We start from the raw sequence: 108159 nt of genomic DNA on the forward strand, positions 1-108159 counted from the left end.
CCCTGGAGTACGTCATACAGAGGTATCCAAAATTGTTATTATGCATTGTATTTATATTATTGTCTTGCGGTGAAACTGTATGTTTATTTATATAACATATTTCAAAAACAAGGAATAACAGCATGAATAAAATTAGTAAAAATTACACAAAAGGACAAATCACAAAAATTACACAAAAACAGGTGGGTCTTCACTTATTTTTTAAACGTGTTGAATTTACACACTGAGCTACATTTCATTGCTGCTGTAATGCCTCTCACTGTGAAGATTTCTGACCGCACACTGCACTGCTCACTTACGTCTAATTTAGGCTGTTCTTTATTTTATCTCATATTTGTGTATATGCATGTACAGTACCAGTCAAAAGTTTGGACACACTTTCTCATTGCAGTGAATGGAAAGGTGTGTCCAAATTTTTGACTGGTATTGTATATAGATATGTAGTATACAGTATGTTTATATGTATATTAATATATGTTTATGTATACATAACTGATATATTAATATGTCAATATATATTATATTAATATACAATATATATTAGTATATTATTGTTTATATATTGATGTATATTTAATCACGGGACCTGAGTACTGTATTTTGCTCTTTCATCTACTTACATGGCTGAATGATAAGTAAAATCCTTGAATATATAATGTATAATTTTGCAACATTATGAATCTTCAGTGAGATGTATAATTGAATATCATCTGCATAGCAGCAATAGGAGGACATCTTAAAAATGCTCATTGAGAAATGTATACAAGGCCAACAGAGTAGGACCCAGGACAGAACCTTGTGGCACACCACAAAGCTCAATGGCTTCTCACTTACTTTCACTAATTCATATCACTTTGCATATTACACAGTTTAAGATTGTACAATTACAGTTACAGTTGTTGCTTCTCTTAATTTTTGAGAGATCATTCGTGTCAAGGATCATGGCATAACTACACAGCAGCAAGGGTAGATTACCAACTGGACAAATTGGGGACTGTCCCCAGGGCCCCGGACCCTCAGGGTGGCTGAAGGCTCCAGGATCACAGTTTGACCTACTAAGCCATCTTCGGACTCTAAAAACACTATCTCTCAAGCACTGGTTTGTGTATGTGTGGTTTGTCCATTTAACATTCTGCCCCTTTTTGAGGCTGGAAATAATCAGATTTTGTCTAAAGAAAAGATTCCCAGAGGACTTTTCCATCCTCCAAAAGGGACAGAATGTGAAATGGACAAGCCACATATAACAACATAGAGATGGTATTTTGAGAGTCGGTGGATGGCTTTTTAGGGCAGCTATGCCTCAAGAGTCAAAGCATCCAGTCATACTGACCAAAGATCTGCATGTCTCTGACATCATCCCAAGACAAGTGTAGAAGGAAGTCAGCCACAGGGGTAAAACCCATATGATGGCAAGGCTACGCCAGAAGTATTGGATTACTGGTGCTGGTGTGGCTATGAGAAAGATCTTAGCAAAATGTGTTGTATGTCGTAGCTACAAGGTTTTCTGGGCAGCCAACAGATGGCAAATTTTCCACACATTAGAATATCTCCAGATGAACCACCATTTACCTCAAGGGGAGTATATTGTTTTGGTCCATTGGATGTGAAACATGGAAGAAGTCAAGTGAAAAGGTGCAGAATTAGTTAGTCAAAGTAGCAGCATCAGTTGATAGTTATTTCTTAATCAATGCCTTATGTGGATTCATAGCAAGACAAGGAGAAGTCAAAGAACTCTACTCAGACAATGGCATTCATTTTGTCCAATCCAGAGTTGAGAAGGCCTATTGAACAATGGGATCAATCTCAGATCTATGAGGAACTCCTACAGAGAGGTATTAAGTGGACATTTAACCCTTCAACTGGTACCCATCATGGAGGAGCATGGAAAAGACTAATTCACCCCATTGGGAAAGTCTTCAACTCTGCTTTAAGGGTACCAACCCTTGATGAAGATGGTCCCCACACAGTGCTCTGTGAAGTAGAAGTTATTCTTAATAGCAGCGCCATCCACAGATCCTAATAACCTCGGTTCTCCGAATCCGCCTTTTGCTCCTCAAAGCTTGGCTGTCGTTGACACTTGGTTTCTTCCAGAAGGAAGAATGCATGCTGTCCACAGATGGAAACAAGTACAGTATATTTCCAATTTGTTTTGAAAAAGATGGACAGTGCCTCTTCTGCAGCTTCAGGAATGTCAAAAGAGGACCAGGGTCAAGCCCAGATTCATTCCTGGAGACACTGTATTCATTGTGGATGACTCTGCACTCTGTAACTCTTGGATCATGGGGAGAGTTATTGAAGCTGTTCCAGATAAGAGAGGACTTGTATGGCAAGTAAAGATCAAGACCAGGACAAGCTATCTGGACAGACCTGTCACCAAGAGTTGTCTCCTTAACCCTTGCAGACTGTTCATATTCTGACTCATAGTCAGTCTCTACACCAATTCACATTCATAAATTCCCAATCAGTCATTAATGAATGTATAGAATATGATGAATATAACATGCTTGACTGCTGATTTTTTAATCTTTTTAATATTGAAAAAAAAGCTGCAACACACTGCCTCACTCACTAGTATAGTTTTAATGAGTTGCAACATTTCAGTCCCCAGACCTTCATCAGGTGTATCTGAGGGACCGAAACATTGCAAACTACACTAATGAATGAGAGTTGAGCTTTTTTTATATGTGTATAAGGTGTTTTTACAGCTCTTAAATGTAAAAATGGGTCAAATTTGAATCCTGAACAATATGTAAGGGTTAAGGAAGCCTGATGAATACTTAACATGATCGGTTTTGACACGACTGTCTTTGGATGTTACTTTAAGTGTGCAGGTAAAGATCACTGTCAACTGAATATGTGCTGGTAACGTCTTGCCCAGAGAGAAGTGCATGTGTGTGCCTGGGATGTGTGTATGTGTGTGTGTGTGTGTGCGTGTGTGTGTGTGTGTGTGTGTGTGTGTGTGTGTGTGTGTGTGTGTGTGTGTGTGTGTGCGTGCGTGTGTGTGCGTACGTGCGTGCGTGCGTGCTTAAAAAAGATAAGCATGTAGTAATTTAAAAAATTGTAAAGTTGTATGCGTCATTAAAGCACATGAATTCTTGAGGCCCAAATCTTGTGCACACAACTTTAGTGCCTTTATATCTTGTGCTTACTTGATGCATGCAGACACAGTTCAAAGAGTGGGAGAAAAGAGGGAATCAATGAAGACCCACAACTCATTTTTGCTCCAGGGTCCCTTAGTGAGTTAATCTGTCTGCCTGACGAATTGAAATCTGTAGCTTAACTCTTGTCAATTATCCGGGGCCTTGAATAAAGCTACTTGTGAGTACTGAAAGACAAGGTCATGACCATGACACACACATACAAAGTCTTACTGTGATCATATTACTAACAGTACACATAAGACCCACCGTCAAGGTTGACCTTTCACTCTCCTCTCACACCCTTCTCCCCCTCCTCCCTGTTTTAACCCCCCACTCAATCCAAAGTTGTGCATGGAGGCTGAAAGCACTGCACCACAAGCCATAAGTGGTTTCATTCCACCACCCTCGTCTCTTTTTCTCTCACTCCCCCCTTGTGGCTTGAGGGCTATCACACAGGAAGCAAATAGGAGATATCTCCCACCCCCTTCTCTCCCTCCTCCTCGTCCTTTACATCCTCTGCGATGAGGAATGTCCTCCTGCTGCGATAGTAGCCAAGATGTGGAGCAGGCTCCTGTTTCCTGCCCGCCTGCATCTGCTCCCTCCAGCGTTGATCCCAGATAGAGGCTTCTTCGAGCCTGGGAACCGAGCGGCCGAGCTGACAGACGCACAAGAGGGGGAGAGAAGAGGCTCAGCCCTGCTCCTGCCTCAACATCCAAGTTCTCAAGTCAGCTTCTCTTCCCAGAGGCCAGATGGAGACCACGGTTGTTAAACTCTAATTAGAGTGTCTTACTTATGTGGAGGCTCTTTCTGCAATCGCTGGGAAAGAAAATCAGGAACAATGTTGAAGATATCCTCCCAGTCAGCAGGCAGATAGTGAGTAGCGAGAGTGTTGGGGTTGTTTTAAAGACAAATAAATTCCTCACAGAGTTGTTCAGTACAAAACAAATACACATTTTTATTGGGTTCATGTATAATAAAGCAATGTCAGCGTTCAGTGCAAATCTTTTCCCTTTTATAAAAAGCATGAGCTCAGGGTCATACTGCAATCAAGCCAGGGATTTCTGATTAAATAAGAAGCTATCCCTTTGGGAACACAAAGGGAGATCAAATACCCCCCCTCTCTCTTTGTCATTTTATATAACCCTCTTTATTCATTGTCCACCTTGCCCCCCACCCCTCCCTCTTCTCTGAATCTGCCTTGAAATTCCCCCTTTGGGATTTGTCCTTCCCAGAGGACTACGTGTTTGTGAGTAAGCAAGAAAACAAGAGCCCTCTCAAAGAAGAGCTATTACGGAGGCACTTTTCCGAGTCATGTGTTCAGGTGTGGAGAGGATCAGATTCCTGCGATTAGATTTATGGCTTAGTCCCTACAACAACTCACCCCCTCCTCATTCAGCAAGGCCCCTTTTGATGTCCCAGTCTATTCAGGCAGACATTTCATCGTGGACACATAATTAAAGTTAAAAAAAATAAGCCGCCCTCCTGACAAGCAAAGGTCCTGTGCTCTCTCTCTCTCTCTCTCGCTCTCTCTCTCTCTCTCTCTCTCTCTCTCCCTTTTCCTCCCTCCTCCTCCTCCACTGGGGTTTGTTGCTGCTCCTTTTTCAGACTCTCCATTCCCTCCCTTTGGTCCTTTTAACACTAATAGTGTATTTCCTGCTCACCAACAACCACAGTGATATAATATGCCAGACTGGGTGTTGCAAAACAATTCAGTGCAATACTACATTTTGCATTCATATCAATTTAAAGGCATCATATATTCATCAAAGGAATCAATCAGATTTAAAATTTTGAACTTGTATAATCATAGCCGAGCTTCCCATGTTTCATGAAATTATTTGTGATGATTTATGTTTATATGGGAATTAAGTTTCTCCTCTATATAGTGTAAACGTGCTGTTTTGGATCAGGTAGTCAATTGTTAAGTGTGGATGCATATTTTGAAGCATGCTAATGCCCAGCTAGAAAAAAAAAGATAATTCCTTTATGTGTGTTTATATGTGTGCAGGGATTATAATCTGACCATGCTTCTTGCTCAGGACAAATGTTGCACTTGATTCACACACATTAATAAATCTAAAAATGGCCACATGTAAGCTTGTATATGGAGCATATTAAACCTGAAACAGTGAAAGTAATTACAAAAACACTGTTGACATGTGCTCACATCAAAGGCTCCACTTCACTCTGTTGCAATTTTTTTTGTAGCTGTAAAATGGTGGATAAATAGTTTTGTGAGGCACACAACCCCCAGGAAATGAGTCGTTCCTCTAACAGAATTCGATCCATTCGGTCCGATAACATTTGGATATTCTAGAAGAGCCGCACAATTCAGTTATTTTATCATCCCATTAAAGTTAGCTGAGGGCTAACCAGAAGTTAGTGGGCTTGGCTGGCAGAAGTCTCTGGTGCTTGGTCTTTGCCCATAGAGCATTCATCTGGCCAGTGTGGGAATGTCGCCACAGATACCCGATTATCAGCATTGGGTGAACTTGTTTGGCAATGGTTTGAATGTAACGATGATCCTTTATGTAAAATTCCCACACTCCAGCTTTTCTCTCTAAGTGCTTTACAATGTGCCTCTCATTTACCCATTCACATGCCAGCGGTGCATTTGTCTAAACATCAGGAGCTTGACCTCCTGAGCCACAGCTGCTTAGTACTCATGCAAGATGATAATTTGTTATATTTCTGTAAATTAATGATAAAAAGAAGAGCGTGTGCTTCAGATATGCCAAATTTCCCTTTTGATGTGTACTAATTTGATGCCTTTTTAAATATTTGCTTTTAGGGAATTCATGTACCTGCCATGATTGAATAAAGAGCTCAAGAGGAGATGTCAATATCAGAAATTTTGAGAAAATTAAATTGGGCTGAGGGGGACACCCTGTATGACACCACAAACATTACATCAATGAAAAATTCCTGTTTTTTCTATCAAAGAGACCCCGAGCTGAGTAAAAAAAGATGAACATGGATTATGATACATCATTGCAGTCCATATGAGAGTAAATCCATTTCCTTTTTGCAAAATGTCTTCCTTCCTGCACAATACTGAGGGGCTGGTTATGATCAGTTCACATAGGCTGCAATGTCTCTTCCCCTGCAGCAGGGGACAATATAGTCTCATGTTGGGTTCACCTACACCTGGAGCGGGTGGCCTCCAGGGCTTTCTGGTGCCTCCGTTTGTTGAATCTCTTCACGTAGTTGTTGCTTCTCAGGAGGCCGTCTCCGGGCTTCAGTTTACCCCCCAGCAGGTTCAGGAGGTCATTGGGAAGATGGCGCCTCCGATGGTAGATCTGACCCATGACAATGTATCTGGTCCCTTGAAAAAAAACATGGGTAAGGTTGGGAAAAAGTCACACAATGTCATGTTTGCATAAAACAAGGTAGGTGTTTCTGATTCTGCTGATATGAGGAAAACACCCACACAGGGATATTTATTATAAACTTCATGATTCATAGGTCTTGAGGGATGTTTGTACATATTATATTAAAGATTAAACTCTGCATGCATATCCTATAATATGTAGCTTTTGTCTTAAGGGATCAGTGTGTAGAATGTATAGGTATCTAGCAGTGAGGGTACAGATTGCAAACAACTGAATACCAACATATACATATTATATGAACATATTCATGAATATTATTTTCCATTTCTGCCAAGTCTGCTCCACTAGATGCCACTAAACTCTACACACTGCACCTTTAAATATGATACTGGAATGGATCCACACATGGTTCCAGTGATATTATCAGCTAAACCATAATAATATATGACCATCAATCAAAGGATTTGTTTCCCTTTTTATTCATTAGTAACCACTCAAGTAAACCAACAACAAAGTAACATAAATAATATGTACACAGTAATTAGAATTAGTCATGGAGAGCTAAACCTACACAACAAATCCTTGCATGGACTGAACACTTTTCTTCTCTTACACCTACACACTGTTCAAATTGGCTACATTTAAACTGAAGTCAAATGTTATGTTTCAGAGGCTTCAGAGCTTCACTGCTGCACTCACCCAGTTTGATATCCGGGCAGGGTTTGCTGCACTTGTAGGTGTCCAGGACCAGGAGGCGAACTTTGAAGAAGAAGCTGTCTGGGGTCACGTAGAGACGACTCATCTTGTAGAAGCCGTCACTGCTCACCATCAGCGTAATGAGGCGTATTCCTTTTCGCAAAACGTCAATGTCATGAACAATCCCATTGACAGCTGTTTTGGGGACATGAAAAACATCACCGATATCAAAATGTTGGAAATTCATAACCGTGGATTCAGAAATAAATGTAATCAATTGAATTCTGGATAAACCATTTTCAACATTAGTAGCTACAATGTGTTTTCAGAACTCTCATAACCCATGTTTTTGTATTATTATACAAGTGTTTGCATTCTTATAAATAAATAAAATAATGTCTTTATTGAGTAAAATGTGTAAAATTGCTATTGAGCTGCCATACATTACTTATATCAAACTGTAAAACTTCTGAATCTGTTCATCAGTGTCTCTCACTGGGTACATACCAAACTCACTGTAGCAGTAATACTCTCTCTCCTCCTTCTCCTTCCTGCACTCACTCATGCAGAAGGCATCATGTGTGAAGTCGGGCTCTGCAGAGACGACAAGCAGAGGACAGGATAAAGGGATGAGAAGAAAAGAGAGTGACTGTCTGCTGTGCCCCTACGGAGCCAGACTCTCATTCCAGTGTCATTAGAAAAGACAAGGTTGTCATTGCAAAACCCGGCTGTCGCATTCCTCTGCAGGAGACTGGAGGAGGTGGTATGTGTTGTGATCACATCACATCTCAGCGTTATATTTCTATAGCGTATATATCAGAACACTTGCTGTGCATTAGCCACCCAGGGGGAGAGCAAAACCATTACTGTCATTACAGCTCTCCACTGTAGTGTGTCAATGACTGTGTGTCAGTATATATGATGTCACTCGATTGACTTTTGTCAGGTATTTTTTGTGTGTTTTAAGCCTCCCATTATACAGGAGACAGTGGAGAGTGAAGAGGGAAGAGGGAGATGAGGGAGGATATGCAACAAGGGCCCCTGCCTGAACTCGAACCTGGGACATCACATTTACATAGTAAGCATTGTAAACCCCTGTAGGCCACAAGGATGCCCTTTCAAATTTGGCTTTTAAGCAGTTTTTACTTTTCATTCAAGGAATTTTTTTTGACTTTGCAGGAAATACATGTTACATTAGAAAAAGTTCAATCCAGATGAAGCTTTTTTTCAGTCAGTAACTAATACAAATATGTTGTATTTGTGTCTATGATTATGTCACAGAATATCTCAAAGACTTCAAAGCACAGATTATTGCTGCTGGCAATAAATACTGTGACACTGAAAGATTTTCCAAGCTGGCCAAACTCTTGCATAATTTCAAACTTTTGAGATATATGATCCCAAAAGGGAGTTTAGAAAATGATATCTCAACCATAAAACTCATTATTCAGTATTAATACACAGGTCAGATTCCAGGGTCAGGATACAACAAATCCTCCCATACCTCGCCTCAGGATGTCAAACTGGTAAAGCAGGCTGGAGGAGCGCCGGTTGAAGATGACAGATGGGCGGCTGTTGTTCCGGGTCGCTGCACCGATACCTGACTGGTAGAGGCTGGACTTCCCTGGGCGGTTCTCCTCTGGGTCCAGCCGTCGGTTGGGGGAATCTCTGCGCGGGGAAGAGGCTGGCTGGTGCGGCTGAGCAGGCTGCGGGTGTGGTGGAGCCCTGGGTCTGGAGTTGGGGTGTACCTCTGGCTCAGTCTGCTGAGGAGGACTGATGCTCGACTGGGTGTCCTGGCTGCTGGTTCTCTGCACGGTACGGTTGTTGGCGGCTGCTGTAGCTCCTGTCAGCAGGGTTTTTGGAAGCAAACCAGCAGCCTCTCCTCTGGTTTTCTCACTGTTGAGCTCTATCAGACGGTCACTCTTGGGGCCCTTCTTGCTCTTGTTGTGGGGACTGTGGTGACGAGGGATGGGAGCCAGGTCACTGTGCTTTGGCCAAACAGCAGAGGGTAGAGGATGGAGGGTAAATTTAGTATCGCCGGTCCTGCTGCTTTTCTCTAGAAGTTCATTGATAGGCAGGGAGGGCTCTTTAACCACCAGCCTGCTCTGGTTGCTCGCAGCTGGATCCACAAAGCTGCTCTGACCCTTTTCTATAAGAGTGTACAGCTCTGGATGAAACAGGAAAAAAAAGCACTTTAGTTTGCCATTTTCCACAATTTTATATGTCACTGCACTATCAAAGCCTCTCTTCCTCTACATTAGGCTGGTTCATTCATACATTATAACTGTTCTTCCTTAAAACTTGTATTGGCCTTGGATTTCATTTTTATTAGTACTTTCACTGGAAGTTTATTAGTGACTTTCATCATGAAAATATAACACTTTATACTACAATATAACTCTCATTAACCTTACTATGCGTAGGTTGGAAAATATTAATTTGATAAGAATCTACAGCTGTGGTAGGCTATTAATTTTTTAAAGTGAACCAAAGTTATAAAAAACCCCAATCCATCAAATGAGTAAATGATCAACTGCCCAGCCGGTCAACTGTTACATAATCATTGTTTTAGCACGTTCAATTTCCTTATGGGAATAAGGTAATTTACTTTTATTTTTAATTTTTTAAAAATAAATATGTTGGACAAATAACAGAATGAAACTCATGTAATACATATTGTATTAATGAGGGAAAAGACAGCAAATAATAAACTACATCAGAGAATGTTGTGGTGGTCATTTCCATTATTTACCTTGTTTTAAAAAAGCCACAAGTACACCAGCAATTGAGCATGTAGGTGCAGGAAAATCAGCCTTTCCTCCAACACAACTCACTATAATTATTGAAAAAATGTTTTTGCACTCACCGTTAACGACATGCTCCTCTGTCTTGTAAAGGGGAAACACCAGAAACAAGAGGAACAGAGTAATCCCAGTCATCCTGCAGGTTTTCTGTGGGGACAAGCTCAGAGGTCTGCTTCGGAGCTAGGATCCCTGCGACTTTTATACAGGCAGTTTAGGCATGAGATGGGGTGGGATGGAGAAGGAGGTGGGACGTCCCTAACAGAGAAATAAACACTGCGACTTGACACTCCCTTCATTCATAAATGTGTTTTTTATTTGCTGGTTATAATAAAAGATGAGAAATGTGGCTTTGTGCAGATCAAAGTAGATTTAATGTAAAATGTAACCTTGATATTTTGTGTCTGACAGACTGCAAATCCTCTGCAATGATGATGTTTTACTTGCTTGGTTTTGGAAGTTTGACCTTTTAGTGTAAAATAAACAAACAAACACACGACTCTTCAAGTATAGTCAGTTTATCTACTAATGTGTAATACTGATGGTGGGTTGAGCTAAACTTATTAAAAAATCATTCAGCTTTAATGTATTAAATCACGAGTCTTCACTGCCCCCAGTGGTCAAAGTTACGAACTGCAGTACAACGTGTATTCGTCAAGCTAGCGTAAATGCAAATATGAGCACATTCTAACACTTCTGCTAAATATTAAAAAAAATACAGAGTCACGTCAATGTATTTATAAATAACATTTAACAACAATAAGTCTACCAACGTGCTTGACAGAGACTTAGAAATACAATCAAATAAAACAATTAGATAGGCTAATATAGTGACCAAACTGCTCTGCAAAGAACAGAAATGGACATGAAAGTGGAACCGCCCAACTACATACAAGTACGATTCATATTTTTATTAATAATAATTTTTAAATGTGGTCAGACATTATGACCCGCAGAGCGCAGTGCAGACACATTATAAAAGCCTACAGAATCTATCACATCTGCCAACCATAAACAATATCGCACTAAATGTAAAGACACTGTGTGCATGATTCATTATAATTTATTTGCTTTTCATTGGCCTGCAAAAGTACTTTAAAACTACAATGACCAAACTGAAGCAAACAGTAACATATTATTGTACTTTCAGCAATCCATACTGAGGTACAGCAGGAGTCTCATAAAACTCAACATGAACAAATGCAATGTGTACAATCACTCATCAATTACTTTTGCACCTTTACTACTATATCTCTTCAGCTTTACATGAAAATATAAGACCTGTATGTGCTGGTCTGTTGCTGCCCTCTGCAGGACTGGAGAGCTGATACCAAACTAAATGATGCTGGAGCTGCATTTTTATTTTAATGTAATGTCTTCACTAGTTTTTCCACCACATTATATTATTATAAATTATCAAAATCCTATAGGATTTATAATAATTTGTATTTAACCCTATAGGATAATTTGATAGGATCTTTGTAGAGTAATGATATATACTGTAATTCCTAAAGCATTGGTCTCCAAATCAAGTAAAATTCTTTAACTGGAAGTTCATTTTGGATTCCTATAGGATTTTTGACAAGGGGTTCCTCTAATTTTTTGTTCGACTTTTCCACTGAATAGGGGAATCAGACAAAACCCTAGAATCCTAACAAAAAGCAATGACAGTGCAAAAATAAATAAATAACATTTTGAAAGATAAATTAGATTTGAGAAAATGTTAAATGTTCCTGATAAAGTATTCCAGGAGAGTGGTGTTTTGCTATTCCCATTATGGACATTTATTTATTTACTTTGCGTTTTGATGCTATTCTCAAGTATTCATAAATAACTCATACTGCTCAAACATAATCATCCAGCAGGAAAGCCGGGTGACAAATCTCTACTAATGTTGAATTTATTTTGTGTACATCTCTGTTTAGTGAACCTTTATTACTATCAGATATTACCAAGATATTTCTCTCAATCATTTTATGTATTTAATTTCGCGCTCAAACCCCATTTGATCCTGAAAAGGAAGTTAAATGCGACCCAGATGGGACTCGAACCCACAATCCCCAGCTCCGGAGGCTGATGCCTTATCCATTAGGCCACTGGGTCATTACGTCGCAAGAAAAGAAAAACACATGTTATCACTGTAAAAAACAGAAGTAATGGGTGAGTGTATGCTTCTTAAATTATATGTATACTTTGTGACGTATAAGAAATTTTAAACACAGTAAAGTCTGTAAGATATATACCGAAATGCGTGAAATGTGAGAACCAGCCAGCCGACAAGATTAGGTCGATTTATCTCGCGATATTGAATGCGGTTGCCTCTGACAACGGCTTTCTTGTTTGATGCGTTGTTTTAACAGTGGGCTATGGGGCGGGGTTTGTAGCAGAAGTGGCCAATCAAAGGTCAGAAAAATAGGACAGTATATACATGACGTCACGTCTGTTGTAAAAAAAAAAAACAAGATATCGGTAAGGTAAGCACGTAGCACATGTTCTGTAGCGAAATGTGCCCTTTAGTCTTATTTTAATAGCATAAATTGTTTTTTTCTTAACATTTCAGGATATCATACTTGTTTCTTTGAATTTCAGCCGTTTTTTGGGGGGTGTTGGTTTAAGAGACGGGCTCCGGGAAGCCTCCGTGTGCTCTAACGTTATGGGCCACATGGTGTTAGATAACCGGCTTGGCTTCTCGACGAGCGGCCCGTTAACTAAAGCTAACACACCGCCTGCTAGCAAGCTAACTTAACGTTAACCGGACAAAGCAGCCGTTGGCTCGACTATTTTATTCCTCACGTTAAGTAATCGTCTTTTATCGTCTTTTAACAGGGTTTCTTTGCTGTGGGATCAATTGTCTTGCTCAACGGTCAGGAATGTCAGCTGGCAACGACAGCGGAGCTCGGCTCACCCAGTTCAAAAACAAAGGGAGAGATGCCAATGTAAGCCCGGGACATCACAGTCACCTCTGCCAGGAACGACCACCCGGCATTACAACAACCGACTGTATGACTAATCGTGTCTTGTGTTTTTTTTATGGATATCGACTGTTTCAGGAGCTAAGGCGCAGAAGAGCGGAAGTCAATGTGGAGCTCCGGAAAGCAAAGAAGGATGATCAGATCCTCAAGAAGAGAAATGTCCACAGCCTTCTGGACGAGCCGACCTCTCCTCTCCAAGAGCAGGACCCAAACGCACAGGTAAGTTAGCGTTAGTCACCTAATGAGGTCTTGGTATCTTACACACTAGCTACTTTATTTTGGCAGGGGAGATTTAACAGGGCACACCTGAAATAAATACAGCGGGTTTCCATGTGTTTTCCATGTCTAAAACATTTGCTTATATAATTTAGTTGTCTATGAGTAAGTTACACCAACATCCATGGCAACACCTGACTCGACCTCAATTAAAAAAGTCCAGCCAAATTGAACCTCAAGGCTGATATGAAAGGAGGTCAGTGCTGTTTGCACACACTGACCGAAGGTCAATCATAAACAATTTGGAGATAACTTAAGTGCGCTGTGATAATAGTAAGGTTTTTCATTTTCATTTTCATTTTCAAACACACCAAGTGTACTTAGGAGGAGTCACTTGTCAGTATTAATTATCTACCATGTTATTTTAATACTTGATAGTCTCAACAACCAGGAAATACAAGCTCAAGTCTGTGTTTTTGGTATTGATCTGCCTTGTCTTGACCCTGTAACCCCTACCTAAATATAATCCAGACATGTTCCAGTATTGTGTCAAGTTATTCTTAACTCCTGTTTGACCCTGGTTGCAAGGCAAGCACGTAATCCTCTTCTGTTTCCATGTCTATAGCCTCCTCAGCACTGGACTGTAGAGGAGATTGTAGAAGGTGTAAACAGCCAGAATCTAGATCATCAGCTGCAGGCCACACAGGCAGCCAGGTAAAATAATTTTGACTCAAAAGTTTTTTAAGGTGTAATAAACATGTTTCATCCTATTTTATTACAATGGGATTTAATGCTCAAGCACAGTCCAGCCAGGCAAGGACTTGTCAATCACATTTACTTTTCGGGAGGTTACTTTACTTTGATTAACCTTCCATTTGTGTTATTTCCCACCTGATGTACAGAAAACTCCTCTCCAGGGAAAAACACCCACCCATTGACAGCATCATTGCTGCTGGTCTCATCCCGAAGTTTGTTAGTTTTCTGGCATTGTCTGAATGCCCTCCCATCCAGTTTGAAGCAGCTTGGGCTCTAACCAATATCGCATCAGGCACCTCAGACCAGACCGCTGCAGTAGTGGAAGGAGGAGCCATTCCAGCCTTCATCAGCCTGGTCGCATCACCCCACCCACACATTAGCGAGCAAGCCATTTGGGCCCTTGGTAACATTGCAGGTACTGTAGACTGACAATACTTGAGAACTCTTAGTGTTGAGGAATACTTTTTGTTTTCAGTGTAGGGTTACAGCTCAACCAAATGATTTATTTTCATGGTACAGTAACTTACTGTAATGTTCCTGATGTGAAACCGTATGTTGCTGTTTACTTCCTCCTGTTACATAATAGCACTGCTGACAATGTCTTTTTCCCCTAAACATAGGAGATGGATCCAACTACAGAGACCTAGTGATCAAACATGGTGCTCTCGAGCCACTCCTAGCCTTGCTGGCAGCCCCTGATCTGTCTGTCTTTCCTGTGAGTTTCCATCAAACCTCATTTGTACAGCTGGGTTTAAACAGTGTTTTTATGTGACATGGCACTACGCCCCTGCTAAGACCTAGTATGTTCTATCTGGATACATCCACACTGTAGAATTCTAGTTGATACTGATCCCAATTCACACTTGGCATCAAATTGTGTCTCGGACATATCTTGAGTGTCTATGTTTGGTTCAGTTTTTCTTCTTTCCGATCACATATTTTAGGAGGATCATGAAAATGTTAGTGTGTTACCATGCCTCTAGCACACACTATATTTAGTGTGGCCAAATAAACTAGTTCAAGTTCCTCATTAAATTAAAGTGTGGAAGTGAACATGTCTACTATGCTTTGCAACTGAAAAAGACATTTTTTTCAAAGATGGCAGCAAATATTTTTAAATGTATGATAAAAAAGTAGATTTGACATTAGTGATAATAGACCGAAGTCAATTTCAATTCAACTGAGACACATATTAGCGGCAAGTTTCAAAAAGGCATATCAGTGTGGCACTTGGTGTGAGGTGATGTACGTCTTTTGAAAATAAGCCTTTTGAACACAGCAGAAAGGTGTTATGCTAATGTGCCTTTAGAAATATCAGCCAGTAATTTACTAGAGGAGCCCACAATGCAGAAACTGCAATCTGTTGAGTATGTATTTAAATTGCAGTCAAACTCACTGACTAATTTTGTGGATTTATAAAAATCCTGAGACCCATATATTTTTGTTTTAATGCTAATGCTGAAATTGGTTGAAAACAGGATTCATTCTGTTTGGCTTTCCTTTGAGAGCGGTCTTTGAATAAATTGAATCTCGTCAGTATCATTGTTACTCTTAAAAAATATCATGTTATGACACTTTGATGATATAAAATAACCTTCGACTTTCCACACACCCTACCAGTCTGGCTACCTGCGCAATGTCACCTGGACGCTGTCCAACCTGTGTCGAAACAAGAACCCAGCACCTCCTTTGACGGCGGTGCAACAGCTGCTTCCAGCCCTTGTGCGCCTCCTGCACCACGATGACAGGGAGGTTCTGGCCGACACTTGTTGGGCTGTGTCCTACCTGACTGATGGCTCCAATGAGAGGATAGAGGTTGTGGTGCAGTCTGGCCTGGTGCCCCGTCTTGTGCAGCTGCTAGCCTGCGGAGAGATTTCCATTGTGGTATGTAGTGATGTGTTCTGTCAAACTCAAACATACTTTTATATCTGACATCTAAAAGTATATCTAGTGAGGTTTTTACTGTCTCATAGCATAAAATCTACTACTTTCAAAGGAATCACTAAAGGAGATTACCTTCATCTATCAGGAAGTAGCTGCTCTCTGTTCTATTTTGCCATCATGATAGAGATTGATCAAAGTCTTAGTGCCACTTAATATGGTGCTCATTACTGAAATACACTCTCTCTTCAAGACAGTTTTCACACCTCACTCTATCCAACTTTATTAGATTTGTCTAATTCACCCTCATCATAAAGTTGAAGGAAACCTTTCTGCCTTCCCCTGAGGCCTTTCTTTCTCTCACCTAATATAACATAATATAAATTTAGGCTGTTAAGAGTCACTGTTGCAAATGTTTTTATTGAATGAATGAAAACCATTATTGCCCCTATGGGGGGGTTGCTTTGCATAAAGAAAGCACAAAAAACAAAGCTTCAACAGCCATACATGAAGAAAAATTAAAGAAGCATCATTTGGCTGATTGATACTAAAACACTTAACAGGACACTAACAGCAAAAAACAAACAGAATATTATTATATTGAAAGCTTCCCTCATTGTTAGTAGCTTCAGATAGGAACATCAAAAGCAGATAATAATGACAAAGTTATCATCATCATTATTGTCATTGCCATCATCTCTTACTATATATTATTTTTTCTCAATTGTAAATACTCCAAGTAATCCTCCTGCTCTCCTTCATCTCCCAGACTCCAGCCCTGCGGTCACTGGGTAACATTGTGACCGGGACAGATGAACAGACCCAGTATGTGCTGAACGCAGGTGCTCTGACAATGATGCCCGGCCTGCTTAGCCACCACAAACCCAACATCCAGAAAGAAGCAGCCTGGACTGTGTCCAACATCACTGCTGGCAAGGACTGCCAGATCCAGGAAGTTATCAATGCAGGCCTGATGCCTGTCTTGGTGGAGATCCTCCAACAGGTCAGACCGCAAGAGCAGACAGAGAATGGCTTGTTTCATGAGTCAAGATGAGATTTATTAATTCATAATAGGTCAAGTTATATTTTATTGATCAGCATGGGGAAAACTGACCTCTATATTCTGAACAATGAACTGCCAGAGCAGCACCTGGGTACCAACTCTGGCAATGGCAAAAGCAGACATATTGCTAATATGCATATACTTATGTACTTAATGTGTTAATGACAATCACAGCGTTGTCAGATAAGTTGACATAAACAGATCATGCTGAATAATGAATCAGTTAACTAATGCTTACCTATATTTGTTTTGTTTTGGTTTTTTTTGCTTTGCTGCCAAAAGTCCAAACAGCAACTACCACCATTAACAGTTAAATACAAATAAGCACTTTCTTTATTTTATGATCAAATTAGATAATTTTTGAGGTACTAATTAATCTATACTGATTTCATGGTTTGTTTATTCATGGCCAGTTTGATATATTTTTAGTATCTCCAGTATATATCTATACTTTTTTGTGGCCTAAAGATGTATTCTCTGCGTAGGGAGACTACAAGACCCAGAAGGAGGCAGTGTGGGCTGTCACTAATTACACCAGTGGTGGGACAGTGGAGCAAGTGGCCTACCTGGTCCACTGCAAAGTGCTGGAGCCCTTACTCAACTTGTTGACAGCTAAAGACTGCAAGATCATCTTGGTCATCTTGGATGCAATCTACAATATTTTACAGGTATATTACCAAGACTTTAAAAAAGGCACAAAATACTGTACGCTCATAAAAACTTCAAATGTCTGTATATCTGTTCATAACTACTTTTTAGTGTGTCATAAACTTTTGTCAGATGTTTTTCCATACTGCTTATGAATGTTAAATAGCAGGGCTTAATGTAAAGTTGTTACTGATTTCAATCTTTGAAAAGTCCGCACCAAATTAACATGTACCAGTAATCTGTTGACAAAGAAAATGACACTCACCACACTAAACACTAGGCCGGGGTATTCAATTAAAATTCACTGAGGTCCAATTTGTGAACATTTCCTTAAGTGAAGGTCTGGAACATCATAATGTCTGTGTTATTTTTCAGTACCTTGAAGTAACATATAGTTCCATCAGTATCTGTGTCTAGTGGCTAGATTGTAGACTGTCAAATAAGTAGAATTCTAGAATATGGCAACAACATTTATTAGTATTTACATTCAACTTGTGGGATTCAAATAAATAATCAAATACAAGAAATAAGATAAATACATTTTCTTTTCTTATATCAAATAAATATGGCATTTTAAAATATTTTGATTGTGCTTTAGTAAAGTGCTTAGTTTTAGAAAAATAAAAAAAGAATCCCGTAATATAACTAATTATTATTATAGTAATTATAACTATAAACTTAATTTCACATCGAATAACTTTATAACAAAGCATCTCAACAGATATGAACTCTTTTCTTCATGTGTATCTCACTGACAGTCGAGTCTCTCTGCATGTCTGTATGCACGGATTTGATTGGCTCATTAGATTGGCTATGCACAGTGGTCTGTGAGTTTCAGAGGGCCGCTCCACTTTTACCGTAACAGCTGGAGAAACTGTGCCCTTTAAAATGGGTACACCCTGACCAGGGCTCTAAAGTGCGACCAATTTGGTCGCACATGCGACCTAATTTCTCAATGGTGTGACTAAAAAAAATCTGAGGTCGCACCGGTGCGACCAGCTGTTCGGGAAAAAAAAATCTCTGCGACTCTGAAAGTCTCCCTGTGGTTCAACCTTCAACAACAAACACACTATCAGAGATAGTGAAGGGCGGGACCCCCCTCATATTGGCCGTGGTCCAGATATTCCTGTGTGTAATGCGTGTGCTGCAGTAAGACAGAGAGAGTTGATGTAGAGTGCATGTAGAGCTGCGGATGACAAGATGAAAAGAATGATTGACAACTTTTTCGTGAAGAATGTTAAGTTAAGGCCTGATCCGTCCGAAAATCATAACAAATGCTCTGACACAGAGCCATCAACCTCCCAGATTATGTCAAGCCCTAGTCAGGAGACGGCATCAGATAATGAGCCACATACGATCGACTCCGTATGGAAGCCCATTTCCGCCACTGTGATGAAAAAAAAAGATCCTGTAAGTCATTATAATGAGAAACTATCTCAAAATAATGACTTAGTATTTTCAAAATAATGACTTAGTATCTCGTAATAATGAGAAACTATTTCATCAGCTCAGTGAAGCACTTTAAGCACCAACACTTTTCAGTGAAGTTACCTTTCTTGTAGAATTGTTCAAATAAAGAACTTTATGTTGACCAGATTGTTAGTTAATCATTTATTCATTTATTCATATTGCCTATATGGACAGCTATTTAAAAAACGTGAACCTGTAAAACTGCGGTTTTGAATGCAATATGGTCGAAAATTTGGGTGCACCTAACTTGAGTGCTGGTGCACCTAAGAAAAAAGGTTAGGCGCACCAGTGCAACCAGTGAAAAAAGTCAGTTTAGAGCCCTGACCCTGACAAAATTGAACAGTCCTCAATATTTCATCAGTTACAGGTCTGGGTCAGCCTTTTAGTGACCTCTGCACTAAAGCATATGTTAGAAAACTGTTTGCAGTAACAATAGCAGAAACAAGCACACCAGATCATGACTCGCTTAATCTCTTATCTTGACAAAAGAGAAGACGCATTTTGTCCAAATTGTTGGAGTTCACTTATCAAGTACGAAGAGAGAAGAGCAAACCTAAAGAACAGTTGTGATTGATTTTAAGTAAATTGGATAAAAAATTTGAAAACATTGACACAGTTATTTGTTTATTTTTTAGAAATAAAGGACAATTATAGTGAACAATTCAAACTGTCTTCATGGGTCCTCAATGGTTTAAGGACTAATGGTAGACAATGTCCAAGAATTGAAAGAACGAAAGGAAGGTATAAGATTGAAGAAAAAATAGCCTTTACATGTAACCTTCTACACTCCTCTGCCAGCAGTTCCCAGGGAAAAAATGAGATTCATAATGTGGGTTTCTGAGATTAGGAAACATGACGATGTGCAGAATTTAATCTCTGCCTCGTGATACATTAAATTATCTTGACAGTCACAGAGATTAAATTGAATGGTCACAGGTTCATCTCTTGTGTGAGGGAACCATTAGTCTGAATTTTTCCCCCCTTTTTCCACAGATGGCATACAAAACTGGTGAGACTGAGAAAATGTGCCTAATGATCGAGGAGCTGGGTGGTTTGGACAAGATCGAAGCGCTGCAGTCCCATGATAATGAGGCTGTCTACAAGTCCTCTCTTAACATTATAGACAGATTCTTTTCTGAAGAGGTAAGTGTTACTGTTCTTGATCTTGATAAATTAGTCCATTACCTTGAAAGTACACCAATCAGTGAACCATGGAGAGAGGTGGAGGAGATGATTGTGATCAACGCCACTTTTAAAAACACTATAGAGATTTCAACTGGAATGCAACTTGAATTTTTCCTGTCTGTACATCACAGTTTGTTACTATCTTCAACAATTCAATCAGAGCACACCCACAGAAAGAATTAAAAGACTGGCAGGCATTGTAAGAATATATTGTCAATTATCCACAGATGAAATGATCCGTCTCTGCAGAGCCAGCAGGGTGGTGCAGTGTGTCATTACTCCTCTTGTCTTTCTGCTTATTGTTGCCAAAGAATAAATGTGGGGTGTGGTACAACACACAGTGGCCTGAGCTTGGATGTTGGCTGGTTTCTGCAAGACTACCTTCAGTCTATTAACCCAATGCTCATTTTAATGTTTAAATATACAATTATTTTCCTTACATGATCTGGCTTTGATGTCTCTCAATTCACAACAGACCTTGTCCTAGCTGACAAATACAGCCTTATTCTGCAGAATTTTTCCTAATCCATGTCCATGAAACGGTCCCCAAAACGTGCTAAAATTTGGTTAATCCTCTAATGCATCTCTGTCCCTTTTGTCTTTCAGAATGAAGACGAGGATGAGGCTGTGGTTCCTGAGGCCACTACAGACAGCTTTGCTTTCCAGATCCCTGAAAACCAAAGCACTTTCCAGTTTTAACACGTCCAGTTTGCTATTTGTGGGGGGGAAAAAAGACATTTCTGACCTTGTCGATATTTTGTATTTTTTTTAGCCATTTCATCCTTGTACAAAACGGTACAAAGACACAATGTCCCTGTTTTAAAACAAGATTTGTAAATAAATTGTATTAATACACTAAGGGTTTTGTTATTGATTGTGTTTAAGGTAAAGCATGACATTCACAAGGAGACATGCTGGGTTTATTTGATGAAATGATATGCAAAAGGAGTTGAGGTATTAAGGAGTGGAGAAATGGGATGTGAGTCCCTGACCAAGTCACCACTAGGTGTCGCTGTGCCTATTCTGTTTGCTTGGCCTACATGTCCCTCTAGCACATTGTAAATGGGTTTTTTTGAATGAAAGCTGTGTGTTGTAATGCAGTACACAGTGTATGGCCATGTATGTTCATTAGGGAAGAGAAAGGAGCAGAACCATGCTGCAGACTTGGTATTACAGTTCTCACTGGAGACTTGCATAAATAATATCTAAACTCACAAAAAATCTTTATACAAATTTGGGCCTACTGGTTGAAACTCACAAAACAATCTTTATGCTAATTTGGGCCTACTGGTTGAATGTCAAGTTTGTAACATGATTTGTCACTTGGTATCGCGTACACCAGACGCATTACATTTTCACAAGTGTAGGTCTGTATCGAACACTTCCTATATTGTGACTGCTCCTTCCCTGCTTTCACAGATAAATGAAACCCCAATGCTCACCAACTCTTATTGGTTAATATTAATCCAGTGTGGACAGTCAATATACATGTGCATCAATTAGAAATGTAAAACACTCAATTAAATTGTAACTATTCACATAAAATGTTTGGCTTGTTCATACCGACATAAATTGCATCAAGCTTTCTAAATTAAGGCCGGAAATAAGGCATCTTGGCTTCAAAATAAAACCACTGGCTCGTTGAACCATTCTAACCAACCAAAATTACTTTTGTCATATACCCTAACTGTTTTTTGGGGTTTTTTTTACTGCTGGAAATAGATATTTACAGGACTGGGACCAGTTGTTAACCAGTTTAAAAATGTTTTGCCCCAGATATGACATTTGTAGAGGATATTTAAAAAAAATACTGTGTCCGGGTGTTGTATTTGTTATTTTCTAGTTTCTACTATGCATTTAGCCTTATAAACTGACCATATACTGTACAGGCCTGTGTGGCTGAAATGAATACAAATGTAATATATAAATAACAATAATAATAGTAATGATGGCGATTACAAAATAATAATAATAATAATAATAACATCACTCCCATTATGCCATCAACTTCTTAATTATTAACCTGATAATCAACATTTTGCATTTGATTGATTTTTACTTGTCTTCTTTGAATCAATTCAATTCCTCCCTCTTTTTATTTTTTGTTTTACCTACTTTTACCAACTGTCATTTTCCTTACCATTGTTATTATCATTGCTACTATTACTTTTCCCTGCGACCCTATCATCTTCTTGTTATTATAACTAATCACTTCAAATCACTTCCAGAGATGATAAATGTCGTTTGTTTGATTGTAATATAAAATGATATAAAACAATATTAGTAAAGATTAGACAGTGACATACACATCCCTACACGTATACAATATATAATTAAAACAAATGTGAAATTGAAGACTATGGACTATTAATTAATCAAATCAATAGAAGACAGATTTTTGTATGTGTGAGATGTTTAAATAGCCTAGAGATTTTTATGTTGAAGCTTCTTGGCGGATGTGCTGCAGTGTGTCCATCTTTCACCTGCCTGCAGTCTCACAGTCTCGCCATCACGACCAACTAGAAGCAGCAGCAGCAGCATCGCAGATTGAGATGGAGGGGGGACCAAACCTCTCACTTGATCTGTATCAGTTCCCCTGGGTCGCGGCATGAACGCCATTTGGGAATGTAGTTATCATTTGCATTGTTTGCTTGAAATTCACGGCACAGGAGCTGAAGAGGGACGTGTTGTTACTCCAGCGATGTGAAGATTTATGAGCCACCCTTTCTTGTTGCAGAGAGCCAGTCAGCGTGATCCGCTCCTGCTATGCTGATACTATGAGCTAACACCAAGCTAGCACATTTGATTGTTTTGGGAGATACATTTTTGAAGAACTCCTACATTGACACATGAATTAGACACTTTTGTTGGTTGTTGTTGTTAGTTGTCATCAAGCTGGAACACAAAGGGGAATGTCTAACCAAGGAGTTAGGAGGAATGGCCCAGTGAAGCTGCGGTTGACAGGTAAGCGAGTTTAAACCTCCTCCTTTGCAGACGCTAGCACGTTAGTTTGCTAGCCCACCAGGCTAACACACACATATGTGGCGACACTTTCAACTCATACATTGTCTTAAATTGTTTTTTTGTCTAGCTGTTTTTAATCATAACTTAATATAACTCTGGCTGATACACTTAGCTGCTCGGCAGGACTATTGCAAGCCAGTCAAAGATTCTCTCTCGTTAGCAAACATTAGCTGTGTCTATGTTTATTAACCTAGCCGGGTTATTGCTTTAGCATCGTTACAAATAGGAGTTTCACCTCCGAAAGTTATCTTAGATTAAATACTTCAGCGTGATAGCCTATGTTAATATCCCATCTATTCCTTTCCTGGTTAATGTCAGCCCTTGTTTACCAGTATCGCCATTAAAACATTGCTAATAATCAGTGTTTAATAGGACTTTGACCTCCTCTGTGCAGGCATGTTGTACGTAAATGTGATGAGGTTGAAGACGTGCAATGTTATCACTCATGCTTGGGTTTTTTAGTGGATGTGGAATCACACATCAGAGCTGTTTATAAATATATATTAAAAGCCAACATCACATGACAAATTGTGGTTCCCCAATGGCCTGATGTGTTTAGATCGTGTATTTTTAATACAATCTTTACATAGGTTTGCCGGGGTTGGGGTGGTATGCATGAGGCATACCACTATACGGTACATGTGTTACAATAAACCCATTCATTTGCAGTGTGTGCATTTAGTAACAATATTTTCTTGTTTGCCCTGAGGAGCTGTGGTCTTATTGAGTGGGAGATGGCATTTGTAGCACTTTGTTTCACCTGCATTGAAGGATTAATGCCCAACATTTCATCACCATCATCTTCTCGTGGCAGTGAAGCTAAATCTGATGGTGTTCAGCAGACATGACTGTTGAACTGAAGGAAAGATCAGAGAACCTGAGATTGTTTCGTTCTGATGTAACTGATGATAAACCACAATCATGATTTTTGTGTTTTAAGATTCACTGTAAAGCTCTATAATTTTCAATTCTCACAGCACAGCATACTGAAAGGTGCTCTGTCATGGTATGAGTTAAGTGTCTCATTCACTGTGCTACAGAAAGGCAGCACAGCAGAAAGGTAGAGTAAAACTGTAAATGGAAACGAACCCTCAAAGTGCAAAGACCTACCCAGCCGTCTTTCCTGCTTGCCTGCCCGAGGTCTTTTTTTTTTTTCCTCCCTCCATATGGGGAATGGTTTTAAATGGGCTGCAGTAGTCTTCAGACGGAATCCCAGGAATGTGAAACCTCAGAGAGGAAATGTGAGTCTTTGCTGATCATAGACACATCCTCTGTCTGTCCTTCACTGGAGAGAAAGAGTTTAAGGAAGACTGAATGTGTGTGAGATGGGGGTTCACATGGTGGAGCGCAACCAGAATTGCTGCTCACACACTGAGGTTTACTGATGCTAAGTCTACATTTAGAGTTGGGCCTTCATTGCACATTTTACACGTGTGTTTAGTTGTGGCCACCCTTGATTTATGTGTTTAAGGATGTGTGCATTTAGACCTAACATTGCATACCAAACGCAGTCCAGTTTTACTGTCTGCTGCTCTGTGGTCTCAGAGTTTGCATATGCTTTCTGTGTCTGTCATGGGGAATTAGCTAAACCAAAAGCTTGGACCTAAATACGTTAAAGTATTTGGAACTTTTGTTATGCTTCATAATTGTTTTTTGGTTTGAGTTTTATCCTCATAAAACAGTTTATATGATAAGCAATAAGAATATGCTTATGACCCATTAGCCCAAACTCTACCACATTTGGTTTCATTCCCAATTTCTCTATGAAAGGTTATTGGCAGGAGTTTGTAGAAGCAAACTGTAGCTCTTATCCAGTAAATAGCTATTTTGTCTGTTTTCCTCAGGATAATATAACATTGGGCTGGTTTTGTGCTTGAAATTCTGCTCCACCTAAATTAGGTTTTTCCTAGATAGGATTCACAGAGACAGCTGAATTTAAATGGTGCTTATAGTTTGTTTTCTTCGCTGGGATCCCCTCCTGACACGGCCATGGATTAGTTTGCGTAGGGTGGTCTAACCCACCCTGCAGATTTTGACCGGATTCATCCCCAGTTTAGTCATCCCACACTGCCTTCAAATCCCACCTTCTAGTTCCTCACAAATTTAGAGCTCCTACTTATGTCTAGAACATGTATCTGGGACAGCTGCTCTTTGATGCTTAAATTAAATTTTTTTAAACAACAAAAAAAAACATCCTAGTTTGAATTTGCTGGTAGGTGGTGTGTCGTCTTGTCCCCACAAAGCTTGCTGCCAAGTTTGTAAAGGAGAGCAATTTTGAGAGCTGTTATTTCGAACACTGCAGGGAGCCGAAAATTGGTGTAGTTCCCCCTCCGACTCCGGCGCAGTAAGAGCTGGCGTATGATTTACTGAAATTGAACAAGAACAAGGTGTTTTTTCTTCACTTTCCTTCACTGGATGGAATCTGGAGTTTCTCAAATGTGAATGACATGAAATGTACGAGGGGATGCATCCATCTCTTATCCCCTTTCAATTATGGCCTCTTGGCTGTACTATGCTGTTGCTGCCTCTGCTGTGAGGGAGGGAGCCTGTCTATGTGATCCATTTCCTCCATTAGCCTCCAGTTGGCATGCAGTGAGCAGGGAAGGACTGGAAGAATCATCTCTGGATTCTTCCTGTTCTGTGTGAGCGTGAGACACTCACGCAAGCAAGGAAACCCACATGTCAGTTTTCATCTACTGTCGTACTTTGTGTGTGTGTATGTGTGTGTATGTGTGTGTGTGCGTGTGTGTGCGTGCCCCCCTTGCTCTAACATTTTGGGAAGCTGGTGCTGGAGCTTATGTGTGTGTTGAAGGGGCCAGAAAAAAGCCAGGAAGCTGGTGATTTAGATAAAGATCCAGCCTCAGTCCCAGGCCTAGCATTAGCACCGGGGCAGAGTGCATTTTAGGGAAGTTATCAGGGACCACTGTCTCAGCATTCACTGTCAGCTCTCAGATAGTACAGCTGTGTGTGTCAGCTTGTTTGTATGTGCAAGCACAATGTTTGTGTTCTCAAAACAGAAGACACATGCACACAGACGCACTCCTATAAAGTCGAGCTTCCACAGGAAGTTCTGTCAGCACGCAATGCTGAGCTAAATTAGGCCTGTCGGCTTCCTAAAGTAAGGAGTTAATGTTACAAAGAGAGCACACAATGGTGACAGTGACAAACCAACCAGGACTAACAAATAAAGCTATGAGGCTAACACAGGGTTGCAGGATAATAACACATTACGGATATGTTTTACTCACATTAGGATGTTATTATAAAGTAAAGGACAAAACATATATTTATCTTGTTAAATGGTAAATATTTACTGCCTTTCTGGCTTATTTGCCTAAGTGAAAAAGCAGTCTGAAAGGAGTGGAACATTTTGAGGAGATAAAGCTCTGTATTGGCATGAATCTGTCAGGTGTATTTAGTCTTACTTAAAACTATAACTACGCATGTGCTGCTTGTGTCATTTATTTTGTTACATCTAAGCTGTTTCATTTCCAAGTGGCTCTTTTTCCCCCCTTCAAACAGTACAGAGATTTGACAGTTGAAATATGGACCGGAGTTAGTTATTATGATTCATCAGCACACAATGGATGTGAGTCACACAATGCTTTGTTACACTGTGGTTTATTGTATCCTTGGCACAAGCTTAATTTAGGAACAAGCAAAGCTCTGGCAGAAAGTGCAGTTTGACCTAGTTATAAGGCAATTAAAAGGCACTGCTCAAAATTCCTGATCGCTGCAGAAATCGCCTCTAAGATACAAGGCTGTTCTCAAGATTTTTCACCAAATATATACACATGTAGGAAGAATATGTTTGAAGAATCCGCCTTGAAAATATGAGCAGCAGCAGCAGCATAGATAATAACCTAAGGGAAGATGAGAGTGATCAGTCAAAGCATCAGGAACGATCCATGTGTTTATAAGACTCAGCTTACCACACACTCAGATCAGTAAGCCTCAGCTGTTCTGTATGCAGCTTGTATCTTTTAATTCACCACTCTGTAAAAGTAGTATCTGATGGTCAGCGGGCAACTTGTCTTTGCATTCCTATGTCTTTTTTTTTATATTAGCCTGGGGTCGAGTACTTTGACTGTATGATGTGTTCACGTCTAGATGCTCATTTCCATACTGCTTATCTCTGGCTTTCCTCTTTCTGGAATAAGACACTTCCCTTTTGACTTGTCTCCTTGTGTTTTTTGTCATTTCTGAACATGCAGGGTAATACAGACCAAGACAAGTTTATTCATATAGCACATTTCAGCAACAAGGTAATTCAAGGTGCTTTATATAAAATATTTAAAACACCAAGACAGAGAAACGCACAATAAAGGGACACTTAAGTACAATGGGAAAAAAAACTGTTGTTAAAAATCCTAGAGTATAGAAATCAAAATCTAGCTAAAATAGAATAAGGTTATGCTAAAGGTTAATTATTTGATTTAATTAAAGGCAGCTGCAAACAGAAACGTCTTCAGCCTCAATTTAACAGAACTGAGAGTTGCAGCAGACCTGCAGTTTTCTGGGAGTTCGTTCCAGATATGTGGAGCATAAAAATTGAACGCTGCTTCTCCATGTTTAGTTTTGACTCTGGGAACAGAAAGCAGACCTGTCCCAGACGACCTGAGAGGTCTGGATGATTCATAACGTAGCAGCAGATTAGAAATGTGTTCTGGCCCTGAACCGTTCAGTGCTTTACAAACCAACAATAGTATTTTGAAATCAATTCTTTGACAGACAGTAAAAACTGGCACATCCAATCATTGATTTGTTCAATGCACGTACTCAGCGCTTGTATTGGACTGCAGTCTCCTTTTGAGATGGTGATTTAAATTTGTGTGTCGTCTGCATAATTTTGGTAACATATTTAGATTTTTTTCATAATAGGGTAGAGGTAGCACAATGTGTTAGTCTTGTGCAAGTTTGTATGTGGGCATGGATGTGTGAGTGAAAGAGAATAGATGTGTTTTTCTTTTTTACTTGGATAGTGTGTGTACATTCTTGCTTGGTGGCCTGTGTGTGTTTGTGCTTCAGCTCAAACATTTTACATCTGATTTGCTGAGACAAGAGAGCAGCCCATACAGGGCGGTGCCCCACTGCTGCTGTCAGCCCTTCAGTCGTCGTCTCTTCTTCCCCTCATCTCATGTTCATTCTTCTCCCATATCTCCTACTGTATTTCGTCCAGTAGCACATTTCTCCTCTGTTAAAATCCTCCCTCACTCTTTGCCCTCTACAACATGTCATCCTCTGGCTCACTACTGCCACATTTCTTTTTTTCATTCTTGCCATGTTCCCTGTGCAGCACTGACTGCTAATTTTTAAAGGGCACCAACTTTCTAACTACCTAAAGATCTGAAGTCCAAGTTGTCCAGTCATTTCTGTGCATGTAGGTTTTGAATGACTTCCATTAAGCTGAAGTGTTTCTACAGGTAGTCCAGAGGTGGTTCCTAACATAACTGCAGAGAAAATTTAAACTGGATTTATATTTTAGTTTAAAAACGTGTGTCTTGTTATGAAACATTTAGTGCAGCTTCATTCTAAATGTAATAATTTATAGTCTCTATAAATATGCATTGTTGCAAAGTAGGTAGCAAAGAGGTTGCAGAAAAATGTTTATTTTTTAAGACAGTTCTTGGTCGGTGGTGATTAATAAGCTAGTTTTCTTGAGTAACTGTGTCCATTTATTATTATTGTGCTGTTTTGTTTAAGAATGCTTAATTTTTACTGTTGCTACACTTTCAATTTCAAACCAGCCTGAAATCATAGTCGTATCGTATCGATATCGAGATATTTGGCTTCAATATCGAGATATGATAATTTGTCCATATTGTGCATGAATACATAAAAATATGTATTGTTTGTTATTCATCTTGAAGTTGGATTGTCCAGGTTAAAGCATTCAAAATGTTCACAAACAAAAACATGTTGATTATTTTCTTGATAAGTTGATTCGTCATTTGATCTACAGAATCCCTGAAAATGGTAAAAACTGTCAATCACTGTCTCTCAAAGCCTTATTTTGTCCCATTTTAGATGCTGGAAGCTGTACAGCTGTACATTGTTTTGTAAATGAATCTAAACGATTTATGTCAAAATAGTTGCTGATCAATTTTGTTAGGGCACCTGAGGCAGAAGTGCACGCAGTAATCAATAGGGAAGCAGTTGTAGTTCATGAACTGCGACAGGAGCTAGTTTTAATTTTAATTGGGAAAGTTAACAACCTGTGTTTCATCTGTAGTGACTCATCTGGCTGCAGATGTTGTGATGATGTGTTCACATTTCCTCTGGCATTATACATGCATTGCTATAGATTAGTCTGTGTTCACAGTCCTGTGAGGAAAGAGATGATTGTCCTGTATGTGTGTGCGGCACATTGTGTCTGCTTGATAATGCCTCTTAGCTTTTGAGGTTACTGTGTTGTGGTTAGGTTTTGTGGTGCAGTAAAGACGCCCTATACCCAAACCTCTTCCAGCTCTGTTTAGTCTGCCTCACTAGCATGTACTTCAATTGACCACACACAGGTTATATACAGTCATTCAGTGTTCACGTGGGCCCTCCTCATCATATGGAAACGTTCAATCTGTGATGCAACTGTTCCAGCTGTACTTGTTCCAGCTGTATTCATCCTGTCTGTTATCTGTACATCTAAAAGGAAAATACAGGACACAACAGCTTTCAAATGCAGCCGACCAGACCAAAATGACGAAGCCCACATTGCGTAATTTGTGGCCAAAACATGAAACATTCACTCCGCACATATGGTAACCCCAAACAACAAATGAACTAACTAATCAACTCAAAGCTGAACCTGTGGTCGCGTGCCATATTAACTCCCAGGATCAGCAAATGCTTTTGTTTTTTTTTCATAATAACCTTTAAATTATGTAAGTAGATTGCTATGGAAATACAAACCTCCTGCATGTGTGCATGAGCTGTTTGGAAACAGAACATTTCTGTTGAAACTGTACTGACGTGTGTGTGCTCTGGCTTTCCTGCTATATGATCACAGATAAGGTTATCTCGTCTCATAAGTCTAGTAGTCTAGACGTTTGCATCCTTGTTGCTTCAATGTTGAATTTTACTGCATGTGACACGCTGCCTTGACAATAGGAATGTCTAGTAAATGTAGACAATCAATGTGAGTGAGTGCGTGTTTATGGTTAGGACACCTTTATAAAATGGTACTTGGTGTTGGCTGTTCAGGCTTTAATTTGTGACACTTTAAACCAACATCCAACAATGCATAATACTTAATTGGTCAGCTGATTGTTTGGTCACTTGGTTAACGCTGTGACGGCTGCACATGAAAAACTGTCTTTGATTTTTATCTCTGGGTAACAGCAGATAGAGAAACATGTTCTTCTTCAATCCGCTGCCCTTTTAATCTGAGCTCTGATGGCGCGTTAATGAAGTGTTGAAGATCATGGATTTTTCAACATCTACTTAATGTTTTGGTACGAAGCTGCGATGATACTTGGCCGTAACTCTAGAGAAAGAAAATCTTTCACCTCTATGCCGAAACATTGCTAATGATTGATGATTGTTTTCTCCAGTTTTTCTTTGATGGAAAAATTTTGGAACTCACCCTGAATCCATGGATTGATCAAGGACCACCCTTTTTGCTTACCCTGTTCATCTTCAGATCGCCCTGTGAAATAAAGTTCTTGGCGAGCATTTTTGTTTTGGATTTTGGCACCGCTGATGCTGATTTATGGGGATGTAATACCACAATGCGGATGGAAAGGGGACATGGAGCTCCACGCCATTTGTGGTCATCTCATTTCCCCCTCTGCACTCGTATGTCATGCTGCGGGGGAACCCCAGGCTTTCTTGTGTGTCGACTTATATCCTGTGCTTTCATTGATACGTTTGTTTTCAGTTGACTTATGGATTTTCCTATTAGTTTTAACATATTTAAAATAACCACAGCTAAGCAGACACAGAGGAGCACTGGAGAAATGGAAATCAGCTGTGTGCAGCCGGTCAATCCTCCATTAATTCAGGATGATGCTACTTGATATCTGATCGGATCGTAATGATTTGTTTTGAAACATTACTTAAAATAAAAAAATAAAAAAGACTCATTCAAGCTGGCGTAGCGTTTCTAGGCAGGCACCGCATGTGTATCGCAACCTTGCACTGTGTTTTGGAAGAATTTGGTAGGACTATGACTCAGTATGAAATCTCACAGGGCACTGCCAGTCTCATAATTCAGCTTTACTCTTCTCCACTCCTGACCTGAGTTTTCCACGTAACACACAGGGAGCTTACGTGCTCTCTGCTAGACGAAAACCTTTTTTGTGCATAGGATATTTGGCTGAAAGCTAAGCTCACTGAAAATGTATTGTGTCTTTATGGCAACAAACTGATCCATTACAAAGCATATTTATGATTGTATTGTATTGTATTGTATTGTAATACATATCTTCTCCTTTTTATATGTATTTTAATACATCACAAGATGTCCTACAATATTGCTTTTCTCCAGACAGCTTTGTAAAACTTTGGTTGTTTCAGTCAACTCTGAGTATTATCTGCTTTTCAAATTACTTTTGAACTTGGTGGCATCAGCGTGCTTCTGAGCAGGAAAATGGAAAGACTGAACACCTCAGTGTTGCATAACAGCCTCTTACTGGAGAGGAGGTGGGCTTCAATATGCAGAATACATTAAACTTTCCAAGTGCTTCAGGAGGATTTTCCTGCTGAATATGAAGGGGAAATCTCACCTTATTCTTTTCTCATGGGCAGAGTAAGACTTAAACCACTGATTATTTTCATTATTAATTCAATTGCAGTTTATTTCCTTGATTCAAAGGTGACATTTTCAAATATCTTATGTCTAATGATCAGTGGAAAAGATATTGAGTTTACTATCACGTATGACAAAGAAAAGCAGATCATTTTTATGTTGATTAATCATCTTTTTTTCACTAATCGTTGCAGCTCTCGGCTGCAGCTCAGGTTTCTGACAGCTTCTGAGAATAATGAGGCGAGGTGGAGAGTCTGATAAACAAAATTTGGGACATGTGAAAGTGCACCTAATTTGTCTACAAATGTGATTTTTCTGTGGTCTTGCTCTTTGCACTTTACTGCATCCTGCCTCTCTCTTCCTTTCATTGCATGAACTCTCTACCTCGCCACTACAGCCTCTCATCATGTGTCTCTGTATCCTGCATTTTTCTCTTCAGTCTCTTACTCTCTCTTTTCTTCTTGAACAGGATGTCCCTCATCTCTCTGTCATTTCTCTTTCTTCCTTCCTCCCTCTCTCACCCCCGGATCTAGTCCAGACAGTTGACAGACGGCTCTGCCGGTGTGGCTCCAGCTTGTTATATATTTTTTCTTTATCTGTTCTCAACTTGTGATGTACACACACACACACACACACACACACACACACACACACACACACACACACACACACACACACACACACACACACACACACACACACACACACACACACACACACACACACACACACACACACACACACACACTTCCTGTCCCGGTCCCTCAACACAGTACAGTACTTAGTGTTTGTCAGTGTGTTGTTTGGGTGCCCTAAGGAGTCTGTTAGGGGATTCCAGGGATGCCCAACAAGAGTAATACATTTATTCTGATTGACATAAATGCATAAAAATAACTACAGTATAGTAATGTATTGTAGTATTACTGTTATTTACCCACATACAGTATTGAAAGTTATACAATATGATACCAAATAAATAATTTTAATTATGTGTTTTGCTCCATTTGTTGGTTTCGCTTGATTCTTAAAAAAGGAAACATTACAGTGCTTAATGTTAAAGAGCGATCTATTACTGTTGTCAGGCTAGAGTCATAAATATTAACTACTTTTGCCAGCGAATAAAGAAAAGGCTTTTCACTTCTCCGCTTTCGTTTAAAAAAAAAAAAAAAAAGAAAAGAAAAATCCAGTAGAAGCAGGAAGGCAGATTAGACTGTAGGGATCACACTTTCCTCCCCCTCACTGTTCTCCTGCTACTGTTTCTGTGGTCAGACTGCCCACCAGTGTGTGTGTGTGTCTGGTAGACGACTCAGCATGTCTACTGTACGGACACAAACACACACTGCCACTCAAATCGTATCCCTCTCTCTCCGAGGCTGTTTTCAGTTTCAGTGTGGGAGAGAGACAGTTGGAGGATGTGAGGGATGCAGCTTTTTTTTTTTGTTCTTCCCCCTTTTTTTTTTTTAAAGTCGTAGAAATGAGGATCAAGTAGCAAGGATGGCGCCGGTGTTCCACAGCTTCCCACTCCACTCTCGACATAATCACAACAGCAGGACTTCTCACCTGTTTATGATGATTCAGAAAAGAAGAAGGATGATTCCTCTTTTGATTACAATTATGTGTTACCAATAAGGGATTTGACCTCTCCGTTATTAACAACAGACGTGTGTCTGCATGAAAGAGAAACCACACACTAATTATAGACAGAGAGAGTCCACTTTCTCAGGCCTCTTTGAAGTGCACTGTTGCATTCTTAAAGGCAATTTGTCATATTAGTGATTGCCAGAGATTTCACAACATTTTGCAACATATACGGCAGTCCAGCTGCTTGATGACAAATTTACTATTTTACATCTGTTTCTCAATAATGCTGAAAAAACAAATTTTATTGACTGCTTCAGAGATAGCCACAAGGGTAAAGATCTGTCCAACATGAAAAAATAGAGATTGAAATCTGTGGGGGGAAAAAATCTTGTGGAGGTCAGCAATTAAGCTCTGATGTGTTGAATGAAAATGGTAAAAAGTATAAATACGGTCATTTTAATCAAACTATGGAAACCCATGTTTACTTTAAGAACGGTTCAAGTTAAGGCTGAAACATGCTTCTCTGAGCTTCAGGTAGGTGTACATGCTTGGGGATTACTGGGGGATGTTTTTTTGGCTCTTTTTTATGAACCAATCAGCTTGTTTGACTCACAAGTTGACACAACTTGTTCTTGAGATTTGGGAGGTGTGCATGTTCGCTCCTCCACAAACCCCCTGTGACCTGCTGTTACCCGTAACATGTTTTTCTACATAGGTTTTCTGAGCATATTAACATGTATTTTTGTCAACGCATATTTCACTTTTGGAACAATCCCAGTAGTTGGTTACTGGCTATTTAGGATAAATGTAGTCCATCTTTGCTGTCTTGTTACAGATGTGCACATCACCATCCTCCACTCGCAAACAACAAAAAGCCCCAGGCTCCAGCATCAAAGTCTGCCAGGCTCAACTGAATATCTTTGTTTACACAGAGATGAGTGCAGCCTGAAGTAACCTCACTCTATATCATTCACGCTCAGAGTGACAGAAAACATAGCACTTCCTCATCTGTCTCTGTTTCTCTTTCTCGCTGTCTGTCACCCTTACCTCCAACATCACATAAAGCTGCTGCGGTTACTGCATTACTGCGGTAACGTATTTACGTTGAGATGGGACGATAGTTATTCTCTCAGGTTTCACATAAAGAATGATGTGCTAAGACATTTAAAGACACAAGACGCAGATATAGACATTTAGACTTCAGAGGCTATAAAGAATAGACCACAGGAATATGCATTTGAAAAAGTTGATCATATTTGTCCGAATATTGAACTTTTTTTCCCTGGAAATATCCTATCGAGTGTTTTAAAGTCTGTTTATAGTGAGTGTTTAAGAGTCAGTCGGCACTAAAGATGTTACTTTAGTCCAGTTTAACCTGCAGGAGTTTCTGAATGCCTTTGTACCATGTTTTTTTGCCATGGGGCAAATAAATTCATGATTAGTGAAAACAAGTCCAAAGCATCTTCGGAAGTCTCTGCTGCAGAGACAGAATATGTTAAGCTGTAAAATACCACTGTGACAGATGATGAGAACTAAAAAAAAACTAGCAGCCCTAAAAATGCTCACTAATGCTAAATGCTGGAGAAAATAGTTTTTGACCGCTTCCAAGAGCCTGTTATGAGAGTGTGTGAGTATGTAACTATACTATGATGTAAGTTGTATTTTTCCAGAAACCAGTGTTGTTTCACAACCATGGTCACCTTATTTTCAGGCTAATACAGTATTTTGGAACCAATTATTTTATGACAACTGAGATTTAAATATTTTTTTATGGTGGTTATTGCAATGGTTTGATAATTTGTGCAGAAAGGAAAAAAATCAATAATGCTCTAATGTCACAGTGGCTTCCTCTTTGTTCTTCTGCAAACACCACAGCTACATGCATAGACAGATACAATGTACAACTGCCATCTATATTTAAGACATTGGCACAGTCTAATATCTTGGCACTTTCGCAGTTGCCATATTGTTTGTGGGTGGTGGGCCTCTTGGTGACTGGTGACATATGGGGCGTCATATGGCCCCTGTGTAGAGAAGACAATGTCTATATGGCACATTATTTGTTGGAGACAGTAGATTATTGCTGGTTCAGTTTCTTTCCACTGGAGTATAAATCACAGTTTGGCCATTTTCACACTGAAATCTTTTTTGTTGAGTTTGAACCACATTTCATTTCTCCCCTCCTCCTCCTGGCCCTTCTTCTGGTCTGCTTTGCACCTGTTCATATTTGTTGTGATTGAACAAAAGAACTTTTGCGTGTGATTATAATTACAGTATATATCTGGTACCTCATCTGACTACGTGCGTAGTATCACTCTGCCGTAACTGCCAAAATTCCTAACATCTGCACCTTACATTAGCAGCTGTGGACAACATGGATTTGTGGGTGAATTTTAATCAATTTGATACTTGACAGCTGAAGAATGACTCAATCTGTAAAAGAAGGGGATGACTCAAAGACAGGAAGAGCAGGAGCCTTTTAAAACTAGACTTTTAGTAACAATTTTCAGTAAATGTTGACAGTAAACCAGATTAAACCGTTAGACATAACACAGGATGCTGGAAGGATGCAAAAGGATGTGGTTTAGCAATGGGGACCTTTTTGCAGTTGTTGGCAGAGGACACAATATCTTTTTAAAAACACAATAAAAGTTTGAGTTTGCTTAGATTAATGCAAAATGCATTTAATGCTCAGCAATAAACTGGAGACTGGGCCCTCTGCCTTGCATCTAGCCACACCATAGCAGTTATGATGTTTTTCTTTTGTAGCATTTGTTGAAATCAAGCTATGAAATTATATGTCTCTGTCTACGTGCATGCTGTCCTGGTTGTTGTCAGGTTTGCTATTATCTGATATTTCAGTTCATACATCTCAGCCCTCCTCTTCTGTTTTATTTGTCTCTCTTTGCTCATCCATCACTGCAGTTCTCTTCTTTATTGCTCTTTTCCTCCTCTTAGTGCTCTCACCACCTCCCCACCCTAGCATTTGAACTCTGTTTTCTACTTCATAATCATGGCTGTCATCTCCCTCTGCCCCGGTATTTTCACCTGCCCCTGTTTGTAATGTCTAATATTCCCTACAGACACAGTTAGTAAATGAATCCTGGCAAACATATCGGACAAAATATGCACACACACACACACACACACACACACACACACACACACACACACACACACACACACACACACACACACACACACACACACACACACACACACACACACACACACACACACAGCATGGACTGTTATTTTTCATGCACAGATACACACCATACTCCTGGAGGGCTGATATAGCTGTTGTTGTCTGAAGCAAGGAGATAAGCAGGGTAAGCTTCAGTGTAATGCCTGCTGGTACAGCATCCTCTCAATTATTATTATTATTATATTATTATTATTATTAAGTAATTATCACAAGGACAAAAAATATTTATTAATTCTACTCACCATGTTGCACATTAAAGCCAAAACACAATAAGTTACCAAGGTGGTCTAAATCTTTAAAATAGTTTGCACCTGTGACGTTGTTAGGTGAAGAGCAGCAGGCAGTAATTGCAGCTTGAGTGAATCTCAAACATACCTCCATTATATATAATCAACACACTTTCAAAGTCATCGCTGCCTTCTCTTGACTCTTGATTCTCTCTCTGCCTCATGTCAATGCAGGCAAACTCGCCTCCAGTCCAAACCCACACAGTGTGACCGTGTGTGATTCATATGCAATGATCTGTTACTATTAACCGTGACAATAATTGTCGTACTGCATTCCTAAGATAGTTGTTGCATGAATCATATACAGTATAGTCAAACCTTCTGTGCTAATAAAGAATCTGGACAAACTTATATCCATTGAAACAGGTGTGTCTATCGCCTAGTCATAAGTATACCTAATGAGTCATGACTTTCTAGTGGTATGATATTACACCTGACTGTATCTGATTTAATCTGAATGCTTCCTGTATGGGTATTGAATATATTGTGTGACTCATTCCTTAGATCAGCTCGACTCTCTCTGGTTTATTTCCTCCTCGTTAATGCTTTTATTTCCTTATCCATGCCTGGATCTTTTTCTCTCTGCTCCACGTCACCTTTTTTCCTTACTTTTATTTCCTACCATCCAAACTCTCCATCTGTTCTATTATGTGGCAGCTTGCCTCCACCTTAAAAACTCAATTAGTTCTGCACATTTTCTGTTTTCAGACTACTATGCCATTAGACAACTTAACCCAACTCTGAGGTGAAGAAAATAACTCGGTGCTCAGTCTCTCTCACCTCAATAACGCTGCGCCCTCTCAGTGTGTTGTACAGTGATGACTTTCCCGGAGCTAACTGGATGCTGCTCTCCCTGCGGGAGACTGTGCACACCGCACACCACGTTCTCCAGATTTTGTCACCTCTGTCTCAAAAATCCTTGGAAAACAGTGATGTAACACTCTGGTGCTGTAGTAATTCTTCCGATTCAGTGGCAATATGGGCAGCCAGCATCTTACCGGGGGCAGCACGGAGCGCACACACACACAAAAAAAAGATTGGTTTTCTATCGCTCATTTACGTCAATGATATAATGTCACTGTGTGGATCGGTTTACTTTGTTACAGTGCGCTCCCTACTTCTAGTTTATGAACTAACAGCTTCTACCTGCTGAGATCTCAGTCAGAAGTAGGAGAGGAGCAGCAGTAGGTTGACCTCAGGTCTCCACTGAGGAGTCTAGCACACATAATTTTGTATGGTAGCCTAATGATGCAAAAATGAAAATCAGTCACACCAAATAAACCATAGTTCATACTGTGAATATGTAGTTTCAGACACATTGTTGTATTTTTTCTGGGTTGTTAGTAAAATCATTAAGAATATTGTAAAATCAATCTTCACACCACCAAGGTGAACTTGTTTAGTCTTGACTCTTAGTTGATACTGCTGGAGGATGGTTATATTAATTTATAAGTGTGTTGTTCTATTTGTGTGATATAGGATTTGTGCAGGTTACTTTTGTTAGCAATATGTTATAATTCGTAATAATTAAAATAACTTACTTATATGTATATACAAGAATTGTTTCTATTCCTTGTACTTCATTTTTTGTATTCATGATTGTATATCATTTTGGTATTTATGAATGTTATTTCTATATATCGATCTATGGTGGGTGCTGAAGGGGAGTTCATCCGGGGCGCCTTACAAGCTAGAACCACCACTGATCCGATTAATCGTTTCAATAATCGATGACTAGACGACTATCAAAATAGTCGTTAGTTGCAGCCCTATTCTGAGTCAGTGAGCTGAGACTGGGCAACTTTGTACATTTTACCCTTGGGTGCATGGATTGAGCTGTAGCAATAGACGCCCTTTCCTAAGTTAAAAGATCATTTGTTCTTGCTTGCAGAAAGGCCTCGCCAACATAGCTATAAATAAAGTATAAAAATGTAAATGTACATTTTTCACATCTGCCATTTTTAAGCTGTGTTTTACCCTCTGCTACCTGCATTAGATTTGATGTAAATGATGTAATTGCTGCAAAGTTTCAGTATTGTGATGTGATCCCAGACCTCATTTATAAATGCATGTATTTTAGAGAGGCACAAGTGTTGATTGAGGAGAGGGCTTTAGATATCGCAGAGCATGAACATAACAATGCAAAACATCCTCCTAATAATGCAATCTTGGTGACTGGTGACCTTTTAAGTGAACTGACAAATGCTCAATTTCCTGTGTGCTCACCATAATTTCCAAACTACATTCTGTTCTACTTTGTTCATTCTTGCATCTCCTCTTATTATCTCTCCTCGCCATCCCTGCTGCTCCTCCCTCAGTGTTTCTACCGTTGCCAGAATGTCATCACTGTCAAAATTCCCCGGTGCAAATTAACTTCTCCACTTTCTTTCACTCCCTCTGCTCTGCCATATTTTCCTCCCTTTCTCCTCCTCTACCGTCTACGTTCCACAGATTTGTGACTCTAGATAGACCCCTCTCCTCCCCACCTCACATTCCTCCCTCCACTGTAGATTTCTGTCTCCAGATGAACATTTCTTCTTTACCTTCTCACCCTCTCAACCACAACCACCCTCTTCCTCTGTTTAGTGACTGCGTTCTGCTCCAGATTCCTGACTCCAGATTGTTGGCGTCTCCTCAGGGAGCAGAGAGGAGGTAAAGGAGGAGGGGGGAGTGTCAGCTGTAGACGGCTGGCCTCTCAAATGAATGACATAATTGGCATCCCGAGCATTTACTAGGCTAGAGAGAGAGAGAGAGAGGGAGGTTGGGAAATCTAGTAATGGCTTTAGAGAGGAAGTGCAATATAGCTCAGATCCCTACTTTGGCAACATTGTCCAATTTTGGAGAGCCATAAATGATCATTCATTGCTCACCATCATTATTTTTTTGCAGCGTGCACTTGGAGCAGGAATGTAAAGTTAGTCACGTAGCCTCTGAATACTTGTGCTTGACATTTTGCCAACGTGTGTGTGTGTGTGTGTGTGTGTGTGTGTGTGTGTGTGTGTGTGTGTGTGTGTGTGTGTGTGTGTGTGTGTGTGTGTGTGTGTGTGTGTGTGTGTGTGTGTGTGTGTGTGTGTGTGTGTGTGTGTGTGTGTGTGTGTGTGGCTGCATTTAGACAATGCAGCAATCTGACGCTATGACGCAGGGGGCTGCAGTGGTGGGGGTTTGTGTTGTTTGAGCTAACAGTGAGACGATGAAATGCGATCCAGGAAGCTGAGCTGGGTTTACAGGTTAATGTTTTTAAGGACCTTTCAGAAGCCAAAACATCTCACAGCAGTATGACCCAGATTTTACAACTCTGGAAAGTTATCATGGCAGCGACTGTTTCATCTTTCGTCGCGACAATCACAAGATGAACAGTCCAATGTGGCTTTTATGTTAAAAGTCATCCACCAGGAATGTTCTGCTGCATGTGTGTGATTGGTCAATATAGTGTGATGTCAGGTTGCTTTCCAGCAAAGGTTGAGCTCGGTTCAACTTTTTTTTTGACCATCGCAGGTTTTCTTTCTGAGCCCTCTGCACTCCCCACTACCACTGCGGAAATGCACTGCCCCCATTTAAATGAATGGGAGGGCTGCCTTTTTTCACGCATTCCCTGATTTGGTCTAAACACAGCCTGAGTTAGCGAGCCCGCCAGGGAGGCGTGAGGAAGGGGAGAGGAAGTGTTTTGTTTAATTGTTGAACAATGCTGTGAATGAGACAGCATGGGGCCCAAGCAAGAGTCACAACAGGGGCAAAGGCGAAGGATGTAGGACTTCTCATTTAAATCTGAATGACTCACTAGTGACTCATAGGATGTCAGCGGGTGTGTTAGGAGCATTTTTTGCAAGTTTACATTTTTTCCCCCCTAAATTGCCAAATCATTTAGTAATGAGATTTTCTGAAATGTATATAGAGAACTGCGTCTTTATATTTAAAGCGATTTAACAATTTCATGCCTTGATAAGTTTGGAAATTGCTCAAAGAAAACAGCATTTCTTAATATGTATCTGTGGGCCTATAAGAACAAAACATATGTAAACAACATTATTACTTTTTGTGTCTTTCTTCAACAAAGCCTCCTATGAGAAATATTATTAATTAGTCTCCACCGTATTACCGCGGTTACAGGCCTCACATAGCCAACATGAGTGTTGTTTTATCCATAGGACTTTAGGAGGTTTTAATGCAGTTGTTCATTGTTTGAAAATGTCAGATTTCCACATATTCAGAGAAATAAAATAGGAAGGACATTTTGAATATCTAAATAATCGGACTCCTGTGAAGTAGCTCAGTGTAGCAGCCTGGGTTATTACACTGCATTGGCTGGCATCAGGTGAAGTGTGCGCTAAGGTAAGTGGAATCAATTTCTGGCTTTGGGCCACATGCACATTTCATGACTTGGTAACCTAGATTTGGGAGAAGTTCCTTCGAGTATGACTTTTTCCTCTGTATTATTCATCTTCCCACTTTGATGGTGTTTTTTCTACGTTTTTCTGTTAGTCAAACTACCTGAGGCCCAAAACATTGTTATCATGACTGCATACTTGTAGAGAGGCATGAAATGTTTAGGTCATTGCCTGCTTCAAGGAGGCGATTGTCCCTCAGGAAAGATTCATGCTCAAGATCAACTTGCTGGTAGACGACCACATCCCCCACTGTCATTGTACACTTCAGTGTTGTCAGGGTGCTGTCTTGGCGTGATTGCTCTCCATTACAGGGAGGTTTAAAATGATCTAGTTAGATGTAGTAAAACTTGACACCACGCTGTTAAAGAAGTCTTAATGGCTCATGACTTACATTTAACACCTTCCTCGCTCTGGTTGGGTTGCATTTAATTGCGCTCCACCAGGCTATGTTCCAGTTTCTGTTTCAAAGTAGTGAATGCTAGGTCACTGAGCCTCTCTGTTTACTATTGTCTTGTTTTGTTGCAGATTCGTTAAACCTGTCAGAAATCATTTTGAAAAGAAACAGAGGTTCCCTTAAACTTTTTTTCAAGGTACTACAAGAATGGAAGCCTTTTTTGCCCATACACATTTTGTCCTAAGAGGGTTTTAGCTGTGAAACTTGAGCTTTTTTCAGGTTTTCTATGCAGCCAAACTCACACTACAGTGTTAAAGATTTACTATTAAACAACCCTCAGCCACACTGTTGACCATGCTAATATTTGGTAACACTTATCATGTATGGTTGTAATGTTACTTTGATTAAATTCCAGCATAAAATGAAACAAACATATGAACTCATTCAACAGTCATGCTTTGAATTTGACTAAAGATTTGACTTTGAAACTCACTGCCACTGGAAGGTTGATTACCTTGTAAGATTGAGAATAGCATCATTATTGACTCAAATTTCCAAAGAGGTAAAAGTACATTTATATCTTTAGGATTCTATGTAGAAGCATGATGTGCTATGAGTAATTTGATAGCACAATGGTTAAATCATGACAGAAGTAAGCATGAACAATGTTTTCAATCTTGTTGGCCTCAGTCTACTATGCTGAATTGCAGGTGGAAAATATGAAAGTGAAAATTGGCTTGTTTCCCTTACATTAAACATGTGTGAATTGAGGTGCACGAAATGTTGGCTGGAAGCAGCTGCATTGCATTCATGCTCTGCTGTGCTTGCTGAAGCAGATTATACCTACCATACATACATTCATTATATCAGTGTCAAGCAGACATGCAAAGTTAGTGAAAGTATCTGAAGCCTTTTGCAGTATTTGGCTCCTTACACTGAGTAAACACTTTGTCTGGCACACCTGTGCAATCATGTCAGTTAAACACATAACTTACTACTTCTTCTATAAGTTGTCCTTATTCGATAGTTGCCACATGCACTAGAAAGAAATGTGCAGGATGAAATGGAAAGATCTTAGGCCCAATGCTTCTTCAAAACCGTGTTCTTCAAAACAGCTTCAGCATTCAAACCCAGCAACCGGATGCTGATGCAGTGCGGGTTGACAGTCATGTCCTGGTAGTGCAGCCACAGAGTTAATTGAACAAATGGACCACAAAATGGCTATACTTGACCATGAAACTGGTAGTGTACAATCGTGCAATCGTCTTTGGTCTAGGGCAGAGCAACTCTGTGGTTTGATAATGTTACCACAGTGCAAGAGGCTAGAGCCACTGTTGGGAAACAAGATACAGCTCATGACCCTTGTCTTGTTATCCCCTTTCTTTATGAACAAAATACTAACTTCCCACAATGATTTACAGTGCAAGGATCTTCAGGAAATGTGATTGGCTTTTGTCCTTGCTAAAACCACACTCCTTCATCAGTAAATATTAACACAAAAATTTCAAAAAAAATAGAATATGTTTTCTAATTTATTGAAAAGGGTAAAGTTTATTTTACAATTAAAATTAAGCTATGAATCTTTTGCCATTGCTGCAGATTTTTACACAACTTCTGATCATGTTCTGATCTCAGATCAGAGTGAATAAAATCACAATGAATGAATGACAGATTCATACCACTCAGAGTTAAGTGTCTTCATAAATGTGCATTGGGACAGCTTTCGATCATTGTGCTGCCCTTACAGCTGCTAAAGCAGTATCAATCTAAATTACGGTCAATGTCCAAAAAGAGCTCCCTGTTGGGTTTAAAGGATTTGAACATTTGACTCCTTCCACCCCCAACCTGTCGTCCCAATGAATAGAGTGATGCTTTAAGCAGCCATTGCAAATGAAAACAAGTGGGATTCCCCTGACAACCCCTCTCCCCCTGTCTGTTTACAAACTCTCACCTTCTGACCAGAACTAATGTCGACCTTCAGCCTGACCTTTGCATCCAGACAGACGGAGACGTTACAAAGCTCCCGCCACAGTAAATGCTGTTCTTTGTTGTCAGAGGCACACGATGCGTGTTTTGTAATGAATAATAAGAGACCAGCTTTATGTAATACACAAAGCAATTATTATACATCATTGAGCAGTAATTTATGCGAATTGCACCAGTTGGGATGTGTTTATGTTTAGTATACATTATGTCCTGTTGTAGAATGATTTTTCATACCACAAAATATGATTGCAAAGTATTGCACTATTACATAACATGTATTTAGTGTCTTGTCTGCAGAAAGCATGGTACCCACACAGTAAGATGATTTTTCTGGCTGCTGACTGTGTAACTTAAAGTGCTGGGACACCAAACCAAAAAAAAAAAGGTCTCTACTTTTATATCCTAGTTTTTATGCTCTTCGCATGAAGGTTTGCAAGTTTAATGAAGGTGCAGGTTTAAGTGATGCACTACCAGTTCCCCTGGGTTTGGAAAGCTACGGTTGACCTCTGAAGCCTAAAAACATATTGTCTACGATGGCAGGCCGCTGCCTGTCTTCATGTTCCTCAACCAGACAATGGTAAAGGTAGTATCCCCATTTGTTAATTGCTTTGATGGATAGGCTTGGTCTGGTGTGACTGTTAGTTTGATTTATGGCTGGTTTCAGACTGTGGAGTGGGGCGTCTCACCTACAAATGGCCCCAAAACAGCAGCTGTTTCAAATCCTTCTAACAAACAATGGAGCACAGTGGACCCCTATTTGACCTTTTAACTACTATCACAGCTTGGTTTAAAATGAGTGCAAATGTGGGTGGTCGAGTGACTAAATCTGTAATGTTCAGTGAAAAACTGTAGTTAATCTGACATTTCTTTTCTCTTAGAAGCTCCTTTTTATTTTTATTTTTAATTAATGCTCTCAGCGATGAACTGTGAATATGAGTACTATTAGATTTTGACCAAATACTGAGAAATATGTGGGTTTTATTTGATTAAAAAAATATCTGCCACAATATTTTTGCAGTAAAATGCCTTACATGTGGATTTCGGTCTTAATGTAGAACATAATCTAAACCTGTGGCGGTTCTGGGTGGGGATCACTGCCCCCTCTAGCAACAAGCCAGACCCCCTATATCGGCCTTCCCAATATATAGTGGTGTTTTTTCTCAGGAACTCAGGACAGTCAGGACTCCCTCACTGACTTCCCAGATTTTTCATTGAATCTCTTGAAATGGAGGAAACCAGTACAGTAGGTCTGCTGCTAGTTGCATGTGAGAATATCTTCACTCTTGTTTTTAAGCTGTTTTGTATAATAAGTTTAAAGTAACTAGAACACTGTGGGCTTTGTAGGTTACTTTTTGTCATGACATGCATAATGTAATAATGTAAGTCATGTATTTGACACATGTATTCATACTTCTTGATGCGAATATAAGCTTTTAGATCTCTGTGTGGTTTTTAGCCAATATCTCTATTCTAGTGCATAGATTAGCTACCTAGACCTACCTGTCTGCAGTAAATAACTTGAGCCTCGACTAATTTCATAAGATGAGAGAAAAAAAAAAGTGTAAAAAAACATACACAGTGCGGCAGTGGTCGAGTGAGAAAACGCAGTGGCGGTAGACAAAACAAAGCATGTGAATGAGAGAAATAAAATGATGTTTGGTGATTGTATCACAGCAGAAATAAATAATCATCAAACACTCAACAAATGTTATAGTTTAAGTTTCATTTTCCTCCACTGCATTTCTCCCTTTCATTCGTTATTTTTCCAACTCATGCCGCTGTTGATGTTCCCTCGTGTTAATACAGCATCTCTAAATGCTGCCATCACTTTTAAATTCCGTATGGGTCTAATTTGCATGATCTACCTGATTCCTCTGATTTGATGGAGACTCTGGGTTTAAAGTAATTAGAACCTTTGGCGGAAACGTGGCTTTCGTTGTGAGACCATATTGCTAATACAGTGTTAATTAGCACAGGTTGGCTTCTATTTAGTAACCGAAAGATGTGATTTTAACTCTGGGATATAGATCAGCCATATAATTTAAGTCCTTTGGTTTTTGTATCTTGGTTCACTCACAGCAGTCATTGTGATGTTCTGATGAACCTCGTCCATCTTAAACACAGGGAGGAAACTGCCACGGTTTTAACCAACATTTCAAAGATCAGATCAGATAATGTATTTGTAGCATACCAATCCAAAAGGTTTCGAGGGGTCCCTGATGATGTAAAACCAATTGATGGGGGTTTTCATCTGGTCCTCTGCTTACTTGTGTGCAGCCAGATTTATTGTCTCTGTTCTTACTGTTAAAGTGAGGGGGTTGTGGTGGGGATGATAATCCATGACAAGCGCTGAGGGCAGCTTCACCCAAGGGCTTCCTGATCGTTTACTGTTTCCTAGTTGACCTATCTTTCCATGTTAGGATCTGAATGAGTCTGGTGCTTTGCCATCACGTGGCAACTATTCAACACTGCTGGATCCCCACAGGGTGTTGAGAGGAGCTTTGATTCCTCATTGATGCCAGGATCCACAGTGGTAGAGTCTGCATAAGCCCAGATAAGGTTATAATATATTTAGAACAGGACAGACCAGAAAGTATTTATTCACTGAATTTACAGAAAATGCACTATATCATAAGTATCATTATTGGGATATGAAATGACCTACATGAGATATGGGATATGAGATTTGGGTCATATCACACAGCCCTACGTAGCAGTGTATGTACAGCTTTGGCTATTGGTCCATGAATAAATGCCACAACCCCTCAAAACCGAAGACCCAAGCAAAGCCAAGTTCTGTGCCTTGCTTGCGACCTGCTAATCAAAGTGACGGGTTAGTCCCCAAGTTGGCGAGCCTTAGCCTCCTGTGACGGAGCATAAATGACCTACACCTTATGCTCTTTTGAACCTGACCAGGCCTACTAAAGGTGGACTGACCTTTTAAGGAGAACCAGTTATTCTCATTTCAGTGACAATCTCAGTTGCTCCTAAACAAAGAAATGTGTGTCTACGGAAACTTGGGAGAGATACACCTTGGTCCTATTTCTGCCTCCAAGAACTAAAACTACATTTTAGATAGATAGATAGATAGATAGATAGATAGATAGATAGATAGATAGATAGATAGATAGATAGATAGATAATCCACTGTGGTGGAAATTTGTCTTCGGCCTCTCCAAGACATCAAATTACACAAGACAAATCAAGACTGTCCACAACATACAACAAAAAGGAAAAGAAAAAGTTGTGCAAATAGGCATAAAAAAGCAACAGCAGGTCTAAGGGCTATAGTACCTTTTTTTGTTAGAGCCTGCTATCTCAGCGTCACCGGGTACATCACTGGTGTTCATCAGCCAAGTCAATATGTTTTTGGTGGTAATTAGGACTAATGTAATTGCTATATTCTCTTTTATCCTTTCTGTTTTAACCTATTTTTGTACTTTCCTCTAGTATTGATGGCAGTATTATTACTATAGCAGCTCACTGCTGATGAATAGGTGAATGAATAAGCATTTTAACACATAATGCCAGTGTGCCCTTCTCAGGAAGAGGCTTTCTCCAGATTTCAGGTATGATCCTGACCTCTTATACAACTTAACTTTGTACTTCACACATGTTGAAATGGCTTTACTTTGCGCCTAGAAGTTGCAGTATGTTCATTAACCTGTTGCCTGGCTTTTTTTTTCCCTTTTTGCTTTTTTTCGGCCTTTATAGAAACAAAATATAATGTTAGATACTTGCTAGTTTGTTTTAGCACAGAATTGTGTGCCACCAGAGGTAATGCCATAACTACTGTCAGTATTTCTAAACAGTTGGTGAGAGACTACTGACAACAATGGGATGCTTTTCCCTCTGTGATCATTGTGGCTGAGACAGTGGAGCAGTGTGCAGGTAAATCCCTTAATCTTCATTAGCATAGTTTGGTAACCAGACTGCCAAGTCTCTGTTATAGCTCTGCACACGTTAACCTGCCAGCAACTTTCCTAAAACAAGTCCAGTTGCTCTTGACTCAGTCTTCTTTTGTGGATATAGCTACTTTTCAGTTTTGCTTCTTCAGCAGTGGAGAGCACCCACGACGACAACAAGTCAGCTTCTACCAGACACAAATTGTTAAAAATGTATTGGAGTAGTTTAGGGATGTCCCGATCCAGCTTTTTGCACTTCCGATCCGATACCGATATTGTAGCTTTTAGCATAGGCCGATACCGATACCGGCCGATCCAAGCATGTATTAAAGATTAAAGATATTTACTTATTTTGTTGTTATACTCATGTTGAAAAGGGTTTTACTCTTAAGAACAACTAGCCAACTTAATTAGGTTAGTTTGAATAATCCACAATGGTTGGTAATGAGAAGCTGACCTGTTTATTCTTAACAGGGTTAAATAAACACAAAATAGACAAAATAATAAATAGTCAATTAACCACACAAACTGAATTGGCATCAGTGCTCTGCTCTTGAACAACAAGAGTGTAAACCAAGGCTTAAAAAGCCATCAGTGCAAACAATATTGTAAACTGTATTAAAAAAGCAAAACACACAAAAAAGCTGAGTAGAAAATAAATAGTGGGATGCTGGACAGGTCGCTAGGTGTGCTGAAAAACGCGGACCGGATTTGGGGGGAAAAGCTGAAAAAAACTGGAATGGATTACCTACATCGGTGCTCAGGAAAACACGGACCAGAGTTTTGAAAACAAACTGGATTGGGAGTCCGGATCGGGATTTTCCCGTGCAGGCCGATCCGATATTGATATGCATTTTTTTGCTAATATCGGCGGCCGATCCGATCCAAATATCGGATCAGGACATCCCTAGAGTAGCTTATTAGCATGGCTCCAGAGAAACTGGGGTAGTTGGTCATAACCTGTAGTTTCTGGTTGTTATAAGTTATATCATAAATGAACTAAAGCCAGGAATAGTTGTGTTCAGCATTAAGCATTAAGAATTACACACCAATAAATAAGACAAAATTTGCCGCTAAACATCTAGGGCAAGGGTTTAGGCCTAGGATGATGACCCACTTAAACTCTCGTGGCTGATTTTGTCCCAGAGTTGGATCCACAAGTTGACTCCACAAGGAGGCTTTTCTGACTGCCTCAGATTTAGCCTGTGTCCATACAGTCGGTTTTGGCAGTGTAATTTCCCCTTACAAGCTGATGGTTAGTGTTGAACCAGTCAGCCCAGTCAGTGTAATTTTGTATGTGTTGCCATTGTCCTTTCCCATGTTGTGATTCTGTCTGATTTGTCTCGCTGTGTCATTTTGGTCACCGTCAAGGTCTCCACACTGAATGGGTGTAATGCTAGGTTGGTTTCTCAGGCCTGTCCGTATCTTTTTCGGAAGTGGTGCTTTTTCTCATTCGTGGTGGGTTCAAACACTCTTCTGTGATCTGTTGTGTAATCCATGTACATGTCTCGAACACTGTTATGGCGTAGCGGTCTTTGTGGTTTAAATGTCGAGTAATATTGAAGACTCTGATATGACAAAGTGGCTTTTTGATTAATTGTTTTTATATGACGCAAAATCTAAATTCAAATAATGCTGTTGTCTTAAATTTAGATTAGATTTCTATTTGTTGACTTGTTTCTAATGTATGCTAATATGTGGAACTACAACAATTCATTGACTAATTGACAGGTTGATGGACAAAAAAATCATTTTGAGTTTTTTGAGTATTTATTTCTGCTTTATTAAGCTAAGTTAGGGGGAAGTGGCAGAAAATATTGCATCAGAGGCAAAGAAGAGGAAAAGGATGTGATTTGTATTTTAACCTTCAATTTTCAGGCAGGTGTTCCCTTCATAGGCCATTGAGCTGGTAGCGTACTGCCAAGATCTACTTCTTTTGTTTAATTTCTACATATAGTTGGTCTTGTGCTCAGAGAGTAAGGTTGGAAAAGAGGGAGGTCACCTGTGCATGTACTAATAATGTGGGAGTGACTGCCCATCACCACAAATAGAAAGAAGTGGATGCAGATAATGGATGAATGAGTTGCTTGCAGAGAAACTGAACAGTGTGTGTGTAAGTTTTTTATTACACCTGACTCTTTGCTTAGATTTCAGCGTTATCCCCACTGAGAGTGATTTGGATGTTGGACTGTGATGCTTATTCAACGCCTATTTTTACGTTCACTGTAGTTTTTATTACATTCATCTTAGTTTTCTCAGTCACCGCTCTTAACTGTTGGTGCTTGGCCTGCTTTGTCTCACAGTATATTTGTCACAGGATTGTCCAGCCGGCTCCAAACAAAGCATCGGCCTACGTCCATTCATCTATGTCCTTTGGCACGACAGGAGAGAGACATTTAGGGACACTTATAAGGAAGACATTGAAAAAAAGAGCAGTTCATCAGGACAAAGCCAAACACAGACCTACCGTCTTGGTGTCTCTGTCGAAAGCTATTGTATGTTGTCTCTGATGCAAACCCCTAAGGACTTGCTTCATACAGGAAAGAGTGCTTGTCTGCTTAATATTTTACGAAGAGAACTCTTAAAACTGTACTCCTGGCCTGTAATGGGACAGCAAGGATGGACAAACCACATGTAGGCGATAAGACAGAAGTAATTACTTGAAGGAAACTGTCAAGTTTTACAGCTAAGACAGAAATTGATGAATAATGAAATGTTTGGGTTAGCAAAGCTCTTGCTAAAAATGTTGAGAAGAACAGTTAGTCTGATCAAAATGTTGCTTAATATACATATGTGAACAACTGTAATTTATAAATGTAGCAAATATTAAATTGTTGAATCTTTTTGAGTTGGTAATATCACTAGCAGGATTAGAGAAACACAAGCCACAGACGAAGACAAATTAAAGGCTAATGATGAATGAAGCAAAACACATGATGATGATGATGATGATGATGATGGGTAGAGACTGAGACACATGTGCCATACCCTGAATATTTGGTGAAAGCAACGTTTTTTTGGGTGACCTCTCTGTATTCATTTTTTCTTGGTTTTTAACCCACATTAACATTTCTTTGCATTTCCTCTCTTCCAGTCCTGTGTGCAAAGAACCTGGCAAAGAAAGACTTCTTCCGTAAGTAGAGCCTTTTTTGACGTGTTGCTATTCTTATCCCATTCCTTTTCTTGTGCATTAGCATGGGCTTCATCTGCAGTGGCAGCTTGCTAGCTTTTGAAGCCTTGCTGTAAATGAAGCCCCTCAGGAGCAGCCTGTCTGTTTTACAGACCAGGAGGCCTGGCATGCAAAAGGACTCTAGCTTCTAGTAAGGTATCGGGTCTACTGGTAGAGAAGTGCTAGGCTCAAATAAAAAGGCTGTAATTGAACCGGACAGAGAGGACACTTTTTTTAGTCCAGCCCAGGAACTGAATGGCAGTTACATGAAGGTGCAGACAAGAAGACATTTAATCCAGTGATTTTTTTTGTCCAATCATACTCATTTTGTAAACAAGAAAATAAGGAGTCTTAAGTAATAATGTATATGGTTCAAGTAAACCCTACCTAGCTTTATTGAGACACAAACTAATTACAGTATATAGAAACTGAAGAGATCCAAACCAGAATAGTGAGATGGAATTTTAGGGGATAAAACACTAAAAATATATCGGAGGGAGGAAGTTATACTTTGTTTTCTTAATGGCTTCTAATTAACTGTTGGTTAACATTTAGCTTTAGGCATTTTTGTCAACCTCTGTTTAGGTGATGAGGATATAAGACCATTCCCTACTGCTGCTATTAATACGAGTGGAGATGTATTATTAGTTCCACTGATGAGACAGTTTTTATAAAAGAGTAGCCTTAAGCAGCCTGTATCTTCTAATTGAATTGCTGGTTAACAGGATTGAATTGCACAAGAGCAGTTGTAGCCAGCAGGTTTGTTCTCCATTAACCTTGGAGTCATCTTTTAACATGCACACAAAACACACTTTCTTTCAGGGATTTCCCATGAAAGCACAAGGGTGACCGAACAGGTTTGACCTGCGTGAAGTATCGGTGCCCAAAGGTGTATACACTGACAACTGTGAAATACACACACACACACACACACACACACACACACACACACACACACACACACACACACACACACGCACACACACACACACACACACGCACACACACACACACACACGCACACACACACACGCACACACACACAGAGACGCCTGATGATAAATGCACCATGAAGAGTCCCTTATCAGATTTCCGACAGATTTCCATCCAGATTTGTTGGAAAGACTTGTCTTTTATTGTAGCTGTTCCACATTTTGCAGCACTCCCTCTCTTTGCTGTGTTTAAAAGAATTCACATTGTGGGAAATTTAGTTAACACGTTTTAGTTGCCATTGTGGGATTAAGAGTAAGATTTGGGGCAAAAACACTCTTAGCTAACAAAACACTTAAAGTTACATGACCTGTAAGATATAGGGGGTGGTTGGACAGGTTAACTATTAGTAATGGTGTCCCAAACCAGATCAACCCAAGTTAAAGAAAAGGATCTGAGAACATGACAAAGTGAGGTGACCAAGATCTACAAACTCAAACACCTGCTTGATGAAACCAGTGACTTTTCAGCTACACGTGTCTTTACGTATGTGTTCAATTTGACCTTGTTTCATGGCCGTCATCTCAGCCTGAGTTGAACACAGGTCAGACACTGCTTGGCTTTGATCAGCAAGTGTTTCTGTTCGCGACATATTTTTCTGTCATTGTAAGGTTAAGAGACCGTGAGAAGACTTTGTACATATCTACAGTTGCCTTGCGTCTCTGCGAATGGTGAAAACCAGAATTTAAAGTCTCATATAAATGGGCTGCCATGTCAGTGTTTCCTCCATGAAAGAGGTATTGGTGACCTCACAAGCGTTTGCTAAACTTGCCCCTGTCTCCTCTGCTTTGGTATAACAGGGTTGCCAGATCCCTTTGCCAAAGTGGTGGTGGATGGCTCAGGACAATGCCACTCTACAGACACTGTGAGAAATACGCTGGACCCAAAATGGAATCAACATTATGATCTGTAAGTACACAAGAGCGCTGGTCTGACATGCTGCTGATTGATTGATATGTGTATGAGGTCATTTGAAACCACACAGAATCTATTGTTCTTGAAACATTGATATGACAAATGTTTCAGTAATGTAGTCTCTTTTTGTCTCTTTTCTGTGTGGAGAAACGCCCTTCTGTAAACCTTCTGAGCTGTTTTACATGTGAACAAAACATCCAGCAGAGTGAGATTTTAGACATTCCATACCACAGGCATCACCAAAGACAAATTCATACAGTATGAGATTTTTGGCTTAGAAAAAAAAAAAAAAAACTCATACTGATATGAATTCTTGCATTCTCAAATAACAGATTTTGCCTTTTTTGGATATTTGAACATGGGGTTTGCTAATTTTTTTTTGCACACCATGACTTATTTCTGAACAATGTCCTCTGTGAATTGGAGTTTGTCTAATTTGTTATTTTTCTACATTTGTCACCCTCTCTGAGCCAAACGAGGCTGTATAAAGACTGACACTGCCACTGACACTTAGTGTTTTTCTTCTTACTTTGCTGTAGTAATCTGTTTCAGGTTTAACCTTTGTAAATCTATATAAAGTTAAATCTTGAAACCTGATTGTTTTTTTTCTATCAAGGAAGCTTTCATTCCACTATCTGTCAGTCTTAGAAATGTAAATGCAAATCACTGGTAATTCAAATAGATATGATGAATAATGCAAAAGTCAAACAAACAAACAAAAAGGATGCAGGGGAAAAAAAGCTTATATTTTCTGGCCACATTTCCCAGTAAAGTTACCACAACATGTGGACTACAAAAAGATCTGAACAAGATGACCATAACACTCTGAAGTGCCCCCATGGCAGGAGGAGCTGTTTTCACTGGGGCCGTGTGCTGTGAACGTTCTCTGTGCTGAGGTCTGTCTTGACAGGCTGTTACAAGAAGTGATCACCCCAAAGGACCCTAAGGACCCACTGGCAACCAAGTGCATGCATTGATGTAAGATGGAGGGAAAAGGTGGTGAAAGAAGAAGGAATGAGGGAAAATGAAGCCTCATAGAAAGAATTGGGAGCAGTAAGGAGATATAAAGAGCCGTGAAGTCAATGGCAGGCAGAAAAACTATAGAATCAGGGTGATAGTTATATATTGAAAATATGTATGACAATAGGTGTGTTGGCATAGGGCGGCTCTAGGTGGGTGAATTATAATATAAAGTTAATTTTAATTATTTGTGTAAAAAGCAGCAAATATAAATATTATAATTAGAGCTGTCGCAAAAAGTAGACAACTGAATCAGTCGATGATTTTCAAACATAAGTGGGGGAAAAAATCAGGAGTTTTAAATGTATCTTCTTTTTTATTATTTAAAACATTTTTAATTATATTTTGTGATATTCTTTGGGTTTTGGCATGCTAGTCATACAAAACAAAACTTTTGAAGATCACCTTTGAATCTGGGAACTTTTTTTATAGACAAAATGATTAATAGATTGATAAATGGATAATAGATATAATAAGTAATTGTTAGTTTAAGCTAGTTCATTAGAATTTTAATGAAACCCTGTTGTGGAAGATCTGTAATTTTCAAGTATTCATGCAGACATTGACTTCGCCTTTTTTTTTTTTTTTTTTTTACCTTTTGCCTGTAAGCACCAATACATCTAGACTTTCTAGATGCTCACTTTGATTCTCAAACCCACACCTGTTTCCCAACACTTCTTCAGCCCTGTCAACATCAGTCTCAGATCCCCTCCTCTTTTTACATAATTCTGTTCCCTCTTCTGGATCCCCACCCTCTCGAAGGAGTGTGTTCCCCGCCAGCGACCCCTGGCCCTCCTCTGCTTCAGGAAATGGCTAACATGCCACAGAAAGCAGATGGGAGTGTGGGCTTGGCAGAATTCCACCTCGCCACACCCCCATATCCAGCCCCTTCAGCTTTAGGAGGTAGGGTTTATTCCCACATGACACTGACGCTGCCAGGGGCCACGCTGTCTTATATTACGTATCATAAATACTCTGAAAAAGTTATATTTCCGTCTTGTTTTTTAAACTAAAAATTATGCTCCATAATTCATTGGTCTCCTGGGCAAAAAACAATGCAGGACACAAAGACCAAGCCAATTTATTAGAAACATTTTGAAGGGTTGAAAATTGATGAGCTCACAGTGGTATTTAGGTTTGATTTGGGCAAGTTGCCTCCTTATGCTTTCAGCCTTTTTAGTGGAGGTCTTCACATTGCTTTGTTGAGGAGGTCAGGTTGGCTCTCCGCTCTTTCTGTCTTTACTCTATCTTAAATACTGTACATGTTGGACGGTCTGCACCCTCTCTCCTCATGAGAGCCTGTGGTACCAGTCTTCACAAACTCTGCCTGAGTGGGATTTGCTTTGTCCCCTGTAATAAAATGCAGAATATACCGATGGCACTAGCACTGCTAGTTTTAAACTCCTTATGGCTCTCTGTATTAAGAATGCAATGGCAGTAGTTGCCAAGTTGACTCTTTTCATCACATCCACCACAAGCCTTGGAGGTCTAAATGGCACACGCACCACAATATAATCAAAGAGTCAGGCACTCCAGACATTGATCGGTAGTGGTTTAACCTTGGAAAGATTTCTCTCTGCTTCGTTCCTGTCTGTAGTGAGTTGGACAGAAAGTGAGTTGTTTTCTTCTTGCCTTAAAAGGGTCATAAGTTTGGTTGTATATTCAATAAGTAATTTGTCTTTCTCATTCTTGAACTGACAGATAAGGTTCAGCCACCTTTTAAGAAGCACTTAAACCATATGTGCTTGGACTGCACCCAGAACTTAATGTACTTTGTGTGAAAGACATTATTGTTTAATTATTCACAGTTTTCTATTAAGAGAGGCAGGAAAAGTATTTGTAAGTATACCGACAATGAGAAGAACTGAAATGAAGTGGTTGGGTCAGAGTAACAGTACAGTAAATTTACATTTTGAGGGAATCTCAGAAGTATGCTTTGGCATCAACTCAATATACATAAAACAGATCAAGTTACTTAATATGGATGAGCCAGCGCTGTAGATTCTCCACTCTGATTTATTTTTGTCTTTACAGATGTTGACAACTGAAGGCTGTCCAACATTAATATAAAATATATCCAATCTGGAAAGAAATCTTATTTTTGATTTCCCAATGTAATGTATGTTCCTTGGCAAGAAAAGCTTTGGGAAGTCCTGCAGGTCTGGATTTAGTATGTAGCCTGGAAAGCTAATCTGGATTTGACCCAAGAACATTTTTCTCCTCCACCGCTGTTGTCTGCAGGATTAGGAGTGCTAACCCTTATTTTTGTTGTTGCTGTAACCTCCTAATTGTGTGTGTGATTGTTTCTAACAGTTTTCTTTGTGCTCAACCATCTTGTTCAGTATTCAAGAATAATATAAATGTATTACATTCTTAATTAAGAATGAATGTTATATATCTTATTATCTTCTCTAATTTATTATTTTGAATCATATCACATACTGTAACCATATGTGACATAATCTCCGGTTATGTCTGTATATGTATATTTTTATTTTTTCATTAATTACAGTATTCTGGCATATTATTGTCATCATTATTGTGGCGGTTATGGCGTTAGCATTTGGAAAAACCATCAGGATAACTCTGGGTGCGGAAAGTGAAAAAGCAGCACTTGCCCCTCCCTCTTGACCACCACGGAGGCACCTTTGAGCAAGGCCCTTAACCCCAACCACTCCAGTGGAGCTGCTCAGTGGCCGGCAGATCAGTCTGTGGTTGCACCGGGCAGCTTCCAGGTGTGAATGTGATCAGGTTGTTCCTGCAAAAGAGAGGCTTCCTCAAATAAAGGTTTTTAAAAAAGAGACGTGCAGTGAAACATGGGTCAACATACACACTTGCTGCAGGCTTTGAATTGTTTAAACTGTGTGATTTGTTGCGTGAAAATTTGTCCAAAAAATCCACCAATTTCCATATTAAGTATGTTGTGGCCTTAAGCGATTGTATTTTTAAAGTACAGCCAGTCTATCTGCCAACAGCCATCTACAAAAGAAATGGAGTCCTGGTGGATTCAGTCTATAGTGATATTGTATCATCATCTATCTGCTTTGCAGTACACTGATAAATCAATGTTAACAATGTACTATGCCTTCAGCATTTCAACCCACTCACATTTTTCAGTTGATAGCAGTGTTGTACTAGTTCAATATCTATGGTGTTATATCAGTGGACAAGGTTTCATAAGACTGTTTTGGCTCAATTATTGTGAGGGAGGAAATAACATTTTATTCTACCTGTTCTCTTATCCTCAGATGCTCAGTCACTGTCTCGTCAGCTATTTCAGCTGTCTCTCTTTTTCTGTTTTTTCTTTTTTCTTTTTTTTTTGCTCCAAGGCAGTTCCTTGTACATACACCTCTGCATCACATTGCCCTGTTAATCTAACAACACTGTGTGGGGAGGGAATAGCCAGAGATTCAATTTAGAACTTCATACTTTATTATTAGTCCTCAGAGAGCCAATTTGTGTAGCATCACCGCGTTCAAAATGCATGGAACCAAAGTGAAACATAACAGCACAAAGTATTAACAACAGCACTGATTTGATTAGAAACACAAATGAAATAGAAGTTAAGCCATTCAGCTGTTTCTGTTTTATTTTATTTTTTTTTGTCTATGATTTAAAAATCCTCCAAGTTGTCCTTACAAGTGAAATATTATACACACACTCACCTTCATATTATGATGTGACAGAAACCTTTTCTAAGACAGGTGTTTCTTCTCTATAAGCATCCAGTTGTCTGCAAATAGGCTTTTAATTAACTCACTTGAATTAGTCAAGAAAAGTAAAACTTTCATAGCCTAAAACAGTGTGTTCTTTCATTTATTTGTCAAACATCAAGTTTTAAACAGCTGGAATGAGACAATAATTCATAAGCATAGCCACATCAGCACCAGCTACAAGAGGAAAGATTTAAGTTGCTAATCACTGCAAATTTTCAGGTAGTTACTAGAAACTAAATCACTGGACATTTAAAAAAGACCCATAACCCATAAGAGTTGTAATTTAATTTCAGTACAACAATTTCCCAAATGTGAAGATTTAACTTACATACCTAGCTTATACTTTTTTGTGTTTTAGTAGGGGAACCCCTCACCTTGCTGGTGATATACAGCGTAATATAGAGTTTGGCTGCTAGACTGTAATTAGGTGTGTGTGTGTGTGTCAGCGATTTGTGATTATGCATTTGAATGTTGTACCCAGTGTGAGTGTACTTTTACCATAAGAGCTGTCTGGGTCTCAGACAGTGGTGGAGCACATCACAGGGACTTCCTCTCTTCCTCAACCACGACTAGACTGGCTTCAGCTGCACTAAATCTGCACACACACACACACACACACACACACACACACACACACACACACACACACACACACACACACACACACACACACACAAGCACATAGTCACAAATTACTTTAAAATTTGCTAATCAGCCTCATTACACAGTCTGAAGGCCTACATCGCCAACACGTTGTGCATTGTTCTTTTGCTGTCAAGGAGAAGTGGTTGAGAAAGATGCAAAATACAAGTATAGTTTTTTGGTCTGTGCTTTTGTTAATGACACATGTTAATGTTCTGGAAAGTTTTCTTGAGCACAACAATGTCTTAACTTCCCCTGAAACCCATGCAGAATGTTTCATTAGTAGCATTATGTCAGAGTTGTAAACTCCTTTTCATTATGTCATCAATCCCCTTTCCTGTCTTATGGATCTGTTTTCTTTCACATTCTTTCTTCCCCTGTCAGATACATTGGAAAGGCAGACTCCATCACCATCAGTGTGTGGAACCACAAGAAGATCCACAAAAAGCAGGGAGCAGGTTTTCTGGGCTGTGTCCGCCTCCTGTCCAATGCCATCAACAGACTCAAAGACACAGGCTGTAAGTATCCGTTTGTGTGTTCTCTGCGTCTCTGAACACACTGAAAACAGGTCACTGGTGTCTGCTCTGTATGTATGTCCTCACCGTGGGCTTACCCTAAGGTACTGGTAAGTCTGGTTTGTTAGTGAAGAGTGATGAGGAGGCTAAAAAGTGATTGGGTGAAGCATGCAAGACAGCTAACCATTTGTCACGCACGTACGCACATACATCCTGCACACGTTGTCAGACAGGCAAATGTGTGGACCGGGCCTAGTGTCACCAACAGCAGAGACCAACTTCATGTCCGGGAACCAGGTTAGATAGTTAGCTAGCCTGTCTGTTGCTACATGTAGCTCCATATGTATATGGAGCTACCATATGTATATGGAGCTACCTCATCCCCAACTTGCAGCCTGCTGTTGCTGCTGCTCCTGTGTTGGCCATTTGTTGCCATTGATTTATGGCTGTGATACGTAGCAGCTCCTTCAGGCAAAGCATAACAGAAATATTGTCTGCTGTAGACATCTGGCACCTGGGACCAAATCAATAGTCACAATTTATTATACAGCAGTGAGGCTTGTCTTGATGTATAGTCAACTTGTAATGAGGCCAAGGGAGGGGTTTCTGTCAAGGAAACAATTAACTTTTTCTTGGAAGCACAGTACTGCTGATATGCTTGTTGTCACTGTTTGGAACCAGATGTAAAAATAGGAAGAATTATGTTGTGTGGAGATAGTTGTGTGACATTTGGTCTGGATAGTCCTTAGTTGACCAGCAAGTAAATCCCAGGCTAACAAATTTCAGCTCTTATGTTCTCTGTACAGTCCAGATGGCCACATGCTTGTTAGCTCTGTATGCCTTGTTGGCAGTACCAGTCAGTTGATACTGACACATACGCTTAACTGTAGTCCATACTGTCAAATTAACATTCCTTCCATTCATTCTCCTCTCCCTCAATCCATCTTCCTGTCCTCTCTTGAACACTCTCTTGTCAGTCAGACAGACATGTGTTGGCATCACCACCCTGAGTTACATTTTCCCCATTATTTTTAAAGTATCCGGCATTTTTATTTCCATTCATCTGATCTACAGAGTCACGCCCGCAGCTTGTCTGTCTGCATATAATTGCCATTTATTGCACGCTCTTTTTAAATCCAAACTGCATAGTTGGATACTTGCATGAATGACATCTTATGCCAACTCCATACTGTAAAGCTAAATACTTCACGTAATAGTTCAGAATAGTGCTAAATTGCACTTTTGGCTCATAAAGTCCACCCCCTAATCAACCAAAAACCACCCTTACAGCTATAGTAGCCTGGTGCCATACTCTACCCCACTGTGTGCCAGAGGACATGCCCTCAGATTTACCGACAACTTCCAGAAACAGACAGGATAGGCTCCAGTTAGGCTCCACACTTGCCACTTACTGTTCAGCCAACATGCAGAAATTATACTTTGTCACAGCCACAGGAAGTGAACAGACAGACATGATCTATGACAAGACACGGGTCCTCACATAATCCCTTTGTCCCTGCCCAGTGCGTGGTCTGACCAAGATGCACACAGACACAAACATGAAAAAACACTCAGACACACACAAAAGAGTTTACTGGAATTGTCCTGGTTCCTAGAAGTCATATTCATACACATACATCACTTGTCATGTCATCCAACGCAAACACAAATTTGCACAAAGCTGTTTCGCTCCTACACACACACACACACACACACACACACACACACACACACACACACACACACACACACACACACACACACACACACACACACACCCAAAAGGGGACTTGGAGCGATTGTTTTGTATTTGCTAGAAGTCTGTCTGGCTGCACACTGAGCTCCACTTCCTGTAGCATTGCAGACACAAACCTCTAAGTCATCTGCCCCACTTCTGAACCCACAAACTCACTAACATACACACACACACACACACACACACATACCAGCACTTTTTCAAAATGACTTGACTGACTACACATGTTAGTAAGCCTTGCTTTGAACCCAGTTGTTTATTTATAGTGTTGACGTAATTGCTAATGATTTTTACTGATTGTGATACTGCTGCAGTATGCATGCATTTTGTACATGTTTTTGTACATCATGTCAGATGCACACATGCTGAGTGAACAGATACATAAAAACAGTCACATCTACACATATGGGTTTACATGCAAACAGGGACGCACATGTAGTTAGTTCATTGCAACACACATTTTTCATAGCTCTGAGGAATTGAGTGGTGCGGTGAGAACTTGTGGTTTAAGGTCTCAAAATGTTCTGTCTCTCTGTTTCCCTCTTATTTAAGAGAAAAATCTGCTTACTATTCCAGCCATGTAAGGCTTAGGCCATCCCTGTTTAGTCTAGACACGTATCCGGAACAGATGCATGCACGCACACATGCACACACGCGTACACACACACACATACACACACACACACACACACACACAAAGTCTGGAAACAAGCTATAGGGTTGTTTAGATCAGCTTAGTTTATACAGACACACCATGTCATGCACATACAAATTCATACAGAAAAAGCAAAGACATGACAAATCCAAATCCAGTCTGACTTCAGTTTTTGTGCATGGAAAAAGTGGGGCATCTCTTTATCTCCTTTCTCTCTCTCTCTCCCACTCTCTCTCTCTGTCTCTGCCTTTTTCTGTTCCTTTGCATATTTTCCTTCCTCTCTCCCCTCTCCTACTGTACACTCACGTTTTATGTCTGAATATGTTTTTTTTATATATTTAAGTAAGCCAAAGCCCTTGCAGGACTCCCAACACACACACACATGCACGCACGCACGCACGCACACACACACACACACACACACACACACACACACACACACACACACACACACACACACACACACACACACACACAGGTTGTATTGTTAATGGCTATCGATTAATATAACTCCTCTGCTGGTCAGCTGGACTGGTCATGCGCTTGTCTTCCTGTGGGGTTTACTGTGTGAGAGAGACGCAGACTGCTGAGTGTGTCTGGATCTTGTTCAGAGTCTTCCTGGGTTATGTTTCTGTGCTGTCTGTGTCTGGCACTGCTGTCCTGTACTGAGCAGACAATGAATCCTTGCTTATCCGGAAAACAACAAGACTGCTAACATATTTCATCCATATTTTGTGATTGTTTGTTTCTCCAAATTTACATTTATTTTTTTCACACAAAAATGTTGCAGTGTTTTAGCATCTGATAAGCCTTTAATGTCATGGATCTGTTACTCAAGTTGGCCTTCCTGGATACTGTTTCATCATTTCAACACCCACACCAACACAGCCTGTTGTGTTTGTTTAATGCAGTGGTGTTTGTGGTCTGAACACCCAATAACTCGTATAACACCCGTGTAAAATTTTGAAAGTTACAAATCACCTTAGCACAGCACCTGGATGTGTTCATGGTTGCTAATGAGGACAGATGCTGGATCAATGATTGCCTGTCTGGTTTATTTTTTTCCCTGCAGATCAGAGACTGGACCTAAATAAACTGGGCCCCAATGACAATGACACTGTGAGAGGACAGATAGTTGGTAAGAAACACACACATACACTCACAGTTAAGTTGCATATATACCATATGTTGGAATAGAAAACAAGTCAAACCATAGATATACTGTATGTGTGTACATGCCTCTGCTCTAAGTAAAACCACAGTGGCAGTATTGCATTTAAGGTCCCACTATACTCCAGACAATGTTGAATTTTCAATCAAAATTCCTGGTGGACACTTTCAGTCACATCCCAGAGCTTCACTGCAAATTTGCTCTCTGAAAACACTGAATCAATTAACTGCTGGAGGACACAGTTGGCACTGCTCCCTAGTGGTTCACTTAGTACAGAATATGAATGAATCAGTTATTTTGCAAATAAAAACTTAATCCTAAATCAACTATCCCCAGGTAGGAATATTCACATACCGCATCTTTTCAGTATTTGAAATTATGAAGCCAAATGTTGAACTGATTTGCATCAGACACAAATCTGCATGTCTGGATGTCTCAATGCATTGTGTTTCTCAAACACTCGAGAACACAACTTGACCCAGACTGCTTCGTCTGTCTCAATACTCTGAGTCAGGTCATTACCTAACCACTGAACCGCAGAGTGGAATTTTAGTTTTTTTCCTCTGGCTTTATATACAAAAACACAGGGATATATTTATATATTTAATGCCTGCTACCTGCCAGCAAAGTTTTTCCAATTCTTATTTTTGATTTCTTCTGCATTGATGTCATACGAACCTTAAAAAAAATGTTAAAGTATCGATGGAACTGGAGTCCACATAGAGACTTAATCCAAAATGCTGAATGAACCACAGTTTAGTCATCATGATTTGACAAATATGGAAAATAACATGTCACTGATCTACCATCTTCCCCTTCCTTTATTAACTGTATAGTAAGTCTTCAGTCCAGGGATCGCATCGGTACGGGAGGACCGGTGGTGGACTGCAGTCGCCTGTTTGACAATGACTTACCCGATGGGTCAGTATCATCACAGGCGTCCTAAAAAAAAGAGCTATCCGATTAGTCTGCACATTGCTTTGCTTTTGCTTTGTTTCCATATATCTTGAGCATATTTATTTATATGATTTAACATTTAGAATAACTAATTAAATCAAACTTAAAGAAAACACAACCCTGGTTGGTTGGTTAGCAAAGGCAAAGCAGCGAAAGCTTTTTAAGTTGTAAATGTTACACATATGAATGAATTTCGATTTTTCATTAAAGAAAAGTTACAGAAATGTTTGTGTATGCTGTCAATTATAATTCTTCGAAACTATAAACTGTAAACAAAACAGGAAAAAAAATTAGAATCGGCCAAAAAAATTGCAATTGGTGGATCTCTAGCTGTAAGATGAGCATCATCTTTAAGGTTTCCAAAGTGGACAAAAGTATCAATTAAATTTTTTACATCTCTTGATGCAAGAAAGACGCATATTGCTTATTTGTTTGTCTTATTTTGTGCATTAAACAGATGGGAAGAGAGGAGGACAGCATCAGGAAGGATACAGTACCTGAACCACATCACTCGTACCACACAATGGGAGAGACCCACCAGGTACATCTGCACACATACTGCACATATATTCAATTTCAACTTCGAACCATATAGAATATAACAAAACAGAGCCATGCTAAAATTGAAGCTTTACCGTGGCCTTAATCTTATGATCCTTAACACAACACGGCCTGCTTTTAACACAGTCACACTGATGTAATTCACAACAAACTTGACCTTTAAGAAAAAAAACACAGAGGGGGGGTTGGGGTGTCTATTTAAGTGGCTTTACTTTCCGCCACTTCTCTTTTTTTCTGAAGAAACTTCCACTTAGCTCCATCCTACTCACAACACAACAATGACAATCTGTTGGTAATGAGTGAATTGCTGTCAATTTCCTTAGCCCCCAACCCCCCACCCCTCCGCAACTCACACGCACACTCGCACACACCCATAAATAAACTAGCCAGCCAGTCGGGCTGCCAGGTTGTACTTGGCCCCTGTTCCTGCAGGAACAACTGTCGCCTTCCTACTTGGCACATATCAGTGGAGCCGTCAGGGGGAGTCAGCAAACAAATATCACCACCACCCACCACCTCACCCTCTCTTACTACACATCTGTAGTAGCCCCCAGGCAGCAAAGCGGCGCAAGGTTAGACGGGCAGGAAGACGTGAATAAAAAGTTAAGTTGTGGGGCATGGAGGGAAGTGGAGATGGTGAGTTGGAGGAAGATGTAGGAGGAAGAGGGTACAGAGGGATTTAATGAAAATTGTTGATGATGAAGAGGATAAGGTGAGTGAAAAGGAAGAATGGCAGTTAAGAGAGGAACTGTAGAAAGAGGAATGAGGTAGTTTTTTGCGTTCAATATGTTACAGCAGGTGTAGAAAATACCATGTACATTTTTTTTATTTTTATAAAGCACATTAGCCAACAAGTTACATAAAGGAATATTGTAAAAAAAAAAAAAAAAAAAATGTCTCTACTTCAGCTCTAAGCTTTTTTCTTCTTAAGCAGACAGTTGTGGGTTTTCACCAGTCGTTTTTTAATATTCTCACTAATCTTCACTGGCCCTCGTCACTGCTCCTGACTGACAATAAATGTAATCTGGTCCACAAGCTAGTCGTGAGAGGGCAGATTGGAGGAGTACTGTAGATGGCTGACACTGGGAAGAAGAATGATACCATGATGGAATGAGGAGGGAGAGGTGGTACATAAGTGAGGGGTGGGGGGGAAGAGGAAATGGGAGGGAGGAGGTGGATTGACAGACAAGGGTCCAAGGTTTTAGATAGCCAAGGCGTCAGTAACTCTGGACGGCCAGACAGCGGTCAGACTTGTTACACACACACACACACACACACACACACACACACACACACACACACACACACACACACACACACACACACACACACACACACACACACACACACACACACACGCAGTCAGTGTCAGTAAGCCAGCCTGTCTGTGTTTGTGTTTGCTTATCAGATTTCTGCTTTCAAAGTCCTGCTCTTAAGTAGCACACAAACACACTAAAGAGTCTACTGGAGAGTAGAATCTTTCTGTTTCCTTTTATGCGACCCATAATCCTTCATATCAATTTAATCTTAACCATAACCATGAAATTCATTTCTCTTCTTGAATACTGATGACACAAGCTGGTTTCCAATGATTACACTCTGCATGTGTGTATGTCTAGACATCACTAGAGCAAATAAAGCTGCTTGACACTTAACCCATAACACACCTACAGTGCAACACATGCAAACTCTCTGCTCACTTCCAGGCCAGCTTCGGAGTACTCCAGCCCATCAGGGCGTCCTCTGAGCTGTGTGGTGGATGAGAACACGCCAGTGATGACGCCCGTTAACGGGGCAGAGGCCAGCGGCCCGCCAGGTGAACAGCGACTCCAGGAGAGAAGGGTTCGATCGCAGCGGCACCGTAACTACATGAGTCGAACACACCTGCATACACCGCCTGACCTGCCTGAGGGTTATGGTGAGCGACAGCAAAGACACACACACACACACACACACTCTAGAATTACAATTTTAAAGTTAAGAATACAGCCTTTAAAAGTAGAAAAATATTTACCACGGAGAACAAAAGCGGTCCATGATGTCACTTGACATCATGCTGTTGTGATCATTAGATTAGCTGCAAGGCTAGCTACCAAGGTGATCAGACACATAAACATTAAACTGAGAAGTGTGTTTTTGGAACATTTTGGATCAAGTCTGCTATTTCAGAGCTAACTGTCCTTAAGTTTCAGAGACATGCTAATGTTAATTTGGCACATGGATTCTCTTTGGATTATTTATATATGTTTTGATATTCAACAGTGTGCTGCATGATGTCTGTAGATCATGCTGCTGTAGATATGTATAACCATGTCTAAACACTTCGCTCATAGGGACAATCTCCCAGGGTTCTTTGTTAAAACTGGATGGAAACAATTAAATAGTTTAAAAAAAAAAAAAAACCTGCATTGCTGAACCAGTCAAAAGTCTGTAGGGCAGCCCTTTATATTGGGGTGTTGACATGCAGTTCAATACAGAGGAGAATGGGGAGGAGAGCATCACTACAGGTAAGGTGTTTCCTTGACAAAATTGTAAAAGGCATAGGTTTGTAAGCAGCCGTTCTCACCACCATAAAAGCAATTACAGTGCATTTAGAAGTCCCCGGTCTTCAGTAGGTGGAGATCTCTCCCATTGGCTGGTATCCCAAAACTGTATTGACCTGTGTAAAATTAAGTTACTTCACAACAATGCAAGGTGGGGAGGAGGAATGGGAGGAGGAACTAGTCAAGGTGAGTAATGGTCGAAACAGAAGAAGAAGAAGGCTTAGTTGCTGTTGGGCTGTGACAATTGATTCAGTAAGGTAACCAGAATTTGTGTCCAAACTCCTCACAACCAATACACCAATCTGACCTTTTCAACATACTCTACTTACATTTGAGTTCAACCTAGTTAATAGTGTCTCATTTATGTTTTATCAATGTTTTAGTTTATATGTCATTACAGGATGTTTCAATGCAGCAGGTTAGGCTGTCTAGTCAGGGGATGGTTTACACCTGGGACAGCCAGTGAATTATGTTAACTTTCTGGTAGATAAGTCATATTGAATTGTCAAAAATACGAGCTGAGGTGAAGTCCCAGCCCACAATAATACAAGATACAGAGATTAAAGGCATGGTGAGTCTGTTGTTGTGCTGTATTTTTTTCATAGCCTGGAGCCAGTGATGCTTCGAACATTTTTATGCCTCTGTGCCGGCAACAGGCGTGGACGAATTACAATTATTATTATTATTATTATTATTAGTTAGAATGTGCACTTTATTGTACAAGCATGTGAACACATACAAAGAAAATACACTTAATTAACTTCCTATTAAATTCCTTCAAAATCTTCACTACAAATGTTATACAAGTCTGGAAAATCATAGATGTAAACTGCAACTTGACTAAATGACGGAGGCATACAACCATGAGGCGGTTTTTCGAGCTTCTCTCTATGATGAGAATAAAGTTCAGATGCCCTTTGTATCACCTTTTCTTGTTTTCATATTCTGTCTGCTTGCTTTGTCCTTGGGCTCACTCACACTTTTTTCTAATACCACCCTCCTCTTGGCCCCCACCTCCTCACAACACCACATAATGACAACTACAATCAACACTGGCTATGTATTAATACCCTGCCTCTCCTCTCCTCTCCTCTCCTCTCCTCTCCTCTCCTCTCCTCTCCTCTCCTCTCCTCTCCTCTCCTCTCCTCTCCTCTCCTCTCCTCTCCTCTCCTCTCCTCTCCTCTCCTCTCCTCTCCTCTCCTCTCCTCTCCTCTCCTCTCCTCTCCTCTCCTCTCCTTAAATACTTCCCATTTGAATGATTTGCCAGCTGATATTCTCACAGTGAAAGGAAAGATGGAAGCAGGATATTCCTAGCACAGTGTTTAGCTCCGTGCAGGCACTTTAGGTCATTGGCTATTTTTTATGTATGTAATTCTTTAACTGGCTGGCATGCAAACACGGGAAAATAATGCAGAAGCTGCACAAGTACAGACACAGTAAACTTTCCAGCATCTGAAAGTTTCTTCCAGAAAAAAAAAAAAACACTTTTCACAGTCAACCATAATGCACCCCACAATACCCACAGAGTCTGTAAAATAAATTATTATTTTAAGTGTGGTGCTGTACGCCAGCGATTTAGAATGGCACTGTTGGACCTGTGCCCCCTTTTGAAATGTCCTGCTGCGTCTGAGGCTCACTGAGGTCGGACAAAGTGAGTCACTGATGCCCAACAACTTAGTGGGCTTTCTTCCTCAGCTGAACCCTCTGAACCGCTGGCTGGGTGTGGTGAGAGCGTGAGAGAGAATGAGAGAAAAGAGAGAGGGAATGTGTGAGGGGGGGTGAAAAGGAGAGCGAGAGGTGGGTAGGAAATGAGTTGTGCCAGTAGGAAGTTGGGGTGGGGGTGTAGTGATGGATTAGTGGGTGAATACACACACATACCCGTGCAGCACACACACTTTGTGCCAACATTCACACACTCACTCTCCATTCATCCATGAGCTGGATGAAACCGAGGATCCAACAAGCCAATGATGGATTACAAATGAGAACCACTCTACTCAGATTCCTTCTTGGTGTCCTCGGTTCCCTTATTTGTTTACAATATATTATATTAGTGGTTTTGGCATGAGTGGCAGCATTTTCCTTTCCATTTCCTCTGGTTTTTGAGATTGATAGGGGTGGACGACTCTCAGAGTACACACCATCCTTTAAGAGAAAACAAGGCAACTAAGATGCAGCAAGTAACTCTCCGCAAGGAAAAACACTCATGGAAGTCTTTCATAAATTTCCTACATATTTTAATTTCCCCATCCTCGTTGGATAAGCCTATTGGAGACCGGAGAGGAACTAATTAATTGCATTGGCGCACACCTTAAGAAACTCTTAGGTCAACAGTGTCCCTGCTGTTTGCCTGTCACATCAATTATAAACAGACTTCCCCTTCTCCAAAATACACAAACTCCATGCTCTCGCCCACAAGGATTTAGCTACACTTCAGCAGTCCCTGCAAACAGCTCCAGGCTTGTTTCAGTGCTGTTTTTTGTGCCTTTTTTGACACATTCATTCTAATCTGTTTTCTTTCTTTTTTAGAGCAAAGAACAACTCAGCAGGGCCAGGTCTACTTCCTCCACACACAGACTGGAGTCAGCACCTGGCATGACCCCCGGGTTCCCAGGTAACTCCATTGTGATTGTATTTTTCCATCTTTGTCCAGATTCGTAGCTCTCATAGCACTCTAAGTCTCTTTTGATAAATGTTAATAGCTATTAATATGATCATAATTACTTTGAATTTGATAGCACATTAACTCAAATGAAAGATAAATGCTCTGCAGTGCTGACAGTCTATATTGTTTTAATCCTAGTATAAATGCTGACACATATTCCCAAAGACCAAACTGGACTTGAGCGGGCTGTATCACACGTAATTTCTTATTTAATTGCTCAGTGTTGTGTTCAAAAACAGTCTTATTAGTCAAATTTCAGAAATAAGTCAGGGTCAGCCAAACTAATAACCCCTGAGTCTGATCCGGACTTGGAAGAAACATTTTGGACAGATGTTCAGCTGGACACACCACAGGCCAGTGGTTCTGCATTCAATCATAGTGTTTCACCAACTCTCAATAGCCCACCAGTTAATTCACCAGAGACTGCAGGAAGTACTATTGCGTTACATTTTTTGGCGATGTCTTGGTGTAGCTGCTGATCTGTGATGAAGCACATGAGTGTAACATCCAACTCACAGCAGCAACCTATGGGTTTGGTCATTTTGGATGGAGAAACTAAAATGACCCAGTATGTTGTGATGAGTGCAACAAGGCATGTGCTTCGTGTCCCTGACTGATGTGTCCTCACTTCACACAATACAAATCGTTCTCTCAGGCTTTGGTGTGATCCCACGTCAGGGCTTAGGTTTCTACTGACAGGAATATCAGTTTAAGTGTACAGGAGAGAGGAAGAATCAAGAAACTGGGGCATTTACTTGGTCAGAGGGATAATGTTAATGTGTTGAGGCTCTTGAGTCTGTTGAGAGGCCTGGTTGTGTGTTTTGATTGGCTGAGTCTTATATAGCTGCTGTATAATGAATAAAGCCACCGACTACATAGTCGTTTGTGTAAATGTTAATGCCAACCCATATTTAATTACTTATACCAGTTAGATCTCTATATGTGTTGATGAAACGATAACATTTAATCACACTTTAATTAAAAGCAGTGAGTCTGTGGTTTACCATAGAACTTAAGACATACAGTTAAAAATGCATCACAACTAACAACAGTGGTAAAAATGTAAAACCGCAGTAGTGCAGAGCCTCTCTTTTAATTTTGGGCTTCAGAAGAAAATGTTAATTCCACAAGAGACACATGTTTAAGCAGCTCTGATAGGAATCAACACCCAAGGAGATGGTTCTGTAATGTTAATTACATAATTACTTAATTATCCATGTTAGGAGGAACATTTATCCCATCTAATGTGGCCATCAATTAAATAGAATTGCTTTATAATCCTAAAATACTTGTTGACGCTAGTCAAAGTGTGATGATCAGAGCTGTTTGGTCTGAAAGCCTGTTTGTTTTATTCTGTATGTTTGTGTTTCTAGTTTAATTCAGAATTTGATTTAATTTGTCGTCATGTTATCATTGTTGCTAATAGTTTCTTGTTTTTTTGTTTGTTTAGGGATTTAAGCAATGTGAACTGTGAGGAGCTCGGCCCTCTGCCACCAGGTTGGGAAATCAGAAACACCGCAACCGGCCGTGTCTACTTTGTCGACCACAACAATCGAACAACACAGTTCACAGACCCGCGACTGTCTGCTAACCTACATCTAGTACTCAAGTAAGTGTATGAATCATTGATGCGTTCAAGCCTCCAGGTCAGAATATTCAAGGGCTTACCTTTGCTGTGGTTTGAATATGTGCACATAAAAAGTAGTGATTTTTGTTGGTTTTTTTTAGATTTTTTGTTGTTATTTTTTTGTTTTTTGTGGTACATTTTTGACATCTTTTCTCACACTGCTTTCATACATATTCTTATTGGTCACCCAATGGTAGATTTTAAGGCCAATATAATAATAATAGTTTAGAGCAGGAAAAAGCAGACAGCCTCTGCAGCCTCTCTGCACTGCTCTTCACTCCGTGTGTGTGTGTATATATAACACACAGAGAGCAGAGGAGAGGACAGAGGCAGCACGGCCATGACCGTTAAGTGCAGTGGAGAACTCTTAGTATCATTTTTGTTTCTGTTGATTTGGCTTAGGCGCTGTGAAAAAACATTTAGGCGTTACACCTGAGTCTTATAATGGTGACTTTGTGTATGGAGTCTCCATGCAAAATGGTGATGTATGTCCCTTCATGACCGGTAGAGTCTGCACAAGTCATTGGTCACTATCAAAGCCAATTGTAAAGCTTGTCATCGCCGCCTATTAATCAGTCGACCTCTAATTGCCACAGTAACAGTGTGATTTAACAAAACTGTCAATATTGTCCAGAACAGAAATAGTCAAATATATTACTTCAAGCAGATTTAATATTTCTTTATATTATTTATTATACTCTCTACCTTGACTACTTGAATACATACAATAGTTTCAGTGAAACAACCAAGGGATGATAACTTTGAATCCATTTCATCATGAAAGATATAAGATGCTCATAAACAAGCTCAAGCACATCAAAGATTTTAATTTTTTTGGGGACACTTTTCCTAGAGTACGCATTTTCAGACAGAGTGGTTTTAATGTTTGTATTATATCAGTGTAATACATCTTTGATATGTTACAGCTAGGCTTTAGAACAAGTCAAATATTTTGTGCACACTGCAGACAAACAACATGATTACTGTGAGAACTGTTGGTTTCATTCATCTCACCTTATATTTTTGTTCTCTTCCTCTCTTGTCCCCTTTGCCCTATTCCTGGTGTGTCTTGTGTCTCTGCCAATGGTCTTTTCCCTTCCTCTTCTTTCTCACTGACTCTACTGTTTTCATCCGTTTCCTCTCTCTGTTCATGTTTTTGGACCTCATCTCTATTTTTATGTCTCCCTCTTTTGCTTATTTCCTCATTCTCTTTGTTCTCTTGCTCCTCTCTTGTCCTTCAACTCTGTCCTTGTCTCCTCTGTATTGCTCTTTTTTTTTCTTTTCTTTGTCCTATCTGTCCCGTCTCACTGCTACTTTTTTCATCCTGTCCCCTGTTGTTTTCTGTGATCCAATCCTCTTCTCTGTCGTTCACCTTCTCTTGTGTGCCCTTTTTTCCCCTCCTTTGTCTTTCTCTCGCTTTTCCTCCCTTCTCCTCTCCTGTTTTCTCCAGCAGCCCAAGTCCAAATGGTTCCCGTGTGGCCATGGACTGCCAAAACACTAACCTCAGGTAACCCAAATACACTCATACACACTCAGACATTTGCACAGACAGATGTGTGCCTGCACAAACTTGCATGCAGACAGTATACTGCAAATGCATACACACATTTACACATGGCCTAACATACATGCATTTGAACAATGCGATTAGCACATGCAGTTTGACGGATGTTTTCGTACACTCAACCCAGCCGTTTGTGTAAAGCAGTTTCAGCAGCCATTCACTCAAAGCTTCACACACACAAAAACACACTATCTTGAGAGGAAACGCTGACTGTGATGCTTTTCCACAGGGGAATGTCCAGTATATGTGCACATGTTTTGTTTAACCTTCCTCAGGGTTAACTTTCATGTGGATGTCATTCAAGTTCAACACACACACACACTCTGTGGCTGGCTGTCTGTATTGGGGGCTTGTCAGTCCATCTCTCAGTGTATTTGTGCTCTATGTCAGCAGTCTGTCACCGCTGAAGCTCAGCTCATAGCCGCCTAAACCAGCAGAGAGACCTGGTGAAGCTGACCCCTCTCCGGAAAATAATACTAAACATGTGTTCGCACAGCAGCTGTTAGCTTAGCAGGCATTCTCATGTCCTCGCTGAACACACATGGGCTCAACACTTTAGCACTGTGTTAGCTCTTCAAACTTAATCATTTTGTGAAAATGACAACGAGGGAAGTTGTCAGCGATATTCATGTGAAAGGAACCTGTGATCTGTATTAATTACAGACAAAAACTAGTATAATAAACTGAATTCTAGGGTAGTTTTTCATGTATTTTGGCTGACTGACCTAACGTGTGATGCAGGTTTTAATTGAACAAGAGGAACATAGAAAGATGTGGATATTTTTCCCCTTTGCTTTTTTAGTACAAATTCTTAGTCAGAACGTCTTGCAATAACAGTGGCTGGCACGATAGACATGTTTGGGAAATCAACATCTGGTCATTTGGTCAAATAGTATCCATATGTGTCAGAACAGCCTCTGGTTGTGAGTTGAGGCTTAGCTATGTTATCCAGTCGGCATCATTAGCTGCTTGTCTGACTCCTTATTAGGAGAGATTTGAGAGAGTCCAGACGAAGTTTCAGAACTTTGAGAATATCAAAATTAACAAGCACTAATTTCTAATACAGCAACTTGTGATTTGTGCTGATTAATGAAAACAAAATTAAAACACCCACTATATACAGTTTGTATCACAGCATTAGATGTTCTATGTTCTAACGTGAGGATAAATATATATAAAGGTAAGCAGCACTTGCACTTTATTTGGCTGGTTTCATATGGTCACAGCAGACCTAACCAAATTTGGACTTTTTGTATAACAGATTCTTGATATAAGCCCAAGCAGATCAGATTTTTATTTTGGCTTTAAGACTTTAATCAGCCAAATAAGCTGCATTTCAAGCTGGGCAAAACTTGACATGTGAGGTTCAACTGGTATGCTGGGTAAAAAACTATTTTGTTAATATATCTCAAGAACAATTTATCTCAAGAACATGGGTAAACAAAAAGTTGCAACATTTATTCTGCCTTAATATTCCTCTTAGATTTGAAATCAGTGTACCAGCGGAAAAAAAGTTTCACTCACAAGTTAAGTAACTTAAGTTCATTGTCAAAATGCATCTGACAGTATTACAGCGTGTCCACACAGAAAGCGCCTCAGCCGAGTTTTTCATTCGTCTATCTCAGGCGCATCTGACAGTACAGATACGCTTAGTTTAATCAATACAACTATATACACAGGCCGTGTATTAGTTCACATGCTTCATGTCTATTTTCTTCCATTTTATCTCTAGGATTGTGTTTTAGGCTCCGAGTGCTACCAAAACGCAGGTGATCTACACTCAATGCTGCGCCTGAACGCATCCATGCATGTTAGACACTGATGGGGAACAGAAGCTGCTGCTCTGCTAACATGCTGCTTTTGTTACACAGGATGTGTAGACATTGCGTTAAAATAGATCAGTGACTCCATTTCTTTTATTTTAGCTTCTTCTCAGCTTTGACTATGAGACAGTAAATTGTATTGGATGTGCTAGAAAACCTCAACAACAGACTCATAATGTTGGATTATTTACTGGGTGACTTCAAAATTTAAATGCCCCGAGTGACTGACTAGAGGCCCAACAACAACAGGCAGAAATACAGGCCTCATGGTGAAACACATGCACACACTCAATGTGTGAGAATCTGATCATTTGACAAATTTCAGTGTTAACCTCATTATACTTTCTTGTCAGGTCCGCTAAGGCCTTAAGAGAAAAAGAGAAACCAGTACAACCAGTCAAACCACTGTCATACTCTGCTTTTACTACCATTTCATCTCTCGTCTTTCTCACTGTCCTTGTTCTTTTTTTATCCCCTCATCTCTACACCTCCCCCTCCTGTCATCTCCTCTGTCCTCTGTCCTCACTCACTCTCGGCGCTGCTCCCCACCCTCCGCTGTGCTCCAAAAACTGTTAAAGTTATCAGCCTCTCTGCTGGCTCAGTGTCAGGACATCTGTCTTTTATCAACGCCAGGATTTAAGAATATTTCACCCAACATCCTTATAGGACCACCACACACACATACACACACACACACACACACACACACACACACACACACACACACACACAGACGCACACAGACACCATGACCCTGCTATAATGCAGCTCTACATTGACCTGTTTCCATTTAGGGAGATTGAAGGTGATGGTTGATGGGGTTGCATGTCAGGACCAGCTGAGTGCATGTTACCTCGTGCTGCTGTGTGGGATTTAAGCAAAAATGCACCTTTGTTTTCTTTAGATATCTACACAGTTGCACAGATAGCGCAAGTCTCTGATTTCTTTCAGTGGAAAGGGGGTTGCAAAGGAAAGTATGCATACTGCAGAGAGTACAAAGGGAAATTTCTCTTGCATGCTGGTCAGAACAGCAATAAGCTGTTGTCTGTTGGGGCTCTGTTTCCCTCATACCACTGGAAGATGTTTTCATAATTGTCGGGGTGCATCTTTCTGACTTTAATTATCTTGGTTTTTGTTTTGTTTTGTTTTGTTTTTCTGGCAGACAGATTGAAAATGAAATATAAAACCAAGATAGAAGTCAGAGATGGTCAGTCAGACACATTTAACAGCTACAGGGGAGAGACTTGCTTTAATTAAATTGTGAGAGACTGAAACAAGCCATGTGTTGACTTAACTAAATAAAAACCCACCGCAAGCCAAGCTGTCAGCCTCGACCTGAAACGAGAGTGATGACAAATGACAACAAAATAATGAAAGTCTGTTTTCATCAGAGAAAGAAAGAGTTGTCAGACAATATAGCTGACTGTGTGTCAGGCTTACATCAAAGTGTGCGTGGTGTTTTGTCAACACAATGTTGACACTATGTCCTAGATTTTGTTCAAATGAAGCAAAAACCTTTCCTTGTGTGTCATTAAATTGAATGAAGTTGTCATGTCTTTAGGGAATCTTCTGTTTAGTATGCTTTTAACAAATAGGTGTTATCTTTAATGACACCTATGAAACCTTTCAAATGAGAGGCTTTGACTACAGGAGCTTCATTTTTTTAAAAACACATATCAAACTTGCAGACTCTCTTGCGCTGTCGTTGATTGAATGCGAATGGTATTTTACAAAAGCATTTTTCCTTATTTCCCCTCCAGTGACACAAACTGCAGACCTGTTTTTGTTGGTTTGAACCTTGCTATTACCTCCCATTTCTACACCCTTTAGTTGTTTAGTGGATGTTTTTTTTTACCCCATGTCTGCAGTAACACTTTGTCTGCGAGATGAGGTAGCCATGAACAGATTTGATGTAACTACATTTAGAGTCTACAGTTTGCACCTCAGTCCTGTGATGCACGAGACACATCTTGGTTTAAATGTGACTCAGACGGCCCTGCTGCTGCCGACGACCTCAGACTGATGAAGGCCTTGGATTGTCAGACAGTCAGACACAGCTACATTACTGTGGTCTGCCACACTGTCTCTCAAATACTTAGCTTCTTCAATTGCACCAGCACATAGTATATGTCTGAAAGATTACGTCATTGTTTGCTGAGGGTATTTTTAGTTGCCACTAGATTTAGATTTAGTGGGCATCAGCAGGTATTTTCCCAACCAACTTATAAATCTTCATGACATTTATGTCAATATGTGTGTTGATGTTTGAAGAAGTGATAATTATATTTGGTGCATAATGTGTGTGTGGTATATTTAACCTATGAAGGATATATAAGTGGAGATTTATTTGGTGGCATTACATTTTATGTATATATGTATAGTCTATACAGTACTAGCTACACATGTGTCTTGACGGTACAGTGAGTGCCAGTCTTCTAAACAGTATGCAGTGTTTAGTAGGGTAAATGCTCTGTCGGTATGTGGTGCATTAAAGGGTTGTCTGTAAGGACCTTGATCAGGATGGTTGAGAGCACAAATCCATTCAAAAGGAAGAATTTCACTCTTACTCTTAACTCATTTTTGTCTTATTTACGCACACATATAGCTATTTGAGCTATATGAATGCAGAAAGCATTTTGCATCTGTTGTGCTCAGAAAATGTTTTCAAATGTAGCTGTCTCTTAGCCAGTGGACAGTTTCATCAATGCACTCTGTCTGTTGCTGGTTTCCTCTGGTTTTGAAGCAGGTACAAGTGTTCAGATGTTGGAGCTCAGCAGGTAGGGAGAAAGTGAAAGGTCACACTTTCACTGGCAAAACACACATATCATTACTGAGTAAATCATTCTATAAACCCACATGCACACACTCGACTCTACATGCTGTCGAATCTGCTGCAGCCGTATTGTTTGGCCAACCTTTCTGTCCCCTCCTGCTGTTTTAGGCAGTAGGTGTAAAGAGAAAGGTCCCAGCTGATACTCATAAAGGGTCCTTTGATTCTCAGGGCTGGGTGGGGGGTAGAGTGGGTGGTGTTGGGGTGGCTGGTGCGGCTTTTACACCACTACACCTACTCAGCACTCATTACAGCCCACCTGTGCCACACGCCTTGGAAAATAAGCACGTACACTTTCTCTTACACACACAAACACACACAGATGTTCATTCTTGTGCATGCACTCTCTCACCCAACACACACCCAGTCTGCCTCCCTGCAAACACTGAAAGAGGATGGAGCCCTATCATGACTCTGCAGGTTCAGGTGCAGGTGATCCAGTTCTGAGTTTTCGTGACTTCTGCAGATCTTTTCCCCCTGCTCCTTCCTCCTTGGAATAACAATAATAAAATCCTCTGGCTCTTATATTGAATTTGAAAGTTTATATTTCTCCCCAATCGTCATATTTCACCCAAGCTGTCACAGCAATAGGAACCATTTCTGTCTTTTGGCCCAGCAGATTTTCAACTTTGCTGTGCTGGTATTTTCTATATTTACCATCAAATATGCAGAGCTCGCCCCCTTTGGAAACCAGAGACGATGAACTATGTCGAAACGTATTTTTAATTACACTGTGCCCTCAGAAGAAAAAAAAAAGTGCGCTGAAATTATGCTTTATTATATGGTTCTTAAGCCTTCCAGCCAAAAGCAACTCATTCCATTTTGTTTTAAGGCCATCTTTTCTTCCCTTCCTCCTTCCTAAAGTGGTTTTCAGGACTGCTCTGCTGCAGTCTTACCCTTTCTTTGACATGCTAGGAGCCCCAGCACTTGCCAATAAAATAAATAGCAGCGGACTTGATTATACAAGACTGGCGAAACACTGCACCCGTTTAGTTTGGAAAGTCCAAATAGATGAGGCCTTTTTCAACCCACTGAACCAGAGAACCCAAGTGTACAAGGAGTGTTGGAATAAGTGGGTGGTTATGTGCCGCTACCTTAGAAGGCCTCCCCTTCCTTTACATACCAATTCAGGTCTAATGGTGTGCTGCCTTTGTTTGACCAGCCCCAACACTCCACTCCCAGTGGAGGACAGTAGCTTCTTTTAAGGAAGCCCTCTGCTGGCTCAGCGTCTCCTCTCAGGAAAATGAGGGCCGCTGTCCTATTGAAGGGAGAGATGGATTATGTTTTTACGAGGCCCACCCAGGCATCCCACCACCAACACCACAGTGGAGGCTGGAGGAAGCCCAGACTAGAACATTAACCATGGCTCAACTTTGGCAACATTGTGTTTTATGGAGTCTCATCTTTTTAGAATATGCTGGTCAGGCCTTGAATGGCAAAAGGGGGTTACATGAGTTAAATGTCAGGAGTTGATGCATGCTTCCCTGCTCACACCCAGAATTGCAAAACAAGGCTGCATTTTGGCCAGGCAAACATCAGTGTCTAGAATTCACATTTATCAGAACATCATTTGTAGCTTGAGAGAAAGACATCTTTAGTGTCATGTTGACAGAAACACCTGTTGGTGTGTGTTTTTTCCCTCCACCTCAAAGTGGAGGGGTGGCAGTTCCAGTGGTCGGATGATGGAAGTTCCAGTTGTGGTTGGTGGTGGGTAGGGGTACCTACCAGGAATCAAGCTTGGCTGTCAGCTTCTTTATGCTTCAGACAGGAAGTAAAGATGTCTGGAGATGGAAGAGAGTTGAAGACACAGATACACAGCTGGAGTAATGATTAGGGTGGAATTAGAAATCTGAAAGTGGGAGAGGTTAGACATGGCAAGTGTGATGGAGGAGGGCAACGAGAACACATCGACTTATCTGTCCAGCTGAGCTAGTCAGAGGCGCCAGCTACTCTTACACCACTCTCCTTTTGTATATTTCTTCCCCTCTCTCTTTCTCTTCGCCTTTCTCGCTGCTTACACAGGGTTTATCTCCTTCTCTCTGTCTTTCCTGGTGGCGATATTTACCAAGCGTCTGGTCAAAGGCCCAGCCTGTCCGCAGGTCTGGATCAGATTTACTTAGGGCTTAGGGCTCTGTTTAGTGCTCTTTGCTTTGAAAGGAGTGAGGAGGGTGAGTGCTAAAGAGGGAATTTCTTACAAAATTCCCTAGTTCAGTGTTTAGAGGATATTTGAGCTGGAGGGGCTGGGGAATTCCCTACAGGATGTATCCCTTTTTTTTTCTCTTAGTAAAATCTGTTGCGTCCACCGTAGTAAAAGCAGTGCACAACAAAAAATCACAATATTCCTGTGAGCATATGACAGTAAACAGCTGTAATGCATCAAATGGAAACTGCACTTTGGAAAGAAAACAGCTCAAGACAAACTGTTCAATACTGTAGTTTCAGTGAATGAATCATACTGACATATGACTCTTCCTTTCTTCTGTCTTTCCCCTCCTGTCCCTTTTGTCTTGTCACTCAACTTCCCATTCACACCTTGTTGATATCCCCGACTGCTCCTGTCCCTCTTCATCCCTCCTTGACTGTTTGTCTTCCACCTCTCCGGCCTTATCCTTGCAGTCATCCGACTCAGTTGAAGGACCAGGTTGTTCCTGGTGTCCCTCAGCAAGCTATGTCCCCAGCCCAGTTGCCTGAAGAGGCAGAGTGCCTGACGGTGCCCAAGTACAAGCGAGACCTGGTGCAGAAGCTGAAGATCCTGCGGCAGGAACTATCTCAGCAACAACCCCAGGCTGGCCACTGCCGCATCGAGGTCTGCCGTGAGGAGATATTTGAGGTAAAAAAAACAAAAACATAATACAAATAAACAGCAGAGTAGAAGATGACACTTTTACATGCAGACACACAGACATTAAGTCACAACTTATAAGCCTAATGCTCTTGAGAACAGTCATCTTCATTTATGCTCACAGATCATGAACCATCACCTGAAACTTGCTCAGCCCCAGAAGTGCACATACCTGTAATGCACCTGAGAGATGTGACACGCATGAGAATCGCATGGAAAATGTCTGATGTGGCTCTTTGAATCACTAAAATAAATTTAGGTGACTGTTGAATGTTATCTGATCACAGCTGCAAATGAATGCATAACAACAGCAAAGTTTACCATGAATTTGCATGATGTGCATTGACTATGTGTTCATAAAATGCATCATCTGGCTTGCAAAGGATCACGTGTTGACATGCAAACTCAAAACATCCATGAAAACAATAGCAGAATGCTCACAAACCCAGATCTTTGCATTTTACTAGCATTTTTTCACCCTGTTTACGATGTGCACCAGAAAAGGGCCCGGGGCAGTACTCAGAACCGCTTTATGATTTCCAGAGAAAAGCAGACCCAAAAGGCCTTCACGACACCACAAAAAACTACTTCTCTGTTCCTTTTCTTCTTCTCCTCTGTCTCTCCTTTTCTTTTTCTCCCAATCATTTGTTCTACCAAGGCAAGGCATTCTTTCTGGATGATTTCAGCAGCTAAAGAGATGTGGAGGGTGGGAAGGAGGGGGTGAGGAAAGGAGCTAAGGCAGCAGTGGCAAGTATTCAGGGCCAGACATAACTTCATAACTACAAGTTGAGCAATGAAAAATATGACTTCATCGCCCTTCGACGTGACAGCTGTGGATGGGGAAAGCTAAGTGTGAAACACCAGCCGTGCAGATCCACTTTAGGTTTTCATGCACAAACCAGTACTGTAGTTCTCTTTCATAATATTTCGTTCGATGTCTCACTATGGGATGCACGCCTCGCTGCAGCCCTCAGAAGCATTTATCTCATTACGCCAATCCTGATTGGCTGGTGAACGTGTCCGTCCGCCACAGGTAGTCCCACCTACCTTAAATAGCTCATGCGGACGGCACCACCCTCATTCAAACACCTCTTCTCACTCGGAGCATATCTCGCGTCCAGAGCTAGCTAGCTTAACTGTCCATAGACGGATCTTATTTAGCTTCTGTCGCTGGGCGCTACTAGCTTAGGACATTTTTTCTGCTTCGTCGGTCACACCAGATCGAACTCAGTGCTTTCCTGCCCTCCACGGCTTGGTCAGCACTGCTCTCGACGCCCCACCACGGCTACTCGAGCACCGGGCATTAGCACACCAGCTAATTCTCGGCTTCTTCACGGTTAGCACACCAGCTAACTGCCTCGGCTCCCTGCCTGCACACCAGCTCGCACGGAATGGAGGCTAAAACCCCTCACACCAGAGGGCACGGAGACTCCGGAGCCAGACTCTGTCGCTGCGGGAATAAGATATCGAGCATGGATCCACACCAGGTCTGCTCGTGCTGTCTTGGGCTGGAACACGCCCGGGCGGCTATCGAGGTCCCCGGCTCGTGTCAACACTGTGCGGTGTTCACCATCAAGAGTCTCCGCAGACGACTAGCCCGCCAGGCTAGCCTGTCTGGACATGACCCCTATCTCTCTTCCGACGGCGCCGCCGTCGAGGGCGGAGAGGAGGTGGGGGTCGCTGCGGTGGCGACACCGGAGGCTAGCGCCAGCTGGGGCTCCCAGCTCGAGCTAGCCGCGGTTCCCCCGCTGGAGGAAGACGTCCTGGATTTGGACTATGGGGAAGATGATGATGGCGCCTTGGATCTCCTCATATCAGAGGATGAAGAAGAGGATGACATCTTCATCACACCGGCTCGGGCTGCAAAGCCCGCGGCTTCTGTCGACTCTCGGGATGGAGACGAGGGTAGCACACCAGCTTCTCCCTCCCCCAGCTCGGACATGCTCGACGTGTGCAAACGCGCAGCTGCCCGGCTGGGCATCCCCTGGCCCGCTGTCGTAGCTGAGATCACCAGATCACGCTACGAGGGGAAGAAATTGCCCTTGGCCAAGAGCGCGACGAAGCAACTTCTCCCCGTCTTCCCGGAGCTGCTGGAGGAGGTGGCGCGCTCATGGAGAGACCGCCCCTACAGCAGCCGGAGCCCGGTTCCCGGGGCCTCGTCCCTCGACTGTGAGGCGATGGAGAGCCTGGGTCTGCTCCGCATGCCTCCGATGGAGCCACTTGTTGCAGCTCACCTTCACCCCCAGCTGTCAGCGGTGTCCTCCCGGAGCCCCAGCCTGCCGTCCAAGTCCGACCGTTTTCAGTCAGCCCTGACTGAGAAAGCGTACAAGGCGGTGGCGCTCTCGGCCAGAGCGCTCAATGTCCTCTCGCTGCTCACGGCTTACCAGGCTGAGTTGTGCGAGGATGTTGTGCAAACTCAGGACTCAGCTGCGTGGGAGGAGATACCGGTCATCACCGACCTGTGTCTCCGTGTCCAACGCTGCGCGGTCCAGGCCACGGGTAGAGCGATGGGGACCATGGTTCTGCAGGAGCGAGCGCGGTGGCTCAACCTCGCCAGCCTGTCAGACAGAGAGAAGGACGACGTCCTGGACATGCCCATTGTCCCGGAGGGGATTTTTGGTTCCGCCCTAGCATCGATGCAACAACGGTGTGAAGCCAAAAAGAAGGAAGACGAAGCTCTCAAGCTCTGCCTCCCTCGCAAGCCCCCAGCTCCCTCTCCACCTGCGCAGCGTAAATCATTCGCGCAGGCTGCTTCCCGGGTTTCGCAGTTCAAAATACCGAAACATCCGAAGCCTCAGCCCGCCCCGCCGCCCGTGCCCGGTCGGCCCGGCTGGTTCAAGAAGCCCTCGGCCCCAGCTACAGCTCCGCCGGCACAGCCCGCGCAAGCTACCAGCCACCAGGCCAGGAAGAAAAAGAGAGCGGCCTGACCGCCCCTCTCGTCACCGGTGATGCAGCTGGTAGTTCCCTGTTCTCCAGCTCCACCTGTTTGGCTTCCGAGCGTGCACTCCGGGGCCCCCCACGCCCCCATCTCCCGGCTGCCACGGACCGTGCCAGAGCAGACCGGGAGAGACGGACATCTGACGGCAGAGGGTTCAGCGGTTGCCCCTCTCCCATGTCCACAAGCACGCACACACACACAAGTTTTCATAAAGAAAATAAAATGTGTCCCGCTGTCGCATCCGGGCCGAGTGCCGAGGGCGCAGCTAATAAAAGCCAAAACTATAAAAATAAACAGCGCGGTGGCGGCACCTGCTGTCCCACCCCCGGGGAAAGCTGCGGCTTTTCCCGGGGTGAAGGCAGTGAGGTCCCCGTCACTGCGTTGTCCTCCCGGGCCAAAGTGCACAGCACCGCCCAGAGGCCATGTCAGTTTTCCACCACGAGAGGGCGCCACCGCACCGCGGTTGGGACCTCTCATGGTGGAAGAGCTGCAGCGCGTCTCACCTCTCTGCCGCAGGTGGCAGAGGTGGGCTGCGCTCGCAGCTTCGCCCTGGGTGTTGAAGACGATTTTGAGGGGTTACAGGCTGCAGTTTGCCGCTGTTCCCCCTCGATTCGCCGGCATAATACACTCCCAGGCTCAGGGAGAGTCAGCTCGTGTTTTGCAAGAGGAAATCCTCTCACTGTTAAACAAAGGAGCAATCTGTGTCGTTCCTCCCGCACAGTGTCAGAGCGGTTTTTACTCCAGGTACTTTCTGGTCCCAAAACGGGGGGGGAGTGGTATTCGCCCTATCCTGGATCTACGTGCTCTGAACAAATTTCTCAGGAAATACAAGTTCAGGATGCTCACACACGCATCCCTGCTGCGCCTGGTGCGACAGAACGATTGGTTCACTTCTGTCGATCTGAAAGACGCGTATTTCCACATTCCAATATATCCTCCCCACAGAAAGTATCTGAGGTTCGCTTTCCAGGGGACGTGCTACGAGTACCGCGTGCTCCCATTCGGTCTGTCTTTAAGCCCGAGGGTGTTCGTCCGGTGCACGGAAGCGGCGATAGCCCCACTGAGACAGCAGGGCATTCGCTTGGCCACATATCTGGACGATTGGCTACTTTTGGCACAATCGAGGCAGGAGGCCGTGGCGCATACGCGTATTCTCACACGGCACCTATTAGACCTGGGTTTTGTGATAAACGCGGAAAAGAGCATGCTGTGCCCGACACAGGACATAATCTTTCTGGGATTATCCCTGGACTCGGTGATTTTCACGGCGCGCCTCTCGGCGGAGCGAGTGAGAGCTTTCAGAGCATGTCTCGCGCTTTTCCATCCAGGCAAATCTGTTCAATTCAGATTGTGTCTTCGATTACTCGGACTGATGGCGTCAGCCATTCTCGTGGTTCGTCTCGGTCGCCTCCACATGCGGGAATTCCAGCTCTGGGTGGCCTCATGCGGGCTGGATCCCGTGCGTCATGGCGCACGGAGAGTGTTGGTTACGCCGGGGTGCGTCAGGGCACTGCGCCACTGGCGAGCCCCGTCGTTTCTGACCCGCGGGGTGCCCATGGGCTCTGTCCTGTCCAGGAAGGTGGTCACTACGGACGCCAGCCTGACAGGGTGGGGCGGAATTCACGAGGGCCGGTCAGTGAGGGGCCGCTGGAGTGTGGACCTCCAGCGGTCTCACATAAATTTTCTGGAACTTTCGGCGGTGTTCCTCTCCCTGAAACACTTCCTTCCGTCTCTCATGGGCCATCATGTCCTGGTGAGGACGGACAATACGACGACGGTAGCGTACATCAACCGCCAAGGGGGGTTGCGCTCTCGTCAGTTGCACATGCTGGCACGCAGACTGATCCTGTGGAGCTGCGGTCGTCTCCTCTCCCTGAGGGCGACGCACGTCCCGGGAGCTCTGAACACGGGCGCGGACCTGTTGTCCAGGGGCGCGCCGGTATACGGGGAGTGGACTCTGCACCCAGAGATTGTGGAACAGATATGGGCCCGTTATGGTCGGGCCGCGGTGGATCTGTTCGCGTCAAGAGGAAACGCGCAGTGCGCGCTGTTTTACTCTCTGCGCAACCTGGATGCTCCCCTCGGCATAGACGCACTAGCGCACGTCTGGCCGCACGAGCTTCTTTACGCGTTCCCTCCCCTGGCCCTGATACCCCCCACTCTGTCCAGAGTGAGGGACCACGGCCACGCGCTGATTCTGATAGCTCCGCATTGGCCTGCAATGCATTGGCTGGCGGAGATATATCGGTTGCTGTGCGCGCAACCTTGGCAGCTCCCGCTGCGCAGGGACCTGTTATCACAGGGGGGGGGGACGGTTTTCCACCCGCACCCAGAACGCCTGGCGCTGTGGGTTTGGCCCCTGAGTGGTTCAATTTGTCAGCTGTGGGACTCCCACAGCGTGTGATTTCCACTATACAAAGTGCTCGAGCCTCTTCCACTAGGTCTCTGTATGACTGTAAGTGGAGAGTGTTTGAGGACTGGTGTCACAGAAATGGCCACGTTCCTTTTCAGTGTCCAGTAGGTGTGATATTGTCATTCTTACAGGACCTGATTGACAAACGAAAAGCCTTCTCCACAGTTAAAGTGTACTTGGCAGCTATAGCCGCCTGTCACGTGGGGTTTGGGAAACAAACAGCGAGCCAGCACCCGCTGGTTTGCCGTTTTATGAAGGGAGCGCGCAGGCTTCTCCCCGTGTCCAGACCGCTGGTGCCACCATGGGATCTGGCTGTGGTTCTGGAGGGGCTCAAGGGTCCTCCTTTTGAGCCGCTGGGGGGAGCAGGCTTGAAACACCTGTCTCTCAAGACAGTGTTGTTACTGGCTCTGGCTTCGGCTAAACGGGTTAGTGACATCCATGCGCTTTCGGTGCATCCATCATGCACTCAGCTTTACCCGGGGGATGTGAGGATGATTTTGAAGCCCAACCCGGCCTTTGTGCCTAAGGTAGTGGGCTCATGTTCTCCTATTGACCTTGTGGCCTTTGCTGCCTCGCCTGGAGAGCAGCGGTCACATGCGTTATGTCCAGTCCGTGCGGTGCGCACTTACATGGACAGGACTAAGGGTTTCAGGAGGAGCGATCAGCTGTTTGTCTCCTGGGCTAATCCTCATAAGGGGAAACCTGTCACAAAGCAGCGCCTGTCCCACTGGGTCGTGGAGGCGATTGCTTTGGCTTATACGAGTCAGGGTTTGCAGACACCTGCGGGTCTGCGGGCGCACTCGACTCGGGGCTTGGCCGCATCCTGGGCCTTATTCAGGGGAGTTTCTGTTCAGGACATCTGTGCTGCAGCGAGTTGGTCCTCGCCTCTCACTTTTGTCCGTTTTTATATGCTGGACGTCTCCGCTCCGTGCGTGGCACGCGCGGTTTTGCTGTCCTGATTGGAACAGAGTACCTTTTTCCCTGTGGGTTGGTGGACGCTCGATAAGCTTGTCTGGCAATACGGGAGCAACCATATCCCATAGTGAGACATCGAACGAAATATTATGAAAGAGAACTTTAGGTTATTTACATAACCCCGGTTCTCTGAGTAATATGAGTGAGATGTCTCACCAGACTACCCTTCTTGCTTGGGCGAGTGAGAAGAGGTGCTTATCTTGAATGAGGGTGGTGCCGTCCGCATGAGCTATTTAAGGTAGGTGGGACTACCTGTGGCGGACGGACACGTTCACCAGCCAATCAGGATTGGCGTAATGAGATAAATGCTTCTGAGGGCTGCAGCGAGGCGTGCATCCCATAGTGAGACATCTCACTCATATTACTCAGAGAACCGGGGTTATGTAAATAACCTAAAGTTACCCGTGGCAGTGAGTGCACGTGAATGTGCATGTACTTACAATGGCTCTAGTTTGATTACATATTTACATGTGTTCTGGGCCATGACCTGACATACAGTACCAATCAAAAGTTTGTAAACACCATCCCATTCCCTTGAATAAGAAAGTATGTCCAATCTTTTGACTGGTACTGTATGATTTATGTAAATCAAGTCTCACTACTCCATTAAATGCTATTGAAGCTTGCAATGTTCTGCACCAACTGGAGCAGCAAGATACATTATTTGCACCCCTAAGCCTGCAGAATTTGAGTCTTGAATCTGTAGTAACAGATCCAAATGAACTATTTAAGATGTGTGATAGTTTAATAGCAGTTCACAGTCGTCTCTGTGTAGCCCCTGTCAGCAGTGCTGTTGTTGTGGCAGATTGTTTACTGTGGCACAGCCTCTGAGTCTCTGGACCCCCCCTAGAAGACAGACAGAGCAATGAGTCTTATGTAATGTAAAAAGGCAACACTCACTATTTGTTTAAATATAACTATGGGAAAAGGTACAATAAAGAAAAGGAAACACTGAATTATCAAGATTACTTTTAAGGATAATAAAAGTAAAATTGAACATTAGTAGTATTTATAATATTTTACAACTGAAGCTGCCGCAAACCTAAAGTACACACATGAAAATTAGTACCTCAGTATACTCATGAGTTGGAGACCTACAGTAGGAATCAGATCATTTTTCACCACTTTCCAGAAACAACTTATTGTTGTATTAGTGGTTCTCTCCCTTTTCGCAACATGCTAATCCTTGATTATGAATAGGAAATCTGTCCATATCTCCACTGAATACAATAATTCCTCCATGTTGCTTTACTTAAGCTTAATACTTCCTCTAACTTGATCTAACTAAAGTTTAGTGACACTACAAGCACAGCTGGAGAGAACAGGCTGTTTCAGTTTATTCCTGCTGTCTTCATCCCACACACCAAGAGTTCCTGGTTTCTCTGAAGGTGTGTGTTGGTTTCATGACAGTGTTAGGTTTGTCAAAGTTACACTACTTCACACACTATGTACACATACACAAACACAAATATACACACACTAGCAAGCCCAAGCCTCCAGTGTTTTCCATTCAGTAAAATAAACACTGCTGTCCCTCTTGTTATATTTTATGATATTAAAGCCACTCTTGTTTTGTGTGCTTTGTCATATTAAATTTGGTCTTTGTGTTGAACCATAGGAGTCATACCGACAAGTGATGAAGATGCGTCCAAAAGATCTCTGGAAAAGACTGATGATCAAATTCAGAGGAGAAGAGGGGCTCGACTACGGTGGGGTAGCAAGGTAATTTGTCTAAAATGTTTTTTTTTTCTTTTTCTGTTTTAAATACCACCAAACATTCAAGTAATGTATGCTTGTCTGATCATTTTTCACCATACTTGTGTGTTTGTTAGGGAGTGGTTGTACCTGCTGTCCCATGAGATGCTGAATCCGTACTATGGCCTGTTCCAGTACTCCAGAGATGACATCTATACTTTACAGATTAACCCTGATTCTGCCGTCAACCCTGTAGGAATCATTTTATTTATTTTACAGAGTCATAACTTCCTGGTAGAAATATGTATCCAGCCATTCACAGAGTCAAAGATAGAAATATATTATTATTATTATTATTATTATTATTATTATTATTATTATTATTATTATTATTATTATTATTATTATTATTATTATCTACAAGGATGCAAGCATAGAGAAAATATTATGGAGCCGTTTCCAGTCACACAATGCTAGTAATATAATTGTGATGTGAGTGTGTCCTGCTGTAAATTATGATGAGGTTTATCCAGCTACAGAGGGTTGCACTGTCATTTTTGAATGGCTTTTAACACCGGCCTGCAAAGGTTCATGTTGTAAACTGTAGGAATGAATTAATTATTAATATCCCTTTTTTAATCCGCAGGAGCACCTGTCGTACTTCCACTTTGTGGGTCGTATCATGGGCATGGCAGTGTTCCACGGCCACTACATTGATGGAGGCTTCACCCTGCCCTTCTACAAACAGCTGCTGGGAAAATCGATCACGCTGGACGACATGGAGTCTGTCGACCCGGACCTCCACAACAGCCTTGTCTGGATCCTGTAAGAATTGTTTGTTTTACAGGCAACCTTTTATTTTCTAAATGCTCTAAACTGGTGAACCAAAGATAAAGAGAAAACACAAACTACAATCCTGAAAGAACAAGTGAAAATACAACCAGCATTTTAAATGTATTTTCTACAACATATCTGTATCTTTATACTGGTGTTCTGCTTGTACCAGTGGAGAAGCAAAGCAGCTTTTACAGAGGATAAATACACAGGGATTAGAAAATAAATTGTCTAGATACACAAAAAGCAATAAAAAATAGAACAGAGCAAACATACTTCAGATGCACACAGACTCGACTACTCTGTCATCAATGCTTTTGCGAATATGAAACCTGTTCAAATGATTGTGGCGCCCTCTGCTGCCAGTTCAGCTCTCAAAAATGAACATCCTTTCTGTTGACACTTTGGTGAAGTATATTTCTTTTTATTTATATTAGTCTGAGGATGTTGAGTTGAGAATATCATTGCACGTCTGTTTTTTCATAAAATCTGGAGGAAAAAACAGATAATTTCCGCTGAAGCTGAGAGCTGATACCTTTTCTCTCTCCTTTTGCTAAGGGACAATGACATCACTGGCGTCCTGGACCATACCTTCTGTGTAGAGCACAATGCCTACGGAGAAATCATCCAACACGAGCTGAAACCCAACGGCAAGAGTATCCCCGTCTCTGAGGACACCAAGAAGGAGTATGTCAGGTATGAAGGAGGACGTGAACAAGGATGTGAAGGCAACAATCAACAACATGATATTATTTCATTTCGTTTTTTTTAAAGCATCTTTGTGATCTAATTTTAGTAAGATATTCACGTTCTGATTTTAAAAGCAATTCAGATTATCAGCTATGAACTGTGGCTCTCAGCTTTAATCTCAGAACACACTGTCATTAATTAATTAATAATAATAATTAATAAATAATTAATAATTAATTGTGTTTCTTCTCCTCCCTTGTCTCTCTTCTTTGCTGCAGGTTGTATGTGAACTGGCGTTTCCTGCATGGCATTGAGGCTCAGTTTCTGGCCCTGCAGAAAGGCTTTAATGAGGTTATCCCACAACACCTGCTCAAAGCCTTCGACGAGAAGGAACTTGAGGTACCTGAGAAAACTATTTCAAAGTGATCCAAATATAGTCACATTTGTCATCACCATCCCCTCTTACAAACACACTCATCATTTTTATTTTTGCTTAGGGAGTGGCTGTACCTGCTGTCTTGTAAAACTGCTACAGTAAACTGAATTCATGTTAAAGTTTGTCACTTCCGCTCCTCCTCCTCCAGCTGATCGTCTGCGGCCTGGGAAAGATCGACATCTCTGACTGGAAGTCCAACACTCGTCTGAAGCACTGCACCCCCGACAGCAACATCGTAAAGTGGTTTTGGAAAGCAGTGGAGTCATTTGATGAGGAGAGGAGGGCCCGGCTGCTGCAGTTTGTTACTGGCTCATCCAGAGTCCCTCTGCAGGGCTTCAAGGCTTTACAGGGTACTTACAGAACTCAATGTGTGACTATCCAACTGTTTCCATAAACTGTCATAAAAGGTTTCTTTGATCCTTCTGTGCAAAACTTAAGTGTGAATTAAGTATGCATTGTTGAGCATGTTGGGATTTGATGCTGAACTGCAACCGATGACCGATCTAGTTTGTGTTTGGACTTCAGGTGCTGCAGGGCCCAGACTCTTCACCATTCACCAGATCGATGCAAACACCAACAATCTGCCCAAAGCCCATACCTGGTGTGTTTCACATACACCTGCACACACACATCATGCACGAAAGCTTTTATTGTTGTTCAAAATTATTCAAGTTTGTAATTGAAAAGGATACTTTTTTAGTGTGACAGTGAGATGCACAATAGCAAGACCAACAAAATGAAATTCAGCCACCATTCATTTTATTACTCACACCTGTGCTTTTTTCAAAAGGTTTTCTCTTACCTCTCTTTAACTTTATTCATGTGGACTTTCTCTCTTTTTCTCAAGCTTCAATCGGATTGACATTCCACCCTACGAGAGCTACGACAAGCTATACGACAAGCTGCTGACTGCGATCGAGGAGACCTGCGGCTTCGCAGTGGAATGAGACACATTGGAGAGCGTGTTTGTGTGTGTTTGTACATGTGTAACTGTGTGCAGGACTCTCAGACTATTACTGTCACTGCGACGTGCCGACATGCTCACTCAGAGCTTTCGACCAGCCTGCAGTCTTCCTCCTTTCTCACCGCTGTCCACATTCTTCCCTTATCAATATGTTTGAACAGCTGCTAGAGAGACATACCGTCTTTTTTTTGTTTGTTTTTAATCACTATTTTGGTGTAGTTCATGTGACTAATGGTGAAATACAGAGAGCGAATCAAGTTAAGAGCTGCAGAATAACTGTTTTGTTTTGGATTATCATTGTGAGTGGGAGTTTCTTTTTCTATTTGTTAGTGTCGGCTGGTCTTTGCAGTCAGAAAAGGAAACGATGAAAATATCTGCACTGCCCTATCATCTCACTTCAGATCAAATCAGTTCAGGAAGCAGATTATCAACTTACTGCTCAACATCTTATAACTTCCCAGTCATTTGAGAACATTGAGTCACTATTTTGTTTAGCAATTTGAACCCAGTGAATTAGTCTTTGTCATGCCACTGAATTTTTAACACACATATTCTGCAGGTAGCCATATCTTGCCCTCGGTAGCCATCTTCACCTCAAATGTATACACCTTCCAACCCCCACGGCTGCAGAGTTAGTGTGCTTCACCTTGTAGGAGCGCCACAAAGTCATCCTACCTTAGTGTGTAATGCTTTGATACCTGAAGGGTTTCATTCCAAAATGGTATGTGACAGATTTAGTTTAAATCTGATGATGAAAATTAACTATTTTTACAGCAGTGAAACATAATCAGTGCAGTTTATATACCAGCTGTCATTTAATAATATATCATTTTGAAATGGAACTTTGACTTGGATGCAGGTTTGATGTTTTGTGGTGCTTTTGAGTTGAGCTTGTCGTATGTTGTTAAAAAAAAAATAGAGGGACGGACTCTGGTAACGAAGAAGGTGTGAATCTTAATTGTTTTCCCTGGATCACTGCACAGTGTGTCCAAAGCCCATGTAAACGTGTTTGTCTCCGTGTTGCGGCATGTGTATACAAACGTACGCTTGTATGCGAGGAAGTTAGACGTTTAATAGATGAACTCCACTAGCACAGTATCTGATGCTGCAGAGCTGTTTGAACCTCACTGCTGAGCCTGGTTCATCTTCCTTTATCCTCTTAGTCACACATTCTTCTCCAGCAGAAATGAGTATGCATGTTTTTCCTTTTTTTTCTTTTTTCTTTTTTTTTTTAATCCAGTCCTGCAAACTTCCTGTCAGATCACATATGAAAAGGGCACAACTGTCCACGGGACCAGGCTTGATAAAAAGCTGTTCAAGGCAGACGACTATTTTCAGTCACGTCATCAGTTTAAAAAGGCAGAAATATTTCTTTTTCTCTCTTTTGTGACTTTTAGAGCACTTTACAAACTGAGCAGTGATGGCAGAAGTGCTTTCTTCTCATTAGATTAAAATATATCATGTTTCATTTGCTATACAACTACATTAGAAATATACAGAGTAAAAAGTATCTATACACCTGTAATTTTTGAGTATATATGTACAAATACATAGCTATTTTGTATATTGTTGCTTGTTCTTTCTGTTCAGTGTCAATGCAAGCATGTTGATGTCTGTCACAGACCTCTTTGCATTCTCAGGTGAAGTTGTCCTTTGTTGTTTTTTTTAAAGTTTTTTTTTATTATTTTACATTTATTAGGCTAGTATGTGAGGAGGGATAAACTGGTTTTGATGGAAATTTTATTTCAGAGGCCCTGTCTTTAAACCCATGATGGTGTCAGTTTAAAGTGATATTTTCTTTCGGTCAATCACTTTCACTTTTTAGCACACACACACACACACACCGTCACAGGAGAACATGAATGTGTGTTTGCTGCTCTGGATGTCTGGATTTCATATTTACATGAGCAGTCTGTATGCAACATGATTTATTAAAAGCAATGAAATGGACTGAATGTTGTCAGTGGCTACAGATCTTTAGAGCTGCAAATGGTGGAGTTGACTGCTGCTGAACTCCTGAGTGCTACACAGTGAAAATGTTCAACCAAATAAGATATCACTGAAAACCACAGAGAGGCAACAGTGAGTAGCATCTTTTATCAGCAGAGCCTCCATCCAAAACCTCTGCGTGAATGGATGCTCAAGAGATAAAAGCATATTTATTTGCATAAGTATTACTCTTAGAAAACATTTTGACTTGGAAACAATTAGTTAAATGTTCTTTTTTTTTTTAAAACATGTATATTGCCTGCATTTATTTGCAACCATGGACAGTTTGTTAGCTCATACTCTGAAACCGTGTGTGTTTATTTTGTGGTCATCATGGCACAAAACAAAAAGAGTACATCAAAATTGTTGTCTTTGTACAGTTGCAGAGAATTTATTTGATTTTACCTTTAATAACCTGACTCAGAGGCAGAATAGAAATAAATGCATTACAAGTTCTTTTGCACACATTTATGCATACTTGGGCTCCAAGTTATAATCGGACACTTCCTTCTATTTACCAAATAGTTAATGGACTGATTGATTTTTATGTAGATACACACACACACATATATATATATATATACACACACACAAACATGTTCTTGATATGCACACATGTATGTTTGTCCAGTGTACACAATCCACTTCTGCTCTTTGTTACTTTTTTTTTCAGCACCAAGGTTTCTGGCTGGTTCAGTTTTCAGTGCAAAGGTTGTGGGGATTGAGTATTTCCAGATGAGGGGAAATCCTACTTTCTCCTTAAGACCATTAAAATGGTTGGACATTGTCGACAATTTTGAAGATCAATGTTCACTTTTGTAAATTTCAAATCAATGTGAGGTGATTTTGGTGTAATCCGATTGATTTGATGATTCTAATGGCATTTAATGGCCAAATGAGCGCCAGACCTTTTGTCTATAATATCAGTTCATCAATGTTCATTTAATTATTTCATCAGTTAAAAATCCACAATGAGGTGTGTGATGTTTAGCAGTCTCTCTCCCCACACTTTGAAGTACACATTTACAGGTTTATGTACAAATTCTTGGGTGTGTGTAAATTACTTTTGATTCAGTACAAAACAGGATTTTTTTTTTTACTGCACCATGTTTGTGTTTCTTTGATTTCCTATCTGGTTTTGTATTTATTATTACAGTATATGTGTTCATAGTTTTTCACATCAGCTGCTCTGTGAGCTTGTAACTGACACCTGTACATAAGGACAATAAAGAAGCAAAATAATAAACTTCTTGTACCCTTGCAGAAAGCTGAGCAATAAAACTATGCTGTTTGGACCTCACAGCATTATGTTTTATAGAACTAAATGTGTCGCTGTCTTTTCTTTACTGCAGCAACATTAGAAAGATGTTGCTGTATGGTGTGTAAAAACATTGATAAAAGAAAAATTGGAATAGTAATACAAGAATATAACATGAGAAGCTCTTTTTGAGATGACTATCATTCTTCAAAGTGGAAAAAAACACAAAATTAAAGGAAGTATTTTGAGATTTTGTCTTTATTTCATGTAAAGCTCAAACTATTGATGCAGTCAATGTTGGTCAAAAAATAATAAACTATCCTTAAATTGTAATTGTTGTATACGTCTTAAATGTAGTTTGTGAAGTTTTTAAACTACGTACATTAATTAACATCACTGGATTTAAGTAGGATAACTACATTGTGCACAAATATTCATGCATTAACATATGTAGTTTATATATTATTTTTAAATGTATCATAGGTGAAATGTCCTTTTTTCACAAAGTGATCATACACACAATATCAGAATATACATGTTATACATTTGCAGGAGAAAAGTCAAATAAATGTCATAAAAGATAAAACATTTTAATAAAAAATAAAATTTTAAAGGTAGGGTTGGACGGACTCACTGACGGGAGGGGGAGCAGCTGGGTGGAACTTAGAGGAGGCAGGAGGAGGTGCTATTTTCAAATTTTGCTAGCTCTCTTGCTAGCTTTCCAACATTACCAACCCTACCTTCAATTTACTCTTACAGTATAATGGATGTCTTGGGTCAGTGACCTCTGTTGTACACAAAGTTTTAAAAAAAACCCAAAACGTTTACATACAGGGGACCAGAAAGGTAAAGCAGGAAGAATAGACCATTTGAAAGTGTCGTTATTTAGAATTTTTACCTTTAGATTGGGAGGACATTGAAGGAGGACTTTAATTGGGATTTTTCAGCCAACCTTTGGGCAGTGCGCGTGTAGCCGCCGACCAATAACGGCGCATGGGAGAGGAAGTTGTGGAAATAGAAGAGGAAGCTGTGGAAATGGCGGACAGAAAGCCAGGGGTAAAAAAAACTCTCTGAGGCGAAGCGGCAGTGGGACAAAGCTCGGGGTAAAACGAGAGTTAACCTGGGGTTGGCTTTCAGCCGCTGGCGAGCACTGAAGAAGAGCATGGGGCTGAGCAAAGACGAGGAGCTGGCCTGTGTGCTGATGGACAGGTAGCTGCCTGCCCAGACCTGCGCGCACCTCATGGGAGCGCGCACAGGTGAAGGGATAATTAACCTGGAATGATTTTTAGGCAAATGTTTTATTAGACTCGGAATACTTGATTTGAAGTGTCTTTACTGAGTGTTAAGGGGTGCATGCATTGATCAGCAGAGCGGATTGTTGCTGCCAATTAATTAATCCCCTATTATTTCAGCTTATTATAACCCATTATTAAATGAATGAAATTCACACTGTTGAGCTAAACTTACCCAAAATACGTGCTCTCTCCACTACTCCAAGGGGAGGGACTTGCATTTGTTCAAACTCCTTCACCATCCATTTTTCAAAGTTGCCTACAGCACCTTGAAAGTACAGTATCAAGAGTGAAAGTCCTCATAATACAGACTGGTTTCTTTCAAATCATTAAGAACATTTTAATGTTGTAGTTGATCTTTGTGTAACAGTTTTTGGCACTTTGCATAGGTTAATGATAGAAAATAAATCTAGTTAAGTAAAAAGTCCAATATTTCCCTCTGAAATGTAGTGGAGTAAAAGTACCTCAGATTTATACATTTTATACACTTCCTTATGTTCGGTCATAATGTTACAATGTCAGATGTTAATACTAAACGTGGCCAATTTGTCAAATAATGAGGTAAACGTATGTTGAAGTAATGCATGTGAGCAAAACGCAAAGGCTTTGGACTACTGTGGCATGCAGTGAGTGTTTGTCCATTACGCGACAGGACAAAGAATAAGTAATTTACCTGTTGAAGGTGTGCTGGTTGTCTCCAGCTTTTTATCCAAGAGCTTAAACAGCCTGTTAAGGACAGAGGCTGAACTTTGAGGCTGCACAAAGGGCCAGTATAAGATAAATAAGGATTTTTAAAAACTGAATCATGAAAGGAAACTCCAGGGGACTCCCAGAATAAAAATATAGAGCTTAGTTATATTCCACCACTGCTAACTGGCAAGTTTTATGATTGTAGTTATTGTTGGGCGAAGTCTTCAGAGAATCGACTTGAACAGCCACTGAAGAGGAGCTCTTCAACTGAAACCTGGTGAGAGGACCTACTATATGTGCACATTTGTAAGTTTAGTTTTTTCTAGTATCACTTATTCATATTGGTTATTGAAAAAGGCAATCTGAGTGAATCAGATTGTAGCTTTTATTTGACTTTGTATGTCATTTTGAACTCTATAGTAATTATGTTGAACAGTAGTAAAAAAAACAAAAAAAACATGCCTAAATACACTCATGTGAACTTAATTTACACCCTTGTGGTCCTGTGTTGTTTACTTAGTGACAGTTTGTATCGTCAATACCCGCTTGTGATGAGTTCACCGAATAGAGTTGAAACTTCTGTCCAGTCATCTGAAAACAGAACGGTAAGTGTGAGCTGAAACGATTAGGCGGTTAATTGTTTGACAGAAAATGTATATATATTAATATTTAGCCTTTTAATTGTAATGTTCTGTTTGCGCCTGTTCCCACAAAGCTGTGTGCTGACGGGTTGTTGTTCCATGTCCAATTTCAGGGAGCCAGAGAAAGAAGATGCTGCTGTTCAAAGACAGAAAAATCCAGACAAGTTGACGACAGAAAATAAAGAAAATAAAGGTGAGTACATTTCATTTTAGAAAAGTCCTTCTCAAGCTCAAAACATGCTGCAAGCTAATTGTTAAGCATGAAAAGTTTTAGTAGTAACTGACTGGGTCCACACACAGATATTCAAGATGAGGATCAAGAATTCAGCACATCATTAATTGTGGGAGACGGACGCTTCCTGGTGGATTTGGGGAGGTAAGCTGATGTTAATTCAGTGTGAGGCAATGGGGTCGTCAGGCTTGTGTTGTTAAATTTCTCATTAATATTTCCTTGTTCCTCCTTCTCACCTATATCATCTCCAGTTTTTAGTGTTACCTCATCTATGATCTGTTGTACTGAACACATTGAAATGGAAACTCACAGCTCCTCTTCACCTGACTAACTGCTGCGTCTGTTCTGACTCCTTCAGCTCATCAGAGTTCATCATCGATGAAGAGTGCATCCTTCAGCTTTTCAAGTCATGTCGGGAATGCAGCAAACAATGTACAGTTAGAAAGACTGTCAAAGGACTAAAGTTTGTGGTTTCCCAGGCTTGCTGTTTCTGTGAAAGCCGCTATAAATGGACCAACCTGCAAAGTGATGATGATAAAGACGATGTACATTTTCAGATGAACCAGAAAGATTAAGCAAGTTGAAAGACCAACTCAACTTTATCTTCAATTTCAATCTTCACACATTTTGGATTTGAACTTTCATTTTTGATCCAAATGAAGCTGCCTTAGACTTTTTATTTGTTTATATTTTTATACTTTGAAATGTTAGGTGAAATGTTTTATAATTGAAATAAAAGACTATAAATTGAATCTGTACCTCAAACAAATAACTTAAACCTTTAACTGTGTCATATTCAACCAGAGGAGATGAGTGAGCCCACAAATTTAATAGATAACATCAATAGATGAGGGCATCTGTGTGCTCATTAGATACAATGCACAATATCAGTCGACAGTGTTTTAACATTGTACTGTTTCAAAACTACCAGGTTTTAAAGGAGAACTCCAACAATTTCACTTTTCATAATGCGCTTTCAGACCAAACAGTTATGGGGGCTTAATGAGAGGAACTACTGGGGATTTCCCCCTGAGAACTACATACATTCAATGGCTTTTTCTTTCTGTTTGCATTTGCACTGCCAATAGGAACGCTGAAGTGACTTAAGGTGGCCAGCGGATGGTATAGCAACATCAATTCAGCAAGAGATACGACACAATATGTTCACAATATGTTTTGTTCCATTTTAGGCTACGGTAAGAGTTGTTGTTCATGAGACTAAAGTTTTAAACAGGTTTTAAAAAATGGTGGTTGCTGGTACTGCATTGACTCATGTTTGCAGCCCATCAACGTACAGTTAAATAACTCAAGGTTCCTCTTGTATCCTGAAGTAAAAAAAGTCTCTTAATACAGTGTTCTAACTACCATTGTTCCCAATTCCTGCAGTACGTACACAATAAAAAGGGAGTAGTTCCTCCAGCAGGTCTTAAAACTTTGAAAATGTTACTTTGGTCTGAGAGTCCCTATAGTCTGTTTACATGTGTTGAGGTCTACTACTACACTGCCTCGAATTTCACCCCTTGAGGTAATTTATCTGACCTCTGGACCCACAAAAGGGCTGTGCAACTTTTTACCAGATACAGACACAGAAAAAACCCAGATATGAAGTCATTAGGACCAAACTGATTGACAAAGTCATGAACATTTATAGACTAAAGCAATCATTGAGATGTGACAAAAGGTATACATCTGAGGTCTGTGAGCACTTCAGTCGTTAGGATTAAGGTTAAGATTTCGTTTGTTTGATAGAAAATTAGTATTCATAAAAAAATTAATCTAAATCTAAACGTTACATCTAAGTGTTAGATTTGACATTTAGATGTATTATTTAAATTTAATATTTAGATTTAACATTTAGATTTAGATTATTTTTTATGTATACACATTTTTAACAGTTCTGTATAATGTTTTACAAGAATTTCTGTCTTAAATGTACTGAAACGTATTGCTGCCACGCTTATATACAAATGAAAGAAAAATGAGCTAAATGTGAGTAAAGTGAGCTAAATATTTAAAAAATAAAATAAAATAAAACCAGCTATAAAACTATAACCAAAATTTTACAATCGGCACCCCATACCTAGGTCCCTTATTCCAATAGAGGTAGAAATACTGTGGTGACTCCATTACAAGTGAAAGCCCTGAATTAAAAAATATTGCTTAATTAAAAGAACTTGAGTATAATCGGCGGAAGGCCATTAAAGTATCAAGATTATAAATTGTCACTATGCAGATTGGCTTGTTTCATAGTGTTAAATTATTAATTATAGTTGAAGGAGCGAAGTGGCGCTCAATTCAATAAATGGGAACCAATGTCTTGTCTGGTGTTTCCACTCGGAAGGAGCAACGTTTTGGATCACCCGCTGTTGCTGCAGCATCGCGACTCTGGATGTTAGTTTATAGTAAATATGTTCATGTGTGATGGACACTGAGTGAAAAGGTAAAAAAACATGAATGAATGGACTGATTCATCAGGCACGGTAATCAGTGACGTCATCTGTTGTGCAGCAGCCTCTTCAATTTGATATTATTTATTATTGATCACTAACAAATACATGTAAGAGCCTTTTAATGCTGTGGTTTATCGTTGAAGAGCTCATAAATTGGTCGATAGTGATAAGACTACATCAAATGTTAAGTGTATCATGTTTTTATCATGATAATACACTTTATATATGTAACACCTTTCACACAAAGTGCACAACAAAGTTTGAACAGAAAACAGATCATTCAACAGTTACAATATTAAACATTAAAGGTTTAAATATTGTATATAAAATCTCAATGTAAAAGTAACTAATAGCCTATCTACTAGTGGGAAATAATGTGGTGAAGTAAAAAGTACAATATTCGCTTCTGAAATGTTGTGGAGTAGAAGTATAAAGTAGCATAAAATACAAGTACCTCAGATTTCTATCCAAGTACAGTAGTTGAGTAAAAGTACTTACATTACACCTCTGCTGACTTCCATGATTGTAGTTATTTAGTTTTTAGAGCATCAACCCGATCATCCACCACAGAGCCCTTCAACTGAAACCTGCTGAGAGGATTTATTTTTTTATTAGATCCTCTGAGCAGGTTTATTTCTAGTATCGCTTCTTCAAAGTGATGATTGAAAAAGGCAATCTGAAAATATTTACATTGTTGTTTTTATGTGACTTTATCATTTTGAACTATACAGTAATTATTATGTACAATAGTAAAAAAAAAAAAAAAAAAGTAACATGCCTAAATACACTCATGTGAACTTAATTTACACCCTTGTGTTCCTGTGTTGTTTATTTAGTGACAGTTTGTATTATCAATACCCGCTTGCGATGAGTTCACCGAATAGAGTTGAAACTTCTGTCCAGTCATCTGAAAACAGAACGGTAAGTGTGAGCTGAAACGATTAGTTGGTTAATTGTTTGACAGAAAATGAATATATATTAATATTTATCCTTTTAATTGTAATGTTCTGTTTATATGTCCTACATGTAATGTGTGAAGTTGTTGTGAATTAAATGTGTGCGCCTGTTTCCACAAAGCTGTGTGCTGACGGGTTGTTGTTCCATGTCCAATTTCAAGGAGCCAGAGAAAGAAGATGCTGCTGTTCAAAGACAGAAAAATCCAGACAAATGGACGACAGAAAATAAAGAAAATAGAGGTGAGTCACTTTCATTTTAGAAAAGTCCTTCTCAAGCTCAAAACATGCTGCAAGCTAATTGTTAAGCATGAAAAGTTTTAGTAGTAACTGACTGGGTCCACACACAGAAATTCAAGATGAGGATCAAGAATTCAGCACATCATTAAGTGTGGGAGATGGACACTTCCTGGTGGATTTGGGGAGGTAAGCTGATGTTAATCCAGTTTGATGCAATAAGGTCTTCAGGCTTGTGTTGTTAAATTTCTCATTAATATTTCCTTGTTCCTCCTTCTCACCTATATCATCTCCAGTTTTTAGCGTTACCTCGTCTATGATCTGTTGTACTGAACACATTGAAATGGAAACTCACAGCTCCTCTTCACCTGACTAACTGCTGCGTCTGTTCTGACTCCTTCAGCTCATCAGAGTTCATCATCGATGAAGAGTGCATCCTTCAGCTTTTCAAGTCATGTCGGGAATGCAGCAAACAATGTACAGTTAGAAAGACTGTCAAAGGACTAAAGTTTGTGGTTTCCCAGGCTTGCTGTTTCTGTGACAGCCGCTATAAATGGACCAACCTGCCAAGTGATGATGATGAAGATGATGGACAGAATCAGAAAGGTTCAGCAAGTTGAAAGACCAAGTCCGTCGCCAAGCAGTAACACTAGTTCAGATAGTTAAATGTCTGAAATGACGCTCCATGTGGACAGTGGCTGTACTGGGATTATGTTGATCTAAGAACATGTTCCAGTGTTTTGGAGCTCACTTGTTTACTGATGCCATTCACACATAAAAAAAGCCATCTGATTCTGGAAGTTGTTGCCTCAGTTTGCTGTGTGTCTTTAAACTTCATCAAACCCCAGACATGGAGAATAGTTGATACAGACTAGTTTGAACAGTTAATGGAAGAGGGTTCCCTGAAGAAAGATGGACCGTTCTTTTGTCTTTCTCAGCAAAGGATGCCTGAGCGCTTGCCCCTTGAGTGCCCTTTTATAAAGTTGTAATTTATGTTTAGCTTTACACAGACTGTCCATCACTTTACAGCTGTTAGCCACGACTGGCTCCCTATGACAGTTTCTGTTGTAACATGTAGGAGTGCTTGTCTTGTTTCCCCTGTATGAGACACTGAGAGCACTGTTACTGGTAATAAAGAGCAACCAACAAATCAATGCCCACTCCTGCTGTGCTTGTTTTAAAACAAATAAACCCTCCATGCTGAAGATTGCAGGTAAACTGGAGCTGCCTTCATGAGACAGACAAATGAATCAGAGTGCAGAGCATCATATATGACATTGACTAACATCAAATAATAGATTGTTTGACAGAAGACAAGAAAGAAAGTAGCTAGCAAGACCTCTTAAGTGAAACTAGCCTATTAAGTAAAACATTTTTAATAGACGTTGGATAGACTCCACAGTTTGATTGGCATCTCTGGTACTGTATTTGAATTGAAATAGATTTTAAGAAAAGGCCAACTATTTGTTGATACGCACAGTACAACGAAGGCCATACAATGTGTTTCCACCATCTCAGGAAAGTATTAGTAGTTTTTAGCGCAGCCACACGTTAGTATCACAACATTGTTGAGTTGAGAAAGAAAGTCAACTTTATTTGAAAATTAAAGCTAAATGTGAAATATTATTAATAATCTCTCATTGCACAGAAAGCCTGCTGTGTTTATGCTTGTTGTTTGTTCAGACACTTCCCTGTTATTAGATAAGACTATAGATGCAAAGTTAAATATTGGAGCTTTCAGAAAAAAAAACACCCCACAGTGTCCTAATAATAGTTATGACATAAAAAAACGACTGTCAAAAGAGGAAGAACAAGAAGGTTTCCTGCTTTGTAAGCACATCCAAACATAAAGCAGGAAGCAGATCACAGATCTGCACTATTAAAAGAAAAAGCCATCACACCAACACCTTCATCAACAAGTAAAAAATGGCAACGGTTTTCAATGAAGAAGAGTCTGAGATAGCTATGGTATATGAAAACTTGCATGGTGATTCAGCCAGGAGTCACTGTGGTAAAGACAGGAAAGTGTCTGCTGTACAGCCTGGTAAGAAATCTTACATTTCAATAATTTTAAGTTTAGTTTTTAAGTGACATGGACTACAATGTTAACATTAATCTTGCACACTAAATTACAAGGGGGGGGGGGGATTTTGGCACACAGGAATGAAACTGTACAGACTGGTCGCTGTGAGTTTTGGACTCCTGTGTCTCCTACAAGTTGCTCTCAACATTTCACTGCATCTTTCTCTCTGTGAGTCTGAATTGTGTTTGTTCGTCCACACTGTGTCTCTCCTGACTTCCATTAATTATTATAAGACTAAAGTGTAAAGTTTCTACTGATACATATTTCTGACTAAACATAATAGTTTCCAAAAGTCCTGTAAGTTTTAAGAGTTTCTTTTGCAACTGATGGTCACATCTCTGTTGTAAATGGCCAACTTATTGCACAATTTACATGTAAGACTTTCTTCTCTTTCAGACAGTTCTTACTGTACGGCATTAGAAATAGTGAAGAAGAACCTGAGTGACTGTGGTCAGTATGGTGATACATATATACCTAGCTTCAGTTTGTGTTCTCAGGGCTACATTTCCGTTTCTGATATTATCTCCTGTTTAGCTGTACATAAAGTCCATACTAGTTTGGCGTTGACTGTCATTTAGAGAGATACATGTTTGCAACAGAGTTTCATGGCAGTTTGTGAAATAGTCACAATATTTAATATATAGATAAGTGTACAAGGAATCAAATTTTCCTCTTTTTGTGATACTCAGCACAACATTCAAACTAATGAATTTCAATGGGAAATATCTTTCATGCCTGCAGTATGTTTTTGCTGCCAGTCATGAGTGGGAAACTGCTACAAATCACTGATAAAAAAAACCTATGATGTGACAATGCTGTGGTTAAGGTCTGGTTTGGTTCAGGCATGAAAAGTACTTGGTTTGGGTTAAAATGATCACTTAAATGATGAAGTTACGAACTTCCTTAAAGTTAAGCAACCTTCGTCACGGTAACATAAACACCATAGTGTCTCTGTGACAATGTAGCCTGACCAGAGTAGCTAGGAAGGTGATAGGAAGCAGACTCAGATTCTTGTTTGAATGATTAAAAAACGTTTTAATTAAGTCCAGTCTAACAAAAAAAAGTGTCTCCAAAAAATGAAAAGAATACATGCAATCGAAATTTAACTGGCTTAACCCAAGATACGCAAACTAAGGCATGATCACGTGCAGTATGCAGCACACAGCTACACCATCATCCTCTGAATTCTTCTCTCCACTCTATTAGGCAGAACCGTATACTGCAGGGGCGTCCTTTACCTTATACCAACTGGCATTTAAAAATGCTACTTGTTAGTCATTAGTCAACATTATTTACCACACATCATTCACAGCATAATCCTTATACCGGAAGTAGTTAGACAGTCTCTCCCTCTGTCTGTTGACCATGTGGCGGGTGTGGTAAGTAACAAAGACAGCCAATGCTTAACTTATGAAACTCAGAACTAAACCAATAAACAATAACTCGACTTAATACATGTCTGTGTTTTACTCTAATCAAAAAGTTTGCTGAAATGTGAATTGTAACCAAATATAATGCAAAACACAAACAAACCCAGGACAGCATGTGTCTGCAAATGATTGATTACTGATTAACTAAGGGCTTAAACAATTAACAAGCTTAGTTATTTTAATGAGACAGCCGGTGTTGATGGTGAAAAATGGGGACGCATGGTGTGTTTCAGCCACTTTGCCGCAGTCTGTCACTCAAACACAATATAATTCAAATTCAAATACATTAGTTTGAAAGTTGTGCTGAATGTTACAAAAACATTGGAACATTTGTGTCCATGTACATGAATCTATAGATTAAATGTTGTGACTAATTCACTATCTGCAATGAGACTGAATTGATGTTTGGGAAAGTTTATACAGAAACAATCAGAAAGCATATGTAACACAACTGATGGCTTTTGTAATTAGTGCAAAGCTTGTGTGATACCGTTGAATAAGAAGAGGATGGACATTCAAGTTTTGAGTTTAATTTCAGCCATCAAAGTAAACATTTAACCCAAGTTAAAATATTCCTTTAGTCTTGCAGCTATAAAGTCACAAATATCCCTGGCTTTATATGTAGGAATGGTTTCCATACATTACAACAATATTCAAATTTACTTGTCATTAATAGACACACAGTTTCCATATTGTTTTAAAATACACATCTCTTTACCTGTGGACATGCTGTGATGCTGTTTCATGGCAGCTTCATATTACTCTTTCTGCTCTTTAGATAACAAGACACTGGATATGGAGGCCAGCATTGAAACACTCACTGAGGAAAGAGATGAGCTGAAGAAGAAGCTTTCTGATTTTGGTAAGTTTGAAAACTAAACTGCACCAAGCAGTCACAAAAAGATTTCGGGTCCATTTTTCACACCTGGACACAATCCACAGTCTTCATTTTGAGCAAAAATGTATTTAAAAGTTTATCTGAAGATAATATGACACTTCATCCATCTGAGTTTGTCAAATGAAGCAGATTTCTTCCACAGTTTGTATATTTTAAGTAAAAAGCTGCAGTGGAGGGATCAACAAGAAGAGATAATTTGTCCCTAAAAAAACTGTAATTTTGTAAGATATTAACTTGATTTAACTATTTCGCGCAGCTGAAGCTTCATATTATGTTTAAATACATTTTAAATAAATATCTTCAAGGTGAGGAGTGTTTATTTTGTCCCCATCACTTACATTGAACGTGCATTATGAAGTGATCTCTTAATTGACCTAATTGAACAGGAGGAACGATTGGAGCAAAAAACCGAAAACAAAACAAACCAACAAACAAAAACATGTTTCTAGAATATTGCTTCAGGACAGACTTGAAAAATTGTGAACTAGTCCTTTAACCCTGCCAGTATGTTGGAACTGCAGCCAGTTCAAGTTTCTTGTTATGACTCTGTAGATTTCTGCTGCCGTTTAAAACATTTATAACACTTTGCCTCCAAGCCTGTAATATATCATCTTTCTGTTCTGGCACAGATTTCTTTATTATCTCTGTTTTTGCTTTTTCCCACTAATATAATGCAACTTCGATTCTCCAGTGGAAATGTATTTATTAATTCTTCTTGTTGTTGGGGTATTGAAGATTTGTCTGTTTTGTTGTTCACAGATTACTACTCCCAACAAGGATGGGTGTATTTCAGCGGTAGTTTCTATTATGTTTCTGAAATCAAGAAAACCTGGAATAACAGTAGATATGATTGTCTTAAAAGAGGGGCGGACCTGTTGATTGTCAACACCAAAGAAAAACAGGTGTGTGTGTGTGTGTGTGTGTGTGTGTGTGTGTGTGTGTGTGTGTGTGTGTGTGTGTGTGTGTGTGTGTGTGTGTGTGTGTGTGTGTCTGTTTGTATGAGAGTGAGAGATGGAAACTTTGAATAAATGAACTGCAGTTACTGTATATTTCATTTATATTGTTCACTTTCTTTCTCTCTCTGTAAAAAAGGAATTTCTACATCACCTCCAAAGGAGAATCTGGATTGGACTGACTGACAGAGAGATAGAAGGGACATGGAAGTGGGTGGATGGGTCTCCGCTGAAAACAAGGTTCACACATTGTTTCATAATCACTCTCTTTGCTGAAAGTTTTTTAGGTTACTTTTATAGGTTTTAAAGTGCACTGGTAGATGAAAACCTGAGGTTGTGCTAAATAAAGGAATTAGCCTTATAAATCAGATTCAGTGTCAGAAAGAGATAGTATAAGCGCAATCTTTTCTTGTAAAAGATGCTCTTGGTTGTTGGCTTACATGCATCCATGTCCGATGCATTCCAGCGCTGTCAAAGGTTTTTAAATGACCATGAGATCCAAACACTTCTCTCCTCTGGTTCAAGATATTTATTTCCAAAATAATTCCAACTTAGGTAGATGTTTCTTAGTGACAAACAGATCAAATCAATACATTTCTTTCTTTTCCATTTGATCAAACAAAACAAAAAACAACGCTTAGCAGCGGTCTAAAACTGTATGGCTGTGTGCCTGAAACCGAGAGCTCCGCCGGCCCCAATAGCCAACACTAATATATCACAGGTGCTACAGTCACCTGTCTATAAAGAGGAAGCGGAGGTGAGAATGGGCAGCTATGTCAGCGTCTAGTAATCAAAATTAGCAATAATTCACAATTTCATAATTGTTATCAATTCAACTCATTATTCAAACCAGAATATTTCATGTTCATATCTCATAATTAATCAGATAAATAATAATAGTGAACCAGATAAAATAAAACATTCATCAAAACATAAATCAAGCATTTGGTTCCAACAATTTATATTATTAGGTTGTGACATCTATGATAAGTTTACTCTTTGTTTTTGGGTTTCAGCTACTGGGCCACTGATGAGCCTAACAGTTATGAAAGCACAGATGAAGACTGCGGAGACACAAAGTTCTTTACTGAGAAAAACAGTTGGAATGATTCACCGTGTGAATATCTTCTTCCCTGGACCTGTGAAAAAAAAAAAAACAGTAGCTCCCTAACTCAGCAACCAAAAGCTGAAATATAAAACATCCTTCTATCAGTCTCACACTCAAATATTGATTTTGGCAAGTAAATTAGCACATTGTGTGTGTGCCGAAACCTCCCATACGCACGCGCGCGTACACGCACTCACACGCACGCACACACACACACACACACACACACACACACACACACACACACACACACACACACACACACACACACACACACACACACACACACACACACACACACACACACACACACACTAATTTACAACTGGCTTCATAATTGTTGGTTTATAGTTGTTTTTTGTGACATGGCAGGTCCAAAAGGGGCTGTGCCAGACATATGAAAATATGTCAGTACAGTCAAAATACATATTAATGCTGAACCTTAACAAACATAGCTGTGTTTCAGTGTAAATGGGCTTTTTTTCTGGAAAATAACAATATCAGTGTTGTGTTGTCGGTGAGGAGACCAGAAAGCAGTTTGTGTGTTGTTGCAGGAGAGACACAACTGATCATAAAAGTCTATGTTGTCTTTACTGATCTGCTGCTCAAAATAAAATGCTTGCATTTCTTTGCAGATAATGGTGAATTCATTTGTGACATAAAGGTTCATATGATATTGTAGCACTGACTATAGGTTTATATTATAGCAGTGCGTGTACATAATGTGTGAACAATTCAAGTCTGGACTGCAGAGACTTTGAGAAACTATTCTGACTTACTTAAAAAGAAGTGAGTTTCTTTAATTGTTGTTTACAACAAAGGTGGCATGGTTTGATTTTATTAATCATGTCGTGGAAATATCACATCTAACACTGCTGGAAAATGTGAGAAAAGTTTCAAGCTTTATTCCCCACATGTTTATTGTTGGCTCCTCACAGTTGCTTCATCTTACTTAAAAAAAAAAACAACTTGAATTTTGGTGAATTTAATCACTGTCTTATTTACTAGCTACTTTTTGCTGGCTAAACTGTTTGATTATAACATTTCCCATTATGCTGTTTACTAAAGTAGGGTAAATGTTCCAGTGTTTTGGAGCTCACTTGTTTTCTGATGCCATTCACACACATAAAAAAGCCATCTGATTCTGGAAGGTGTTGCCTCAGTTTGCCATGTGTCTTTTTAACTTCATCAAACCACAGACTTGGAAAATAGTTGATACAGACTAATTTGAACAGTTAATGGAGCAAAAGAGCAACCAACAAATCAATGCCCACTCCTGCAAAAAATAAACCCTCCATGCTGAAGATTGCAGGTAAACTGGAGCTGCCTTCATGAGACAAATGAATCAGAGTGCAGAGCATCATAT

At 40.6% G+C, this 108159-nt stretch overlaps 4 protein-coding genes and 1 non-coding gene across 6 annotated transcripts; 3 read left to right on the forward strand and 2 right to left on the reverse strand.

Annotated features, from left to right (window-relative positions):
• Positions 1–3588: 3588 nt before the first annotated feature.
• Positions 3589–10107, reverse strand: LOC133985826 (UPF0450 protein C17orf58 homolog). Its single transcript, XM_062425547.1, has 7 exons — positions 10035–10107; positions 8673–9335; positions 7676–7762; positions 7172–7363; positions 6286–6465; positions 5945–6027; positions 3589–3795 (listed from the first exon to the last, which is right to left on the reverse strand). Exons 1-7 carry the CDS (start codon positions 10105–10107, stop codon positions 3589–3591), a joined length of 1485 nt encoding a protein of 494 aa, XP_062281531.1.
• A 1892-nt stretch (positions 10108–11999) lies between these two features.
• On the reverse strand, positions 12000–12072 carry trnar-ccg (transfer RNA arginine (anticodon CCG)). The gene has a single exon. It is a non-coding gene; the product is annotated as a tRNA-Arg (tRNA).
• A 727-nt stretch (positions 12073–12799) lies between these two features.
• LOC133989701 (importin subunit alpha-1-like) lies at positions 12800–20983 on the forward strand. Its single transcript, XM_062428162.1, has 10 exons — positions 12800–12905; positions 13020–13160; positions 13783–13871; positions 14060–14328; positions 14534–14628; positions 15534–15797; positions 16564–16797; positions 17343–17525; positions 19969–20118; positions 20767–20983. Exons 1-10 carry the CDS (start codon positions 12840–12842, stop codon positions 20857–20859), a joined length of 1584 nt encoding a protein of 527 aa, XP_062284146.1. The 5' UTR covers positions 12800–12839; the 3' UTR covers positions 20860–20983.
• A 1719-nt stretch (positions 20984–22702) lies between these two features.
• LOC133991587 (E3 ubiquitin-protein ligase SMURF2-like) lies at positions 22703–93924 on the forward strand. 2 transcript variants are annotated; one of them, XM_062430046.1, is made up of 20 exons: positions 22703–23124; positions 50768–50806; positions 52633–52741; positions 58510–58643; positions 62124–62189; positions 63059–63143; positions 63637–63720; positions 65447–65658; positions 68813–68897; positions 70399–70557; positions 72026–72082; positions 79409–79622; positions 87579–87682; positions 87793–87907; positions 88302–88480; positions 89048–89185; positions 89458–89578; positions 89764–89965; positions 90141–90216; positions 90463–93924. In XM_062430046.1, the coding sequence occupies exons 1-20, from the start codon at positions 23073–23075 to the stop codon at positions 90560–90562; spliced, it is 2331 nt and encodes a 776-aa protein (XP_062286030.1). In that variant the 5' UTR covers positions 22703–23072; the 3' UTR covers positions 90563–93924. The 2 variants fall into 2 exon arrangements, with proteins under 2 accessions (XP_062286030.1, XP_062286038.1); XM_062430054.1 differs by having other exon boundaries at positions 72029–72082.
• Positions 93925–102205: 8281 nt separating this feature from the next.
• LOC133996071 (CD209 antigen-like protein E) lies at positions 102206–107431 on the forward strand. The gene is made up of 7 exons (XM_062435627.1): positions 102206–102365; positions 102483–102572; positions 102801–102854; positions 104613–104696; positions 105492–105634; positions 105825–105925; positions 106702–107431. The coding sequence occupies exons 1-7, from the start codon at positions 102248–102250 to the stop codon at positions 106880–106882; spliced, it is 771 nt and encodes a 256-aa protein (XP_062291611.1). The 5' UTR covers positions 102206–102247; the 3' UTR covers positions 106883–107431.
• The last annotated feature ends 728 nt before the right edge of the window (positions 107432–108159 follow it).

Source organism: Scomber scombrus, chromosome 2, assembly GCF_963691925.1.
Source record: "Scomber scombrus chromosome 2, fScoSco1.1, whole genome shotgun sequence".
Taxonomy (NCBI): Eukaryota; Metazoa; Chordata; class Actinopteri; order Scombriformes; family Scombridae; genus Scomber; species Scomber scombrus.

What these genes read in the sequence shown, in the direction of transcription:
- LOC133996071 (XM_062435627.1), top strand. Translation starts at nt 102,248, where the DNA reads ATGGCAACGGTTTTCAATGAAGAAGAGTCTGAGATAGCTATGGTATAT. An exon ending in AGTGTCTGCTGTACAGCCTG is followed by an intron (nt 102,366 to 102,482) that starts GTAAGAAATCTT and finishes TTTGGCACACAG; the next exon opens with GAATGAAACTGTACAGACTG. An exon ending in TCAACACCAAAGAAAAACAG is followed by an intron (nt 105,635 to 105,824) that starts GTGTGTGTGTGT and finishes TCTGTAAAAAAG; the next exon opens with GAATTTCTACATCACCTCCA.
- LOC133989701 (XM_062428162.1), top strand. Translation starts at nt 12,840, where the DNA reads ATGTCAGCTGGCAACGACAGCGGAGCTCGGCTCACCCAGTTCAAAAAC. An exon ending in AGCAGGACCCAAACGCACAG is followed by an intron (nt 13,161 to 13,782) that starts GTAAGTTAGCGT and finishes CCATGTCTATAG; the next exon opens with CCTCCTCAGCACTGGACTGT. An exon ending in GGCCCTTGGTAACATTGCAG is followed by an intron (nt 14,329 to 14,533) that starts GTACTGTAGACT and finishes CCCTAAACATAG; the next exon opens with GAGATGGATCCAACTACAGA.
- LOC133985826 (XM_062425547.1), bottom strand. Translation starts at nt 10,107, where the DNA reads ATGACTGGGATTACTCTGTTCCTCTTGTTTCTGGTGTTTCCCCTTTAC. An exon ending in AGAGGAGCATGTCGTTAACG is followed by an intron (nt 9,336 to 10,034) that starts GTGAGTGCAAAA and finishes TGTTTCATCCAG; the next exon opens with AGCTGTACACTCTTATAGAA. An exon ending in CTGCCCGGATATCAAACTGG is followed by an intron (nt 6,466 to 7,171) that starts GTGAGTGCAGCA and finishes TTTTTTTTCAAG; the next exon opens with GGACCAGATACATTGTCATG.
- LOC133991587 (XM_062430046.1), top strand. Translation starts at nt 23,073, where the DNA reads ATGTCTAACCAAGGAGTTAGGAGGAATGGCCCAGTGAAGCTGCGGTTG. An exon ending in TGGAATCAACATTATGATCT is followed by an intron (nt 52,742 to 58,509) that starts GTAAGTACACAA and finishes TTCCCCTGTCAG; the next exon opens with ATACATTGGAAAGGCAGACT. An exon ending in TGACCTGCCTGAGGGTTATG is followed by an intron (nt 65,659 to 68,812) that starts GTGAGCGACAGC and finishes TTTCTTTTTTAG; the next exon opens with AGCAAAGAACAACTCAGCAG.